This window comes from Pezoporus wallicus, unplaced genomic scaffold (assembly GCF_028554395.1).
Source record: "Pezoporus wallicus isolate ANWC-B61680 ecotype Strahan unplaced genomic scaffold, APGP_CSIRO_Pwel_v1 contig_13243, whole genome shotgun sequence".
NCBI lineage: Eukaryota > Metazoa > Chordata > Aves > Psittaciformes > Psittacidae > Pezoporus > Pezoporus wallicus.
Window position 1 is genome coordinate 591,942 of NW_026635036.1, and position 143,504 is coordinate 735,445.

Here is a 143,504-nt window from a genome sequence, read left to right on the forward strand (position 1 = left end):
CTTCATAAATAGCATCCTTTGCCTCACATAACCACAACAGTTCACTTATCTTTTTGTTGTTTTTTTTTCCACACCTCCTTCTACTCCTTTTAAAATACAGTTAAAACACAGCTGTGTTTAAGGCAGGACCCACTGTACTGCCTTAGACCTGAGACACTATCTTGCTCCTCTGCATCAGCAGCATGTTTTCAAGAGGAACAGCGTCTTCTCAAAGTCAGGGCAGCACTGCTTTTCTTTAAACGAGGTAGTTCCTCAGGTCCATTACCAGAGCAGTTACACATGCCCATTCACCAGTTACAAGTCCCAGAACCATACACAGACATGGTTTTTAACTAACAAAAAGTTCTGGTCACCTTATCATTCCTGCTGCAGTCACTGACACCTTCACACTGAAGGCCACATTGCCGCACACACTACAATTTCCTTCATTAATCTCCGTTTGTTTCACTTTGACCTTAAGTGATGTGAGTACAAGCTTCAACAATCCACAAGCTCTTCTTTCAGGCTCCAACAGCTCTATCTTCTTCAGCCTATGCACCACGTGAAGTGGAAGCAGCATCAGCAGCAGGACAGAAGATCCCCTGTCATCAGTAGCAACTATATCAGGGCAGTCTCCTGCACCGCCACAGCCTCTTTGGCAACACCTAAATTCTAAACAAGCTCTTTCAATATGGAAAGCACCTGAGTACTTTGAAAGATTAACCCTTACTAGCTGTGTCTCCTAGCCCAGCTGTACTGCCTTCTTGCACCCAAGGTGAGCTTGTTAGCATGCAGGGGCTCACTGAGTAAAACACATTAGTTGACCTATATAACAAATGCTCACCTTCATTAATCCTCTTAGATAAACAAAAACTGGATTTACAGAGCTTACAATATTCACCAGACCATGATTCTGGTGATCCAAGTCAAATTATTTGTTGTCAATGGACAATTCCATGGAATTTCACAGTGGTTTGACCTATCTTTTTCTCAGGCTCACCTTCCTTAATTCTGTCATTCCTATGGTAACTAACTCCAACCCAGACTCACCTTTCTTACAGCCTGTGATGAAAATGTATTCTTTTGGTAAGGCAGAAATCTCCCTCAGTGTCCTGGTTTAATTACATTAGTGAGCAAACGTGAGAGAGGATCTAGCATCCACTGCTGCTGAGAAGAGCTGTTACACCTGGCAAATACAAACCTCCTGGGCTGCAGAACAAACTGTACCTGCCGCTTTACCTGCAGATGGGTTTTGACATCTAGCTCTGCACACTGCCTGTTGGACTGGAATTATAGAGAACTACGGAGAAGCCAGCAACACTTAATACTGAATTAAGAGCTCTCTGCTGTTTTCTATTAGTGTATTAGTCAGATAAGGTACAGTACCTTAAAACCATTAAGAGGAGAGAAAAAAAAATTGAGTATACAGTTGTCTAACATAACATAACTGACAGCTTTGAACCAGGATGCTGAGGGAAAAGGCACAACCTAAACTTTACTGCCTATCCTGCCCCACTCCCCAGCCTATTTTTAGGCTGTTACCTTTTTTCATTCCATTAGGAATTATTCCCATAGCACGTAACTGTTGCCAAACAACACTGTTTTACTTTCAGAAGCTTTCAGGTGCTGATCAATCTTCTAATAGCCACCATGTTCTGTAGGCAACTGAACAGCATGTTCAAGATGTGGTACAGGCCTGATAACAGAATTTTCATCCTAGTGTATTAGTTAAGAAATTCAGCCTTATTTCTTTCAGCTTTCAGAATGAGCTCCTGGCCTCATGACAACCATGCATACTTTTGACTGAGATACTAGTCATAACATATAAAAAAAAAAATAGAACATTAATTATAATATTCATATAATAGTTTCTGGGAAGTACAATGTTACCAGAAATGCCAAAGGACTTTGGCTTGACCTCATGAATTTTAAGTCAATAACCAAAATTGAATATAAATGCTGAAGTTGTCATATGCTTGTTAAAGGCAGAAGTTAAGACTTGAAAACCAAACCTTCAACCCTGACTGGTCCATGAGTCAGGGTTTCTCAGCTGAGCCACATGGCTCTGGAGCCCCAGGCTTGCAACAAAACATTTAGGGATACGCTTGTGGTGTATCTGAGTACAACTCCCAAGGCAGACCTCCGAATACCAGCTGCTTGGCCATCCTCTAGTGTACACACAATATCATCTTTAAAATGGACTCCACTTACTAGCACTATTATTCTGGGAGGAAAGGAAAAATAGGATTATGCACTTCTCATAAATGTTAAAATAATCCCATAAATTTGAATAAAATGATTTTGTGTGTGTGTGAAATTGCCTGCAACACTCTGCCATGCATATTCTTCCTCTAAAGGATTATTTCAAAATTATGGACTCAGAAATGTTCAGCTGGATAGTTCTTGGGTGGTTGAGGTGCTCACTGAAGAATTTAAATGATGTAATAGCTATTGAACACCCCATTATATGGCTGCCTAATTAATGTGAATGATAGTTATGTCTCACTCACAGAGGATTATTTTACACGGAGGAAAATCTACTCAGTGCCACAGTAGCCATTTTGATAGTTTTTATAGGAATGGTTGCATTATGGCTTCATTGAGTAGAAGGTAAGTAGCCATCCTAAATAATGAAGATTGAAGGTTTAATAGTCCCAGTAAAGAATCCTGCAGGTTTTTTATCTCAAAAATTAGAGTTTGATTGCAAGCATATGATAATGAGATGGAAAAGAGAGTTGGCACGTGGAATCCTTCTGCAGCCCAAGCTCCTTGGGAACTTCCATTTCTTCTGTAATATATATTTCTTTCTTAAATATGGAAAAATAAGGATAGGAAAAAGAAAGAATAAATAAGCTTTTCTTTATTTTCCATGACAGTGTGTCCAAGCCTCAGCCTCTCCCTGTGGCAACATTTCAGTGGATAAGGATATACTGCATTGTGTCTGTTACATTTAGGAGGCTGACACTACTGGAACAACCTCATACAGTTGATCATGTACACACAAATACTCTCCCCATCTTAGACCCACCGATAATATGCAGACATAAGGCAGCCTTACAAACTTGTCACAGAGTTATAGCTTATTGCAGCAACTCTCTTTTGTGAGGCAATAGTCAAATGACTCAGCACTTCTGTTACAATACCCTGTTTGCAAAGTTATATATCAGAGATTATAACTGCTATAAAAATTCAAATGGGATTTAAAACTTGGCATGAACACCCTCACTTGGGATCTAGTATTTTTTAAGCTAATCTTTGTAGGAAAAGCCAGAAGTTTACTTGTTCCACTTGTTATTTTAGGTCTCTGTTGCTACATAATTCTCAGTCTAGATTCTTAAGCGCTCCCCATCACAGTACCCAAGTAATCTCTTCCCACAGCTGCATTTTCAGAATGGCAGTTCAGAGCTAGGACAATTGATTTGACATTTGTTTCTCCAAACAGCAGACTTACAAGGCGGGTTTTAAAAGAACTTCTGTTCCAAAGCAGACTCTTTTTTTTTTTTTTTTTTTTTTTTAAGCGATAAAGCACCACATGTGTTTTAGCAAGTAAAAAGTGGCAACAACATTAACCTGAATTATGGTAACAATGACTGCAAAAAAGGCTGGCTGGAAGCACATTTGATTTGCAAACAGAATCTCCAGATGTCTGCAAAAGATCCGATTTATCAAGCACAATCCAGGCAGGATTTGTTGTGGGTTTGTACTTCCTTAAAGAGGTCTGTAGAGTTTATTTAATGTTAGAGTTGGTGAAAGGTTCTACCTTGTGACTTCTTTCAGAAAGGTGAGTATATCCCTTTAGAATAATCCACAGGATACAGAGAAAGCCACAGACCCTAAAAATTAAAGCTTAAAATCACCAATGAAATGGAACAGGATGAAACTGAATGTTAAGTGTGTGTGGGGGGGGAGCTCATAGGAACATGGGACAGCCTCAAGAGGAAACTTCAGGTAGCACCAAGGGGAAGCCCAGTGCACTCCAGCTGCAGGGACAATTTAGAAAGGATAAATGCAAGCCATAGAGGATATAATCATATCAGCACAGCCTGTGGCCATTTAAAATGCTTCCCTCTGAGGGGGGCTTGAAAGTACCCCACTGAGGAATAAAGGCTAGTTCTATCTCTAGTTTCCACAGCCTTGCTGCTATTAGGGATGATTTCTGTTTTATGACTGCCTGCCATACAGGAGCTGGGCTGACATGAGCCCACTCTTTCCAAGCAGGTCTCCATACAACCCTCACCATGGATAACTGCTGCATGCAAATAACTCACCACTCATGTTAGTGGAAGAGTGGCAGAAGTACAGGCAAAAGCAGTGGGACCATTAAATTTATGTTCCCACACCCTCATTCTCACAGGTCTGCCATGCAGGAGTTTGGACTAAGAACTAATAATTCATACAAACAGTCCCTTATAACCTAAGCTCAATATCTAGGGTGACAAAAAAACCAAAACCCAAACGTACTTACATATGTCCACTGAAGTAAGCCTCTATACAAATGCCATAGCACGGGGAACAAACAAGAGGAATTAGAGATGTGGGCACATCTACGGGGGGTATGATATAATAGGTATCACAGAAACATGGTGGGATGGCTCCTATGACTGGAGTGTTGGAATGGAAGGTTTCAGGCTCTTTAGGAAGGACAGGCCTGGCAGGCGGGGAGGGGGAGTTGCCCTTTATGTTAGGGATAGGCTGGAGAGTATGGAACTCTGTCTGGGGACAGGTGAGCAGATAACAGAGAGTTTGTGGGTCAGGGTTAAAGGGAATATAGCTATGGGAGACATTACTGTGGGGTCTGTTACAGAGTGCCTGATCAAGGAGAACCTGCGGATGAAGCACTCCATAGACAGATAGAAAAAGCCTCACGCTCGCAGGCCCTTGTTCTCATGGGTGACTTCAACCACCCTGACATCTGTTGGAAGGACGGTACGGCCCGGCACAACCAATCCAGGAGGCTCCTCGATTGTGTAGAAGACAACTTCCTTCTGCAAGTAATAGAGGAGCTGACAAGGAGAGGTGCCATGCTTGACCTCATGCTCAACAACAGGGAGGGGTTTGTTAGAAATGTGATGCTCCAGGGCAGCTTTGGATGCAGCGATCATGAAATGCTGGAATTTGAGATCATCAGGACAGTGAGAAGAGTGTGCAGCAAGCTCACTGCCCTGGACTTCAAAAGAGCAGACTTTGGCCTCTTCAGGAACCTGCTTCGGAAGGTTCCATGCGATACAGCCCTAGAGGGCAGAGGGGCCCAAGACTGTTGGTTGATATTCAAGGATCACCTGCTACAAGCTCAGGAGTGTTGCATCCCAACCAGAAGGAAGTGCAGCAGGAGGGCCAGGAGACCTCCTTGGATGGATAAGGAGCTCCTGAGGAAGATTCAGTTGAAAAAAGAGGCTTATAATAAGTGGAAGCAAGGACAGGTGGCATGGGAAGAGTACAGGGATGTTGTGGAGAAGCTAGGGACCAGGTTAGGAAAGTTAAGGCTCAGTTAGAATTAAACTTAGCTAGAGGTATTAAGGTTAACAGGAAGGGATTCTACACGTACATAGCAAATAAAAAACAGACTAGGGAGAATGTAGGCCCCCTCAGGAAGCTCTCAGGAGACCTGGCTACACAGGATTTGGAGAAGGCTGAGGTTCTGAATGACTTCTTTGCCTCGGTCTTCACTGCCAAAGGCTCTGACCACACCACCCAAGTTTTGGAAGGCAGACGCAGGGACTGTGAGAATGAAGACCTTGGGCCCGCTGTAGGAGAGGATCTGGTTCGAGACCATCTTAAAAAGCTGAACGTGCAGAAGTCCATGGGTCCTGATGAAATCCATCCAGGGGTCCTGAAGGAGCTGGCAAATGAAGTTGCTAAGCCACTGGCCATCATATTTGAGAAATCATGGCAGTCAGGTGAAGTTCCCGATGACTGGAAAAAGGGAAATATAGCCCCCATTTTCAAGAAGGGGAAAATGGATGACAGGGAATTACAGACCAGTCAGTCTCACATGGAACTGTTGGAACAAGTCCAGAGAAGGGCCACGAGGATGATCAGGGGACTGGAGCACCTCCTGTATGAAGACAGGCTGAGAAAGTTGGGGCTGTTCAGCCTGGAGAAGAGAAGGCTGCATGGAGACCTCATAGCAGCCTTCCAGTATCTGAAGGGGGCCTATAGGGATGCTGGAGAGGGACTCTTCATTAGAGACTGTAGTGACAGGACAAGGGGTAATGGGTTCAAACTTAAACAGGGGAAGTTTAGGTTGGATATAAGAAGGAAATTCTTTCCTGTTAGGGTGGTGAGGCACTGGAATGGGGTGCCCAGGGAGGTTGTGAATGCTCCATCCCTGGCAGTGTTCAGGGCCAGGTTGGAGGAGGCCTTGGGTGATACGATTTAGCGTAAGGTGTCCCTGCCCACGGCAGGGGGGTTGGAACTAGATGATCTTAATGTCCTTTCCAACCCTAACGATTCTATGATTCTAAGTTAAATAAGTTACACACATGATCCATGTTTTAAATTTTGCATTTACAGTGCAATACCTCCTATTTGCAATGACTTGCAAGCAACAGCTTCAGGACAGCACAGCATCAAGATGATTACCTTTGTTTCTGGTTTGTTGTGCTGTTTAAGAGTTTTTTCTTAAGCAACAAAGTTGGGGCAATTATTTAGGATTACTTAGAAAACCCATAGCTTACCCAGAGAACAATAACATCTTCTAGTTTTGAACAATGACTTACTTCTATTTAAAACAAAATGAGTTACTAATGTGAACAGATTGAGTAATCAAGCTCACTTAAGTACGTGCAGTATGCACCGTAACAACATTCACTGTTTGTTGAAGTAATTAACCAGCTTTATTTTCTTTTAACTTCTGGCAGTCTTCCTCATAGAACTGTTCATTCCTGCTTCTACCCAGCTAGCATTTCCATGATGTATCATGAATTTTAGCTACTTTGCCAAATACATTGTTGGGGAGGGGAAAAACAAAGAAAAACATCCTACAGCTATAAGCAGGAGGCAATATTAGCACCTACACAGGCACCAAGCTTTGCTGGTACAGTCCATGCTCTGATCAAACACTGGTTTTGTAAAAGAAGACAAGGCACTTTTTGGGCTACACACTTAAGAAAATGTTTCAAATTACAGTTTTCTTCCCATGCAGCAGAACGGTTGCAGCCTCAGGAAAACTACATTAATAACTTGTGGCTTGGATCTGTGGCAATTATTATTATAATTTATTATTGTCGCTACTGTTTTTGTTGCAGCTAACGTAAGAGTGCTATGGAAATCGCCTCACCTCCTTCTATTCCCAGGTCAATGCATTTTGCTCTGGTACCAGAAGATGGAGCCACATGCTCACAGTTTTAAAGTGATCCCGCCCCCCCCCCCCCCCCCCCACCCCGATGTCAGTGAAAAGCCACCCATGGAGTAAACGGCGCCTAGAAACTGCTCCTTTACCTTACATGAACTTGCCTTTTTACTGTGTCTATCTGTACTACTAATCTGGTGCATGTCTTATCCTATGTCAGCTGCCTGTCTCAGATGTTTCCATAACAACTGCGTTTTCCTTACTGTAAACATATTTTCTAAATTGCCTACTGTGTTGAAATAAAAAAAAAGCCAGAACCAAACTAAGCCAGGCACTTCCAGTTACTAAAATATCACACTTTTCATTTCCTTCATGACTTTTAAAGTAAGTCATACATGTCCCAGAGCCATCAACTTCAGACTCTTTACTCTCATCTTGTTAAAGGCTAGATAAATGCAGATATATGATGTCTGCTGTGTCCTGATGACAAAAAATAAGTGCTCAGATGAGGGAATAGGCTAGATTTGTACTCTGTAAACCCTTCAGTGTTGCTGCAGGCACTCAGCAAACTGCAGGTTTGATGCAACTGAGGCATGCCTTCACCTACTCCAGCAGTCCACAGCTGCCCAGTGTGTCTGGATGCCACAAGGTAGGGCACGATTGTTTCTTCTTGCTCTGTTCAAGGCTAATAAACCCCCTGTTCTGCTGCAAAACCCACCTGCAAAAAACCTCTAAACACAAAGAGCCCCAGACAAAATCAAACCAAACACTACCAGAGCTGCTCCCCCCCAGGCCTTACTCTGGGGCAGCTCCGATGCGCTGCCCTGCAAATGCATCCAGGCTGCATCAGTGCCAGTGGCAGCTGCTTTACAGGCAGGGCCGGCAAGGAGCATTGCTGACCCTACCGCAGCTGCACGCTGAGGGCCAGTCAAGTCTGACAGCGAGCCTGCTAAACCCTGCCCCCTAGCCAGCAGTGCGTGCTTCTCCTACCGCATATAGCCATCTGCGTGATGCATTAAGATGAAAAGAGCCCTTGTAAAATATCATACATCTAAGGGGGAAGAGAAACTCTTCGTTAAAGGTACTAAAGCCTATTAGGTCTTTCCTTTGTTGGCTACTTGCTCTGTCAGCTGTACAAAAAGTCCGTCCCAGAGTATCAGATCAAAGCATTCCTAATAAAAGCAGCAGAGATCTTTCAGGTAAAAATGTTTATTGTTCAAGAACTCTGACAGGTCCTTTCATGTCCTTTCCTGACCTGCCAATGTACAGAACTGGTTTAAATACACAGACTTAATTATTCTTTTTGCCATGCTTTCAGCCTGACCTCAGGCAGGTGACTAGATTTCCTCTCATTCATTTCCTTAGTACAATGTTGTAACCACTTTGTACAATGTTGTAACCTCTTTGTACCAAACCACAACACTAAATGTCTCTCTAAAGGGACTTTTAAAATGAAGCCAGCAAAACAGTCTAGCAGAGTGGTTCACCAAACATACCATTTATTTTTTACAAAATCTAAATATGGAACAAAGCATGCTGCTTCTATGACCCTGAATGCTGCAATGTGCTACCAACAGCAGATATTCATACATGGCCTCAGCTCCCACCAGTCCTTGGGCAACCACCATTTGATAGGGAAAACCATAAGGCTGTGTGTAACAGAGTGGAGGCCACAGCGGGTGAGATTGACACAAGTGTCATCTTCTATGCAGAGCCTGTAGGCACCACTGGAAGGTTTTGGCATGTGAAACAACTAGAGTAATAGTTACTGCTAATTCTCAGCTTATATTTAAAAACATGTACTTGCAGGCTTATCTCCATCAATTACTTAAAGGCACCCTGAGTGACAAATCCGAAGAAAATGTCATGCCAACCATTTCCCCTTCCCCTCCCCATTTATTGCTGTGGCCAAAAGCCCAGTTACACCTTTGGCTACCAGCAATTTGAAGCATTCTCTCTAGCACTTCCTGTATGATTTTTGAACAATCACTTAAAACCTTGGATTTGCTTTCTTTGCTTGTAACATATCAACAGTGTTCAAAGTCCTCAGGGGAGCACTACATCTGGGGCTATGAAAGCACTCTGTAAAGGTCTAAGGGAGCTGTGGGTTGGGATGCTGACGCATGCCTCAATATTAAAAAGGACTTTCATACTCTCCCCATCCACAGTCTGGGTTCTCTGCAGGGCAGCCACAGCTGTAGCAGTGGTCCCAGTCAAACTGCAGGAGGTGGAGACCTCTGAGCCATGCAACCAGCGCAGGCAGAAGTCAGCTGTACACCAACCATGCTTAATTCAAACCAGACTACAAAATCCACAAAGGACACCTGTGCACCACTTGTAAGCTAGATGTATCCCAAATACATCACCTGCACTGCTCATGCTCTCTCTGCTCAGAGGAATTAAATTCCCAAGAAGAAATACAGGATACCTATTGTAGATCTGCACTGAAAGGACAGCATGCTGAGGAAACCTCCAGGAGGAAGCAGAAAAGGCCACACTGTTGATTGACTATTACATCTGCAAGATGGATGAAAATTTGAACTCCTTTGTAAGGAGACCAAACATATCACTTAATAAAAACAAGGCATCCTACGATGAACCTCTCTTTCCCATATTTATTCCTCTCTAAACACAGCAGTGCACAGATTATAGGAAATGGTTTTACATTTAACTTCAACCCCAAGTGGTAAAGAAACGGATTGTATCTCACAATGTAAATTTGCATGTACCATCATTTAATGGATGTTTTATACATGCTATGTACTACTGTGTTTTTATGGAAAGGCAAAAAAATTACTTGGGAATTTGTTTTTAATTAAGCAATAAGGCTCAATGGGGTACTGCTATCATGCAATAAAACCACTCCTAGGGTGTTGTGAGACATTTGGTCCAGATGAGTGCTCCAAATCACCCCCAGATTGTGATTAGATGATTACTCCCTGGAGTTAATATTAGATGGTTCTCTCTAGAGTTGTCTTATTGCTATTATAAAAAGTCTTCAATACGGGGAAACTAAGTAGCTTTTGTGCTTGAGGAAGTTTGCAGTTTCAACAGTTGAGTGGCTGTCTGAGCTGTGCGGGTCCCATAGATCACTTATTTAGCATGCGTGAAAGATCATCTGAGCACATTTCTTTGACCCAAACAGTTTTACAATTAAGCAGCTTTCTTTTTTTCTAGGAGATGGAAGGATATAAAGAGCAAACAGCTCCAAAATAAAGCAATTCCAAGACAAGGCACTAAGGAATTTGGTACTGAGATATGTATTACTGGCTTTATCTTTTTGTAGGGAATAATGAATCCTAATCATTATTATGCTAATTGTATTAATGAAGGCTAATGCATGCAGTAATGGTAAGAGATTCTCCCAAGTTGGGTGCATGAGGAGGTACACAGCCTGAGGCATTCGTGAGGGCTCCCAAGCTAATGAATTCAAACAGCCCAAATGATACAGAGCCAAACTGCAGTGCTTTCCGCTGTCTCCCCGCAACTGCTCTTCAGGATTGAGGTTGGAGAAGAAATAGTTCATTCTGAGGAAACACAAAAAAGGAAAAATACAAAACAACCAGAAGACAAAACCCAAGGCTTCCTGCCTATTTCAGTACACCTGCAAGAGAAACCTGACGAAAACTCTTGCAGGTCCCTTCCACTCCCCCCAGAAAAACAGGATGGTAGAGCATGCACGTGGACAATTTTTGCTCAGCTTTAGCTGAAGTACAGAGCAAAATCATAGAACAGTTAGGGTTGGAAAGGGCCTTAAGATCATCTAGTTGCAACCTCCCTGACATGGGCAGGAACACCTCGCACTAAATCATGTCACCCAAGGCTCTGTCCAACCCGGCCTTGAACACCGCTAGGGATGGAGCATTCACAGCTTCCTTCCTCAACTCCTCCTTCAGATGTCCCTCAACAGTCCCACACATACCTCCTATTACATAAAATCCAGTTTCTCAAGCAGACAACAGTTTTCACACTTCACAACTGAAGGTGTGATCCTTCACACATCCTGCGCCCTAGCCTATATCACATCTCACACCCTGCACAACCCAGGCAGCAATACACTCTCTAAAAGCCAATCAACCTTTTCCACCTGGTAAGAAATACCCATGGCTCCTCCTTCAGCTCAGCACCCCTCCATTTAAAGATCCAGCATGGCAATGGATGAGGATCCCAGCCAAGCTGAGATCTGCTGTCTTGTTTCCAGATCAGCAGAACACCTTGAAAAAAACACACCACCTTTCTATTTCTCTTGTACTTGAAGAACACAAAAGGAAACAAGGATTTCCTCGCCCCCCCCCCCCCCCTTTCCCAGAGCTCTCTGCACTATGCACTTGATGCATAAAATTTCCCCAGGCAATCACAGCAGATGCCTTCCTGCACAAAAGGCATTGATGTGGGGTGAGGCGCAGGACCCTTACAAAGAGATGATTTTTGCTTTCAAAGCAACACACACACACTCAGCTTGGGTTCCAAAAGAAAAGAGACCAAAGCATGTTCTTCACATAAATAGAAGCTATATCCATGGGCAAAGCGGGGCTTATGAATGAAACCCTTTCATGTGTCTTTGACTAATCAGTCAATCATAGGTGAACACATTTACATCTTTTCAAATTAACTAATGATTATCACACTCTTGTTCCTGGTGCTTTTCCCCCACTTTAATATTTGAAATGCCTAATCTACCTTAGTTTAGTGTTTGAAATAGCTAATTGCTCACCATGATTTATTTTGTGCAATAAAAACACATTCTGAATATGAGATCACTGTTTAAACGGAATAGCAATAATAGGAAAAGAGTTCAGATGAAGAACATACACAGAATTATGTTACTCTGGAAGGAAAGCTAAGCCCACAAGATGCAGTACTCTCTTCACATCATGCTGCAAAATGCTTTCAGCAGCTTTTCTTAGGCACACCTCTCTTTTCCACATTATTTTCATGTATTTTTCCTTTAATATTATAATCCTCTCTGCACATAATACCTGCACCTTCTCACAGTTCTGGCATTTCATCTTCTTACTCCACATCTTTCTCACTTTTCCCTTTCATATTTTGAGCAGAACCTGCTCCCATTACTGGGAAACACTGCTCAGAATTAACAGATTGGCAGCATGCCAATCCTACTGTTTGTCAGTACCTATTCACTTCTCCTGCTCCTCTGAAAAAAACAAACTTCTGAGCTTTCTCTGCAGAATGTCCCTGTACTGGGCAGTTCTTGGGTGCTACCTGGAGACTCACGGAGACAGACCCACTTGATCAATCCACTCAGAAAATGAAGACGAAACTCAAACTGTTAAGGGTGAAAGAAGGCGTGAGTTAATGACACAAACTGAAAAAACTGAGACTAAGTAACTTGGCACATGGTATGGTGCTCCAGAAGACAGGGGAAAGGCTGCCAGTGTAGGAAGTGGGGGATGTAGGGGGGTATTCTGCACCACAAGGCAGTAGCATCTTCCCAGGCCCAGCACCAGAGGTCCAGCATGCCCTCCTGACATCCACCACACTGCTGCACACTCTCTGCTTGACCCCACAGCATTAATCTGTGTAGCTGGTTTGCTCATAGTTTTAAGTTTCAAGTTTTAGCACTGCTCACAGTATACTGTCACACAGAACGGAACTCACTGATGACATCGTATGTAAAGAACATTTCAGTGATGAAATACCCTGAGTATTTTATAGTTAAGAAGGGGGATATAAATGGAACTACATATTACATGCTGATCCAAAACATAAATTAGAACTCATACCAAGCTTTGGATCAGATCTTCTAACCAGTTCTGTGATTACAGTTACAGACTACTACAAATAGAACAAGCTATGAAAACCAAAATAGGCTTAGCAGGGAAACCCCTAACATTCCTCTTTCACCACTGCTATTTTTCAAATTTAGAAACTTAAGGAGGAACAAGCAAAATACCTTATACCTTCACAGCACTGAGATGCACAGACAGCTGCTTTACACAAACACCAGTACACAGCCCATAGATAACACTGATTTCAAACCCTTCTCATAGTGCAGATAACCACATCTTTTTTACTGGGGACAATATCTCCCCTTCTTTCTTTTTTCATAGAAGCCAGCCTACAGCAAATATTTATTATGTAGGTATACACAGCATTTAAATTTAGCCTCTGTTATTTACCTGCTTGGTTATTATTGGCTGTTCAAGACTTCAGTTCCAATTGTACCTGAAGTCCATGCACAGCACTGCACATATGTGACCTGCAGATCAGGGCTAGTCTGGGCAGGGAACACAAAGCACAGCAGAGCAAAGGCTCTTATGAAACAAACCTGCAACTTTAGAGTCTGCAAGTATGAGTGGTTTTGTGCTCCTTGCACATGACCGCTTTAGTAATGAACACTGAGGATTCCGATCTGGGACATGACCCTGTGGTGGGGCACATGGGGACATGAATCAGGAGCTCTGGAGAATGTTCCTCAGCCTTCCAAGTGATTCACTCTGCACAAAAGCCTGTTGCTGCTGAAAACAATAGCAAATAACCCACTATTTCTATTTCAGTGATCAAGCTGCTTGTGACTGTATGTAATTCTCCAAGTTTCAGTTTTATTCTCTGTGAGAAGGGCAGAAACCCTCACACTGTTATTAGAATTCCTACTGCACTTTGGGATCCTCAGAATAAAGTGCTGCATGCATGCAAAACACAACAATGTTCTTCCTTACACAAAAGGCAGAAAAAAAGTGGGTCTCAAGTCTGCGTCCACGAATACTTTCATCATTCTGACAACCACTTTGCAGCCAGGCTCCCAGGAATAGCTCAAGAAATGGGTAACTGCCTGTACATGGGCTGAGAAAAATTCTGAGGACCCAACTACCCTCTGAAAGGGGTTTGTCTGGCAGCCATTCTAAGGCATGGGAATCAGTGGTATTTTGGAAACTGACAGTCTGAAGTTGCAGTCTGAACTGAAAGAGCCAAGCAGGGCTCCAATTTCTGCACATCAGATTTGGAAGCACCTCGTTCCTAAAGCATGCAAATGATGCTGGTAGGGCTTCAGAGACACAATTCAATCATGGCAATTCTTGTATTTCTAAAACAGGCTGATGAGCTGAAACCCCCAGGAGCCAGATCTGACAGACACTCATACCTCCTTGCACAGTGTGCTCTCACAGCGCACAGGACAGAGGTTATTCCTGCTTACAAGTAACCCGCATAATGAACACATGTTGACTTATTCGCTCATTAAGTAATAAGAGCATTCCAAGCTCAGTTCAATAAAATCTCTGTAGCTAAAAGCTGTCTTGTCCACTGATGAAATGCCCCATGTAGTCAATTAGTTAAAACAGTTGTCTATCCTAAGATCACAGTAGGCACCTGACATCACAAACTGAATCTCAATATTGAGTTTTATTCAAAATAATTTTATCAAATGCCTGTTTGGTTTGCTTTTTTTCTTTTTTTTTTAACATGCAGTGAGCTCAGAATTTAACAGATGTTTTTGTTACTAGTATAAACTAATCTTTTCCTGCAGGCTATTGTAGTAATTTTGCCACTAGAAGATCATAAAAAGCCATTTTCTCCCCTGCAGAGCTTACCTTTGGCTGACTCAGCTGAGCAGCTGCAGTTTCTTTTACTTGCTTTGAAATTATTGCATCCCAATTGGGCAAGATGTTTCTGCTACTGAGAAACAAGTGGGTTTGGAGAAAATGCCAGAGGCAACAGATCAGATAAAGTCTCTTTACCTTGCTCTAGTTGGATTAAAAGCTGGTAATTTGGGCTGCAGCTTTTTCAAGTGATCCCACAAATGTTTCACTTTTACAGTCAGAAAAAAAAGAGCTCCTGACTGTGCCTATTGAATAGCTTTTAAGACTACTGGTTAAACTCTAAGACTGTATCTCAATAAGGCATTCAAACAAGGATGTAATGGCTTCCAAAACAGGCAAATAAAATAGCAACAGAAAGTCAGGTCTCCAGTGTGACTGCTTAACACTGACTACATGCACAGCATATACCTCGAGACTTTCCTCACCTAATGCAACCACTGCCTGAACACACCTCTGCTTCTGACTGAAGACGGAGAAAGTAGAAACAACCTTCAAATCCCAGCCTGTTTGGCTAGCCCAACACTATGTTTGGCCAACATATACTGATTAGTGACCAGGTGAGCATACTGATGAACAAGAAGAAGAATAAATCAACTACACCTCAGTGGTAAAGACTATGATTAGCATCACATGAGAGCAAATGCAGGACAATTTTAGCACATAGACAAAAAACAATTTAAAACTAATAACCCTTGGCTAGTTATATCTGAGTTATTCTGGCAGCTAAGACAAACTCTGTTATATTTATTCCAGTGTTTTGTATATTTACAGTTAGCTTTATGTATGTTGAGGATTCATTCCTAAGCTGGGCAGATGTCCCCAGAGCCAGAAGACCGCTTAAGGGGCAGCCAGGATGGAGGCGGCTGGTGTCCAAGCTCAACACAAAACAGCTCCCAGTTGTGACAGCTGGTCTGCAAAGGCTGCGCCCTCATGTCCCACATAAAGCACTACCAATAACCTGGAACTCCCAGCTCCACCAGCAGCCTGCCCTCTGTGGTTTACTGAGCTCTGCTGACAGCCGTCTCTGTAACCCCTCACCATAAGCTGCCAGGGAGCTACACACTGCAGTTAGCTCAGTCCATGTCCTCGTTTACCTGCTTATCTGACACGAACATAAAGTATTAAGAAATAAGGTCTTGTAGAAGCTCTAATGACTGCCCAAGCACTTCAGCCCTGAAGCGCACTACGAGCTTCCCAGTCCACATTATTATTACCAAAGAAAACAAAAACCTGGGGAAAAAAACCCACACATTTTTAACACCTTGACACGTCCATCAGCTCCCATTAAAAATAGAAAACCCATTACAGACAGTGTGGAAGCACCTGAATTATACATCAGCATGGGCCATGGGAGCTGAGGGGTGTTTAACAGAGCCGGGGGCAGCCGCAGCGGGTGCTGAGGGACGCGGCCTCCGCTCACCTGCCCGGCTTCTCTCCTGACAGCGACGCACCGAAGGGGCGGTCGGCGGCCCGTGGCACACGCAGCCACCACAAGATATGCCCCTGGAGCGGCCCCGGGTGGGCACCAGCCCAGGCTTCGGCTAACAAGAGGCGGCCGGAAAGGTCTGACGGTAGCTACGGGGGCAGCAGTCACAGGCACCGGGCAACAGGCACCGGGCAACAGGCACCGGGCAACAGGCACCGGGCAACAGGCACCGGGCAACAGGCACCGGGCAACGGCTCCTGACACGAGAAGCGGCGGCTACGCGCACCAACCCTGAGCCCAACCGCCCCCACGCCACAGAGACCGCTCTTGGGCGCCCTCTAGCGGCACCCCAGCTGCCCTTCACCGCCCAGTCCCTATCCGCCATTTGCAGCCGCCGTGAGAGGGGGCGTGGCTCCCCGCGGCACGCCAAGCCCTGCCGGCGCCCATTGGCTGTCGGGCTCAGAGGTAGGCGGGACCTTGTGGTGGAGCGGCGGGAGCGTGGCTCGGCCCTTGCGGAGCGGGGTTGCTTGGGGCGGCGCGGCCCGAGGTTGTTCGCCGGAGGTCTCCAAGGCACTTCCACGGAGGTATGGGGACCACGGCGGGGCTTGGGGCTTGGCGCTTGGCGCTTGGGGCTTGGCGCGGCGGCAGGGAGGGTAGCTGGTGCAGAGGAGGAGAGCTGTTTAGGAACCTAGGCTTTACTGCGCCGGGCTGGTGCGCCGGGAGGTGCCGGCCGCAGGGCAGCGAGCTGGCTCCGCTGCTCCGCCCGCTGTGGGGGACAGCGGTGGGGGAGGCCGTGTTCGCCGCCGGAGGGCCTGGCCCGCCTGCGTGTCTCTGTCCCGAGTGCGGTTCTTTGCTCGCGGGGCAGCCGGTCTGCGGCACCCCGGTGTCTGGGCGTGGCCTGAGCGCCAGGTAGAGCGCGGATTTACAGGGTTTTTAGAAGGAACTCTGCCGAGTTTGACCGCGTAGCAAAGCCGAAGGGGTGATCCCGCTGCGGAGCTGTGAGAGGAATCCCCACCTTTGGCCACGCATCCCTTCTGAAAGGCTCGTGGGCTCTCAGGTGCTGGGAGAGACAGAATTCATCTCTTCCCTCGGTGGCACTCACCAGCCAGTCTGTGTATGTCATTTGTTAAGAGCCCGTGCCCAAGCCTGAGGATGTAACAGGTGGCCTTACTACATGCTGCTATGTGAGTCCCATCAGCTCCAGAGCTCCCAGTGGATGTCTATTCTTGTGGTCACTCACCGCGTTGATGCTGAGGAGCGGCAGGGGGGAGGAGGAAGTGCAGGGGAAGCAGCGCAGTGCTGCACTGCCTGAGAACGGGTGAATGGACAGAGAACTGGGCAGAAGGAGAGGGTGAGGCTCTTCCCTGAGTTTGAGGTTTTCCTTCCTTTTGTACAAGGCTGATGGACACCTCTGAACCTGCACAAGAGCCGCAACAGAGCTCGTACTGCTGGTTTGGGTAGCATCGGTCTGAGCTCCTCAAATGCCACTGCTCAGCTGTGCCCTCACTGTGGCCCTATGTGACACAAGTCCTGGGTGTGCTGAGCAACAGTGGCAATAAGCCCTGTTTGTCCATATCCCACTAGGACTGGTGGCATTTCTTAATCAAAGACCTAATGCGACAGTCAGTCACAAAACGTACATGCACTGAGCTGCCTCAGGGGCACAGCTGGAAGAGGGCTGCCAGAGCCTGCACCCAGCAGCCCTGCAATTACAGCATGCCAGGAAGGAGGGAGAGGCAAGCTGAAATCCCTTCTGTCAGCAAAAGAACAGGAACTATGGTTTTGTTGCTCTAAATGCCTGCTGTGGCTATAAGGTGGCTTCATCCTGCTTACTCTGCTTGGTGAGGAAGATCTTACACCGACCTTAACTCCAGGGGAGACTTCTCAGCTGGGCAAAGCAGAAGAAGGGAGTAAGGAAGAGCTGCAGAGAGCTGAGGTGCAGGGCATTTTCTGCTGACAGACCTTGGCAGTCAGATCTCAGTGCACGCCATTACGCCTGGACTATCCCTTGCATGTGGTATGCATTAGGTATGCAGTGGATACCAAGACTGTCAGTTCTGTGTGACAGCAAGAACAGAAGAATCGGGTAGAACAGCTCACTACATTGCTATGCCCAAGCCTCAGATACACACCGTCTTGAAAACATACCCCAGGCTCCCTGATCCAGGAGTTTCAGTTGAAATGCTTTGCCTGGCATGCATCAACATGGCTGCTTAGAATCACAAGTGAACAAGAGCTCATTGTTTTAAAACATGGCTTGCTTACTTCTGAAGTGGACTGCCAAATAATATTCTTTTTCCTATGAATATAAGTCATATTCACAGAGTTATATATTCACTGCATAATACTTGATCACATGCAGAACCAACAGATCTTGACGAGAAAAACAAACCCCAAACTTTGCCATGCCAAAAACTCCTGTGAAAAGTAGCACATTCGTAAAGTACATCTTCACACCCTCATGTTAGCTCTGTAATCTTCTGCTGCATGTGACACACGTGCGTATGTATCCCGTGGTAAAAAGCACTGTGACCGTGCTGACCCGACAGGGCAAACTTGAACAAACAGGAAAAGAAAAGAGATTAAAATTTGTATTCTTATTTTTACATCTTACCACTGCTGTTCCACTGCTAGCACTTCTCTTTGAAAATAAGCTCATGTTTCCTGGCTCTTTGCAGGCACAATCTTTATATCTGACAAAAAGTTTTCAGATATAGGAGGATACCTAGAAACAGAGTCATGTCAAGCACTGTACATGCTTGAAAGGTTGGACCATGCTTCTAAAATATATAAAGTAAAAGAAGCAGGCTGAGAGCTGGTGCTCCATAACCCAGAAATATGAGGAAGTGAGACTGGTGGGAACAGGATTAACTGCTTTGGTTTATCCCACTTGGTGTTGCTGCTGCCAAAAATTCTTGACAGTATTTTGTTGCATTCACTGTCTTTCCACACCAAACTTCCCAAGCCGTAATTTCAGTTTTTCTTTTCCTTTATTATTTGGTCTTTCCTTTATTATTGGTCTTTCACTCAGCAGCTCTTCATCCATGGATTTGTTTATCAGAAACCTCCCAAAACCACATTCCAAGATAGATGTGACTCTGGGTATTCACGGTCAGAGAGTTTAGTGTTCAGTTGTAGAGCAGTTTGCCCTGCCTATTTGTTCTTCAGTCTTACTTGTTCATTTAAGAGGGAGAGAAAAAAAAAACACCATGGTGCATTGTTGTAATTCAGAACAGATTTGGATGTATGTCCTGCAGCAGAGCAGCTCCCTTCCATGCTCAGGTCCACTTGGGCTGACACATCAAGGAGAACAGAGCCTTTCTCCTCTCCTGACAGCAGTGATAAATCCCTTTCCACAACTTCTGCATGTCCATACTGAGATCGAGGGTTGGTTGAGGCATTTCTTCTGCTGCTGCTGAGGGTATCAGATTCCCTCCATCTGAGCATTTCAGTTCATTGTAAATTGTCCTTCACACTGAAGCATACCCATATGAGTGGATATGCCTAATGCTGTCCAACTCCATCAAATCCATTCTGGTGCTTCAAGACCCTGAGGATGCACATCCTTCCTGAAGGAAGCTGGAGGCCTTGGGATCCTCCTGTTAGTTCAAGGGAGACCTCAAAGAAGCCAGCTTTTCAGGAGCACTGGCCACTCAATACTTCTGTAGTGTTTTTGATTTCTGCAGGGTAGGTTACTCCATTTAGGTCTCCCCAGGCTAAACCTGCATCTTAACTTTGTGCCTTTGTACCCTCTCCTGCTCTAGAGAAGGAAATTCTGGGAACTCAGAGGAATTAAGAGGTCTTTCTGCCAGCTAGCTCAGGTCAGCTGTAAATAGCATGCGGCACCCTTGAGCAACAGCTCTGTGGTTTCCCTTCTAGAATACCAAAGGGATGATTTGGGGTGAAGGGCAAGGGAAGAATGCAAATTATCATTGTTCTAAACATACAGGATCAGTCGTGTTGTCCTCCTCTCCTTCCCTTTCCCCTCCAACGTCCATGGCTCCAGGGGCTCTGGACAAGGAGAACAGGGAAAACCATGGGGAACAGCTCTGCATCAGTGATTCAATGAACTGCTAACAGGAGCCAGGGGGATACACATCCCTGTGACCTCGGAGCTGCCTCGTGATGGCTGAGCTACCTCTCTGGAGGAGGAAATGACTCAGGTTCCCGTGGCCAGCTGGCCTCAGGGCAGCACCCTTCAGCGCAGGAGGGACTAGGTGCAACAAAACCAGCAAGGAGCACTTTCCTCACTGCAAACTACTGATAGCAAACAACTGCTTTCACTGCAGAGGTACACTTATCTAAAAAAAGCCCCAGCAGACTATTGACACCTGAGACTGTGTGAGAAGGAGGATGCAGAGGTGTGGTATAGATGAACATGCTTCAGCAGAGATCAAGCTATTTTAAGAATAACATGTCTTTCAAGTGGAAGCACCAGCAGCCCCGATGTAACTGTGGTAAGGGAGGAAGGGCTTGGCTTGTGTGGATTTATTCCCAGAGTAGGTGCTTCTTCCATTTTTTGATTTTTTGTTTGTTTGTGGTTTTTTTTTTCCCCCTTTTTGTCATGCAGGGAGGACCAGAGGGAACAAGTGATCCTGCACTGGTTTGTTCCTGCCTCAGCTGTGGCCCCAAACAGCATTGTGGGGTTTGTGTGCTTTAACTAATCCTTGAGAAAGTGGGTGTGCAGTCAGAAATGGGAGGCTTGTTCCTAAGACCATAAATCTCCTCCCTGAGCCTGCATCCAGACGAGCATCAGTTAGCTCCCAGCACCAAGAGGGATAAAAGGAGGGGTCCTGGTACCCTTCAGCTTATGTAGTACAGTAAGTACTTATGCCTGCATAAGAGCAGGTTCAGACCAAACAACTTTCTTTATGGTTGCACAGTTATGCTAGTAAAAAGCGTGGCTGTGATGAAGGAGCTGGCTCTGCCTTTCAAGGGCTTCCACCACTGTTGCAAAGTGGTGTCATAAAGTTTGAAAATTTAACTTGTAAAGGTAACAAACTAGCGAGGAGTGGTAAGGAGATTATCGTAACCTCAGGTTGCTTTAGAAGTGTCTCATCTGTGCATGCATTTGCCTTAGCCTCACCGTGGTGCAAATGTTTGCAAGCTCACCACTTCCCTCTTTACTTTCCTCAGAGTGAGCTGGAGATGGTGGACCATCTTGCAAACACTGAGATCAACAGCCAGCGCATTGCTGCTGTAGAAAACTGCTTTGGGGCTTCTGGACAGCCTTTAGCTGTGCCAGGAAGGGTCCTTCTAGGAGAAGGGATTTTAACCAAAGAATGCCGCAAGAAACCAAAACCTCGGATATTTTTCCTCTTCAATGACATCCTTGTCTATGGCAGCATAGTCATCAACAAAAGGAAGTACAATTCCCAGCACATCATTCCCCTTGAAGATGTCACTTTGGAGACGCTGCCAGACACTCTACAGATGAAGAACCGCTGGATGATTAAAACCTCCAAGAAGTCCTTTGTGGTTTCTGCAGCCTCCCTGACGGAGAGGAAGGAGTGGATCAGCCATCTGGAGGAGTGCATCAGGCACCTGCTGACAAAGACGGGCCGGCAGCCCTCCACGGAGCACGCGGCTCCCTGGATTCCGGACAAGGCGACGGATATCTGCATGCGCTGCACGCAGACCAAATTCTCCGCTCTCACGCGAAGGCACCATTGCCGCAAGTGTGGCTTTGTTGTCTGTGCAGACTGCTCCAGGCAGAGGTTCCTGATGCCCCGGCTTTCCCCCAAGCCCCTGAGGGTTTGCAACCTGTGCTACAGGCAGCTGCTGGGAGAAAAGAAGAAGGAGGCGGAGGGAGACTGCAGGCAGCAGGAGCCGATCTGCTCTGCCATCCCAGGCTATGAACCCTCCAGTGGTGATGACAGCGACAAGTCTGATGATGACAAAGCTGACCAGTGGCCAGCAGACACCGAGTTCTATACCTCAGAAGTATCCTGGTCATCTTTCCATAGCTGAAGTCCTAGGGAGTCAGTGGCATTTAGGCATTGTGAAACCAGCTTTTGGCCTCCAGTGCACACCCTTCTTGATGTTTTCCCTGGAAGTTGTGCCTAGGATGGTGGATCTTAGCCCCTGCATGCGGTGTCTGTTTGGGGAGCAGAGATGGGATTACCCGTCTGAGAATGTGTCTCATATGACAGAGTGAAGAGAGCAACAGCTCAGTGGAGAGTACAGACTGGGTAGAGACCTGCAGATCAGGCTTGGCCAAGTGAGCTCAACCTTTGGTGCCTTCGTCTTCCTGTCTGTAAATACAGAGCAATACTGACTTCTCTTCTTAAAGGCTTTGAGATAGGCTCTTGGGAGAGAAAGGAGCAAGAAATCATAGAGTTAAACACTTGCCTGCTAGCAGTGTGTTGCTCTGTCATGGCAAGGGGTGTTCCAACTACTGTTTCCCATGAGCATTGCATGTACATCAGAGATGCTCAGTGCAAGCCTGCCAGCCTGAGGGGATAGCTGCTCATCACGGTAAGGTCTCATAGGCTTCCACTTCTACAAGTGGGTCTCTCAACTTGGAAACACTAAGGGAATAGTGCTCCAAATGCAGGGAGCTCATGCAAAACTCAGTGTGAGCCGCCTTAGTAAAGCACTGGAGCATCCAGCAATCTCACATGGAAGGAGGCCATTTTGATGGTACCAGGCCAGGAGGGAGAAAGGAAAGGTGAAGGGGACAGGTAAAATTATGCAGAGGAGTGAGATGAGGAGGGGAGAGACTTACTGCAGTTGTCTCAACTAAGTGCAGAGCCCTAGATCTCAAAAATGGGCTGTTAATCTACGATTACCAGCAACCTAATGAACTCAAGCCTATCAGGTAAAAGGGTAGCCCAGGGAAGACTTGTTAAGTCTTGAAAAATCCAGGAAAATGCCCCAAATTAAGATCCTGTGAAGTACTGCACTTCCACTTCCCTCCTGAGCAGGAGCCCAAGGCATTGCATGAGACTCACCTGTGGGCTCACCTAATGTCTATCAGTCTTACAAATCCAAAGTTAAGATCCTTTATGTAGTTCCAGGATTGGAGCCCAAGACTTTACAGTTCACTTGAATTCAACTTTAAAGCTCAAATTAAGTTAGAAATAAGCCATGTTTATTCAAGTATTTTATCATACTATAGCATGGGGGTAAAACAAATCAGAAAACAGCAATTGTTTTGCAGCAGATTTTCTACAAACTCATTATTACTTTGATTATATTTTTGTATTGTGTATTTTATGCTCTGGAAAAGGAACATGGCTGGGAGTACATTGCCAGTGTTATAAACTGTTTCCTTACCATGACCTGTTGCAAACAGTGCGTTGCCTGCCAGATGGCCAGACTTAGGGTTTTTTAAACTTTGATTCAAAGTAATCACTTTTACTGTGTTTTGTAAACTGCCACTCTTTCAGTGAACTTGTATTGGTTGACTGTGTGCGAATAAAGATACGGCCAACAGGAAGAAACCAGAAAAAATATGACAAAAAATGTGTTGTTATTTAATAAGAGCCTTAAAGAGGAGCAGCTGGGATTCAGGCCTGGCTGGCCACCCCTTAGCTGTGGGGTGAATCTAATAGGTTTCTATTTACTGCTCCTGAGGTAAGCGTGAGTGAAAAAAAGAAAGCCAAATCTGATGCTTCCTTTCTATTTATACCATGTTATTATCTAACCTACTTTTCCCAAGTCTTTTGCAATCCCCTGCAGTAGTCTGTATTAACTGAAATGATATTTTTCTGGTGGGGCCGCAGCTTGGAGTGGGTCAACAAACCTTGTGGCCTAAGCAGATGTTTTTAGATTTTAAAGCAGTAAGTACAGTGAGTTCTGTTTTTACCATCCCTCTCCAAGCTTAGTTCATAGCTCTGTGCAGCAGTGATTGTTTTTATAATGCCTCCCACCCTCCAGAAGGGTGTACATGCTATGCAAACAGAAATACAGTCCAGTTTTGAGCTACTTAGTTTTCTTACAGATCAGCTTTTCTTTATCTTATGTGTCCAAAGATCTTACTATTATCAGCCCCAAAAGAGCTATAAACTGGTTTTATCTACTAATGATGGCCAGGCACGCCTCTAGCAAATGCTTTCTTGTTAAGCAAGAGCTTTTCTTAATCACAGCAGGGAAGAAAACCCCCCAAAAACCAACCAAACTCTACCAAAACCAATCAGTTCTGGGTTTTTACTGTGCACGCTGTAGTTGATGGCCTTATGGGAAACGCACACACACATACACCTTCCAGCAAGTGGCACATCCTCATTCCATGCAGGCAGCGATGAGGTATTGTACTGCAGCTGAGCAGGGAGACCCGGGGAGGCTGCCGTGGATCAGAGAAGACATCTTACTTGGAAACCCCAAGTAATATAGTGCCTTTTAAACTGTTAATGCATATGGTAAAAGGAGCCTGTCCAGGAAAGCATGGGGAAATTTAAACAAAGGCTCCCCCCACCAGCTTTCCTGTAGTTTATTAGCCAAGCTGGAGAGCTCAGCCCTGGGATCAGAGCCTGGGGCTCCTGGCTTCTGGCCTGCTGAACACATGGTTTTTGCATCACCGGCTCTGCTGTTAAAGCCCAGCCTGGAGTTTCCCAGCTTGATTCTATCTCCAGTGCATTAATGGGGCATTTCCTGATGGTTTGGTTTTTTTCTTTTTTTGAGCTAAATAAACACCTTACCAGGGATTCATTACAGTTTGCAAACCCATGTGTCTAGGAAGAGCGATAGCTTGAATGCTCACTTCGGAAAAACATCTGCAGGCTGGGGGTTTTGTAGGGTCACATCCTCCTCCTGAAAGGCTCCCAAACATTGTGTGTGGGGATCGGCTGCCAGAAGGGGTTCCTTGCTCAGCCCCTGCTTGAAGGTGTCACAGCCCAAAGGGCACTGCACTGTGCAGCATCCCACCATGCATACCAGCCTTGGCACTGAAAAATACTCCTGCTCCCTTGAGCCAAAATGGGAGCCCAAGCACTCCTAGAAAAATAGTTCCTTTTGAGCTGGGCACAGAGGAGCCACAGGACAGTCCCTGTAGCTGTCAGAACAAGAAAGGCACTAGTGCACTGAACATGGAAAGCAAAACTGGAATGTTGGCATCAGACCTGCTGCAGCTGCTGGGGACTCTCCAGCAAAGAAAGAGGGAAACAGAGCTAGGGGCCATGCAACGAGGCAGTCCTCTTCGGCTTGCCAAAATCAGTAGGAAGGTGAGGCAGACAATGGCACTGTTGTAGCAGCCAGTCACAAGAGCCAATGGAAAGGTAATGGGAGATTTGTTCTGTGAATGAACCATACAGAAAGGATCAAAGAGGTTCAATGGGACGTGTGCTCCACCATCCCAAGGTGCAGCCAAGACACACCACCTCTTTCAGAGCACGGTGCTGACTCAGCACTTCACAAGCTTTTGGAGGCAGCCGGGTGAACTGAGCCAGCTTCTCAGTCAGAGTCTTGCTCCCAGTTACTCAAACACTCAGATTTTACCCAAGCAGAAGTTCTGGCTCTGCCAAAGCCCGTGGCCTCTCCCGACTCACTACTGCTGCAAGGCAGTTTCCCATTTTCCTCAGCCTGGAATTTTTGGTTAGCAGGAGGAACTGAGGAGCACAGATGTTGCCATCTACTGCTGAGCTTTAAAGCGCTGTGTCTCCAACAAAATATACAGGCTTCTGTTTCTGACTCTGCTTCAGGCCATGGATCTTTAAGAAAGGTGTTTGCAGGAGTAAAATGTGACATAGCTGTCACTGTCAAGATGGGCACAATTTAGGAAAACAGGTCTGAGGAACCCTTGCCCAAGATTCGAGTGCTGGAGATGCTCTGCAGACCTGCTGGGAAGGAGCGAGGTGCTCCAGGGAAGCATAGGGGCAATACACAGCCAGGCCTGCTTTATGCTGCATATCCCAGGTAGGAGAATCCCCCCTGGTACCGTGCACACAGATGGTAAGGAGCCTCTCCTGCACATGCAGTTCATAAAACCTCCAAACAGACAGAGCAGCCAGTACTGCAGTCCCAAGACAGCAGATGGGGCAGGCAAGGAGGTGGTGTCAAGTGCTGGCAAACACTGGCATTTGACTTAATTTCCAATATGGCCTGGAATTGCAAATAAACCATAAGCATGTTTTCAGTAAACCTCTTATGGAGCGGTTCATGGCCATAGCAAGTTACACAGCTGCTCAGCTACATGTCATAAGAAGGGCGGAGAAAAAGACAGAGGGAAGCCAGATAAGAAGGTTTGCTTTAGCAGAGCACTCCTGAGCAGAACCCTCTCTTAGGTGGTTAAACCACCCTAGGGCAGAGCTGCAGGCAGCAATCCTGCTGCCAGGATACTGCTGCCCCAGGCTATAAGAGAATGTTTCACCCTGTGTGAGCTTTGTCTAGCCTCTCCTTTTTTGTCTTAAATAGTGTCTGTTTTGGTGAGAAACTTAGCTAAAAATAACAAACCAGATTTGAGAAGGAAAATCATTAACATAAGAAGCTGTGGCTGCCCCATCCCTGGCAGTGCTCAAGGCCAGGTTGGACGGGGCTTGGAGCAACCTGGTCTAGTGGAAGGTGTCCCTGCCCGTGGCAGAGGGTTGGAACTGGATGAACTTTGAGGTGCCTTCCAGCACAAATCAGTCTGTGATTCTATGATTCTGTGAACTCAGGACCAGACAGGTCTCTTTTCCTCTAACAGAGGAGTAATTAAAAAGTCACATGTTTTTATCAGAGGAGCTACACACAAGGTAAAACCAAACCCTTGGTGGTTTCATATACAAAGGATCTTCAAGAGACACCAAGTCCTCTCTGTGGATTTGCTCCCTCTCCTGTTGAAGCCCACAGGGGGAACCATGTCCCCTGACACACATCACATCCCCACATAGTCATCAATCTGTGATGACCACCTTACAGTGTACAGCCCTGCTGTGACAAGGCAGCCTGGGCAAGTATGTGTGCTGGGGTCCCCTTTGGCAGCCCTCCTGAGCTGCATGTACCCCATTATGTGAACACCAGCTCTCCACAGTGCCAGAGCTGCAGACCCAGCCCTGTGCCTGGGAGCACATGCAGGAGAGCAGCACTTGTGGGAACAACCCGTCCAGTTGTCTTCAGATAGCTTCAATGGCTCTGATAATGCGGTGCGAGCCAGCTAACCAACCCACAAACCAGAGTCACCATCACCCAGGTCACAGACAACTAGTTTCTGTCAGTCTCTGGCTTGATGGGTGTTTGCAGCAAGTTTCAGGCAAACCAACCTCTAGCTCTTTTCAAAAAATGGTCTGGAGCACACTTGTGACCAGCCTGTAAGGTCTGAGGTGAGGTATCTCCCCTGCATGAACCCAGGCAGCCCTGCAAAGCTTCACTGTGTGTGGCTTTTGTAGTCCAAAGGTCTTTCATACACTGCCTTAAGACTGCATGCCCTTCGCAGCCCAGCCCTGCTACCCAGTGCACCCTGAGAAAGCACCCGGGCCCAGCCTCTGTGGCTGGGGACAGAGGAACATGGGAACTGCCCCAGCATCTTCTTATCAGGGAGCCTGGCACCCCTCACAGGGGCGTCTCCTCTGTGAGGAGAGGCTGTTTCTCACTGCCTTGGCAGGACCCAGCTGCTCTCCTGACACTCCTCACACAGCTGACTTTACTGAATCACCCCATGGAGCAGAGGGAGGAGGGATGCTGTGCATTAACCCTGCAAGAGCCTCTGCAGCAGAGCCTTCTGCTGCGGTTCATGCAAGGGAGATGCCTTACCCCCCAAACCTCGACAGAGACAGGCTAGTGTCAGGCACAGTGTGGCTGGGGGACGGGGGACGAACTTGTCTCACAGGGTTTCAGGCTGCAGTCACATCTATTTATTCTACTAGGGCCACTTTCAAGGCAGATCCAACACCCACAGCCAGCAGGCTGAGCAAAGCTCTGTGTCTGTGCTTTGTCCCAACAAGCACTTGGGACACTACACTCTTCAGCCATCTGCTTACAAGGAAATCGCCTTCACAATGAGATGCTCTACAGAATCAGTGATGAACTGCTATGGTGTTCATCTGGGGAGGACAAGAGGCGACTGTCACACTTGGCTATTTCAAGACTTCAGCAGTACCACTGCTGTCACTATAATACAGCAGCTAGAGCTATGTTACTTTCATAGAAACAGGGTCTGCAATGCAGCTGGTGTAGCCCTCGAGCAAGGGCAGTCCCTCTTAGCATGCCCCAGAGCCCAAAGCGCTGCGAACACCTTGGCAGTCACCAAGCAGGGACCACTCACAACAGCTGATGCTCTGTCTCCTCAGGGACATGCCATAGTGAAACTGCAGCACATGGCTGTGTCACAGAAGGGACTCTAAAGGATACATTTATTGGTTTAGACCTTACAAGTTAGAAACAGACTGATGAAAACAGGGTTACTCCTTCACATAGGTTCCCTGTTTCAGCACCCTCACCACTCAGGAGAGCCATTTGGGCTATGATACACGGGGTGGAGCCCCCAGCATTGCAGCTCCTCCTCCCTTTGGGGGATGGAGAAAGTTCCTATGTTGGAAGCAGGCTGAGGAGCTGATGCTCGCCCTAGCACCAGCAATGCAGCTCCCCAGATACAAACTGTCATAGGCAGCTCCAGAACCAGACGTGTGGGGAGCACAGGGAGCTGATCACCTCCACTACAGTTCTGCCTCACACTCAGCACCAGCTGAACTTTCTCTTCCGTGCCTACCCTCCACCAGAATGGGTCTCTCATGTCCTGCAGACTGAGTTTTCCTGGAGCCAGCCACACCAGTAGGGTGCAATGCTGAGACATCCCTCTAGCCTGAGCCAACCTTGCACCACAGGCATCTCTGCAGTTGCAGGCTCGCTGCCTGCAGGATTGGGAAGAACAGCAGGAGAGGGGAAGAGAAGAAGGTCTCTTCTTTTATTATGTTTTTTTTTAATTAGTTCTGTGAGAACACTTAAGACATTCCAAAAGAAAACAGGAGGAACTTTTCAATCAGACCACGTCATCTTTCTGTGTAAAACAACTTTCCATTCTGCAGAACAAAGCAGTAGCATGACTACATCTTAATACAACTTCCACTGTATGTGGGTCTGAATAAAGGAGACTTCCTTCTTTAAAAATACTGCCTAGTGATTTGGATTCTGGTAGCATGGAGGCATTTTCTGATTGGCACAAGTAATAAAGACATTGGTTTAATTTTTAAGTTGATATTGCAGTTCTGAGAACATGAAATAACTGATTGCAGCTGATGGACTGCAAGAGGTTTGGGTTTCTTACCTTGCTTAATCAATTGTTTGTACATTGGAAAGCACCCAGAGAGGAAGGGTCCACTCCTGAGCAGGATGAAAGGCACAAAGGCAAACAGGCAGCTCTTCCTGTGTCACAGGAAAACCCTTCTGCACAACACAAAGCGTGCCGTGCTGTTCTCAGAATGCAATTGCTTTGGCAGCACATATGTCCTATTTTACTTATAGTAGCACCTATGTTAGCACAACACTGCAGAAACTGTGTGCTGCACGTGTTTGGGGTAACATGAAAGCAGTCTTACAAACCAGAGCCAGAGGTCACCTATCCCAAAATCACAAGGGACGGCATGCAAGAGGCAGCCACAGGGCACCCACTTCCACTGCTTTAGTCTGTGTCAGCCCATGGTGAGAAACTTCTCAAGGCCAGGCTTGATTCTGGACCAGTGTGTTTGATAGTGTTTACTGCCATCAATCTAAGTAATCACTTTCTGAGTGCACTTTTGGTTTGGTACTGAGAGCATCCTGTGTCAACGAGCTCCTCAATTCCCTGTTACACCTTGTGAACAAGCGCTTTCCTGAACCTCTGCCTGTTTCATTGGTGCACCCTGCCTTCGGTACCATGGTACTGCTCCTCTATTAATCTCTGTGCCATTCACAGCCACTAGCAGAGCTCTTCCCATAAGTGCTTTTTCCAGGTTGAAGTTTTAAACCAGCCCATCTCTCTTTACACAGATGCCTTCCCATACATTGTTATCCTTCTCTGTATTCTTCATAGCTCTATAACGCCTTTTCAGTTCCAAAAGGACTAACCAGAGGGGATGGAGCAGGCTGTACAGGCTATTCAATACATAGCTATTCAATTCAGTGACGTAACAATATTTACTGCTGCCTTCCTGGTTTTCTTCCCCACCCAGGCTAACCTTCTCATTGCCTTCTGAGCTGCTGCTGAGCACTGAACTTGTATTGCCAGAAATCTCTCCACAGTGACCTCTAGCTCTTCCTAGATGGGAAATAGGTCACACAGAGACCAGCACCGTGACCATCTGATCAGGGTTATCTTTCTTCCGGTGGCATTTACCTATCTGACACCTACCCTTCTGCTGACCACTGGATCACATTGATGCTGGGAGCTGATGGCAGGCACTGCAGTGCTGCAGGCCAGGGCTTCACTGCCTGGAAAGGCTTTTGAAACCTTGCAATTAAAGTAGAGCACCCACTCTGTTCCTTGACACATCAGCACCACACAGTATGATCCTGTTCTCCTTTGCCACCAGTGCACATCAGTATAATACCGTAATCACAACACAGCACCAGCGGCACAAACTGGGGCTCTTCATTTAAGCACCGCAGTGCCTGTGTTTAACTCAGCTGTACTGGGACTGCATCCTCCAGGTAGGGTTAAGGGATGGTGAAGGCCACATGCATGATGGAAACTGAAAACTGTGAAGTACAAGAGCCACTTTGTTGCACACTCATATTTGAGGTTCCCAAAGATGTGCCAAGGCTAACCGAAAGACATTGGGCAGCTTTGAAGCTGGCTCAGTTGTTGGGGTGTGAGCAGCCAGCAGCTGGTTAATTGATTTCCTGATTGCTGTCTGAAGACATCACCCAATTTTGGCTTATTGCATAACGAGACAGTACAGTTAAATTATGCACAGTAGAAACACATACCTTTGTTGCAAGGCTGCATGAAGCCTTAATTAGTATCAGCAGAGCACTTGGAAGACATAAAGCACTACAAGAGTACTCCTTATTATCCTTGTTGCTCCTTATTATTAGTGGCACAACATGAAGGCTGATCTTCACCCTGTACTCACAGGGTTGTGCTGCCACTGTTGTCAGCAACTCCAGTCCTACAGGACTGGGCTGGGGATATGAAAGCCCAAAAGTAGGATTAGACTCAGCACAGGCTCCTGCAGAGTTAAACTTCAGAGACGGAAGAAAGCCTCAACTATGCAGATGCCTGCCAGGCAAAGGGAGGCTGTTCACTGTGGTTATGAAACAAATATTTTTATACACAGATTCCTGGAGAGAATGGCTGGGAAAAAAAACAAGCAAGCCCCTTTTTTTATGGAAACCAACCAAATCAGAACCAAAAGCCTGCCTCGCCAGCACACTATTTAGCCTTTTATTACTGACTTTGCTCCTGCATAAGCAACTAATAAACTACAGTCAAAAGTCTGCTGCGTGAACTTCAGCTCACAGACAGGCACAGAGCAGGCTGCTGATACTCCAGCAAGTCTTGCACTATACCACAGTATTTGCTGAACTGCTTTGTCTTGTCCCCCGCTTTCTTGAGGCACTTGCTCTTGCACTCCTTCTCCCTCAAGCCCAAATATTACATTCAGCTATTATGTCTTTTGTATCCTTCACTGCACTAAAAGGGAGAAAGTCCTTAATTTAGGATTTTTGAAAATCTGGTTATGTAGGGCTTAAAATTAACCTGGAAGGACAAGAAGGAAAAGTCAGATGGCCCCTTCATTTTGGGCTTAAAACCCTAAGAGAACTTTGAGTAAATGCAGATGGTAGTCAGAAGTCAGAGCTGCCTTGGCCTCCTTTCTGCTTGCAGAAGACTTCCATTAGTACCAAGCAGAATTGCCTGCCGGGAAGAGGAAAGAAATCCACAGGAACTATCAACCGGCAGTTTGCTGGGTTAACCCAAAAACTCACATTCATACAAACATCAGAAGAAGGAGTTTATCTACCGCTCTGGACCCAGGACAGGCTTCAACCATTGGCTTACCCACTTCAGAAGGACACATGGATCCCCCCCAGCTGGGAGGGAATACTGTTACCTAGAAAGGAATAGCCAAGGCTAAACACACACTGTCCTCAGCTCCAGGATCTCTTTCACTGGGAACCCTCCTCACTCCATAAGCATTCATGGGCTGATTCTGCCTCAGCTGTGAGATTCTCATTATTTTGTTGTAACATCTCAACACAAGTTGTCACTCAGGATGCTGCAGTGGGGCAAAGGGAAAACAACACCTTTGAAGCTTTTCTTTTGTCAGATCAGTTTTGACCCCATATTACAAAGACTATTCATCACATCTTATTGACTGATACAGAAATAACAAACCCTTCCTGCTGTCTTCAGATTGCATGTACTAGGGAATATTTGAGAGTACTCTACTCCAAAGCAACATGTCAGAGCACAGGAAAGATTTAATTTCACCCTAAATCACTCCTTCCCACTCAGCCTGAGTCTGAGCAGGAAATAAGGAATGCTAACTATTTGCATCCCTGTCAGACACTCCTATGTGAGGTCTAATTAGTTAAGGTCAAACACCAGTGTTGATCTTTCATTCCCCTGCAGCAAAGCAAACAACTACATTCACAATTTAGCAGTTTCTTCAACCCAGTGCTGCTAACCTCTACTAACATTTACGACATCAGTCCTCCTTTGACGCTCATGTCCTGACTGCAGGGTCAGAGAGTGGTTAGCTGCTGTGTAACAGTGATAGCACACTTCTGTAACACACCATTTTCTACTGACAGATTACAAAGTGTTTAACGAAAAGTGCGTCCAGGATGGAGATGGGATGTTACTGAAGTCATCTGGCAAACAAGCAGAAGGTGATACCTCTTCTGAGGCCCACCATGCTGACAGCTGAGGGGTTGTCTTTGCTGAAAGATTAGCAGGGACACCAGATGAAACCAGACTGGTTTAGGGAATGGCAAAGGTACAGATGTCTTTACCAAATGTTGAAAGCTGTAATGTTCACATTTTTCTAAATCCTTCCTGCTGAACACTCATCCAAAGAAATGAATGCCTTCATTTTTGCAGACTTCAGAATAATTTTATATATTTATCTCTTTGACTCTTCTGAAATTCATAGATCACACTTAATGAGTCGTATTAGCACACACTTACTGCAATTACGTGATGAATGTTTGATTTCTGGCTTACAGCCTGAAAAACACATAGATTTCTGTGATCACTAGAAAGGTAAAGATGAAACCTCATGTTTTAATTAGGGGCTAATAGCTTTAGTTCACTGCAATGCAAAGGCCTTTGGGTTTTTAAAAGCTTTCCAACCCAGCTGAAAGTCTGCTATTCAATTAGTCTGGAGTTATACATCAGCTGGTCAAGCAGTGACAGCCTTTCTAAGAAGCTATTGCTTTCTCTATAAGAGCTTTTACTCTAGGGAAAAACGTATTGCTTTTACATCCTCTGGCTGCACAGGTGCTGCGAAACTACTGGCGAACTCAGCAGGTCCTATCACTGCAGCCAGGCAGGGTTAAACCCTTGAGTCTACCTGTATTTTACTAGTGAGCACTACTGGAGCTGCTGCAAGGAAAACATGGGAAGAAATTAGTTTCCACATGAATCTGCATAGATTGTAACAGAAATATTAAGATTGGGGGAAATGATGTATGACTGGAATTATGTGTATGTGAAAGCACCAGAAAAAGTAAAAGAGGCCTACATAGCTCCTGGACAGAAGACCCTGTACCAATGGCGGGACAGCGGCGCAGGTTGTATCAATCATATATACCAATCCTCCTTCTGATAGCCATGGCAAGGGGGTTGGAACTAGGTGATCGTTAAGGTCCTTTCCAACCCAGACCATCCTATGATTCTATGATATCCTAAGGGATATAAAAGATTTGTCCAAAAAGTCAATTCATCATTGACAGCCAAGAATTGTTGGCTTGCCAATTCGACTGTGGTCCATCAGTCTTTGTAAACTGGCTGCTGATCAGCTCACAAAACCCACTTGTTCTTCAGTAATCATCACCTTTCCCATTCTCTCCCCTATCTGATGCAGGGGCAGCAAGCAAGTGACTACTGGGGCTGGGCTGACAGCTGGGGTTAAACTAGGGCAGCAGGAATGTGTACAAACTCCAGTCTACTCTGTAGCTGAGCTGTTATTTGAGAAATGATCTACTTGCCACTAGATGGCACATCTCAATTGCTGATCTATGGTTGAATTCAGGGTTGCTTTTTTTTAATTAAGAGAAAAAAGATACTCCCTCTCTTTGCTAACATCACACTGTATAATTGTGCTTGCTTTCTATCTTCAAATCAGACAGCTTAAAAAAAAAACAAACAAAAAAACAAAAACACAGAGGGAAAAAAAGGAATTTTAAACTAAAAATAAAACATCTGCCAGTGCAAACATAGCTTGATTCTGCCACATCTACAACCAAACTAGGTTAATAACCAGCATCACAGATGGTTTCTCTATATAAATATGTACATCTCCCAATAGTGGCTCTTTCAGCAGCCTCCTGATGCTGCTGATGCCACACTACCTGGTTTCCTTGGTGATCACTGTGCCTTGCACACTCAGCTGGAGAGGTCTCAGAAGATGGCACTGCTGCCTGTGGCCTTTTCCAACACCAAGCAGGAATGCAGCAGTGGACAGCTGCATCTCTACCAAAGAGCATCAACAGACAGGTATTATTACATCCTCATGCAGCCTGTCTTCTCCTCACATGACCAGATCTGCTGAAGGGTTCTTTCAACTTGCCCAAACACCCACAGAAAGCTACATACCAAATACCACAGTGACCTCCATATGGTAGCTCTGTAGTCAGAGCCACAAAGGTGGAATTTGATCTTTCTGCAGCATTCAACAGTACGAACTGTCATAAATTACATACAAACCACAAAACCATTGTGTGGTGCCATGCTCATTCTCCCTCAGTAGTTATGTATCAGAAGCGGTTATTTCCCAATTCTTCTTATCCAGGCTCTCTTGAGCTGGATTCTGTTTTTCTTCTCTTACCAGCAGTGAAATGTGTTTCAGACCAAACCACAAACCTATTGCTACCACTTTGAAAATACATAACTGTCACCTTCCAGGAAGTTTCATGAGCATCAAACCTCTTAAATAATGATACAGAGAACAAACTTTATTCAATTCATTTTTTCCTGGTTCTACTCAGTCATCTGAAAACCTGAAAATCTGAAAAGTTAAAATACTGATTACTAAGAGCATGCTATCCTGTGGGCATGGAGTATAAAGCTCCTTGGAAGCTCAGCAGCAGTGGGGTTTAACATAAGCTAGACTGATCCTTGCAGAACTCCAGACTACTTAGACCTTGTTTCTGTTGGTATCTGTATGACACATACCCCATTTATGCAATAGTGAAGGCTAAACATAGTAGTTCTAACTGATTTATCATTTCTAGAATTTGAAAGAATACCCTAAGAAATAGAGTAACATAGCAGAATACAGGACCAATTCACATTATCTAAGCTCCATTCATGTCTGTTACACTGATATGAATGATAAAATCAACTTACTACGTACATTTGGGCTCAAATTTATGAATACCTCTAAAACGGGAGTCATGATACTGATGTTTGAAACCACTCTAAAACTTCTGACAATCTGTTTAAATACTATATACTATTATAAATTAACTGAAACCAACATCTTTTCTATGGCCTGCTTTACATTAAGATGTCAACTTTTCATGTCTGGGTTTGAAGAGCAAATGAAGAATTACAATAGCAGGCGACATGCTACTCTATCACGCAAATCATCTGCTGCTATTATTTTGGAAGGAGAAAACTTAATTTGTGAAATAACCAGAAGATTGCAAATGAAAGTAACTGCTTCATAAAAATAGTCGTTAAAACTATACAAAGTGTGTAAAGTTTTAAAGAGCCAGTGCAGTGTGTATAATCTGTCAGTAAAACTGAAAAACCACAGATTTCAGGCCTGTCATCATGAAACTATGACAGGGTAAGGAGTACCCACTTACCATTCATTTCCATCAGCTTTTCACATCACTAAAAATGTGCTTTCAAGTGACAAGAACAATAACCATTGCCCTGCACTCCAAGAAGAAAAGTACACTGAATTTATTCATGCCAAATGGTATCTGCAGGAGTCAATTAATCAAATGCATGCAATAGCCATTTCCAAGTTTAAAGCTTCACCATTTAAAACTCAGCTTCTAGAAACTCTGCCCCACACACAGAGACGTGTCTTTATTTTAGGGGAAAATGAAATTATCAGAGCAGTTTCACTTGGCTTCACATACAAAAAGAAGGTACACCTACACATTTTTCTACTTAAAAACTTGTCTTACAAGTGCCTTGAAACGAACAGTGAACAACAGGCTAGGACATTCAAGAACACTGCATTTGGAACTCACATTGTTAACTGCAGGCAGCACCTCACCCCACCACCACTGCTGCCAACGGATACCTGTTCAGTACCAGCCTGGCTTCATGCTCAAATTTCAGTACTCAGTTCAGAAAGAGTTCCTTTAAAGGAAAAAACAGGCCATTATGATGCTTAAGAATAATTTAATGAAAACAGAGGACCAGCAGTTCAGAGGCAGTCAAGAAACCAGTGCTGAAATGGCAGCCCTAATCCTGGTATAGTATAAAAACTGCAGATTCAACTCCCCTCTTTTAAACTCAGAGTATTCTTGCCATGCCTTCCCATTCTAGGACACCAGGAATTACTAATTGTGAACAGTTTGTTTACCTGTTACCTTAAATCTTGTTTAGGCATCGGATTCACTTCTTACAGAAAGGAATAAATAACTCGAGAATTACAGCTTAAAAGCAACAAAGACTAAAGTGAGTACTTTGGAGATTTTTGAGTTCACAGTAATGTACTTTCTTGTACTTGCACTTTCTTGTAACTCTTTTGCAGGACAAAATCAGGTAATAAAAACAAAACAAGGTAAAACTCTTCAAAGTGCCCTAGCTACTTTGGCAACACCTTTATGGCATTCTCAGAAGAGAGTTAAAGCACTTAAACATTATTATATCCCCTAAATAAAACACAGTCACTTGGAAATTTTGACTAGTGATACATTAACGTAAGAGAAGCCTAATTCCCTGCAGTGATTCTGAACGCAGTCAAGTGCAGAGTAATTCAACATTACATAGCAAGTCAGTGGCAGGATAATGCATTAATCTCATCCTTACACACACACACCCCTTCCCAACAACCCACAAACAAACAAAACAAAACCCCAAACATCAACCCCCAAAACAATACTTAATTGGCCTATGTTCACAATAGTACAGATAACCAGTAATTGTTATGTTGAAGTATGCAACTGTCAAAGTAAAATTCATTACACTAAAAAGCCTGCTCTGGAAAGGTTTATTCTCCATACTGTATCTCTGCTCTTAGCTCTTTGGAGAGGTAATTTATCAGCACTGCTGTCAACTTCTGCTGGAGACTAGCATTTCCCATTACAAGAGCAGTCAGCTGAGCAACGTCAGTCCAGTCTAAGCTCCTGAGAATAACAACAGCTTCATCGTAGAGTTTCTGCTGCTCAGCAGGAGGCAATTCCAGTAAAATCTGAGGGACTGGCCTGAACTGTCCACTCGTCATCCAGGCACCAAGTAAGCCACCAAATGCACCTCCTAGGACAGAGGGAGAGAGGTGTTACTCCTTGCCGGTTAAAACCTGAACTTCTATCCACAGCCTTCACCAGCAATGTTCCCACCTGTATTAGAAATCAATGCGGAGTTGCATATGTCTACTGAAACTCCATTCATACCCAATGCTCAAAGCACCAAGAAGGATTTTTAAAGCTCTTTACATCCACAGCAAACACAAAGCAACTGCTTGCACAATCAGAGCTAATAGCTTCAAGCTAGAGAAATCAGAAACAGAACAACACTCCTTAGGGCTCTAGTCTCTTTATGGTAAGCCGTACCACCAAACAAAACCATGCCCAAGGAAAATACTGGATATTTACTTTATCAGTGCCATTAGCTTATAGTCTCTTGCCAGAGATTCCCAGACTGAGCCAAGCTTTCAGCTTCTCTACGGCCACACATTGCAGCCTTCTGCTCCCATGAAGTCCACCCCTCAGAGACCAAACCATCAGCTTTGTGTGCTTAGACACATTCACACTTTCATCTGCCAAACCAACAGCCCACCCCAGCTGGCCAAGAAATGCTCTGCTAAGTAGACTGGTTCAGAGGATTTCAGAGGTGCCACTGTCTCAACCTTAGACCTCTGGATGGCTTCCATTTTGCTTCCACAGGAGTCCAAGTCAGCAAGGTCACTACCACGCTAGAAAGAAACACACATGCCTTTCTGATGCACACCTTGTTTCTGAAAAGCTGACAAACAAAATGGCATCTTGTTAAAGGCCATCTATATGAAATCTAAACACTGCATGCCCCTTTCCTTCAACCCATACCTACACACTAGCTTCCTCATTTCTTCACTCAGGAAGTTAACCACAATTCTTGTTCCTACAGCAAAACACACTTACCTACAGCGATTCCAGGTGGACCTCCCATCAGACCCCCAATAAAAGCTGTTGCACCTGCCAGCAGCGCTCCTCGACCAGAGTGCTTGACAGCAGCTTTCATCCCCTTCTCCTGGGAGAGGTGGCAGAACAGCTGCATCACATCATCAACATTGATGGGCATCTTGGCGAGGTAAGATCCTGGAAAAGATACTTTAAATTACCTCCAGATTGCTGCAGCAAGGACTAAACCTTGTTACGAAATTAACACTAAGAAAAAGCAGAGTTTGGAGTCTGAGGCTGAAAGTACAGAGGCACAGTAAAAAAAAATAAAACATGAATTTATTTTCTCTTTCATTTTTGTGAAAACCAAGCCTACTTGCAAATAGCTAATGACTGACAGAAATGGAAGTAAAACCACATGGTATACAGGAAAATCTGATTTTATGAGAAATTAGGAGACCAAACAAGGGGAAGCACCAGCAATGAGAGATAGGATTCAGTTCGTCCCATCAGCAAGACAGAAAATTATTGGTCTTTGTCCTGTGCCTCCTTAGGATGACCTCGGACCGACCCAACTACCTGAGTGCTGACAAGCATTTGCTGCTTCTCTATGGGGCAATTCCAGCCAGCATTTCATGCAGAGCTCCTCAGTATGAAGCCTCTGCAACACGGACGGAACAACAGAAGGTGGAGAGCTGACAACAAAACACAATACAACACAACAGCTCTTGATGACAGTAACATCATGTGCTTTCCCCCAGTCAAGCTGACTGACTTCCACAGTTTCCTAAACCAATCTAATTGTAATACACATGAAAGGATGTTTTTCGAGCAGAGACACCTGAAGGTGAAGCATCAGGTCCCTGCAGTGTGCAGAAGCCGGCTGTCCACGGAAAGCTACCTGCGTTGCTCCATCCACCTACTGACAGCACTGGCAAACAAAGGGGGTCCCAGAGTAATCCATAGTGTGAACCTCAGTTCAGATCCTTACTGTTTAACATTCCCATCTCATTACCCTACTTCACCCTTCAAAGAAGGATGACTTTGAACAGGCAAAAGCCCTTTCACTCCCCTCGCCTCACTGCCCTACCAATAGAACAAGGAACACTCTCCCAAATGTCCACATAGAAGATACTCTAAGCAGCACACAGCCTGGCCTACTGCTGAGCTGTCCTCGCTGCTCTTCACAACCTCCTCCTGAGTTAACAGAGCAGATCTTTCAGTAAACATCTCCACAGTGTGCATGTACGTAGAACAAAAAGCACCTACAGGATGAATTCCAAACTCACCAAGAAATGAAGACAGAGGTCTAAGCTGTCATACCAAGAGCTAGCTTTACCTTGGCAGACACCACACTGTGTAAGCAAGAATGTGGGTGAGAAGGTCCACATACAAGTACTAGAAAGCACACGTGCGACCTGTGTAGATCTTCAAAATCCAAGACACCACCAAATGCTTATGGAGGAACTGATGCCCAGGATAAAACCCATGACAATGTCTTCTGTCTCAGCTGTACAGCAACAGCTCTACCTGTAGTGCAATTTTTTAGAACATCAGCAGTACAGCAAAACCAAACAAAAAGTCCTTGGCAGCTGAAACATACTGAAACTTCACAAAAAAAAATGGCATGCACAAAGATGTGATGATTAAACAGGCCTTAAGTTCATTAACTATTTGAATAGCTGGAATCAAGATATTCCAACTCATAAAGGAAGGCTGCATCACTGGTCTTGATTCTGTTGCTTGAGTAGCATTCGTGCTCTTAAATGATCACTTTCTCAAAATCCTACCTTTAGAGTCCAACCCAGGATTTTAAAATCTGCAAAGAAGGTGGTCTGATTTGAATCATGACTGGCATCTGCAGCCAGGAGAACTTGGTTTAAATAAACCAGTTGTAGCCATGCTCTGCATCTACACTCGTCAGTAATTTTGCTAGGGCTGAGCACAAAATGTAACATAAACTGTCAAAGAGCCGGCATATTAAATGCCGGCATTTCAGTTATTTTTTTATTTATTTGCCTACGATACCGATTTCATGTTTACTACTGCTGAAAGGATGGCAAGGCCACATTGTAACTCACGGAAAAGTGAAACCATAGAAGCACAGAACGGTTTGGGTTGGGAGAGACTTTCCACTAGAGCCGGCTGTTCGAAGCCCCGTCCAACCCGGCCTTGAACACTGCCAGATAGGGGGCAGCCACGGATGAGAAGACAAAGGCGAGTGCAGCCGCACAGAAGGTTTTCCGTGCCTTTCCCTCCGTACCCCGAGGTCGCTCTAAAGCCCGGTGCGGTCCCAAAGACTGGAGCGGCGGGGGACGAGGAGGGGAAGAGCAGAGCTAGGACCAGGGGCCGGGTCCGCCCCAGGGCCCCGCGGCTCTCCCGCCACCTTCCCGGGGCAGCCCCGGCACCCGCCGGGCTGTGGGCCGCGGCCCATCGGCCCCGCTCCCCACCGCGCCTGCCTGCCCCAGCGGCCTCTTCTGGAACGTTCCCGGCCACCGCAAACGCAAACCCGGCGACAGCGGGCCGGGATGAGGGGGAGCTCCCCGGGCAGCGCAGGGGCTCCCGAGGCCCCAGCGCCGCGGCTCCCGGTCCCCTCGGGCTGAGCCGGCGTCGACCCCCACCGCGACCGTCCCTCCCGCTCCTCCCGCCTCCCCACCGCCTACCTCAGCCGGCAGCCGCGCCCGGCCGGAAACTGCTGCGGTGCCGCCGGTGCGGGAAGAGGAGCGAAGTCCCGCCGGGCCAGGCCCGGGAGCCCTCCGGCGCTGGCGGGTGCTCCGCGAGGGAGCGTGGGGCCCGCGGCCGCGAGCCCTCACCTCCGCGCCGGGGACTCGCGCAGCTGGGCGGTGGCAGGCCCCGAGCAGCGGGCCCGGTTCCCTCCGCTGCAGCCGGTCTCCGCAGAGCGCTCGGCACTGAATGCGGGTTTGCTGTCGCCCCTCCCGCCTGCCCCCGCGGCGGCACCGGCAGCCAACCCGGCCCCGGCCCTGGTGTCGAGGCGGGCGCAGGCCGAAGGCCAGGCGCGGTGCAGCCGGTGCCCAGGAGCTCGTTTCGGGAGATTGCAGCGCGCCTCCGGGGTGCCCCGGCCGCTCCCGTGCGCGGACACGGCCCCTGGGGGGGTGGGAGGGAGGAGACGTTGCGAGATGTCACGGTGCTTGCAGGTACGCGGTGCTGCGAGAGCGGCTGCCGGTCGCGGCCGAGCTGCTGCGGAAGGAGCAGGAGAGGGACCGCCTGCACTTGGTGCCTTGAGGGCATCCCGGGCCCTGAGCCGGGAGCATCGTCTGAGCACAGCCTATGCATCTTTTCATTCGGGTGCACTGCAGCCATCATCGGCACGGTGAAGCGTGCCGGTCTGGCGCAGCAGCACATGTAACTGGACGTGCTCTGCACCGAAGCAGCGTTAAGCACCTGTGTCACATACGTGTCTTGAAATGCCACACTGATCCCGGTGCACACCAGTACAGCCCTTGGAAAGTCACTGCCTGATGCTAGAAATGCTGACGTTTGCCAAGAACGGGTTATTACGGTGGGGTTTGGTTTTGTTAGCTAAGCCTTTGTTATGATTTCACTTCTGACTTAAGGTAAACCGTCTCCCCTCAGGTCCTTGTTGAGAAAATGTAAATGCAGAAGGAGGAGAAGGAGGAGGAATAACACAATTTCTGTGGCTGCACTGGGGACTTCTGAACCTCGCTATGCTTTCTATGATCACATAAACCAACTCTGTGTGTAACAACTCAGAATGCTCCAGGTCTGCTGGTGCTCTTGAGTTTTATGTTTTGGATGTAAAAAGCAAATGCAATTCCTAAACTGAGCAGAGAACCACAATGTACATTTTAAAAAGTAACCCCCCACATTCCAGCTGCAAGCAGCTTTCCAAGGAGCAAAATTAAAAGCAATGAATCTGCCAGCATCAAAGGAGGGAATTTTTATCACTCTGTCCCAAACTGAATTATTACTTCAATACTATGATTAAAAATAAACACAGGTTATTAGGGCTACATCAGCATTTAGGTGTTCGATCTATATTTGGTCTTTCTGCTGAAGTGAGCCCAGAGGAGGCTACAAAGATGCTCCAAGGGCTGGAGCACCTCTGCTATGGAGACAGCCTGAGAGAGCTGGGCTTGTTCATCCTGGAGAATAGAAGCCTCTGGGGAGACCTTAGAGCAGATTCCTGTGCCTAAAGGGGCTGAGAAGAAAGCTGGAGAGGGTCTTCTGACAAGGGCCTCTGGTGACAGTACGAGGAGGAATGGCTTTAAACTGGCAGAGGGGAGATTGAGATGAGCTCTTAGGAAGAAGCTCTTCCCTGTGAGGGTGGTGAGGCCCTGGCACAGGTTGCCCAGAGACGCTGTGGCTGCCCCATCCCTGGTAGTGTTCAAGACCAGGTTGGACGGGGCTTGGAGCAACCTGCTCTAGTGGAAGGTATCCCTGTTGTTGGCAGGGGTTGGAACTGGACGAGCTTAAGGTCCCTTCCAACCCAAACTATTCTTGGATTCTATTTTTTTCTGTGGTTGAAGTTAGTAAAATGCAAGTGAGCAGTGCAGAGTGTATTCTTTAAGGATTTACATGCTGCTGTAAATCACACTACTCCCTTTGAGATATTCTGACTCTGCTGAAGTCTTTGCACCGAATCTGGTTATTGCAATCAGCTGGATGAAGATTTGATTGTGTATGCAGTTACCAGCCAGCAATTCTTGTAAATATAATAATAAAAGAATAATTAAAAAAAAAACCTGTTTCACATCCCAAATCCGCAAGTCATCTGTCAGAAGCAAGCCTCAGAAATCAACAACAGCAACAGTGCACTGGCATCCTGGTTTCAAAAACCACCTAGCAGATTTCTATCAAGTCCTTCCCTAACCTGCAGCGGGACCTAAAATAACCACATCCCAGTTCAGCATTTCCTCAGCATGCCGGGCTTGCCACATGTTTCCACAGCTTTTGACACACTAAGAGAGGGGCCAAGAACTATTTCTGCTGGGGATGGGCTGTTCCTGCCACCACCATGATTCATTCTGCTTTTTTCCAGAGTCTTGAGAAAATGCCCATCAGAAGTAGGCTTGGTCTGGAGGAACTGTCCAGAAGTACCTGATGCAATTCTCTGAAATTCCTATTACCTTCACAGGAAACCATGACAGATTTCTTTTTATCGTGAGGCACTTCATCTTGTTGAACACTAAAACAGTAAATTTGCTTCTGTGCCAGATTCCCAGAGAAAACACGAGGATTACGCAACTATATGTGACAGGCTTGGCTTCATCCTTTCACCTAGTTGTACTTCTCTCTTAACAGCCCCCCCCCCCCCCCCCCCCCTTTAATTTTCTTGTTTTCATAATGGCAGGGGAAAACTTTCAAAAGAAAGAAATATGTGTTCCCCAGAACAGTGGGAGTGGTCCACAGAGAGAAAAGGGATGGAAGATGTAACAAAACAGGCTTCTCATCATATCCAAGTTTATGAGGTTAAGAGATTTCTATCTCTTTCCTTAGAAGTCTTGGAAACCCTACACTGCCGTGAAGAAAACAGCTTTGCTTATCCCTGTCTAATGTCTAGGGCTTTAGACTACCTCCATCTCTCCCCTAATGCTACACTACCCTGGTATGTTCTCCCAGGGTCACAGCAGTAATTGCTTCTATTCTGTAAGTCTACCACTTCTGCTCCATATTTTATTTCTAATTTGAACCTTCCCTTCTTGACAACACTACAGTTTTGTGTCTTCTGAGTTAGTTGCTCATTTTTTACTCTGGATTCCTGAGAAAACAGTGAGCTTCCCAAGATCAAACATGGCACAATATGTATCAATAGAAAACTAATATAAAATATTGTAGCATTTATATTAAACTGAGCCACTTAGGGGAATTTTGCAGCTGCAGAATGGCTGTTTAAAAGGAATGAAGAAAGGCAACATTTCTAAAACCAGGGACATAACTCCAATTTTCACCTATTAACTCGTCACCTCTGTGCAGGTGTAAATAGTATAGGAAAAATGACCAAATCACTACAGGAAGGCACAATAGCAGGTTACAGAGATCCACCACAAGCAAAGTGTATGCTTGATGGCAAATCTTTTCCCCATTTCCTACATTAGGTATTCATCAGGCTCTGACTTCTAATTGAATGCAAATAAAGAATATAACAGGGTTTTGCATATGAAGTGAAAATATAGAACATCTGTCTCTCACAGTCTTTCAGTGTGCCTTATGTGACATTAAGCAGAGAAGAGGTTTGCCTCATCAGCTTGTAGGAAACGGTGAATTTGCAGAACGGTGTGACTAAACTAAATCACTCCACTGTTGTAGAAGGTGCTTCTTTGATCTACTCACACACTCCTAGGTGATAAAATGCCGAGTTGGGTAAAATGAGTTTCAATGCCAAAAGATGGACTACGGGTGCGGAAGGTCACAAAACACTCTGAATTGCCTTATATCATCTCAGTGTTGAAAGATGATACAGAATATAGGCTGGCACTTTGGAATAAAGCAGACACTGCTAGCTAGCATTATTCAAACAAGCTGTTAAAGCTGTAACCTCAACTGCAAACTGTGTACGTGTCTTCTGCTCTTTTAGACTTTCATTACAGTAGTTCTTTATGCTGTCTTTTTTCATTTTCTCAGCAGCCTAATTCAGTATTGTGCTTAATGTTACAGAGTAGCCATTTTGTGACCTGTTCAGAAAAAAGCCACAGTAAATCTGAAAAGTCAGTGTCCTGAAACTAGCCTACGTGTTTGTATGTCATAGTATGTATGAACACCAAAGTGGAAATAAAATCCTGGTTAAAAAATAGCTACACATCACACCTGCAAGGTTTACAGAGCAGCTAAAAATCAGAGACATCTCCTACAGTCACTTCCCCCACTCAGCGCTCTTTTGAAGAGCGCATCTAGGAAAAGTCGACGGTCCTGGGCTGACTTAACTTCTGACCTTACATCAACTTCACAGGTGCTGAATGAGAGCCTAGCTATTACAAAGCTGTTAGACTAAGTTTCCTGTTCTTCTGGGAACACAGTTCTGTCTACTGTCCCTCTTGGAGTGGAGTTCTGACACTGTGGCAGGCAAGAGGAGAGCTCCCACTCAGCCAGGTAGTAAGGAAGAAGGGAAGAGATCACCTCATACAGTTTGCATGGACTGATTTTCTTCTCTCATGTGATAGCTTGGAGGCAAGAAGATGGAGAGGTGAATTTGAATCACTCTACAATGACAGACCAGACTCAAAGCTTTCAGAAGTCACTGCAAATACTCAAATGTGTTACAGTAGGATTTTCAGACTTACACAGGTTAGCATGTTGTATTTTAATACTGCCTCCTGGGCCACCTCTCTGATTCACATGCATTCACAAGGGTGTCACCATTTGGGAATAAACATGGCCTATGTGGCTACAACAGCATACTCTAAGGAGCTATTGCTAAGCTAAATGTAGAGCAGGGCAGTGTTTAAACCGTATTTATATTTGTCCTATAATGTGATCTAGACTTTGGAAACAAAAAGCCCAGAAACTGCAAACTACAAAGAAGCCCTTTGCTAGCTTTCTACAGACCTCAGTTTGGGAGCCATTGCCTTAAAAATGTCATAAATGACTGTTTTAGGAGTAATACATAATAATAATACAGTAATACTGGCATAAGTTATAAAGAACAGCTAATGCGAGAGGGCTTTACCTACAACAGCAGGCATCTAGACAATCACAAGAGGCGAGTGCCACTGATTCAGCAGTTATCTGAATACTACAAAGGGAAAGACCTGGGCAGCCCCTTCTCTATGATAAGTTCCAGGGGCTCTTTCGTTCTCAAAAGCCTGTTGAAGACTCACAGCAGGTTGTGCCAATCTATACCACAGAAGAACAAAAGGCTAAGATTTTGCTAGAATTAAACAACTGTCCTTAATTTCTGTCAAACGGTAAATGTGTTCCTTTGCTAGTATTTGAAATGTGTAAAATGTTGTTATGGTACACATCCACAGCCAGCATTATTACTCTTTTTTTTCAGCCTATATTCCCATCCTGCCTCATAGAAAAATCCAGGAGGGACGAAAGATAATACTGAGTCCAAACCTTGAGAACAGACCCCCATTACAAACTCTACTGAAGAGATTTTCTTCAGAAAGATCACAGGTCTCATGCTTTAGTCATGGCCTATTCCTTTGCCATCAGGTTGAGAGAAAGTGATCTGTGAGAGCAAAGTGATTTATTTCAAGTAAGCTGCTCACGACAGCTACAGAAACCTCCAGGATTACAGTGCACAAACAATGGGAGAAAAGCTGCTTCGAATAATACATCCAGACAATGGAGTTGCCATTATGGTAGCGATGCAAAATATGGACAGGGATTGAAATGAAACGGGTGATATCCGTATGCTTTGGAGGGCTCACGTGTGCTGAATTTGGCAGCATGAATGTTCATATTGCTTGTTGCTCCACCCCTTGAACAATGAGGCTAAACCCCATATGTGCAGGACTTGGTAGAGCACAAGCAGTTTTGCTAATCACACTGCATGCAAAAGCAAAAGGACAAAGGAAACTAGTAATGCTTAGACTAGCATTGGGGAAATAATTAAGCATGAATTAAATATTGTATGTGGATTTGAAATGAATGTTCTTGGAGACAATTGTTCTGTTTCAGTTGTGCTGCTTCCCTCCCAAGTTTCACAAAGTAATTTGCATGTCATTTAAATAAATACCATAAATTATTACAGATATTTTTTTGTTTACATAAACCAAAATGCTCATTTCCATTACTGTTTGGATTGCCTGGTGAGAGAAACACAGAGGTCTGAGAGGAAAATTCTCTCCCCAAAATATTACAATATTACAGACTGAGACAGAAAGCAGGTCCCCAAAAGGAAATCAAATGAATGAAACACAAAAATCCAGAAAAAGAAAGTGCAAGATAGCCTAAGAAGATATGAAGTTGCACACCCCTCTGCAGGATCATACAGGGCCTGTTGGCCGCTGCAAACTAAACACAGGTACTGTCACCTGAAAAGCCTAGTGCCCTAACCACCTGCAGAAGGAGGAATTTAGTATCTAGCATAAACTTTTGATGTTCTGGCTGTAAGACACTAAATACCATTTTGGCTTCTGATCTGTGAAGAATAGTTGCAGGATTCCTCCACAAGGCTTGTATTGACATCTGGTTGCTCTTTCCAGTAAAAAAGGGAACCCAAAAAATATCCCCCTCTCTGCTCACACAACCTGGGCTGCTTTTCCCTGTGGTCTGTTATTAAATGTGTCCAACATTACAGATTGCAAACCAGATGAACTCATTAAACGGATGTCCTGTAGTTGCAATTTCTATGTGTCCTGGGTTCAGCAGTAGCAGTCATGTTTCTCCTCCTTGGTAGCTGGTGCAGTGCAATGTTTTGATTTTCGGCCTGGGAACAGAGCTGATAACACAGATGTTTTGGTTTGGCCAAGGGCTTTGTGAGCCTCATGCTCTGCCAGGGAGTAGGGGAAGCCGGGAGGAAGCAGAGACAGGACACCTGACCCAAACTGACCAAAGAGGTATTCCATACCACAGCACGTCATGCCCAGGATGTAACTGGGAGTTACCCGGAAGGGCTGGGAGACTGCAGGGTTGGAGGAGGTATCGGTCGGAGCTTGGTCGGGCGGGAGGAGCGAGTTATCGGTTGGCTGGTGGTGAGGTGCTGTATTCTCTTCCCTTGTTATTTCCTTTATCATTGTTGGTGGTAGCAGCAGTGATCTCTGTTATACCTTAGTTACTAAACTGTTCTTATCTCAACCCGTGGGAGTTGCATTCGTTTTGATTCTCCTCTCCGTCCCTCCGGGAGTAGGGGGAGGGAAAGAAGGGGGGGGGGAGTGAACGACTTGCCTGACTGGGTTTAAACCACGACTCTATGGCTTTTTTTTTGTTTTATAAACTGAGGGATTCAACCTGCTACCCATCTCAGATACGAAGGCATTTACTTTCCTGAACTTTGCTTAGTGGAGTCCTAAGTTTTTCTTCATCCCAAAGGAAGTAAAATTGTCTGGGTCTAACTTCATGATTTCCAGATATCACTAGGGTGTGCTGTAGATCATGAAATTGCAGTAAAGCACAGTTAGCAGGGAAAAATCTAGCTGCTATACTAAGTATTTTAAATTAATTACAAACCTAGTAGCAACCCAACACTGACTCAGATTCCTTTTAGAACAACATAGATACTCAAGAGTAATGGAACACCTTAACAATTTAAAACATTTTTGTTACACAGGCTTGGTAAACAGAGTGTGGTACACAACAGAAAACTAACTGGCATTACACAGATAATCGCATGCCTAGATGGCATATAGATGGTAACTAAAATTCAGGCATGTAGACTGCTGGGAATCGATAAAAACAGGACTAGAACCAATCCCGAACAAAGCAGGAAACAATCAATAAGGAATTCTTTGTGGAAAACCTTCTTTGGAAAAAAAAATAAAATAGTTACAAGACTATGTAAATCCTTGCTGCTTACAAGGTTGAGGCCTGGGCATGCAGTCAGTGAATGAATAATAATTATTTATACCACTTAATGCATATAAACAATGGCGCTGAAATTCCCAGCGAGGATAACTTGAGAACCAAACCAAATTCATCACAGGAGACTGCACCTGCCAAGTATTAGCTCTTAGCACTTAGTGACAGGGAAAGTGGCAGCTCCGAGCTCTGGGCTTCCAGCCGCTGAAGGAGGTGGGAACCCTTGCAACACCCTATATACACCCAACTGCTGCTCAGCACTTGGGAGGAAGCATCTTCCCACTCTTGCACCTATAACCTTCAGCCTGGGTTAAAACCTATAGGTCCATACCCTGTCCTCCAGTGCCCATCAGCTCCCAGTATAGTCATGGAGTGATGGTAGGATAGTGAACCCAATACACTAAGGATGCTGAATCAAAAGAGATTTAAACACAAGCTTAACTTTAAGCATACATTTACACTAATAACCACAGACTCAAATGCAAATTTAAAAAGAAGCACCTATTTAAACACAAACAAAAGCTTAAATGGTTTACTGCCTGAGGCCCCAGCTGTCAAGGCATATCCTGTATGCCACAGTGGTAACAGCAAACAGAATTATCAAGTGATGCTTCAGCAGGCTGTAGGAACATTTTGGTAATCTTACACCATGAACCACATATTCATTATAACAACAATTTGTATTACTATTTGTATCATCTAGGGAACCCCAATCAGGGCTCTATTGTGTTTCAGACTGTACAGGCACAGAAAAATAGGATGGCTTTTATAATGAGTACATCTCAAGCCCCACTACCATAATTAACATTGATTAGAATCAATGCAAACAGCATGGGAAGACAAAGATTGAGCCAGTTTGGGAGCTGAGGTACTCTCTCACCCTTTAAGGTGGATCCTCTAGCTCCCAGTTGCAGAACAGTGGGGAGGCTGTTGTGGTGGGGAAGGCTGCAGTCTTCAGTGCTACCAGTTAGCAGCTTCTATGAACTTCCCATCCTGTTCTGGGGCACGGGATTCCAAAAGGCATCTGTGTCACTTACTAATCTAGTCCCTATCACAAACAACTACATCACACAACCCTGCCCTTAAAATTTTGAAGAACCATTAGAAATCAGTTAAGAGTGGTTTTCTTCCTACTCAGGGAATAAGTCTATGTAAATGTTACCTAGGTTGGCTAAACAGCTGGACTATACTGTATATCCTTCTGCTTCAAACTAAATTCAAACTAAATACAAAAGAAAAACTGCTATTTACTATCACAAGTCAGTATTAGCCTGAAATGGAATGGCTAGGATTGACCTAAACCAAGAATCAGAGTCAGACTTTCAGAGTATTTAAGTCTACTGAAGTCAAAACACCAGCACCAGACCTGCTCCCTCATGCCTGAAATGAGTATTTCCCCTCCTTCCCCAAACCCCTCCTCCCAGCATTTGTTACTCTCCTTCAATACCATTGTGAAGCTGTATGATCAATCAACATAAATTCTGGTCAAAAAGGACTGTTGGCAATCTCTGATCTACTTAGTGTATTAGAAAAACACTCCCAAAAAGCCAGATCCACTTTAATGAAACATCAAAAGAGTGACCTTAATGGACATGGGACGTGGAACTGCATGTAATAAACTTCCTCCAATATACACCCTTGCTAGATCTGTGATTACCATATGTATCATCTCGTTCCAGGCCCATGGCATTTTCCCAGGTTTGCATTGGATACCAACACAGTTTTTTCCTTTCCAAGTGTAGAAAAGTGTGTTGACAGCTTAGTAATGCCAGTCAAAAGATAACATTTTGGAATGGATAGCGTGAAATCCTAGGGTTGAATATTTTGATTGTGTTAATGAAATTACCTTCATTAACCAAATGAGATTTGAGACCCAAAACTTCCCTATGAACTGTTCTCTCCCCAAAGTGTTTTTGCTGATTTTGATTGCATGACCTTATGAAATGCAGCGACCCTGAATTGCACTTTTATACTGAGTACCATGGGAAATATATCCACAGAAAATACATTCACACTAGACACTTTGTTCAGTTCTCCATGCCATCACTTGTGTAGTAACCTAACCTGCTATCTGGTCTATCTTCAGACTTGCTGCATGCCTCAAGAATTCTCACATGCATGAAACTGAACATGCATATAAATATTAACAGGATTATATTGTAGCCACAATTTCAGATGCATAGGGGATATGCTTGCATGTTCAGCTGTAGTTAGGTTCCAGTGTTTTGCTACTCTTTGCCGTTCTGGTAAAAGATTCTTCCTACAGTTTCACTCACAGGAAGATGAAAGATAATTCTATAAAGCCTAAAAATAAACTTGGATCTGCTAAAAAATTCATCATTTCACTCCCAAGCTTCCACCAGCTGGGCTTGTCTGCTTTAGCTTTGCCACCCCTGAGAGCTACAAGCATGACTTATAAAGATGAGCAAGTTTACATGAGAATGATGAAGAGATCCATTTTTTTAATCTTTACTTTGCCAAAATACTGTCAGGGGCATCTATTACTGGAAGACATTTGGTTTTGGCAATTTCTCACTTTTAATACTATACTTACGTTATTTGCAGATTTGGAGAGGTAATGTCCGAATACATATGCTTCTCTACATTTATTTCTTTCAGGTTTGCTCTTTACTTTCATTAAACTATTTAATTCCCAAGGATCTACTGGGGATACAGTGAAGACCCCCTGAACACCAGTTAAGAATAAACCTGTAATGAGAATAAATTACACATGCCTATCAATTGCTACAAGTCCTGCAAGGAGGGAGACCTTTCTCCATAAACATCTGCTGCAGAATTAAATCTGAGACATTAATAAAAGCCTTCCCCACCCAAATCAAACAATGGAAGTGTAACAGTTATCTGAACAGTTGAAAGAATAAACCTTTTAAATAAATAAATTTGCACTTCACCAATTTATGTCACTGTGTTACTTAAGGCAAAACCTTTTAAAGGAATAGATTTACTGTGCATACAGATCTCCACTGGGTATGTGTAATTATGCAAAGGAAAGGCATTACTTTTAAACTGGATGAATGGCTGATACTTTTTGATTTACAGCTAGAAACAGAAAAATGGTAATGGCATGAAATAAGCATTTGCAAAACCGTTTTGGCAGATGGAAAATGTTTGATTTACCTAGGGCATCCATCAGGTTCTATATTTTAGATCAAAGTCGATAAATGGAAAAGCAAATGGATATTTGGGGATTAAAAAAAAGAAATTACTGCTTTTCTGTCAGCCCTACAAGTAAGTTAAATGTCGGGGGGGGGGGGGGGGGGAGGGAAGCCTAAGGCTTTTTGGACAGAAGGAAGTCACGACTGATCACTGCTCTGGCAACTACAGCTTTTTATATTTACCTGGAAAGGTGAGGACTGCATGGAAGTAGTTGTAAGTTTCTTATTCTGGGCCTGATTTTGAGACATGATTTGAAGGAAGCTGGCAAAGCCCAACACTTCCACCTGACACTGGATAAGGCACACCATGGATCATATTTTCCTCTCAGCTCTCACTCTCTTTCCCTCTCCTCTTCTGTCTTGAATTCACATTGAAGAAAATACATTCCTCCTTCCTGGCAATTCTAACCCCACTGCCTTTTCAGATGCTTTTGAAACCTGTTTAATAGGAAAGCCCACTGAAGTAAGGCTTATTGGACTGTTATCTGTGACAAATGACACTGAAGAACCAAAAATCAGCTTCTTTCTAGGGCACTATTCTAGGGCATGATTTCTGAGCAGTCCACAATCTTGTTCTGAACTTCTCCTATGCTGAAATGCATCACCGGGAGCTGCATAGTGTATGCCTTGTGTCCAACCCTTAAAGCATCACTAGACCTGTGGTACATGTGTTGCACAGATGGTCTAAACATGCACAGTTAATCAGAAATGGTGGTTATGCTTGTGAAAATCCCACAAGAGCACATGCATAACAGCACCACCAGATTCACTGTGAGTGTGCAAGTGTTGTGCAGTGGGCATTTCCAGCAAGTGTCAGATTTGCTATATAGGCATCATAGGAATTATTTCAGTTCACGTGATGAGGAAAAAACTGGGATTACAAAACATCCAGAAATCCTGACAAACATACACAATCCTTGAACATGACCTCTCAACAAAATGGCTGGGGAAGGACACGACTAGAGAAATTCAGCATATGTCCTTCTGCCTGCTCCATCAGGAAACAACACAGAGAACGGTATTGCCTTCCCAGCTCTCTCCACATAATTATGAATATGAGCAGCAAATCCATCAGCTACTTCTGCATCTATTTATCCTATGGAAGGGTTACCCAGCTCTTAATAGGCCAAAGACCAATCAAAACTCATATATTTTGCCCAAATAGGTAAAAAAGCCAGCAGGATTTGTAATTGCACAATAACAGAGCTGGCTGCTCTCTAGAATACTCATTTCATACATTTATCATTACAAAATTAGCAGACATCTACTGCTGACTTACATGGCCTGTCTTTAAACTCGGTAGCTTTTCCTTGACCACTGAAATACTGGAATTGGTTACCCACAAAGATTGTGGAAACTGCATCCTTGCACATATTCAGAACCTGTCTGGACAAGATCCTGAGAAAACTCTTCTATCTGACCATGTTTTGAGTTGGAGGGTTGGACTAGGTGAAGCTCCTTCCAACCTCCCCTATTCTCTAATTCTGTGGTGAAGATCTTTTCCTCCAGTTTTGTAGATGCACTTGTCTTCCAAGAAGTAATTCATTGATCATGACCCTACCATAAGCTGTAGTTATTGTTGTACACAGAGTTCAAAGATGCTGCATTTGTGGAATGGTCCAAATCCTCTCCAGTTATCAACAGAAAATGAACAAAAAATATCAAGTGTTACCAGCAAAAGAGATCAAGAAGGAGGATGCTAACCCTCTGCTGCTTTCCAATACCTGTGACTGGTAAACAGCACTTACACATAAGGCTTTTCATACACAGTTCTACAGGTGAGGTGAAAGCCAATGCATCTTCAGACAAGGCTCAGCAAGCAGCACTGGACCTTTTGTGCCTGTATGTCCTCCCCTCTCCCCAGGATTATCTTTAGTTATGCCTCTCTGAAACAGCAAAATTGCTACAGACTTGCATGTACATAAACTCTTAAAATCAAGACTCAAGTCTAAGAACACCAAATGCAGGCCTTTAACAGTCAGTATACACATGCGAGCTGAAGATTTGTGCACATCCAGGGATATCTGAAAGTTAAACACTTTGTAGAAAAAATCATTGCAGGCTGCCATGCAAGGAATAAAATAAGTGTTAAAATATTGAGCTGGAAGTAAGGCCAGACTGTATTTCTCCTCCTGTAATAAATCAGCACTATATGTATATATTAAATCCAATCCCTTGAAGTGTCCAGTTTCAGTGATAAAAACTTAGTGAGCAGGGCAGAAGTTACTGGGCAGAGATCAATATGCCTGTTTGTTGTCCTTGATTGGCAATAACGCGACATTTTCTCCTTGACTATAAGAGGCGCTTTTGTGATTTGGGAGCATAAAGAAATTCTGTACTTGACAGATTTATATAGTAGGAATACACTAATGTCCTTTGACCCGCTTAAGAATAAATACGACCTACCAAATTGTCATTTTTATGGGTATTTACAACTGAGGCACTTTGTAAACCAAAGAACTAATATTTCCCAAAGGAAATCTTTACTCTCAAATCTTGATAAATTATTGAAAAATACAAGCCACTACCAGCCCTACAAATTTTCTCTGCTATTTCTCCTATTTTTAGTTACATAGAAGTTGTCGAAGCAGATTGGACCACTGATCTATTTCATCAGGTATGTTGCTGCAGTCAGGGCTAGTGCTTAAAAAAAATCCTATATTTTTGGCCATTTGCTCAGGATAGTGTACAAAAAAAGTTCTTTCCTGAAACTTGAAGGTTTTCAGTAATAATTGAAATATTAGTCATATAACTCTTTAAACTCTCAAATTAGAAAAGCATTACAAAATGTAATTTCCACAGCTGAAATGTCAGCAGCTGCATTTGCTCTTGTGAATGCTTCAGTTGATACTTCAAAGATACAGTGCCAGGAGTGGAATAAGCCACCCAGTTCACCCAAACTCCAGAGCTTGCCACCTCATTTTGATACAGATACTTTGTATATTTCATAACTCCTTATTGACCAACTACATCCCTAGTTTCTTAATTCCCCAGGCCAGGTGACCCAGGAAGCCTACACTTGATTGCTATATCTCAGCTCCAGTTCATCCTACCTGCCCACACACTTGCCATATAAATTTTTCTATCACCTTTATGGTGTTTCTGCCCCCAAAGGCTTTCAGTAGAGACAAACCAACTATCCACAGAGGAGAGATGGAAGCTAATAAGACTATGACCTTCACCCTTCAGAACCTTCCTCTGGAAGATGACAGCACACAGCTATACTTCTACTGCTTGGTCTTAAGGAAACAGAAGGCTTTGACATGAAACTGATTATTAATATTGTCATCCTTAACAGAAGACTTGGAAGCTATTTCTTTTTATCCTTATTCTCCACCTGAAAGTTGACAAAAAAGTCAACAATACTCAGGACTGTATCAAAGACTGTATCAAGGCAGTGTTTTTCCAGCAGAAGCTTATTGTTTCTCCTCTTGGTTATATCCCTGTACAACAGTACAGATCTTCTCAAAGACTTCAAACACATCAGATTTTGACTAAAGCATCATGACGTGGCAGTCATCTCTACTTTTGCTCAATTTCTAAGGGCAGCTGCTTTTCTATTTTTCTTTGCGCATCTGTGGACAACAAAATCTTTATCACAATAATGTCTTCATTAAATCAGTTTTTGCCTTCAGCTTATTCTTAGTCTTCTGCATACTATAATCTATGTATATGCACAAGAAAGGCTTGAGAGGCAGGCTGAAAAAGCAGGAAGCTGGAATAAACAATGAAACAGGAACTGCAAGAAACTCGAGCATCTTTCCTTGCCCTTACTGTGCTGCCTTCCTTTTCATCCCTGCTTACTGCCAAATTTGGGATTCCTCCTATATTTGCATGAAACATGATCTCCAAGTTGTCTATTCTGTGACCTCATTCTGATAGCAGTATGACATGGCACAGCTAAAAGACTGACTGTAGCACAAAGTTGAACAGTTCTGATTTTAACTACTATCTCGAACACTTAATTTTTGTATCAGATTTGGCAAATTTAGATATTTACAATTTCTTGTACACTTGATGTTATTCCCTAAGTAATAAAAAGGTCCTAAATACCTACTCTCCTACCCTCTACACTGAATATTCCATCTCCCTTTGCACAGGTAGTAGGACAGAAGTACACATTGCATTTTAATATAAAAAACATCCAGTAACCCAGTGATCCACGCAAACAAATGGCATCTCTGTCCCATTCATTTCAAGAACAGTGATGTGCCTTGGATAAAGAAATTATGAAACATTAACTTCTCTTGTCTGACAACTTACTATAGTTCTGAAACAAGGAAAATTTGATAGTAACAGGGAAGAGGGAAGTTAAACATACAGTGTAGTAGCTTCACCCCAAATCAATAAAATCCCATTTTGACATCTTGAAAGACACCTACCTGTTAATAAGATCAACAGATTTTTAATCAAGTTAATTACCCTCACACATCTCTTCCTACCGTCAAGTGTTTAACAAGAAGCATCTTAGGCTCTCCTTACCTTTACTACTTCTAAAGCTTCAAACTGTAAGCAAAGGAACACACTATGTTGTGAAGTGCAACTTATGCCTCATGTGAAAGGTTTTCCTATTTGTGTTGCAGAAAGTCTTTTCTCCCCAAAGTTATCTGTGTATTTAAAGATTGGGGTGACAAACATCTATGACTCTCAACATTTGATCAGAAACCATTTGGCCTTAATTTAGCTCAGTTGTGCCAGGGAGGTTTAGATTGGATATTAAGAAAAATTTCTTCACCTAAAGGGCTGTGAAGCACTGGAACAGGCTGTCCAGGGAAGTGATGGAGTCATCATCCCTGGAGATAATTAAAAGATGTGTAGATGCGGCGTTCGGGGACATGGTTTAGTGGTGAACTTGGCAGTGCTGTGTAAACTGTTGGACTTGATGATCTTAAAGGTCTTTCCAACCTAAATGACCAATGATTCTGTGTCCTCTATTTGCTGCAGACCTACAGAGGCTGACAGGAAGGAGTGAGGCTTCTCTGACTGTGAGCAAAGCACAGGGGAGAAAGTGACTCCTCTATGAATGCTGGAATATCTCAGTGCCCCAAAGGCATCAGTCTGAGATAGTGCATGGGCAAGTAGCAACTTTGTCAGATGAAGAATAATCCAAGGAAAGTGTCTAATTGGTCTGTCCAGACCTGAGTGAGAGTGTGACAAAGTCTTTTTGACAGAGGAAGTCAGGAATATAAATGCAGTCAGGAAACCATGCAAAATTTTCAACTTAATATTGACCAAGTATGGACTTTTCAACAGAAGAGTCCTAACCAGTCACCATATGAGAATAATGTGATTGAAGTTATTAGTCCTATCATAGGTCTTTTAAAGACATCCTAAGGGAAATAGGCTTTTCATTGCTAAAGCAAGTGTTCAAGGGTTCAAATAATCTTTGTCACTAATATTCAAACAATGGTAAAGAATAGGGTAAAAGATGGAGCAAAGTTTGATTATGCCTCAACATGAACAATTTCTTGCAAGCCTTGGCACAAGCACTGGTTCTTATAAAGGCAAGGAGCTAATGGGTAGGTTTCCCTGACACCCCTATGGCAGGAATCCAGCTACGTCTCTCTCTGAGGGATTTTAAGTACTGACAGTATTTCTACAGTGCTGGCTGTAGAGTGGAGGGGAGGGTCAGTTCTATGACACAGCATGCCATTTTAGCCCTTAATAAAATATCTCAGCCCAATTTTCCATCCTTTCTGAAATATATAATTTAGGTTGCATAGATAAGGACTGCAATTGTGCAAGAAAACAAAGCCATGGAGGGTTCTGTTCCTATAATCCACTTTCAAGTTCATTGGCACAGCAAATTCTGACTAGATGAATCTCTGAAAATTATCAATAAATCTTACAAGCTCACATATTTGCAGCACTGAAATAGGTAAAAAAACATTTGTCTTATTAGGTCCAGATGAAAATACTTAAGTTTTATGAATGGAATTAATAAGGTTTATTAGGAAATAATAAGGGTTTATTAGGATTTATATATTGATTTGGACCACAAAGTCAATTACTACCAGTGAGGTTTACTTATCTATAATTTCACTTGAGACCCCCATTTTACTAGGTATCTTTCCTGTGCTGATTCAGGTGATACTGAATCTTCATGAAGTGTCATTTTCTTACACAGATGGACACTTATATTTCCTCTGCTGGTTCATAAGTTCCCAGCAAGAACCACACATGAGGTTTGGATGGGCATGTGAAGGAATTGAGCTGTGGGCAATTACTGTTGTATTTTCACAAGCTATTTTTAATTCTTTTCTGTTCAGCACAGAATAGACACAAGTACAGTAACTACGCAAGAGCAAAACCTGAGAGAAAGAAGAGATCCAATAAGAAAAGAGAGGCCACTATCTGACATTTTAAAAGGGCAAATCGAAAGCAATCAACACCCAACAAAATGCTCAATGTAGGATGAGGTGATAGCTTAGGATATACTTAGGATACTGTAATGAGGCTAACAAGTGCTGTGTGTTTTAATGTAAATTAACACAAGATAATCTCTTCACATATTTAAGTGATGCACTTCAAATTAATTAATACATATTTAATAGAAGTCTTCTTGAACAGCTGTTATTTACTTCTGGAGTTTCTACACATTAGCACTGCCTGCTTTGTTCTCCTCTGAAGTTGTTCATGTTCCGAAGTACTTTAACAACTTGGTGTGTATAAAAATTGAACAGCCTTCCCAAAAGAGACAGCCTTTCTGATAACTTAATATTTTTACATTAAGTATTCAAACAGTTTCTGAACAAAAGGTCAAATTTAACTTACAGCATCTGTGTGAAACAGGCAAGCAGATGCTTAATGCTGCTAGACAAATACTTTCAGCACAAAGAATGATAAAGAGTTGGCCATCAGTCACATTTCCAGGCTTTAGAATCTGCTTTCCTCTACTTCTGTTCACTAAATTCTGCACTTACCATTCACATGTAACAATACAGACCAAAAATATGTCCTCTTCCTTTCGTAAGTGTTACACAGAGGTATGTTAAATGAAATCCTGACAGTGGAAGTGCTGTCTACACTGTTCATTGTGTGTGATGAGCGTTACACCAACTCATGAGGGTTTTTGTCTTACAAAGACTACTACATCTAACATTACTCCATTTAGACTTGCATACAGCATTGAAGGAGTTCTCATCACCCATTTTATGCAGATGAAAACCCATTTGAGTTCCATTCACTTCTGAGTTTTTTGGATGTGAATGAGTAAAAAACGATTCAAGAAAGATGCTGGCAACACATTGTATTTTCACACTCACAGTGATGAATGTGACTTTGGCAACTGTAATCAGTTTCTTTAAAGATAATTATTGTCACACAACAATCCTTAGCAGTGTACTGGTCGTAGTTTTCAGCTGACTATTTGAAGATGGCTACTGTTCTTTGGGTTCTTTTAAACTTCCATATAGCTAAAAGATCAAATTCAGGGGGAACCTCTCACAACACACATAGTAAGACTGTAATATTTTCCCTCTACATTTTACAGGAAAAAATAAAAATCTGTGTTTAGCTGTCAGCTTTGGTAGAAAGGTTTCCATCATAATTACACTTTGTGTATTGGAGGGAACCTGGCAGGTTTTAACATCACTAATACTAGTCTGGAGAGGTACAAAGCTGTAGGAGCTTGCTGAAAAATAACAATAAACCTTTATTAAAATTTCCATTTTTTGTGAAAACATTTTGACTAAATTCCAACTCTACTTAAAATGTAATTAAATGTTTACATTAACTACCTAATAAGTATTGTAAGTAAATCAATTTCCCAATTATCCTAAAATTTTATATGGGATACAATGACTACATTTTTGTAATAAATACACAATTCTAATGAAAAAAAAAAAAGATCTTGAACTTTAAAAGAGCCCTTCATTTGAAGAGATGAAAGAGCTGTACATTCATTCATTTATTATGTCTTACAACCCCCATGTGACGTAGGTTCTATTATCATCATTTTACAGATGGGGAAACTGAAAGAGTAATTAACTTGTCCAATTTACCACTCTTACCTGTAAACTAAGGGCATTCTATTGTACTCACAAGCAAAAAAAAACTCAGCTCACCTGTGATGAGTATTTACTACAAATTCTTAAAATCCATAGCATTTTACTTATAGGAGATAATACATTATACAAGACTTCAGAGAGTTGGTTTTGTGTTAACGCTGGCTTTGAGTGCCACAGAAATGTGCTGCCTAGAAGCATATATCAGAGCAAGTTTATTGTAAGCGCCACCCTGTTTCCCAGCTAGTTATGGAGATGATGAGTGTTTTCATTTCAAGTTATTAGCCCTTCAACCACACATTTGTGCTTTAATTCTGTATGATGTATCATAATACATTTATACACACACATGAAAAAATACTGTTTACTGACAATTTCACTCTCTCAGTTTATGTATATGTTCCATAAATTTCTTTACTCGGCCAGGATCAACAGCATTTGCCCAATAACCTTCTTTCTTGAAATACGAACCAATTATTAGAGCATTTGCATCCAAGTAAGTCATCACGTTCTCCAGAGTCACTCCAGACCCAACCAGCACAGGAATCTTCACAGTATCTTTAACCTCTGAAAAGAAGAAAACCAAAATTAGGGTTAAGTCCGTCTTTGAAACTCTACCAAGACTTTAATTTACACAGTTTTTCAACAATAAAGTTGAGGATCAAGAAAATAGTGATCACAGTATTTTGTACTACTTCTATAGAATGAAACAACTTCTCTAGAAAAAGAACTCCTTTAGTTCTCACTATTTTGTAAGATACAAAATTTGGGTCTTGATACCATACCTGTATCCCTCTTTATTCTCAAGGAACAAGATTTAACCACGATTAAGTAGAATTGGCTGGCAGAGAATGTACTGCATTTTACTATAGTCCCCTCACCAATTCATCTTTACTCCACATCCCTGGTAGGCAGAAATGCTAGATGCAGGAAGTTTTTGCACAGCACTTTTACTTACTGTGATTGTTACCATCATGCTTAGAAGCTCCGTTGTGCTTGAGGTACTACACCTACACAGATAGGAGCTATTGTTTACTACCGGGTTGCAATAGCACCCAGTATAGATTCCAGGCAAACCATACCTATTTGCCTTGACAAAGTATGCACTGGAATGACTGTGTGGGCTACTATGCTCCGTGTGGAGTCTCAACACTGTTCTCCATTTCCCTCACCTAAAGACATGTCATCACCTCCAGAGTCTTCCCATTAAGTAATCAAAATACAGCTACAAGAACAGGATGCCATTCTTGTTTTGATTTGTCATATCAACTCAGATTCTTTCTTGCAAGTCTGGTGAGAACATTACAGTGGCAGAACTACTCAGCAGAGCTGTGCTTATTACAATTCTTCTGTCATCAGTTTAAATCACAACATGGTAATTGGACTGGTGTGTATTTCTGCCAGGTATCCTTGCTGAATTTATGCTATGTTGACAAATAGTAGAAGATCTTCAGTGAAAAAACAAGAGCAGCCTTATTCACAGGGAAAAGGAATGTGTCCTCTACTTCATGACATATTTCAGGGACTCAAAAGTAGTAAAGCAAGCAGCAGTCATATAGACTACACTGATAGCTCCAGAAAGCAAAAGATAATAGTGATAAAGGCTACTTTTCTCTCCGGGAATGGCAATGAAACAAAAAAGCCCTTGTTGTTTTCTGTATACAACATGTGTTACTTTATCATCTGACCCTTCACCTGGCTCCAAAAGGAGAAATAAACAAAATATCAAACAGGGCTCAAAATATTACAGAACCCCTTCGTCCCTCACACACAGGGTGGATTCCAGTGCATGGTTCACTGTAAAATGCATACATTCCAACAGATCTGGCTGTAAGGAAATGGATCTATGGCTCAGCTACCACACTTCCCATTTTTTAGAACAAAACCAAAACGGGATGGCTGTTTTAAGCATGGAAAAGTTCCCCATAGATAGAAGTTATTTAGGAGTATTTTCTGCAGAACTTGGGTCAGTACTAGCCCTGGAAAAAGAAATAAAAATTAAAAAAATATCCCAGTCCAAGAATTACTAAGCATCCTTCTCATCCTCTCATTTCAATCTGACTGTCCTCAGAGTTACTTCTAGGACTGGATGCTTCATCCCTTACAGAAATGTTGTGAGGCGTTATTTCTGACCTTTAAACACATATGAATTACTTTAATGGGTGATAAACTGATGTGAGATGGTCAGAGCTTGTGGTAACTGGAGAAAACACATATGCAACATATAAGAGTCTGCTTCAAAACACTTTGTTTAAATGAAGTTTCATCAGCAGCCTTACTTATTAATTATGCTTCAGGGAAGACTAATTATTTATCACCTTCCTACTTAACTGAAGAAAGGGGATCAATTAAAATGCTCTTGAATCTCTTTTTAGGTCACATGACCTACCATTTTTCCATGTAGGAACAATAACTCCTCCTTACAAATATTTCAATACAAAAATAAAACCATTCTACACAGTCGTTATTGAAAATTTTAAATAAATCAGATGGATCATGCCTATATAATTAGAACTTCAGTTATTTTTACACATGTTTTTTTATTCTTATAGTCATCCTGCTTACAGGAACAAAATAATTACAGTTTCATTATTTACAGTATGATTACTGAAATCCTGTTCTAGAAAAATCACAATACCTATATAGTATCTATGTGCTCTTAGAAGCACCACATTTGCTTTACATAGATGCCAATGCATAATTAAGGTTCTACAACTGACCAAAGGTGTGTGCAACAGTACTTGTATACTGTATTCCTAAGGGAACTGCATTCCAAGTCAATATTTGTTTTTAGGACAAGTGTATAAGGCACATTAGCGGTAGTCATTTGATAATTATTTCATATTGCCAGGAAAAATTAAGAGCCAAATAATTAAACAGAGCATAATCACCTGGGTGTAAGACAGTCGCGTAGCCCTAGCAGAGAGGAAAACTCAGCAAAACCTGAGACTGTTATGAAACCACAAAAACCCCAAAGCTTTCCAAAGGAGAAAGGTATCCAACTCCTGCTGTCACCCATACATGACACATGGAGTCCACACACACCTCCTGAGCTGCAGGTTTATTTAGAGTGATGATGTGAGGAATGGCAATGGGAGTGCTCAGTCTGGATTAAGACTGGGGTACCGAATTAAGTATGCTACAGATGGTACTTCTACGTCATTTCCAAGCACATCAAGGCCTAAAGTTGATTAGTACAAGGTGATTTGTCTGTTGGCTGGGTTAATACAAATGCTAACTTGTAAAAGAAAATAAAGCAACAGCAGTTTGATATGCTGTTGTATGGCAACGTTCAGTCACTGTCAAGATGTCTCTAAACACAGAGATTTAAATCTTTCAGCTTTCTTGCCTTTCTTTTCCTGTGTGTGTATATATAGATATATATTATTTTTTTTTACACAAAGAGAGAGGGAGACAATTTTTTGACGTTACAGTAACAAGATCCTAAAGTTTACAGAACTTCCACGTTTCTCTATTTCAGTAAACTGTAACTAGAGGGCACTGTGCTCTTTCTTGTGGCAGTACATCCGCAGACATGTCTTTAATAAAATCAAATAAAGTAGTGCTTGGTTGCAAAGCACAATGAAAGAATTTAACTATGGTACGCACAAGTTACATGAAATAAAGGCCAAATGCTCCTAGCTTGAAAACAATGGTGAAGAGCAGCGTAAAAATAAGCACCACTGTGCCAATAACTTGCTTGACTACTCCTCTTTTAACAGCTTTTTCATATGCAGTAATCACTGTACCGTACACAACACTATGTTTATGGTAATGCTTCACTGAAACACATTTTTTTTTAATTCAAATGACTGTTATTAAATGTGGGGCTTACAAAAAGCACTGATCAGACTCACATCTCTTGTTTATTTCAAGAGTACCACAAAGGCAGCAGCCTCTATTTATACCTAAATGTATCATCAGAAGGTGAGAGGGTAAATCAGCCTTGATAACCCTTTTATGAACAATAACTAAGGAGGTGACAGTCACAGCCAGTTGTTGAATTCCTTGCTGTACCCTGTTTGCCACTGGTTACTCAGTTGAGGCCATTTGCTTTGTTTAAAGAGACAACTAAGCAGTTGTTATGCAAAGATTTAGTCACTTAAAATACAGACTAGATGCAAAGTAGGTATTTCTGCAGCTGGATCCAAAGAGAAAACCTGATAGATTACCACACTCCAACCAAAGAATGTTTCAGAAGGTAGAAACTGGAACAAACTTCTATAACTTCCTGAATGAAAATATGGTTTATTAATTAATTGTAACTAAAAATGCTCAGCTAATTCCTGCTCCTTAATAACCTGAAGTCTGATTTTTAGACCTTGTACTACATCAACCACTGGTGCCCTGGTATGCCCTGGGCCCTACCAGCCTCTGCGAGGGGCAATACTGATGGTTGCTTACAAAAAGACAGTGACACAAACTACAAACAAAATCCTACTTAACACAGTTTGGTGGTTTGACAGGGAAACACTCATTTCCCCCACCCCATCACGTATCAGTCAATTCAACACAAAGACACAAAGGCAAAACCACTCTTACGTTACCGCACAACAAAGCTGAAAAGAAGACATGACAAAAATCTCATCCATCTCTTGGTTCTGCTTTCAAGAGATGCTTTGCAGTGTGATGAAAGGTGCCCAATCGTGTGTATCATCATAACACAGCACTTCCAGAGCTGCATAAATTCGTGAAAAGCAGAATTTCACTCACATCAACACCAGCTTTGTAGACTGCAGATCTGATTCCTTTTAAGAATCTGCTGACATAGTTATGCCTAATTTGTCATTTCCTTATACCCCGGAATACTGATTTTTAAGTTCTTCTCTTAATTGTTTTAAGCCAACATCGTTCTCATGAGAGGGTCTGCTAACATCCAGAGTGCTTTGACCTAAGTTAAAATAAACCCATGATCTTCAGACTCTTGTTTTCATAGCACAAATCCAAACACAAAATTAATGCGTGTATTTCATTACAACTGCCAACTCTGATTCATTTTGTTCTTTGGATCCACAAAGAGAGCAGGACAGACTGACATGTTTATTCACATAGAAGAAAAGCAGAAGCCAGGGTGCTATTTGTTTGGCGTCCTGTGATAAAAAAAACTTTGGGCCTGGAGGTCAGGTTTTGCTCTTTGATGCAGGAAATGAATGGCGGTTGCACATGCATTTGTGAAAGTGGAGTTTAACCTAGGATTTTGTCCTAAGAATTATACAATATTTTTTTTAAATTATTTAATCTGTATTGAGAGTGATGAGAGCATTAATTGCAGACAGGGATGAAGCTTATGATTAAGGAAATTTTGCAGTCTCTAAAATAGGCCTAGCTTTCGGGTCACCTGTTTCATGTATCATTTCTAGTTTTCTATGCCAAAAGACTCACCTAATTCAAGAGCTCAGTGTTCACACCAACCCATCATTTTAACATTGGTGACTGAAGCATAGCCATTTATAACCCATTATCTGGCAAAAAGTTTAACGTGTGAAATAAGAATCCATTTTGACAAGTTCAACATTCATTTTACATGCTGTTAAGCACATATGATATAGACAAAAATCCTGAAAACACTGAATAATTTCATGTTATTTCAAAAGCTGTTTGAGGCCCAGTATCTATGGCAAGTAAAGTATGTTTTTCACGCTGATCAGTGAACAAAAGTTGAATACAATACACTCTGCACTAGAACTTCAAAACATGACAAGTTAAAGCATGTCAGCAAAAATAAACCCTAAAAAAAAAAAAAAAATTACACGTTCTATTTTATGTAGAGAGACCCTCGAATTCAAGAGATTAAATTAAAATTAGTGATGAAAATTAAATGCCACCATGACAGAACTTCAATTCCAGCATGGGAGCAATCCAATTTCATAACAGCTCAAACTTATGCCAATAGAAAAATGTGAAGAAACTTGTAACACTTTGGAAAGGGTAACAACTTTGGTCGAATGACCCTCCCTTGACAAAAAGTCCACACCATTTAAAAAATATTTTGATGTAATATCTGTGTATCTACCAGTGAACCTGTACTCTTTCTGAAATCTTCCAAGCAGTACTTCCCTTGGTATTACTGATCAGAATGTTGCCTTATCGAAATTCCCCTTTTCTTTCAGGACTTGAATTTCAGTTGTGAAAGATAAAAATGCCTTATTCTTCAATGGAAAGATTTATAGTTAGGTAGTTTTCTAATAGGGCTATAAAGTAGCTTTTTTTTATATGAAGACTTGTCAGAAATGAAAAGTTGTAGGATTTTTTGACATGGTTTTGTGGACATTTTTAATATTTTCTTTGTAGTTAAACCTCAGCATCATTCAGTGTTACAAAGGCTTGAAATAATTCTCATTTTCATCACAACAAATTGTTGTTTAGAACCACAAGACAGACAATCTGAGTAGCACCTCAATTACATAAGTTCTCCTGTATCAAATCAAACCCAACAGTGAGAGGTTTTTTTCTTGCCTCTTCATTTTTTTATTATTTTTTTTTTATCCCTTAAGGAACAGCAGATAAATAGATTCCTTTCTACATTAATCCAGATTTGCTGCCCATTGTCTTACCTTTGTCTGACAGCTCTCACCTTTCAGCTCCTGGGGATCTGCAGGCAGTCCAGTTGCTGTGCCAGTCAGTATAACCCCATCAGCCAGGAAGAGCTCAGCCGCCGAAGCGGTCTGGGCCACGCTGACATCCGCCGTCAGAGCGTGAGCACTGTCAACAGTATGAACATACCCTGTGGTTACTGTTGGCACACACGTTTGTTATTCACCTTGTTGAACGTTCAGTCTAACATTTTCTTCATCTTTCCTGCTGTCAGAACAACCAAAGGCAAGCTTTGTGAGAGAGGGCAAGCATACTGTTTTAAACTAAGAAGTAACGTCACAACATGAACAAGAAGGAAAAAACCCAACCTTTTCCATCAGGGAATTATAATTGATCTGTCTATCATTCTGGGTCTCCTGTCTCTAAAGACTGATTGCTGAGTGTGAACTACCAAGTGTCAATTGAGACAGCTACTTACATGTCGAGCACCTGTATTTCAGAAGTGTTGAGCACACATGGCTCTGACTTCAAGTGGGAGTTATGGATGTGCAGTCATTCATAAATCAGATTATGTTGCTAGAACACAATTAACAACCTCCATTTTACAAAGTCCAACTAACAGCAAGTATAGTTATTACCTATGATTTAATCACAGGAATCGTCTTACACAGTAGTTGCAAACATCAATTACCTGCAACCTAGCTTTTCAAAAGCAGTCTTTGTTATATGGGTGATGCATTTTGTATGAAACCTATGGCAAAAGCAGCGTTTAATTTAAACAGTTCTAAACTTTGTAAGAAGTCCAGCAATTGCTGGTTCAACAGCTGACTTTGTTGTTTCAGTATTTACATTTAAGTAGAAACCAATGGCTACGGCTGGCATGTTGCACTTATGAGCGGTGCTGGAGACAGCCTCTTTCCTGGATCTGCCTGGATGGACAACACTCCTGGGGGGGGGTGGGGGGTGGTTCATGCTCTGGCCGTATTCAGAGGCAGCATATATGTGCAGTGTGATGGATAGGAAAGGAAGTACACTAACTCCCTTTCTGCAGCTGGAGAAAGGCAGGCTTAACTAATAAATACATACAATGAGATTGAAATGAGGTTTAAGAGTAATAGGCACCCTAAAACTAGCACATGGAGGGTAGCCGAAACACAGCAAGTAGACAAATAAATAGTTTCTGCACATTTAAAGAAGAGGAGGCTAGCAGCTCTCAGTGGCAGGCACATTTTTCTACATTAGAAAGCTCAACCAACATGTACTGTAACATTCCCTTTTCAGCTTATGAATCCGCCTGAAACAAAAAAATCTTTTCCTTTACTCAAAAGCAAACCCTTTGAACAACAGAAGTACAATCCAAATACCAATTCATCAATTGTCAAGACAGTCACATGATGCTATCAGGGTTTTTTTTAGAAAAAAATCTAATGCACTGTATTTTCATTCATATATACATATATCTTTATATATATAAATCATGAGAAAGAAACTATTCTGAAGGGACTGTAAAAGCTTAATTTGGCCACTCTGCATTGTTTCCATTCTACTTTGAAATTTATTACCTGTTTATTAGGTTTTTAAGATCTTCCAGACTTGGTTATTCCCACAATTACACACATACTACACACAAACATTTTAATTAGGTTGTTTAGCATGTATAATACATAACACTTGAGCAGTTCTTCTGGGAAAAAAAAACAACACAAAGAGTGACATCTAAATAGCTGAAAGTACCAGGTGACAGTTATGATAAAGTATCAGCAGAAAAGAAACTGGATTCATCTGTCATAAATTCTTTCTGTTTGATAATCATAGAATATAATCCATACATAGCGCTGATTTAAGTAGAAGAAACCAGTATTATTGGCAGGAAGGAGAAAAAAGAGAATGGCTCTTTTAAAATACCATAATATTATGATTTGGGTTCTTTTATATGGCAACTGCTTGCATAACTAAAAACAACCTTGTATGCCTAGCCTGCAGAAAGAAAATTTGTTTAAACATAACAGCCAAGTATACAAAATCTCACCTAATACCAGATGCAGAACTTTTTTCAGTCTGCATTTATAAATCTTGAAGGTTAAACAATGGCAAACTTCACAGATGCAGCAACATGGAGCTAACAGGTGCACATTCATTTTTAAATATAATAGCACATAATGACCTTAATAGCACTGCAAGACCTTGCTTGATCAATAAAGTTATCCCTATATCATTAACCTTCCTGACACTAAATAAGCATTAAAAAAAGCAAAAATTTAGAAAAATAAAGTCATTATTACATTCATATTTGCATAAAATATTGCTTGTTTTTACCTATGTTTCTTTTTAATATCAGCAAAAATCTGAATGTTCTCTGCTCCAACTTGTTTTCTGTATCGTAGCAGGTTACCTGCACAGGCATTTATAATCCCTTCATCAGCAACATGAGAAAACACAAACCCTTCAGCACGGATAAAATCAAGACCTGAAAAAAACACAAAATTAGCAATATCTTAGCTAAAACTGAAGCCTGAAAAACAGGAATTCTAAACCCAAACAAAACCCAACCTGACTGCCCCCCTTATCTAATCCTAACACAAGTTGTTCCATAAGCTCTAGGACAAACCAACCTTGCTTTTTCACATATTTAAATTTTACAGTTTTTATTTTCGCCTATATTATCTCCAACTTCTTTCCATCTTACTGCCTTCAACTCTCACCTCCTGCACAGAGACACCAGTTTTCCCCCTACCCCCAGCATTTCCCTTCTCTTTCCCTGCCCTTATCGGTTTGTCCCTGAGAAGAGCCAGCTGCACACCCTGTTGTAGAATAATAGAATAGTTAGGGTTGGACAGGACCTGTTTCTTGCTCTGTGGGCATGTGATAACAAAAAAGCAGGTAGGTCAAAACACAGCTCTTCAATCTCAATGATGCGTCTTCTCTCCGAAAGAGTCATTAACTTGGGTCTCTCTCCTCTTTCCTGATCTCTTTCACTGTATTATTTCCTTCCCAACATCTATTTCATTAAATACACCTGAAGTTGCCCATCAGGTCAAAAAGCACCAGGGATATGGGCAGAGAGGAATAGTATTTTCTTCTTTCTTTAGGAAAGTAGGCAAGAAACACAGCCTATATTATTATATTATATACAACCTCCATCTGAATGTATCTTGTTTTATCTACACAGCACCACATCAATAAATTACTTCTAGAACTCTGTCAAAGGTACAAAAAGAGAAGGTTTGGCAAGACTGAAACATTTTCCGCCCTACTCCAACCATCAACTCTACCATGTCTATGTTTTATACCATATTAAATTAATTTTTTGCACTAGGAAGGTTTTGTGGAATAGATACTGAAGATTACGAATAGCAGTGACTTCACAGGCCATTCATCTACGCTCAGGGACACAGCCTTGAAATATCTCTGTGTTGAAATCCTGAAGCCTTGGGCCAGTGTAGCAAGCCCACAGCTGTGAGGCACCAAGATTGAATTCTGACTCCCTTATTGTATTCCCCTCTTTTCTCCAGTCTTTCATAACCTCGAAGTTTATTTCACCTGTCACTTAACACATGTGTAAAAGCTCTGCATTCATCTAGCCTTTTGCTGTTCTTCCAGTATGCTTTAGAGGTCTCTTCCAAGCCCTTCTGAAGCTCTGCTGCTGCTCCAGCTTTGGAGTCAGCTGCACGTTTAATTAGAGCTGACATCATCCCAAGGAAATGAATGCATGTGAAAGCAGCCATCAAGAATGCAATCCCACCCACCAGAGAACTGCTTCGGCAACAGAGGCCTCACTTTAGCACATTTCGAATACAAACATAAACGATCTTTAAAATGTATTTACCAAATGACAAGGTGCCTGTTTATTTTATAATTTCAGTTTCATTCCAAAAGCCCTGAAGTTGCAGAAACAGAAGCTTATGCCTTATAGAGAAGAGCCTGTATTACTTAGCAACACAGAGAAGAAACATCAAGCTAACAAGAAACATCACAGATGGATGCCAAATCAAATGCAAGCTGTCCTGTGCCTTGAGACTACTGAGTGAAAGGCATGGATAACTCTCAGGATCCAAAGACAAGAGTGTACCACAAGTATAGTTACATGTGCTAGTAGATGCTGGGTAATAAACACACTGCAAATAGCTAGACTGAGATTTCTGCATCTAGGAAAGCAAGCTATAGGCACAATTTCTATAGATACTGCATTGTATAGCACAGTTCAGAGTTACACAAAATGACTTCTCTAATCATAAGACTGTTGATGACTCTAGAGATATGTTACATTTTCACAGCAATCAATGTCTAACTCAGAACAGGGGCTATTCACAGAGTAATTTCATTTATTGAAGTCACTGCTTACATGTTGTTTGGTGATGTTTGGTTTGTTTTCCCTTAACTTAGTAATTTAAGACTTTCTGCTAAACATTAGGATTGTTTACATAGTTTAACAAGGCTGTACTCTTTATCTGGGTTTTTGGAGGCTATGAAAATACAAACTTCAACCAAATGTAATAGGTACAGGCACCAAATCATTACCCTGTGAAGCCATAATCAAATCCCATTAATGAAGTCATTCTTATGCTCATAAAATTGTGAGAATGATATTATTGCTTACTTTCACATTTGGCAAGTTGAAAAGTAATAGCCATTGAATAGTTAACAGACAGTCCTATTTCTGACTTATGTGGGAACAAAGCAATTTTGTCATCTCACTGGAAAATAAAAACAGGAAATTTCCAATGAAACCTAATAAAGAGAACTTCAAGACTGTATTAAGAGCATGTAAATCAAATAATTAGCTGCGGCAGGGCCTGCTCAAAGAACTAAAGTTCGTCTCTCTTTCACAAGTTAGTGTTAGTCCACTTAATTTAGTCATATTTAAACACCTTTACCTGAACAGCTGTGGTCTCACTGTAGAGAAAAGCTTTATTTCTTCTTTTATATTTTCCTTCCTATGATAATTTATGATTAAAAGGGGAAAAAAAAAAAGACTGAAACACTTCTTTTGCTGGGTAAGAAAATACTGCAAGATGGAGCTGATGGAAGAAACATCCACCTTAAATGCTGCAAATGTGCATGTAACTGCATTTTGACAACCCAAGACAGTGAATTGGATGCAGCCACTGAGAAGCACTTTCTCAGGTATGTTTCTTCTCTTCAGCTGTAAAGTCAAAAGGAGCTGAGAGCAAGGATGTACTGTTTCACAAAGATGGGATCCAGCCCCTGCTCCTGTTGCTGTTGAAATTTGGACTTTACATGAAAGCAAGATGCTGCAGGTTAACTTAACTGGTGGTATCTTGTTTTATAGGTGCAGTAAATCTTGGCTCCCAGCTCTTCTTACCTTCTTAAAGCAAAAAGAATTGGAAAGACTAATTTTATGCTGAAAATGAAAACTCAGAGGAGTATCAACTTTGGCTGCTATTGATGCTAAAGGCACACAGTCTCCATGCTGTGAAGACCTTTTGCTACTCAGGACATAGTCTTGTAGCAGCTCCTTCCACACTCAGCATGGCACCATGGCACCCACAGATGCTCCCAGGAATGCACATGCCTGCTGAAGTTCTCAGTTTTGCTGCCTCCGTGCCACCACAGCATTACTAATCATAAAACAGTTAAGACTGGAAAGGACCTTAAGATCATCAAGTTCCAACCCCCCTGCCATGGGCAGGGACACCTCACCTAGACCATGTCACCAAAGGCTCTGTCCAGTCTGGCCTTGAACACTGCCAGGGATGGAGCATTTACCACTTCTTTTGGCAACCTGTACCAGTGCCTCACCACCCTCACAGCAAAGAACTTCTCCCTTATATCTAGCCTGGACTTCCCCTGTTTAAGTTTAAACCCGTTTCCCCTTGTTCTATTGCTACAGTCCCTGACTGAGAGTCCCTCTCTGGCATCCTCGTAGGCCCCCTTCAGGTACTGGAAGGCTGCTATGAGGTCTCCACGCAGCCTTCTCTTCTCCAGACTGAACGGCCCCAACTTTCTCAGCCTGTCTTCATGCAGGAGGTGCTCCAGCCCGCTTATCTGACATGGACAAATATTTTTGAGTTGTGACAATGCTGGAGAGAATTAACCAGCAGTGGTAGTTTAAAAAGAAAAACAAAAAAGCAGTATACAATTCTGTCCAATCGTATTCCACCTTAAACAGTATCATGAGCTGCAGCACATGAATTCCCATGCAGGATGTATCTGCTGGTGGGTGAGGGAAAGCAACAGTCTCAGACAACAAAACTGTATTTATAAAAGACATGGAGATATCTGGGTACCTGGGATATTTTCTGATATGAAGTCTCATTTAATCAGCTATCAACTGTGTCATTATCATTGATGAAGACTAATTCAGAACTGGTATTTCAGTAACATGATTCTTAAAGGAGAAAAGGGCAGTCAGGTGGAGATCCAGTTGGACTAGATGATTAAGTCCCTTTGTACTGAACTATTCTAGATTCATAAGATCAGAGAAGATAAAACTTACAAACTTAGACCTGATTCATGCCAAATGTAACACAGGCTCACCCAGGTGCAAGGAAGCTGCACCCTACAGCAGACCCTAAAATCCTTTCTCCCAAGACCCAGACTGAAGCTCTGAATCTCCACAGTCAAGTAGGGAGGAGTAACTGGAATATGAGTATTCCTGTGCATCACTACAGAAATACAGCCCTGGGGACTGTTTTATGCCTGGAAGATCAGCAGATGGCCAGGCCAATATTCTGCAATGGCAATTTTTCTTGAAATCCTTCTTCTCACCATCAACTTTGACTTTATTAGGTTAATGATGGGCCAGTTATCTATTTCTTCTTAATCACTGCTACATGTTGGTAATGGAGAGCATGCAGAATGTGCAAAATAATAAAGGGAGTATCACCAGCATATACTCCCTGTACTAGAAAGGATTGGCATCTCTTTTGCAAAGGCCTACACAGATAGTTTAGAGCCAAGAAAACATTTCACTAATGCAAAAGAAAACACAGATATCAGCTTGAAGGCCTGTGGGCAATTCCTTTAGACACAACAGTCCCCTCGAATATGAAGCAAACAACAGAAGCCCAGGTAAATAACACAATGGTTAATTGCAAGAAAGAAGACACACTGATAAATAAGAAAGAAAAACCAAACACTGCGCCTAAATATGACCCAGACTCAGTGAATATATTGTGGCCATTCCTGAGCACTGAGAGATGATAAGTAATATCTGCTAAACAAAAATAAATAAGGGAGCATTTCTACAGACGCTCATGGAACCTGCTTATATGCATCATTCTGTTTCAAGCAGATGTAGTTAATTAAATCAGAAACTACAGACAGGAAATTATACACTTCTAAAAACCACATGGAACACCTGTTAATAATGAACCATTTGAAAAGTAACTGTACAAACAAAGTCTGATTTGCTTCTCCACAAAGAGCATTTTAGGAAAGAAAGAAGATAATACAGGCTTTGGAGGATGTCATTAAAATAAAGTATTAAGTAGTGTTGTCTTTTTTCTGAGAATAAGAATTTGAGATTAAGGGGATTCCAGTAAAAAATACCGATACAAAACTGTACTATTCTGTGTTGTCTCCATGTTTTGTGGTCTATGGCTCCATAGTGACATTAGTGTATTTTAAATTAAAATGTCTACATTAGAAGAGTGAAAAGTTGAGTGGCAGAGGACTTTAATATTAAGGAAGGTGTGGCATGGATCTCCCCCACTATCAGTATATATAATGACACTAATTTTTGGGTGGCCTAATTTTGACATATTTATCCTTATGAACAGACAGCTTTCGACATAACCTCTTGAAGACAGAAGCAAAACAACAGACACAACAACACCTTGCAGCGAGGTCCAGGGCCGGAGGAACCATGGCCCACCAGATTGATGCCCTTGGGCAACTGCATCCTCAACCCCCTGTGCTGAAGTTGGTGTGCTGAACCAAAAGCGTGCAGCACTGGAGTCTGCAACAACCTTCTGGAGTGGAAAGGCTGTCGGCAACAATTGTTTTGGCTGGACAGTTGTTATTTGATTACATGAGAAATCACTTGCTCCTTAGAAGAGTGGAGACACAGCAGTCTTCTTTTCCTCAAGATCTCCCTCTATTTACCTGTCATTGCCCCACACCTCTGAAGAACTCAGCAGAAACATGTTTTTGCTGGCACTCTCTCCTTTAGGTGCCTAGTTGAATAAATAAATGCCTCCTAAAGAACCAAAATAAATAAATAAAATCTCTCAGCCTTCTCAGATGCCTTATTTGCTGATGTATTACTGTTATTTTCACATTTATCCAGTACTTTGTCAATATGCTAGGAAAATTCAGTAATTTCATCTATTACTATTTGGCTATCCTCAACAGGTTTATTAGCATAACCACATGTTGCTGATGTTGAGGTTCTTCTAGTAACGCTGTATACTGCTGACTTCTTTCCCCCTTTACAAAATAATATCATTACCTTCACACAGGTTTTTCTAGCTAAACCACCTTCAAGTATTTTTTCTAGTAAAAGTATGCAGAGCTTACTTTACTTTAGGGCAGAGCTACAGGTTGGGCAGAGAAGAGATTCAGAGCAGCCCTGCGGAAAAGGACTTGGGGGTGTTGGTCAATGAGAAACTGAACATGAGCCAGCTTCAGTGTGGGCTCACAGCCCAGAAAGCCAACTGTATCCTGGGCTGCATTAAAAGAAGCATGACCAGCAGGTCGAAGGAGGTGATCCTGCCCCTCTACTCTGCTCTTGTGAGACCTCACTTGGAGGATTGTGTGCAGTTCTGGTGTCCTCAACATAAAAAGGACATGGAACTGTTGGAACAAGTCCAGAGGAGGGCCACGAGGATGATCAGGGGACTGGAGCACCTCCTGTATGAAGACAGGCTGAGAAAGTTGGGGCTGTTGAGCCTGGAGAAGGCTGTGTGGAGACCTCATAGCAACCTTTCAGTATCTGAAGGAAGCCTACAAGGATGCTGAGGAGGGACTCTTCATTAGGGACTGTAGTGATAGGACAAGGGGTAATGGGTTAAAACTTAAACAGGGGAAGTTTAAATTGGACATAAGGAGGAAGTTCTTTACTGTGAGGGTGGTGAGGCACTGGAATGGGTTGCCCAGGAAAGCTGTGAATGCTCCATCCCTGGTGGTGTTCAAGGCCGGGTTGGACAGAGCTTTGGGTGATATGGTTTGCTCATGGCAGAGGGGTTGGAACCAGGTGATCTTAAGGTCCTTTCTAACCCTAACTGTTCTATGAGTCTATGATTAATAGCCACCTATTATAACTGTGTTGATATTAAAGTCACTACTAAGCTGCTATAGAACAACTAGTCAAAGATTTGCTACCTACAAAGCAGCACTCAGTTTACTACCATTTTGCTTAAAGTGATTTTCTTTTCTTTTTTGCTTTCCTGCTCAGTGAATTCGAGACAATTATTTTTAGAGAAGTGTAATGCATTCTACACAGGCCTTTCCTAGTGGTGTTCTGCAGTTACAGAGCAAATAGCGCAGAACAGCAGCAGAGCTGAGCAAACCCCAAGCTTTCCAGGCATTCTCTCCTTCATTAATAATTGCTGAGAAGTAAGAAAAATACATTGTTCCCACACTATTTACCTTATTTAGTGATCAGTTTTGCTCCTAAAAGGAAACAAAGCTCACTAATGGTTAGACTATTGCTTTTAAAAATGTGTAAATATTTTTGCAAATGCCTCTGTACCTCAAATATTCTACATGCATACAATTCCTAAAAATTAAAACTGGATTTGTTAGCATTTTTGCTTTAGGTTTTTATGTAGGTTTTACTGCAGCAATGAATACTTGGTTTTGTCCGTTTCTCAACTGGCAGGATACCTTGAAAGTAGCAACTTACATAGTACAAAGCCTTCCATATTAAAACAGACTCCATATCTTTAAATCATGGAATGTTACAAATAACTAAAACTGCTTCAGCAAGCAGCAGGAGCACAAAGATTAGCAAGTCTAGGATTCATGCAATAAACATAGATTAATTTATATTTAATTTCCCCAAACGTAATTTAATTTTAAGTAGTTTGGCTAGCTATACACTCAATTTTTTGTTATTACATAAAAGCTTAATTCCATCCATTCATTTCAAAAAAGGCAATGAAAACTTAGTTTTAATGGATAACAGTAGTAGCAATATATAATCAGATGCTGATACAGGATACTTATCCACAGTGGGTTAAATTGATCCTTAAATATAACTTCACTGAAGTAAACAGAGTTACAGCAAAGGTGGCTTTTAGACATGAGTGGGTTTAAACTAATCATTATATTTAGACAGGTTTCACCTAGTAAGCTGTTGCAGTGGCCTTGGGATTTTTAGCTGCCTCCAACTGAAGCAGTGCCCAAGTACCATCGATTATAATCAAGCAGGCATTTTTCTCAAAACCTAATTTCTGCTTTTTCAGGGTACAGTGCACTTTTCATGTCTCATTTTTCATGGTATCTATGTTAGTACAATACACAATTTGCACAGAGTGAATGCCATAGCAAACAACAGTAATAACTGACGAGTCATTTCTATTACCTGCAGCAAGAGCAACTGCTATCGCCTGTTGATTTGCAGCACACAGGATCTGGGCACCCAGTGCTAGATGGGGGCAGGCTCGTCTCACTGCAGCACTAATGACTGTCATCGCTGCAGTTACTTCAGGCCCAGGACACACCGTGTAAGGAAGATCATGCATGTTTTCTATTATCAAGCCATCCTGGAGAGATTATTATAAAGAAATATCATTAAACTGGAAAAAAGGAACTTAAAAAACATGGCTAGTTTACCATTATGCTATTCTGTATTAAAAGACACAGGCACTTAAAGGTTTTCCTTCAAACGAAGGATTATCTACAGTAAATTGTGTTGATGCGTATTACCGTTCTTAAAAGTGCTTTCATCAACAGCATGGTATTTGCAGGGAAATCATGAAGAGAAACAAATGTGATTTTAATTATACATTCATCAATTTTGTTTCTTTTGATCCATCCTAAAATGTGAACTATAGGCAAATGAGTTAAACCTTATACCTCATTAAAAATAATGTAAAGTCAAACTTCAATTATCCGAGTGGAATATAGGATATTGAGTATGTTTGGATAACGGAGGATGTAGAGATAATCAAGACAATTTCAAATTAAATTAATGTCAGAAAATGTGTTATTTTTGATAAATAAAGGATTTTTTTGTTTGACTATTACTGTATCTATTTGTAGTATTCCTAATACTATGGTTTTAACTGAGACATTTTTCTCATTCCAGATTCAGAATTACTTGAAGATATTGCTACTTATTATCTCCTACACCATTCACTCCACACAAACATACTCTTAGCATACAATGGAGTGATTAAAAAATGTTCTGCAGATATAATTTATGTGATTTATTGAATATCTTGTACTTTTCCTATCATTGTAGAGTATATACCAGAAAGTTTTCAACAACTGTAAGTCATATATAATTTTGTCAAGGACTAATAACAAAAGTATAGCTGTAAAATATATTTCAAGTCTGATGTTCTGCATTTGCAGAGAGGATGTTAAAAGAAGCTAAACATTTCTCACCAGCTTCAATCTGAATATAAAAAAAGTCTAATAGATTAATTGTACATATAGAAAATAAATTTCATGCTCTCTGGAGTTCTATCACATATCTTAATCCTTTAAAATGAGAGCTTTACATTTCAAAGACATTGTAACTGAGCCAGAATAGAAGGAACAATGTTTCAGAAAAAAAAACAAAACAAACCAACTAGAGATTAGAGAAAGAAGTCTGGTTAACAATAACATAGAGAATCAGGAAGGGGGAGTGGGGGAAGATTTCTATTTTAAAAAAACTTTTATATGTAATGCTTCTTTAATCTTTGTTGCAGTGTAGAAGCTCTTTTGGCAGTAAAAGATAAGAGAGTATATAAAATGCAGTCAGCATTTAATGGCTGAATTACTGAGTGAGCTACAGACATGATAAATAAACACCTAACATGCAGGATGAGAACAACAGAGTGGAAGTCATTGGTGGGAGAACACGGTCAGACTGAGCAGACGACCCACATGCATTCATTGCAAGCATTCAGCCACCTTTAACAAATGGCTTACAGCTGAGTATTTAAACACTCAAATGCATGCTACCTTAAAAACAAAAGGACACAAACGATAATGAAAAAAGCAATCTGATATGAGCACCCAACGTTAGACCTATGCACTATTTGCTACTGTTCATCAACGTATTGAATTACAGAATTCCAGTCCCAGAAAACCTCAACTAGGCAAAAGAAAACCAGATTTGACAACTAATCAAAACATCTGTCCTGATTTTGTTTCTGTGTCCAATTCAATGTATAGTCTAACATCCACACTTCTCTACCTGTGATGGAAGGTAGCCAATACAACAAAGGTGACAACCAGTCCTCAGAAAACTCACAGTATTTTCAGAAATGGAAAAAAAAAAAAAAAGGAAAAAAAAATCACAACCTTTTAGTCTGTTCCTCTGGAATGGGGTCACAACTGTTCCAACAAACCTGAACTGACCAAATGGTGTTGAAACCCAGGTGCAGTTACCAAATCCTTTGTGGGACCAACAGAAAGAGAAACCCCTTGGCCTTTTGTCCTCTGTATACAAATTTATTAGGTCAGTCTAAGCAAGAATGCAAAGTTGGTCAGTAGCACTATTTGGCAAAAAGATTAATCTAAACCTATACCATTTTAGCAAAACAAAACAAAAAAATGCAATGATCCCTCAAACCCAGGTATTTTTCTTGAGACCACAGAATCTAGAAGCCCTTGGTGCTTGCCTTAAGTATGCTTTGCTAGGCAGACTTCACCAAAACATGGGTATCTATGAAACTCCAAGCTTATCAAAAGGGCAAGGAGATAGGGTCTGCAAACCAGCTGCTTTCAGGCAGTCAAGAATCAACCTCAATAGGACACACATGAAGAAAAACACCTGGGAATGGGACGTCAGATGCTCAGCTCCTGAAGAGCCATGCTAGTAGCAGGAAAAGCAGAATAAGCTCACAGAATTCCACAGAAATTCCACAGTGAAACTGAACTTTCCATGGCTTCCTACTACTTCAACAGCTCAGGATTTGCATAAAGCAAATTATTCCATTAGATTAATGAATTGATTCATTTTAAAATTAATTAAAAACCTAAGCCATGCTACTGTGCATGTGAATTCTTGTTCTAAATGCAGGCATATGGGAGGATTCCAACATTCCTCTCTTCTGCCTTGAACTTGCTATATTCACTTTTCAGCAGTTGTCGCTTCCTATGGCCTCAAGGCCCACAGTTACAGTGAATATTTTTGGTATGACTTTAATAAAGTCTTCTTCTTTTGGTACCATCCAATAGACTCTGTTCTTTTGCATATTATATTTTATTTAATTAAAAAAAGAACAACATACGTTCTGCAATAGTGAGAGCTGAATTACAGATGCATTAACTCAGAACTTTCTTTCATATTTTATATAAAAAATAACACCACAGATTTCTGTGTTTACTGAATTGATATGTATATAAAACAGATATCATTACTATCAGGCAGCTAATTAAAATGGTGGAAAGAAAACCCTTATGCTGAATTCAAGTTCTTGGCACTTAATCTTACAGTTTAGAAGTTCATAGGAACAGCTACTGTGTAACACACTTCAAAGAAGAATTTACTCGGATAATAAAAGATAAACTCTAGCAAATACCTTTTGTGTTCCTTTTCTACTGAATATTATGATTATTTAAGTGTTGCTTATATATAATGGCCTCATTATAAACAATTCTCAAACGACATATTTTCTTTTTACTTTGAATGACTTCTGAAGTGCTATGTATGCGTGCAAAGTGCCTCTTGTATCAGAGCTACCTACTAGAAAATAGGTCATTTAAACAGCTCTCTGATTTTATAGAAAAATAATTTCCATAGCTTTATTCCACTTACAGAAATAACCTCTTAAAGCACTTCAGCCTCATACACACATATCATAGTAGAAAAATCTCAAATGTAGTCACAACACTATAAACCACAAATATAACAATCTTACAAGCTTTAACTCAGTATCTACCTAATGTAACTTTTATCTAGGACAAATTTAATCTTAGTGTTTCCTTTAACAGAAAGGTCTTACCTATAAACACATGCCTACTAATACAAAACTTTACAAACTTAAAACAATTCCTCTTTCTTCCAGGGAGAAAAGGGAACTATACCTTGCACTATACCCACCATTATACAGGCTCAGATGTACACTGAGATAACCACAGCCTTTCCCACCACCATAGTCATGGGCTCCTTATGAAGGAAATCAGGTGCCTTTGCAAAGTATTTATGACCTGTGTCGCAGCACAGCTTTGTAGCTATTACTTTTAAAATTCTATCTCTAGAACAAGAGGTTACTGCTTTAATAGACATAATTAAATATATTACTAAGCAATTCTCCTGCATATGATCCAATGGCTGAAGCACCTCTCCTATGAAGACAGAGCTCCTATGAGCAAGTTGGGCTTGTTCAGCCTAAAGAGAAGGCTCTGGAGACACCTTATAACAGTTTTCCAGTACCTAGAGGGGCCCACAAGAAAACTAGAGAGGGACTTTTTACAAGGGCAGGTAGTGGCAGGACAAGAGGGAATGGTTTTAAATTGACAGAAGGGAGATTTAGATTAGACATTAGGAAGAAATTCTTCCCTGTGAAGGTGGTGAGACACTGGCACAGGTTGCCCAGAGAAACTATGGCTTCCCCATCCCTGGCAGTGTTCAAGACCAGGCTGGACAGGGCTTGGAGCAGCCTGGTCTCGTGGAAGGTGTCCCTGCCTGCGGCAGAGGGCTGGAACTGGGTGAGTTCCAATGTAAACCAGTCTGTGATTCCATTATATACCATAGGAAGTATTTGTCTGTTTTATTCTACTGTAATACAGCGAAGATTTGAAATGTTAATCTCTGTAATCCAAGTTATAACTACCTACATGTTTCTATGAAGAAACAGTACTTTATTCAGTTATTAAACAGAATATTATGTTATTATTATCTCAACTGTTATTAAAGTCTAATTTGAATCCAAACTATCATTGTAGTTAAGAGTAACAGGGTTGAAATTTTTTTTTTTTTAATCAATGTAAAACATGTAGTAGCAAATCCCATTCCAGTTACAAAGACAAATGAAGCATCAGGAGGATGAGCACTGGTAAAAAAAAGTGAACCAAAATTTTGTGTGGTAAGAAGCACCATAATATTTGCAATTCAACATAACTTTATGTTTTGGGGATTTTTTTTAAATAGAAATAGTTTTACTTGTGTATCTCTAACTGTTTTTAACGTCAGCTACTCAAGTAGCTACAGCTAGATTACAGCAACTAGTAGTAAAGTGATCTATTTCAATGAAATTAGAGGGAACTTGTGCTCTATTTTCTGGCTACAGAGAAGCATCAGAGACTGAACAGAATGAATAAAAGTTTACTTGAATACACATTTTGCATTTGTCTTAAGCAAAAGCAGATACAAATTGGAGGGATCATAGCTTGCTGCTTATAAAATCTTGCCTAGGGAATTTCATTGTTTAGCAACACACGAGTACAAAGCATATACATTTTGAGCACAGATGGCTTCCTAACTGAGCACTCACTTGTTTTCATTACTGTGCTGTAATATCACAAATCTTTCATATTTATTATGTTAAGCTGCTAATGTGCCAGACAAGTCACCTTTTTCTGAAAATACTAGGATTTATCCAAGTGCAATGCATATTGAGTGAGCAAGACCATATACTTTATTTGTAAATGTTAGCACAAATTCAAGCAACTTGAGAAAATATGTAAACATCTAGTTGTGGCAAGATGGTTACTTATCTTCTAAAAGATTTGGAAATGCTGTCATTAGAAACATCTGTGGAAAAAACCTGTAAATTTCTAGCTCTTCTTTCGCAAGAAAAAACAGACAGCTTAGCAGATCACTTGAGATACTGAGGGGCAAACCCAAATATATTTCCATTACATATGCTGGATAGTTACTTTGGAAGAGTGGTGATCTCTGTTCAGAAGCCAGGAATTCCTGAAAGTATCTATCACAAAAACTTACTTTTCTTTTAAAGTACCATGAAAAAATACACAAATAAATTGCAGAATATGTTAGGCAGCTATACTGATATTTATGGATGCTCTCCTGATTATTTCTGACCTTTATGGCACTAATAAGGATTTGTTTGTCATACTGCTGCTATGACTGTTAGAACAAAGATTGGTGTGGAATGTACACTGATGTTCTTGTGACTTCTACAGCAAATCAACTAAACATAACTTCAAGCCTTGTATTTGTCCAAATGTGCAGAGAAATGACTGCATTTACCTTATCTGTCCTACCCAAGAATTATGCTTAAAAATACATTCAAGTTCAGAGGCTGTAATACGGGAGGAAAAAATGTAAACCAGTTAGACCTGGAATAGCAAAATTTATTTCAACTCTTGAAAAGGCAATAAAGTATAAACCCCAAATTAAAATTCTGTGTTAGAATGGATTTTAAAGCTTGTCTTAAAATTGTTCCAACTTCGTGTATGTCAGCAGTGAAAGTAACTGCTTCTGTACCTTCCCTCACCTTTAGGTATACTTGGTGTTTTCTATCTGCTGATAAAAGTTTTGATGTGCAATTAGTATGTAAAGAAATGGGTAAACAAGCACTGAAACTTGAGGGAATGGCTTTACAAATTACAGATCACTTGTATAACCACTTCCTCTAACACAGGAAGACAAAGACTAGTACTTGCCACTCTTCTGATGTAAATTAAATCATGTTATACCTCATATCATCATGATACTGTAACTGTAAAGTCAAAATATAAAGTCACGGTACAGAATACAGAGCTATTGCACACCTGCTCTGTCAACAGGCACAAAAAGGAAGAAAACTTACTCATCCTGTACAATTTGCAGTACGAGATTATTCTAACTGGGCGGCCATCTTGTACTTGCCCATCTGATTCACAAGCCCAACTATGTAAACATCATTTTTTCACACTGATGTTTATCCTTTAAACAATTCCCAGGATTCTTTCTAATTTGCTAGCTCTCTCTGCCCATAATCTACTTCATGTGACTTGTCTTGCATTGTGACCTTGGTCTTCTATAATTTAGACTAAGTTCTTACATTCAATTTTGTTCAGTCCCTAAAGTCTCATGGTAACTTACACCATTAAAAATGTTTCAACCAGCTTGTTGTGCAGACAGCAACAGCCCAGAGTAGTGGCTACTTGTTCATTTAAGATATTTTTCAAACATTGGACATTAGGACGTCACCTTACCATGCCAGAAAATGTACATAATACTGTACACCCAAAGACTGGTGCAATGAAATGTTTAAAACATGTCTGACCTTCAAAAAGTACATGTTAAAATCTATTGACCAATGAAGATTACTATTCCACTTTAGGTACAGTGGCAATTCAGTCAGTAGTACTTGCCTTGACTGGCCTCTCACTGAGACTGGCCTTTTGGGCCTTCTCTTCTAGATGTGCAAAGCTGGCATACTTCCAGTCAAGCGGCTTGAATAGAAGGGTTAAAGGGCAGAAAAGCTTCTAAGCTTACCTCTTAGTTTTTATTCCCTGAATAATCTGTGGTGTTTTGGTACAAACCCAAGCGTGGGGCAACCCTGCAGCCTGCAAGTGACTGAGATATGCAATGCCTTGGCTGTGTGAGAGTGTGCCTCCATGACTACATGAAACCAGAGTACTGCACAGAGCTAAAAATACAGTGGCTTGTCAGACTGGATAATGAAGGATTCTACAGCCAGATGCCTAGAAGGTCAGCAACTGTCCATGTTGCAGTCAATGTTACTTTTTTTCTTTCTCCCTTAAATTGACTTGATTCTTAGAAACTGATGGTAATCCAACTGAAGCAATTCAAATTACACAGTTTGAGTCTAAGCTTTTTCAATCGTTTTGGGTGCATGTGATGCTTATTTTAGGTTTTGTAATCAATCCCTACTTACGATATTGAAATGAAAGATGTGGATTTAAGCATCTTCCTAAACTGTGTTAAGACTCTTTGAATTACAGACTCAATTTAAAAAATATTGCCTATGCAGAAGCAGCTTTGTGTAAATGCTGCTATAGGAAGTAGGAACCCAAAACTTACAACTCCAGCATTCTTGTAAACTTCTGCCTCTTGACAAGCTTGATCAATGATCTGGGTCAATGGAAGAGAACTTCTTGGTGTCCCTGCAAGAGTAATGCTGCTTACTCAAGGATTGCACAAACCAAAACCACATACAGTAACAGCTTTCAGGTTAACTATAGAGATTGGCACACTGAAATAGGGAGAAATAGAATAAACTTGCTACAAGGTTGATTATGACATGCCTTAGTGGCATCTCTCTCATTAGGAGAACTTCTCAGGTCTGCTGTAACTGTTCGGCTCCTAAATGTAACTGACAAACTCGATAAATACCTGCTGTATTCTCTTATTGTACCTGATCTGCTCTTGGCTTGTTATTCCTATACTTATTATACATTAGTGATGCTCCATGCAATACAGCCTATGGCAAGACAGATATCTAGGTCTGCAGAACACCTGTGCTACACACAAGTCAATTTAAAATTACACAAAGATATCTTAAACTCTAATCTGCAAGGTTGATTATATCTGAACTTTGGTGTAAGTGCTTCATAGCAGAAACGAACACACATGGATTTTGCAGAGTTCAGCGAGTTTCACTTAAGAATAGCTCCAAAGCCTTTTCTGATGTTTGGGCTCCTAAAGCTCAGAGTCTGAAATGTGGACTGTGAAGAGCTCTCTGGCAGCTTGGTTACATGGTCTGTTTTCATGGAAGGCTGGCCATGCTGCCTAGAGCCTGCTTCTGGGAAAATGTGGAGCTTGGTGAGCTCTGGGCACCAGCCTGTCAAGGGGATCTGTGAGAGCTCTACCTGACATGTGGTAGAGTTGTCCCCTGTCCCAACGCCCCTTTGTGTGATTTTATAACCGTTGCCTCCTCAAACACGGCTCACCAAAACCACCCCGTGTTCCCTGTGCTCCTCACCCAGTAGTACCTCCTGCCTCTGCTACTGCTAGAAAGGGGGAACGTGCAAACCTATGGTACTTTATGAGGGGCCCGGGGTGGCGGGCCCTCTTCCGGGCCACAGCCGGGCTGACAGGTGCCGCTGCCGGGGGCGCCGCCGCTCACCTGGCAGCGCTCCCACGTGCACCACCCCGACGACCGCTGTCTTCAGCCGCCCAAAGAGCCTGGGTAGCAGCATCCCTGCGGGGAGGAGAGAAGGGATCAGGGCCGGCAGGGGAGGGGTGGGGGGGGGAACGACAGGTCCCGGAGGCGGCCCGCCTCTCGCCGTGGACAGGCCGGGCCCGTTCCCGCTCGCGGACGGGACCGCCCGGCCTGCTGCCACAGCTCCGTCCCTTCCGCTCCCTGCGCCTTGGGTCACCTCACCCCGCCACCGGCATCCACCTGCAGCAGCCCTAAGCGCTCCTGCCGCTTCCGCGTCGGTGCCGCCGGCCCCTCCCCCGGCCCCGCCCCGCCCCGCCCCGCCAGTCCTGTCGCGGGGTTCCGCGGCGCCCTGCGCAGCTCCCCGGGTCTCGCCGCCGAGCCCGCCGCGCCCCCCGCAGACCCCGCCCCGGCGGCGCTTCAGAGCAGAGCGCGGGGCCACGTGTGCGGGCGGGCGGGGAGGCGGCCCCGCGCCGCTCGTTTAAATGTCCCGCTCGGCGCGGATTGCGCTGTGCGTAGGGACGGGAGCGGCCGCGCCGTGAGGCAGGAGGCGCCCAGCGGAGCCCGCCCGCGCCGCGCTCCCGCCCTGCCCCCGCGCCCCGCCAGCGCTGCCCTGGGCACCCACCTACCCAGTTACCCTCCGCTCTGGTCCGGAGCGGAGGCGAGCTACCGAGTGCGGTGCCGCTGGGCAGCGGGTGGTGGGTGCCCCTGTCGCCTCCTGGGGTGACCGGCTGCGGGGTTGGGGGAGCCGGCGGGGCCGGCCCGGGGCTGCGGCCGCCCTTTTCCGCGCCGTGCGCCCGCGTCTCCGCTGCTCTTTGTGGGGGCTGAGGCTTGGGCCTGCTCGGCTGATCCCCGCACAGCGTTCCGCTCGCCCCGACCCGGTCCAGGCAGGCACCATGCGCCGGGAGAGGTAAGTCTGCTTGCTGGCCCTGCCGTGCGCGGGGCCCTCTAGGCCGAGGTCTCCGCAGCCACCCCTGAGGAGGCTCCTCGCTGCCGCAGCTCCTTTAGCTTCTCCTCTCTTGGCAGTGACTGCTCGGAGGAGAAGGCGCCCGCCAATGGGGACGGGTCCGCTGAGAGCGCCATGCGAGCCCGCAAGAGGAAAGCTGATGTGGCTACGGTGAGTGTGGGCCCGCCTGGCCCAGCCGCCCACCCTGATGCCCGCAGGCCGGCGCCTGCTCTGCCGCTGGGCTTGGCCTCCGAGCCCTCGCCTCCTTTTGTTGGGTGTCTGGAGGCCATGTGGTGGTCGGGTGTGGGGTGGTTGGGGGGTCTGCTGCGGGACTGTGGTCCTGAGGGACCAGGCACACGGATGCTTGTCCTGTGGTTTGTGCTTCAGAAACTACATGTTACTTTTGATAGTTCTTGCAGGATCCTGATGAAGAAGTTGCAAACATGGAGCTGACTAGAAAAAAGCAGTGTGAAAGCCAGGTAACTCATTTGTCTTTAGATCGGACAGCTGTAATCTTGTTTAACCTTATTATTACTTTGCAGTACCCTATTCTTGAAAACGTGGTAAAAACAGGTATATATAGGTACCCATGCTGTACAGCACTGGGCGAGGGGGACTATCAACGCTGGCTAATGAAACATGCAAAACACTTCAGTCTGTACCAGTTGCTCTTGAGTCTTTACAAGAGATGGGGCCCCTGTTGGTCTAAAGCATTGTTAATACTTCACTATAACCAATTATCCTGGGATTGCAAGGGTGCACCTTGCAAAAGCCTTCATTTGCCTTAAGTTCTATGTGGAGGGATTCTGCACTGACCTCTTTAGAGAGCTGCAGGAGTACAGTAAGTGCTTACATGCTGTACTTTGCAGGCCAAAACACAAGACCCTTAAGCATGCAAGCAAAATCATCTTTTGAGGTGGTTCTTTTCACAGTCATGTCTTTACTTGTATCATATGGGAGAGAAGGATCCCCAGGACACTTTCTACTCTGTTCCATTCACATTGACAAGGGTCATTATTAGACTGACAAAAAGTAAGGGCTTCCTGATCAGAACTTTATAAAGTTTTTAGTAGATGCTAATGGGGAAATAAAATAGGTTTCCTTTCCCTGTGAAATAAAGGGATAATTTCTATCAAGTCACTTAACTGTGGAAATCAGGCCTGCAGTGGAGGTTGGTGGTGACAGTTGCCAGCTTTCTCCATAAGTCATCCAGAAAGATCTGAGTTAGTAAAAACTAACTTTAGTAGTATCCTCTTTCCCCCCCTCCTTTCCTCCCCCTGGTGCCCTTTCCATATTCTTCAAAACTGAGGTGCTCTTGGTACCTATATCGGATGCTGTTTTGGTATACAGTATTGAAAGCATGATGCTTTTGTATATCAAGGTGCCCACTCTAAATAAAGCAGAACAGCCTGTTTTCTGAAACAGGTTTAACCCTGGCTCTTCCTTCCCTTCTCCTCCTCTCTGCCCACCTCCCCCATTTTTTTTTCCTGTGTGTACACACACACACACTTACTTAGTCAGTGGCACTAAAACTTCAGCCTGTTAATGCACATGCAGGGTGATACTTGAGCTGTAAAAGTCATGATCAGGGAGCACAGACCATGCTCATTTGGTACGCGAGGCTATGCATAATGTGGCACATGTAACCAGAAGTGGCAGCTGGAAGTTCTAAGACTAAAGTGCTGCCATAACAGATGGGCATCATTGTTTGGAATGGCCTCTGCTTGTTGCAACTGCGTATACTAGTTATCAGTCAACATATTAAGCAGGGCTCAAATGGTGAGCATTTAATGAGGGGATCTCTCCTTCCCTTCTGTCTTTCTCTTGTGTGGTATATTAAACTAATTTCTCACTTCTGACAAGGAAGAGCTGCCTGTCCTTCACCACTGCTTTCTCCTTCACCAAAAGATTCATTCCGCTTGATCTAAGCTAAGTTTGATCTACCGCTTCTTATGCATGTTTATTGCATAATAATAAGGTATTGTTAAAAACCTCACAGAAGCCCAATTCCACCTTCTTTCATAAAGACAGTGAAAGAAACTTGAAGTGTTTTCTATACATTGGCCTTCAACTTTGAAAGTAGATAAAGGCTTTCATTTCTGTGTTCCCGGCTTGGTAGGCATTCAGAATTGGCTCGGGAATGATAGGTAAATTAAAATGTAGATAATTTAGGCATCCAAAATATTTATTTGTGAATTTTTAATTTCATGATACTGGTGTGATTTGCCCCTTTGATTTTGTAAACAATAAATAAAATGTGTACCTGTGTATCAATCCCTACACACAGGGTTTGTTTTGTTATTTTTATTGTGACAAAGTAGCCAGATTGTTACAGATCTGGTTTAAAAAAAAAAAAAGCTAACATTTGGCTGCACAGCAGCAGCTCCTGAGTCTGTGGTGTGACACAAGCTATTCTGATATAAATTGCCATGGGCCACTAATGAGAATATGTTTATGGTTCCAGCAGCAGTATAGCAGGCTTGTATGATAGTCAGTGAGACAGCTATTTTGTTGAGGCACAAACAATTCTAAAATGCAAGTAGCTATAAATCCACTGCAGCCTATACCACGTGACTTCTACATTAAATAAATTGTTTACTGACACTAGTTTATACACAAGGCAAAATATCATAGTCGCATCCCACTTTATGGCATCTTCATAGTCAATTCATTAGTTTGTTTCTGTTGAACATAAGGCCGGAGTTCTTAATTAGGATACTGTTACCCTTTATGTGATGAAAGGGTGGCTATATCATCAGGTTTGTGACAGCAGAATATTGCGTAAATTCTATGATTTTAGAGGACTGGCACCGTAATTCTGCTAGCAATTCTCCTACTAATTCTGGATGCTTTCTGTGGATGGATACACTTCCAAGGGTCCGTGTAAAACAAAATTAATCTAACTAGATTAGAGTCATCCATGCAATTGTGATACAAATTATATGGCCACCTCCATCTAGAGTGGAGAATTGACTATAGAGGTTGTTTTTTGTTTTTTTTTTTATATGAAACGAACTAATCTTTTCAGGTGAAAAGAAGATGAAGTAAACCCTCTGGAAATAGGTTTGATTTCTCATGAGACACTTTTCCAGAACCTGGTCTTACTGTTGCCAGGATGTTCCACCTAACAGGTTTGGAAATATCCTCCAAAATGTTTCTTTAACCAGCCTAAGTTACCTTTGAAAAATCCGATTTAAACAAACAAAACAACCTCCCTCAAAAGCGGTTTACAGTTCTTCAGGCAAACAGATGTGAAAAGAATGTAAACTATATCCAGACTGAGGTCTTGACTTGGCCCTAATCTGGGGTAGGACAACATTCAGACTCTTTAGAAAATCAGAAGTAGCAGAAGCACCAATGCTATTTGGAAAGACTTGGAACAACTTCATCTGAGTTGCTCTTCTCTCTCCTACTTATTAATTCTGGAATCTTTCTGATGGCAAAGAAAAACCCCTATACTTCAAACTAATGTATCCTATGAAAGAAAAATGGCTAGAATTATAGGTCTTATTATTTTTGACAGACAAACTAAGGCTGCAGTCTAGTAACTGGTATAGATGTCACTCTGTTACAAGGTGCTGTTTTTTAGGGTGGGGCAAACAGACCTGTCCCCTTCCTGTTCCTTTCCCTTCAATTTCCATGCTGGAAATCCTTGCTGTTTCAATGGAGTTGAAGGCACCCTTTTCCTCTGCTTTCCTGCTGCCCTCTTTGCCCTCACTCAGGAAGCTTGTACTGGGGGGGTCCAGCTCACGTTGAGATGCAGGGAGTGTCTCAGCAGCTTGTATTCTTAAGTGTGGCTGCTTCACTGAAGCCTTTGCCTGGCCTGTAACCTATAACCCCAGTGTTTACTGCCTCCTCCATTTTTTGTCTGGCCTATATGCTTGAAGGATGTCCAGAAGATCTGTTTAAATGGACATTTGATATATCAGTGAGTGATAACATGCTGCAGAAAACTGAGGAATAGGAATATCTGAGCTTTTAAGAAAGCACCCCTGGCTTTTCTTTGTTTGGAGCTGTATGGGCTTGGCTGCTCTGGTAACTTTCCAGTCTATTTCTCAGGATGGAGAACTTTAACTCTGGACAACCATTCCTATTTCTGTGTCTGGAATACTGTAGGTATCACCAACCTTTCTTGCTGGGCTCCATATAGATTTGTAGAGGCAGGTTTCCCCACTGATTTTTGGCTTGCATCCTACTTCAGCCCCTTGCCTAAGAAGTAAGCCCAGGACTGTAGGATTTCCTCCACAAGGCAGCACAGATTCTCTGTAACATCTGTTGCTTTTTGGCAGCTCTCTGTCAGGTTGGCACTGTGCAAGCCCAAAGGAAGCTCTTTGTGGTTTCCTCACGCCCTCCCCACCTTAAACTGTTTCTTTTTGCAGTGGTGCCTCCTGCTTCTTTACAGTTACAATGTGATGTAATGCAGTTTCTTGATATTGTTTCTTAATTTTGGTCTAACATGTTGCTAAATCTGCTTTTAAAGACTCAAGAGTCTGATTTACAGCTATGGTGCTCCCTCACCAATGGTAATTCAGACTCCTGTCTCCTTTCCCAATAGCTGCCCTCTTTTGAGGCCCCTGCATGTTTCCTTCTTGTCCCTTGCTAAGCCAAATGCTTTTTTCAGTTACTTGCATCTCTTTCCCAGTTGTTGTGGTGAGCAACATTATCTAATCAAAAACTTCATTTTCACTTCTTAAAATACCTAAGAGGCTCCTAACCCTTTATTTGTATTTTCATACTGAAGATTTGGGGTGGGGGGAGATGGGGTGGTGTGGGTGGGTGAAATCTTTTAAATTGATCCTGCTGCTGTGTAGCATATGAGACACCTACTTTGGTTTAACTCGGGACAAAGCAGCTTCCTTCCTCTTCAGAAGATGCTGGTGTAATAGGCACATATATGTGTGTGTGTATATATATATGATCTACTGCTTTTCTATTGGTTTGATGATTAGCTGTTAAGACAGCACTTCTCCAAAGGCTGTTGGTAGCTGGGCTTGCCATGCAGTTTGGAGAATAAAATGTGACTGAATTCTAGTTTTGAGAGAGGACAAAAATTAACTTATAACAATGCTGATGTGACACTTATTTAAACTTTCAGTTTGTAGGGAATCTGTAACTTTTAAGGTAAAGATATTATTCCCTCTTTTTGCCTTACCCCACCCAAATTAAATTGTGGCATGGCTGGGTGTGTACCTATGCTAGATTTGCATGTAGAACTCCAAGAAGAAAAGCTATCCATGTCTGTTTCAGTAACTCAAAAGTACAAAGTCTTAGTTGCGAGTGAACTGTGAAATGTTTTTTTTGTTTCATCAAGTCAGTGGTTTCTGTTTCTAAAGCTGGTGTTAGCAGGTAGCCATTTTGCTGGAAAGTGATGTCATTTGTAGCAGGGACGGCAAAAATTAGGTGTGGAAGCTTCCTTGCAAGAGGCAAAACTTCATGTAAAGCATCTTACTTGTTAGCACCTGATGATTGTTCTGATTATTTTTCCTAAAGCCCATCAGAAATCTTGTTAGGGAGCTCTGTCCTTTTAGTGGAACAGATCAGCTTGCAGCAACATGGCTGGCTTCACTGTTAGGCAGAAAAGCCAGAATTTTAATTTGCTTAGGTATGATGACATGGGGCTGGTTTTGTTTTCTACTGACAAATAGAATAGTAATATTTTTCCTGGGTAGCTGCATGAAGTGTACACCAAGGTCTTTGTTAAACAGATTTAGGCAGGAGAACGGTGAACATCAATTTTACTTCTGGTCCAAATAAAAGTAAAAGGATACTGTGGGTGAAGTGTCGGATGTCTGATGTTGGCAGACCTGGCCATGTATATTAATGTACATGAAAAGGTCAAATTAATGCTTTAATGAGAACTGATTAATATGTACTTGCTTTATTCTGAAAATATTTGTGTCATATGTGCTTTGTTTTTCCATCACTGCTGGATGAATGAGTAAGAAATTATTTAAATGATTATTCTGTTATGTTCATTGTCAGGGTTGCTTTACATGGAACCATGGCTTCCAGTGTTTCATCTACATATTCCTTGCCAGAAATCCTGACCTTTTATTTGGGTTTTAAGGTTCCATCTGCTTATTCTTTATCTGTAGGCAAGCTTATTTCTGGTAAAAACAAAGTGCTACATTACAATAGGAGACTCTGACTTGGATATTGTTCCTTGAAACAGTTGTGGTCCCTCAAGAGGAGGACAGGGTAAGTGTTCTTCAGCAAACTCAGTACTGGTGAGGCCACACCTGGAGTGTTGTGTCCAGTTCTGGGCTCCTCAGTACAGGAGAGACTTGAACACACTGGAAAGAGTTCAGCAAAGGTCCACTAAGCTGATTAAGGGACCAGAGTGTGTTTGTTATAAGGAAAGGTTGAGGGAGCTAGAACTGCTTAGCCATGAGAAAAGAAGGCTTGGGGAGATTTTTGTCAATTGCATATAAATACCAGAAGGGAGGATGTAAGGAAGATGGAGCTAGGATCTTTTCCTTGGTGCCCAATGATGGGACAAGAGCTATCTGGATGTAGTCCTAGGCCACTGGCTCCAGGTGGCCCTGCTTGAGCAGGGATGTTGGACAATATGTCACACAGGTCCCTTCCTATCTCAACAACTCTGATTCTGTGTGGTTTAAAGAGGTAATCATAGTTCTTGTCATAGGTTTTTTGGCTAATGTCTTCTATTTGCAGCTAAAATGATTATTTTAAAAGGCACACTTTAAAATCTTGTGTTTCATTTAACAGCCATCCTGGAATACTGATCCCAAAAATGCCCATATGCTGATTCCTACTCCAGATAAAGATGATGATCCAGTTGGTGTTGATTACTCTCAGTTTCCACACCTAAGTCTTGTTCGAACTAGAGTTTCACCATTACCAGTTCTTGGGTAAGTGCTGTTTTGCTGCTGCTAGTTTGCCTTCCTTTTTTATGATTTGAGACTAAACATTGATCTATCTTAGCTGGGCAAACAGAGATGATGTATGGAAAAACATGATGAAAAAAGAGGAGACGTATGTGAGGGATAAATTTTATATGCAAAGGCACCCTCTCCTGCAACCTAAAATGAGAGCAATCCTTCTAGACTGGCTAATGGAGGTAAGCTTTTCTGTGCTTGTATTTCAAGTGTGCTTTTGTTGAAGTGTACTAACAACTGTCGTGAGTGCACTTAATGATATTTGCATAACCCATTTAATATTAGACACTCATCTTTATCTTGAAGTTTGTCAATGAATGGCGCCAAACTTTTAAAAATATATGTAGTGGATTGTGTTCATGGTGTACAAACTGACAGTGTTTGCTGTTGCTCATTGATAGATTGATAGTGATTAGCAATAAACTTGTCCCCAAAGTGATGTGAGCTTTTTAAGGTCACACAGTAGATAAAAGCTGCAGGAGTGATTACGATAGTCTTTGCAAGAAGGAAGATGTGTGGTGGTTTGGAGATCAGAAGCATCTTGCAACCTCTCTGTTATTTGTCACATAGAATATAATACAACTCTACTGTCTGTGAGTCTTCTTTGCTGTTCAGATGAATTGACAGCATAGTCTCTGTTCTTAATTCTGAAGGATTTCTGAGAATTTTCTCTTTGGAGGTGTTGGAATGATGCAGTTTTGCAAAAATGATTAACTGATGTTCTGACATTGCTAGGACATGTGCTTGCATTTTCTAAAAGGATATTCACTCTGATCTTTTTTTTTTTTTTTTGGGGGGGGGGGGAGAGTTACTGAAGTGGCAGTCATCTTGTGTCAAAGGAAACTTTAACTCATGCTCCTAGTTAACATATTCCTTCACAATAGCAGTGAAGCAGAAAGCCAATATGAATTTTACATTTAGCTTTTGATTTTGTTCTTTAATACATCTGTAGCATCTGGTTTTGACTCTGCAACACTGTTCTTGACCTTTGTAATCTCTGATGTCTCTCCAGGTTTGTGAAGTCTACAAGCTTCATAGAGAAACTTTTTATTTAGCACAAGATTTCTTTGATCGGTTTATGGCAACACAACATGATGTTGTAAAAACACTATTGCAGCTTATTGGTATCTCTTCTTTATTCATAGCAGCAAAGCTTGAGGTAAGTATCTCCAGCTTTACTTAAACATAAAAATGTGAATGGGCAGACAGCACACTTAGTGTACGCTAGATGGGTTTTGGCAGGCTTTATGGAGTTTGTTATGACATTTCAGTTGGAAGAAAAAGCCACATTTTTTCAGTTTCTCCTGTTTTTTTAAGAAGTGTCTACAACCAGCTATCATCACAGTATACCTGTAATTTTAAAAGGATAATCTTTTCAGTGTTAATTCTGAATTTTTTAATTACGGTTGCTAAGTGAGTTTTTGGCTGGCTGCTGTATACAGAGACCACTTGTTGCAATTCTGTTGTCAGTGTAGTACCTATTGGATAAGAGTCTGAGCTATTCTTTATTTAGAATCATAGAATCGTTAGGGTTGGAAAGGACCTTAAGATCATCTAGTTCCAACTACCCTGCCATGGGCAGGGACACCTCATGCTAAATCATATCACCCAAGGCCTCGTCCAACCTGGTCTTGAACACTGCCAGGGATGGAGCATTCACAACCTCCCTGGGCAACCCATTCCAGTGCCTCACCACCCTAACAGGAAAGAATTTCCTTCTTATATCCAACCTAAACTTCCCCTGTTTAAGTTTGAGCCCGTTACCCCTTGTCCTATCACTACAGTCTCTAATGAAGAGTCCCTCCCCAGCATCCTTGTAGGCTTCCTTCAGATACTGGACGGCTGCTATGAGGTCTCCACGCAGCCTTCTCTTCTCCAGGCTCAACAGCCCCAACTTTCTCAGCCTGTCTTCATACAGGAGGTGCTCCAGTCCCCTGATCATCCTCGTGGCCCTCCTCTGGACTTGTTCCAACAGTTCCATGTCCTTTTTATGTTGAGGACACCAGAACTGCCCTCAATACTCCAAGTGAGGTTTCACAGGAGCAGAGTAGAGAGGGGCAGGATCACCTCCTTCGACCTGCTGGTCACGCTCCTTTTGATGCAGCCCAGGATACGGTTGGCTTTCTGGGCTGCAAGCTCACACTGAAGCCGGCTCATGTTCATTTTCTCATCTACCAACACCCCCAAGTCCTTCTCCGCAGGGCTGCTCTGAATCTCTTCTCTGCCCAACCTGTAGCTGTGCCTGGGATTGCTCTCACCCAGGTGTAGGACCTTGCACTTGGCATGGTTAAACTTCATGAGGTTGGCATCAGCCCACCTCACAAGCATGTCGAGGTCCCTCTGGATGGCATTCCTTCCCTCCAGGGTATCAACCGAACCACACAGCTTGGTGTCATCAGCAAACTTGCTGAGGGTGCCCTCAATCCCACTGTCCATGTCACCAACAAAGATGTTGAACAAGACCGGTCCCAACACCGATCCCGGAGGGTCACCGCCCGTTAATGGTCTCCAGCCAGACATTGATCCGTTGACCACAACTCCTTGCTTGTGGCCCTCCAGCCAGTTCTTTATCCACCGAGTGGTCCATCCATCAAATTGATGTCTCTCCAATTTAGAGACAAGGATGTCATGTGGGACAGTGTCGAATGCTTTACACAAGTCCAGGTAGATGACATCAACTGCTCTACCCCTGTCCATCAGTTCTGTAGCCCCATCATAGAAGGCTACCAAATTGGTCAGGCAGGATTTCCCCTTAGTGAAGCCATGCTGGCTGTCACCAAGCACCTTGTTGATTTTCATGTGCCTTAGCATGCCTTCCAGGAGAATCTGCTCCAAGATTTTGCCAGGCACAGAGGTGAGACTGACTGGTCTGTAATTCCCTGTGTCATCCATTTTCCCCTTCTTGACAATGGGGTTTATATTTCCCTTTTTCTAGTCGTTGGGAACTTCACCTGACTGCCATGATTTCTCAAATATCATGGCCAGTGGCTTAGCAACTTCATTTGCCAGCTCCTTCAGGACCCATGGATGGATTTCATCAGGACCCATGGACTTCTGCACGTTCAGCTTTTTAAGATGGTCTCGAACCAGATCCTCTCCTACAGCGGGCCCAAGGTCTTCATTCTCACAGTCCCTGCGTCTGCCTTCCAAGACTTGGGTGGTGTGGTCAGAGCCTTTGCCAGTGAAGACCGAAGCAAAGAAGTCATTCAGAACCTCAGCCTTCTCCAAATCCTGTGTAGCCAGTTCTCCTGAGAGCTTCCTGAGGGGACCTAGATTCTCCCTAGTCTGGTTTTTATTTGCTATGTACCTGTAGAATCTCTTCCTGTTATCCTTAATACCCCTAGCCAAGTTTAATTCTAACTGGGCCTTGGCTTTCCTAACCTGGTCCCTAGCTTCCCAGTCAACATCCCTGTATTCTTCCCAGGCCGCCTGTCCTTGCTTCCACTTATTATAAGCCTCTTTTTTCAACTGAATTTTCCTCAGGAGCTCCTTATCCACCCAAGGAGGTCTCCTGGCCCTCCTGCTGCACTTCCTTCTGGTTGGGATGCAACACTCCTGAGCTTGTAGCAGGTGATCCTTGAATATCAACCAACAGTCTTGGGCCCCTCTGCCCTCTAGGGCTGTATCGCATGGAACCTTCCGAAGCAGGTTCCTGAAGAGGCCAAAGTCTGCTCTTTTGAAGTCCAGGGCAGTGAGCTTGCTGCACACTCTTCTCACTGTCCTGAGGATCTCAAATTCGAGCATCTCGTGATCACTGCATCCAAGGCTGCCCTGGAGCATCACATTTCCAATGAAACTGGAAATTTACTGGAACAAATTCAACTGTTAAAATGCATAGTGCTTTTTAAGTTCTTACTGTTTGTCTTTTAAGAGAGCTGTTATTCTTCTGTTATTCTCCAGCAGGGGTTAAGTGGCCTTAGGATATATAAAAAAATCTTGATGTCAGTTATGATGCCATCTCAGTGATGCTGTAGTCAAACATAAAGCATGTTGTACTGGTGCATCAGAAGTGAAAGGTGAAGTCTATGAGCAGGAAGGTTGAAGAATAAATCTGGACATTAAAGGCAGAGGAGAACACCATGAGTTAGGATGGAGAACTTGGTTCTTTTTTAATTTTTTCCTCTGTTTTCAAATGCTGAGGTGGTGGTCCATTATTTTTCTTTTTCCCCTTCCCCCCCTCCCTTTTTTTTTTAAGCACATAGAGATTAGTTACTATGTATTACACAAATTAAATACTTGGTTTCTTATCTTTCAGGAAATTTATCCACCAAAGTTGCACCAGTTTGCCTATGTCACAGATGGGGCTTGTACAGAAGATGAAATCCTCAGTATGGAATTGCTCATTATGAAGGTATTACGTCAAAGTGGAATTAGTTCTACTTGAGTTTTTAAAAATGTATAGCATAATCAGACTAAAAGCAGAGAGCCTCAGTTTGTCTTATGTGCTGCTAAGGTGCACAGTTTCTCTTACTAATTAGAAAATATTCTCTAGGTAACAAGTAATTTAAAGCATCCACCAATATGTGCGTGTTAACAAAACTAATTGTTCCCCACCCTATCAGCAGGAAGAGGTATAGGAGAGGACTAGATTTGTGTGTTTCAAAGACGCCTTGACAACTGGAATTACAGCTTCTGATCTGGAGTAAATATATTTGTGTGGTTTAAGTTAGGACCTCTTTATTAATACTGAAGTCTTCTAAATGCTTACTCTTTCAGGCTCTCAACTGGAACTTAAGTCCACTAACAGTTGTATCATGGCTGAACATTTACCTGCAAATTGCATATTTAAACAAGCTTTATGAGGTATTACTGCCACAATATCCACAGCAAATATTTGTACAAATAGCAGAGGTAAGGCTGATTTTTTTTTTTGTTGTGTTTTTTTTTTTTTTTCCTTCAGATGCTATTTCACCTGGAAATAAAGTGCTCTTGTCATAGACTTATTAAGCATCTGTTGTCTTGTAGCTCTTGGATCTCTGTCTGCTGGATATTGGCTGCTTGGAATATACATATGGAGTACTTGCAGCTTCTGCTTTATATCACTTCTCCTCATCTGAGCTGATGCAGAAAGTTACAGGTATTGGAATTTATAAGCTAAGTCTAGTGTGTTTACAAACATGAAGTCTTCATTCAGGCAGATAACCATACGCCTTTGTCTTCCAGGTTATGAATGGTGTGAGGTAGAGGAATGTGTAAAATGGATGGTTCCGTTTGCAATGGCGATAAGGGAAGTTGGAAGCTCCAGACTCAAACACTTTAGAGGTGTAGCTCCTGAAGACATGCACAATATACAGACCCACATAAATGGCTTGGATTTGCTGGTATGTATGTGCATAATGAAGACAAAAATCTATCTGTGAAATCTTCAAGTATTGTTTCTTCTTTGGTTAAAACATACAGTAAACTTAAATGAAGCATTACTAGATAGATACTGACTGTATTCAGGTAATAAAAGGCACAAGGTTGTACTCCAGTTACAAAATTCTTAGGACAGTCTTGTCTTGGGACTGACTTGTTCTGTGTTTTCATAAAAAGGTGATTGTGACTTAAGTGTCTCATCTCAAACAGCAAATAATTACCCTAGAGATCAGAAGTTTATTTCTACCCTTCAGAATACTTCAAATACTGTGCTATACCTTTCTCTCTAGAAAATGCAGGTCATGTAAACTTTTCTGATGAAAAAGAACACTGATCACTTGAGAGTGATCTTGTAAGACTGTTTCATGACAGTGATGGCTGACAAGAAGTTGAGCAAGAGTAGTTTTTAGCATGAGAAACTTGCAGAGGATCAAAATCTTGTCCAGCAAATTGTAGTTAATATTATCTCTTTTTTTTTATTATTTTTATTTAGATTATTTAGAAGTTAAAGTTCTTCCTGTTCAGTTGGTTCTGAATTTTGCTTTCTTTAAGATACAGGTACCATAATGCTGATCATAAGGTTTGAAAAGTTAATGCTGATCTCTTGAAGTTTGTATTCACTAACTAATGTGTACCAGATGATTTATTTGTTGCTGCTAGCGGGGTTAGATACAGAGATGAATTACATTGCTCTGTTGCATAGATATACCAAAGTAAAAATCTTCTCTTATCTCCTTTTCTTATGCTTTCAGGACAAAGCTCAAGCAAATAAAGCCATGTTGTCTGAGCAGAATAGAACTTCACCTTTCCCCACTGGTGTCCTTACACCACCACAAAGTAGTAAGAAGCAGTCTTCTGGACCAAAGCCAATATGACTTTAGAAACAGTCAACAGTGTTGCTGAAGTGCCTATTCTGCTGGTTCTAACTCCTGCTCCATTATGAACATGCTGTCAGTGAAGTTTATAAGCCTTTTTAGAATCTGAAAAAGAAACCGTACTTTTTTTCATGACAGAAGAAATTTTCTATTTTAAATATTTTTATTGAACATCAAAATCTTCTAAAGAAGTGGATCAAGTATACCAGCCGCTTAAAAGAACACCGAAGAGTGCTCCAAATGCTGCTACAGAGGGTGATGCTTGATGTGACCAACTGTTCAGGAAAAGGGTTTGAAGTTTAGATTGGTTACTGTGCCTGTTAGTCCGTTGGATAATCTGCAGTCAGACTGTCCCCTGTTGACAAACAGGCAAAAAGTGCTGTGGAAGACAATGTCTCAAAGCCTCTTTCAAATGGTTGGCTTGCAACTTGATGCCTTTTAAAAACTCTTTATTGTAAATGCTGCTATGTCTCTATCCATTTAGAATAAAAATGCTGTCTAAGACAGCTAGTTTTATGTATATTCCTATTTTTTCTTTTAATTATGGTCAGCTAAGGTTTTTCAGATTGTGACCACTAGTAGGGTGGGAGTTGGGGATCAATAATGTAGTAACTGTCTCTTTATTTATTTACCACTACTGCTTATCAATTACAACTTCCTTTTTGGATACTAAGATAAAATGGTCATGTTAGGCTACTTGGATTTTCCTTAGCCAGATGCAGGTGGCTAGGGAGGGGATAAAAGACATGCCAAGTATATGGGGAATGCTTCCATAGCACACTTCCTAATCAGTGTACTGGGAAATTCTTGAATCGGATTGTCTCTATTGTTATGCCTCATAGCAAGAAGTGATCAGTTGCAAAAGCTTACCTTTCCTTAAAACATAATCATTTAAACATTGGGATTTTGGCATTGTCGTTGACAATTATAGCCTTCTGTGCAAAGCTAGTTGTGGAATGGTGTGTGCCTTTTGACAGGAGGAGTTGTCCTTCTTGACTTTTGCAAAATCTGAGAAATTACAGTAAGATGTTTTCTGAAAGTCACAGTTCTGGAGAGAAGAACAGAGAAATAGAAAATTGGTTTTCTCAGGATGTTCACTTTGAAGGACTGTTCAACAACACTGAAAACTTCTGTGAGAATACCAGGATTCATCGTGTTGTCCTGAAGATAACTTAAATGCTTCAACACGTTCAGGAAGCTCCTGTTCTTTCATTTTTATAAACATAGTTCCCAGCAAGGCTGCTTTTTATTATTGTTAAGTTATTCTCCCTTTTCCTCTTCCCTGTCCCACTATTCTGTCAAATGTTAAAGCTTTAAGGTAATAAAAATGCCTATGGTAACTAATAGTAGGCAAATCATTTGTCTTTTTTTTTTTTTTCCTTTCCTTGCAGTAACTGGTTGTATGTCCTGTGCTAACAAAATAAGTGTAAGTGTTAGCTGGACAAGTTTGGTGCTGCCAGTTCAAGGATGTTTTAGTTTCTTGGAGAGCTACATGTCCTAAACAAAGGAATGTTATATTTGCCTGTTATCGAAAAAGTTTGTAACAATGAAGGAATTTGTCAAGAGACATTTTAGCACTTAGTTCCAAATTTAAGCACACAAAAGCAGGGGCCAGGGAGGTGGTGATACACAATATCCCTCCTGAAATGTAGTTTCTAGGCTTAATTCCTGTATCACCAGGTAATTTTGCTGATTTTTATAACTTCCCCCTCAAAGGCCAACCTGCTTCATTTCAATGGGAAGCTGTCGTCTGGCCCCCAAAGCATGGACATCACCACTTTTCCAGCTTCCTAGGGGTGTGATACTTCCCAGCAGCAGTGACTTGTATGAAAAACCATTTTCTTACTTTCTGGACTTTATCTTGTGCTTTAAGAATCTTTGTTTCTGGTTGTCTTGCAGCATGTGTGGATGCTTACATTTGTCTGGGTGTGCTGTCATTCTAGGATAGCTTGAAAAAATTATGTACTGGTTGCCACAGGCTGAAAACTATTTCGGGGAGGAATGGGGTAGCTAATTTTGAGAGAGAGTTGCCCCTTTGTGTGGGGGGTCAGAACAAAACCAACCACAACCAAGCAAAACACGTACAAAAGGTAGTTCCCTCCATGTATTTCTTGCCTGAGGATCCTATTCTCTTAAATTCTTTCTGGTCACAGACCAATCTGGAGGTAGACTCATGGCAGGTGGGAAGAAGCAAGTGGGCAGTTCTGCCTGGCTGAAGAAGAGACAAAGGTTTAGTGGCTTTTCAGGTAGGCTGAAGTTTGTGCCACTAGGATTAGCTACTACTGAAAGATATGTTCCTGCAAGCAGCTGGGCGCATTGCATGAGGCTGTGTCTCCTGCACAGGAGTAGGGGGAACTCTGTGGAATGGGAGAAACCCAGGAAAGGAATTTAGCTGTGTGCTGCTCAGCTGGAAACTGCTTCTCCCCCTAATAGCTACAGACCAGCATAAAGCATGCTGCAAAATAAATTGAATTCTGCATTAACCCAGGTGGCATATGATTATCTTCCTTCCCCTGAAAGGTTTGTCACCGCTATGTATCAAAACCTCACCTTGGTCTGAAAGCTGGGGGCATTGGAGAAACTGAATGAGAGAAATGAATCCCATTTTAATTTTGGCCAAAATCTTGCAGAATGAAGAATGCACTGAGGAAATGTTAGCTGATACTGCATGGTTTTATTAGTATTCTGGGCTTCAGTCAGGAGATTAATAATGGCCACAGACAGCGTCTCTTCATATTAAAGTGTCTTCACATGAGTAGTTTGGGTGAGTGCAAACGGACTGCAAGGCACAAGCAGGCTGTCTTGTCTGGCCCCAACTGACAATGAGTCAACACTTTAATATAAAGAAGAGACAGTTGGTAACAGTCATTAACATAACAAAGTGCCCTGTGGATCACTCCGAATTCATCTGACTGTTTTTAAAGCAAATGTTTTCCTCTGAGAAGTGGCCACAGAACAGTATCAGTGTTTCGCTGCCTGGCCTACCCTGTTCTGCTGGGGGTAGGTGTTCCTATGGGATGGCTGGTCCTGAAGCCTCCTGGTTGAGAATGGTGTTTCCTTGAGGTGATAATGTGCTAGCTTTTTTTTGTATTTTATCCTGATCTTGTATTAAAACTGGGCTTGGGTTGATGGGCTTAAACTGAAACAGGGGAAGTTCAGGTCAGATGTAAGGAAGAAGTCCTTCACTGAGATGTGGTGAGGCCCTGGCACAGGTTGCCCAGAGAAGCTGTGGCTGCCCCATCCCTGGTAGTGTTCAAGACCAGGCTGGATGGGGCGTGAAGCAACCTGCTCTAGTGGAAGGTGTCCCTGCCCATAGCAGGGGCTGGAACTGGATGAGTTTTAAGGTACCCTCCAACACAAACCAGTCTGTGATTCTATGACTCATAGGGTTATTTCTGGTCCACCCCATCCCTGCCGGCTTCCTCCACTGGACAACTGTGAGGAAATCTGACTTCTGCCAGAACAGGTAAGAAGAAAAAGGAGTCAGACAGGCTGCTGGTTCTCTGTGTGAGGGAGAGGCACAGGCTCTGCTACTGTGCTCAGTGCTTGGCTGGACCCCTAGAAGGAGGGGGCTCTGTGATGTTCATCTGACATAGAAGGGGGATGCAGTAGTAGAGGCTGAGAGTAGCTCTAAGGAAAGAAGAAATGCTATGAGGAGTAGAAGTACAGAATCACAGACTGGTCTGGGTTGGAAAGGACCTTAAAGCTCATCTAGTTCTAACCCCCTGCCATGGGCAGGCACACCTTCCACTAGAGCAGGTTGCTCCAAGGCCCATACTACTGCCAGTGATGCAGCAGCCACATCTGTATGGAAATGGCAGGTCTGTTAGTTGGGTGCCCAGGGAGAAATTTGCTTGACTTCTTTACCATTGTACCATTGTGCTGGAGCAATGTGAGAAATGTACTAGTTGAATGTACTGAGAAGCCATTGTGTGTCTGCGAAGAACAACCTGGTTTTGTCACTGCTGTAACTTGCCTGTGTTCTTGAACTATGGAAAGACTGCATGTTTCTCCCATGGTTTCCAATCTGGCAGCTGCAGTGAGTTTGGATCCTCCTGCTGCCAAGTGGACCTTGCTCCCCAGCAGCCTGCCTGAACAGGAACCCTGCTTCCTGAAACTGATGTAACGGGAATGTTCAGTGATAGGGAAGGTAAACTGTATGAGTCTGGGTCACGTTGTTGACTGGCAGCTGAGTGGCACCAAGGGTGGAGATACCAGAGCAACCACTGGGGTGTAGTTTTTGGAGGCATCACTTCACTGCTTATAATAATTGCATACCTGACTTCAGTGTTTACAGAGGGGTTATCACCTCGAGGGCAGCTACAGGCACGTGGGGCACTGGGTTTGGGATGGCTGAGTGTGTTCTGGGACCTGTTGCTCATGAGCATGAGAGAGACCCCTGACTGTCCCCCAGCTGTTGGGGTCAGGGGAGCAGGAGGGACCTCTTCTACCCCTTCCCGCTGCAGCCGCACACCCCAGCACACAGTTATCTTCCAGGGTGCAGAGGGGGAGCATGAATGCATCCCTTTGTGCAGGGCTGTTCTGGGGCTGGGTGCTCCTTCAGGGATGTGGAGAGCGGGCTGGGAGGCTCCCGGATGGGACCTGGCTGGGAGAGGAGCCGTAGAAGGTGGCGGGAGCCGCTCAGTGGCCCCACGCTCATTGACTTAATTGGGGCTGCGCTGCAGGGCTGAAGGAACGCGAGATGGACGGGATTCTCACGGAGACGGCCGGGACCCCGCCAAATCATTAACGTCAATTAAGTACCGAATGTGTAGATTACTGACATGTTATTGTTAGGGCCCTAAAGGAAATATAATTAATAAAGCTCCCCCACCCACACCGAGAGGCAGCTCTTTGTGTTCCCTGTGCTTTCCCCTGCCGGCAACGTCTATCTCCTCCCGCAGCCCCACGCTCCTTTTCAGCAGCCTTGGACAGCATTAACATTTGAATTAACATAAAATCACTTTCTGAAATCTGTTAACATTTATAATGCTGCTGTACTTTGCCTGATCATCGCGGTTTTTCTGTCAGATTGAGCTTGGTGAGGGTTGTTTTTTTTTCAAGTGATACCAAACATAGACCTATTATGCTGCAAAAAATTGCATATTTGTTTAATGATTTCCCATTGGTATCTTTGTTGCTATGAACCAAAGCATTAAATAGAAGCTAGGATGTTAATGCTCTGTTGTTCTACATAATAAATTTGAATATCCCCTGATGAATGTTTTTAGCAGGGATTTTCTGAATAAAATGCATACGTGCCAGGGTATTAGCAATTACTTAAAATCGGTTTCTGACATTTAATGTTGATGTCTAAAATATTTCCTTTAATTTTTGGTTGTCTCTGCAAACAGAAATGATGGCACTCGTCCTAGGGAGGGCTGGGTGGACAAATAACACTTTTACGCGAAATGAAAAGCAATGAAGAAAATGTGCTAAATGTCAACAGTAAAGCATACCTTCTCTTCACATATTATGAGGAGAATATACCCCAAAATAGACATACACACACACAAAAAACCTTTAAGTGACTTAATATGTTTGAATATTAATGGTTTGAACGTTAATCCATTGCAATTGTTCAAATTTTTGAAAATTGGTTATTTAAATACATTATTACCTCAATAAATTCTCTATGGCCACTATGGTAGCCATAGTATGAGAAGTAATCATCATAAATCTGAATTTACAAAATATGTCCAAAATTGCCCAGTTTTGCTGAGGGAAACAAAAGATGAAGTACATGTTATTTAATTCGATATATTTTGTCCTTGCGGTAGTTGCTTGTCTGAAAAAGAAGCAGTTCGAGGACAGGAGGCTCTGGCAGTAGCTGAAGAGCTGTGGCACTTGGGGATTACATGGTAGTAATAGTGATTTTAACTAAAGGAGGGAAGATAGCTCCATTGCTAAGTTTTTCCATTCCCAAGACATCTACCCCTCACTACCACCTTCAGCTCATGCCCCCTCAAGGCACCTCCCATCCAAGCCTGAAGATCCTTGTGTAGGTATCTGAGGGTGTTTCCTGCTTTTGCATTTCTTTGGCTATGTTGTCACTCAGCTAATAGCGCTCAACAAAAGCAGACCTCAGTGAGGCCAAATTCAAGAAGTCTGATCAAACACTGACCCCTGTAAATCAATGAGAACTTTTGCTGTTATCCTCTTCTCTTCCACTCAAACTCTAACAGCCAGTGTAACCTATGCATACTGTGTTAGGTAAACGACAGAGAAGGTGATCAGGCATTGGAATATGCTGCCCAAGACAGTGGTGGAATCACCATCCCTGGAAGTGTTCAAAAACCATGTAGATGAGGCCCTCAGTGACATGGGTAGTGGTGGCCTTGGCAGTGCTGGAGTAATGGTTGGACTGGATGATCTTAAAGGTGTTTTCCAACCTAGTTGATTCTATAATTCTGTGTATCCAGGCTGCTCAGCCCACATATGCAAGGATGAGGAAAGAAACCAAATGACTCTTGAGTCCTTCCATTTCCAAGAGTAGGGAAATGGCAGCAAGATGCAAAGAAGACAGCCCGGGTAGCAGACACCCCCTTTCCTAGGGTGCAGAGTCCTGACCTGCTTACACAGGGACCAGTCCTGGGGTGCCCTTGCCCAACCCAGAGTCAGGCATCTCTGTGGATTTAGGAATATAGCAGTGGGATTAAATTCACTGGTAAACCCGCTAAAAGCTGAGCATCCTAACTATGAAATAGAGCCTTTCCTTTCATATCTGCAGCTGAGTTTGACATGTGTAGCTGCAGCTGGCCCTACCTCTACAGTTTTATTTGATAAATCTGATTGATGAGAGTTTTTTAATTCCTCTCAATCTTTTTAAATTTAAAAAAAAAAAAAGCCACGTTGAAAAGAGCTGTAATTGCAGTGAGCACTATAGAAACTTACAGCCAGCAGGCATGCTTCAAAGGAAACAAACAGGGCCAGCCTGAACCCTTTAGTTGCTGGCTAGTGACAGCTTCACATATGCCTGTGTTTTCATTTTGATCTCTACCAAAGTAGCTTAATTGGAAGATTCTAGAGGTTTTGGTACCCATGGCCCCTTCAATTTGGTGCGTGGGGCTGCTGACAGAGCAAGTGCCAGGGGTGGTGTGTGGTGTCTTCCCCAGGGCAGGCAGGCGCAGCCCTGCCTCCCCTCCTGCTGCAGAGCTTCGGTTGGGGCTTAGCCAGTAGTGGGGAAAGGTTTCCTCCTCCTCAAGAAGCAAGAGACCCTGTTGGTGTGTTTGAACCCCGATGCTGCAGAGCAGTCCAGCTGTCTGGGAGCCCATCTCTCCAGTCATGCACTCTGTATGAGTAACTTCTCTATGCCCTTGTGTCCATGCACACAGTGATGCAGCCACACGGACACGCACAGCCAGCTGCCTGCACACCCTCCTGCGTCACCCCCAGCCTGTCCCTCCATCCAGCCTCAAAGAATGAGTCACAGAGAGCACCAGCCTTCCTCTGCCTCCCACCACCTTCCCTGGCATGCTCCTCTATGTGGCTGGGGAATTAAGCAACTCACTTTCATGTGTCAGTGCCCCTTGCAGCTTTCAAAACTGGCAATTAATGTTATGGATTCTGATCAGCAAAGGGACTAAATTCCAGTTGGGACAGAAAAGGCAGGTACTAAGCTTACAGAGACAATCTTTTTACCACAGCTGCAGATTAAAGACACTGATTTATAATCTTTGTACCTTTACAAACACCAGTCTTCAGGATGTGGGTCTAGATCAACACCTGAGTGTTTAAAGTCAGGTTTTGAGCTGCAGCGCTCCAATGGTTGCCTTTAATTGCTACCTCCTCAGAAACAGGTTGATTTTTTGGTTGCTTTTATTAATTCTACAGGATGATTAATTATTGTGTAAGGATAATTTTGTGTTTATTGGTTTGGGACATGAGAATTTATTGCTTTATTTCCTGATCCTGCAAACACAGGCAATAGAAAAGCGTTATTGTGGATTCTCAGGTGGCTTTTCTCAGCCTGCTCACTGAATTTGGACCTTAGCTTGGGGTGTCTCCATAAGGTATTATCAGTCCATATATCCGTGCTCTGAAGAAGGCATTGAGCATGTTTCTGTGCTGATTTCATCTGAGTGAAGGTTGCATCCAAACAGTCATTGATTGTTAGAATAACTTGTCCTGGAACATATAAAAAACATGATTCATCCTTCATGAATCATGATCTGAGTTGATTCAAGAGGCATGAATGTCAGCATTCCTCTGCAGCAGGAGTGATCTGTGTCTGCTTGATGCATAACAGTAGTTTAAAAAGCTAATAGTATATTAGGACTAGAAACGAGGAGAATATGAAAGAATATTATAATTGTGCATTACAGAAATTTCTATAATTAAAAATGGAATTCTCTGGCATTGGAGCAGAAATAGCAATTTTCTACCCAGTGAAGCTCCAAATTATTTTAGAGGGAATTAGATGTATTCTCCTGGACTGTGATCACTCCAAAAGATTTTTTTTTCTTTGATGCTAAGCTATCTGAATATCAGAAAGAGCGAACTGTGTTGTCCTCTCACCTGCTGCCAGCTTGAGAGTGGAAATATCAGAGACAAAAGTGCCTCTGGCTTTTGGATTTGTTTCACAGTTACGTTACCTCTTCATGTGATGGTAACATGGGAAATACCTTCTCTAACCACAGTGTATTCTCATGCACACGTTTATTCACCATGTTTGAGCCAGGATGGCTATTGGCTTTATATGCAGTTGCATCCTGAGAAACTACTGCTATGGGTTGGTAGTTGAAAGGTGCAGGAGGTTCCTAGCAAAGGACAGACAGCTCTGTGCAGAGACCTGTGGAGTGGTTGAGCATTCCTAAGATGAGACACTGGGTGGCTTGGTGATTCCCAGATGCGCCGATTCACAGTCCCTCAAATGCAGCTGCAAAACTGAAGAACCCTCTTCCTATTTCTTCTTTTCCCTTATTTGTTCAAAATCAGCTTGTGCTGTAATGAACCGCTGCAGCATAACTCCCAGCAGGTTTCTGGCTTTCGTGATCTTCCCGCACGCCAGAAGGCTGCCTAGATGAGCTCTGGAGATAACGCCGCTGAAATATTCGGGATGTGTGCATGCGCCAGGACCGGCACTAGGTTGCCCTCTAGTTTATTTCCACTGCAGTTCATTCAAGGCTGCTGACATCTAGCCTGATTTGGCTGGTTTGTCCGAGCAGCGCTTTCCAGGCTGAGCACCTTGTGTGGTCTTGTCTAAAGCATCAGCTAGGGTAAACTATGTTTGTGTGATTCATTCTACTGAATGGGGAGGAAATTCAAGTGACCACTTGCTCTCATGATAAAACACCCCAAGAGTCTGACTCTAGCTCAGTCCCACCAGTACAGTGTGCTCATGTTGGTCTCCTGGGCATCCTTCAGAAAGGAGGTGGATGGAGCAGCTCCAGCTGAGCTTGGCTATGGAGTGTCCAGCGTGAATCATACAGAAGAGACTGGCGTTAGCCTCCATTAGCTCCGATATAAATATTACTGCCTTGCCCTCACTTTTGACAGCTAGTGTTCCTCTGCTCAGAGGCACAGGGCCAAGCACTGACAAGCTGTTCCAGTACAAGGGCTGCCTGACCCAGCTTCTGACCAAGTGCTGCACAGCAGAGGGTTGAATTTGTGCTTAATGTCCTGGGAAGACACCCAGGGGGACCTCTGAAATTCCCAGTTCTGCTACAAACTTCTCCTGTGATCTGGGATAAACCACTTAATCTCTCTTTCTGCAACAGCAACCCTTTTGGGCAGAGAAGCGGGAGCAGCAATAACTGCCTCCCTTCATCTTATCTGCTTTAGGGCTATATTTTTAATAATGTGTGGCACCAGATACCTTCCATTTAAAAAGCTGCTTTCTCCAGACAGGTTTGGTTTTACTTGGCACTTGAGAATTAGGCCCACACCTGACAAGGGGTATCAGGGACCTAAGCTGGAGTATCAGGGCTTCACTGTGATAAACCACATTGCTGCAAGAACCCATCAGTGCCTCTGGTCTCTCCGACTCTCCCCTTGCTGGCTGTGCCCTGCTCTTCCCCAGGAAACTCTCCATCTGTCCATTGAAGTCTGTGTTAAAGCAAGAGAAGGTCAAATGCTGGCCTACTCAGCAGCATGGGGAAGTCAGGCAAGGGAACAGATTTTACTCGCAGAGCTGAGATAACTGTGTAAAGCAAACACACAGCTCAATATTTTTGCTAACTTACAAAGTCTGGCATCTTGAGAGAACATGTCTGGACTCAGCAAGGCCATTTTCACCAGCAAAGCATTGTCACTGATCTGCGTGTTTGACATTGCTGCTGAAGAGCCTCTTTTTTGTTTTGAATGAGATGTGTATTTCTGTATGGCCTGAGAGCCGCCTGGTTTTGTTTTTATGCTGTCCGTGTGGTTTGAATGGGGTGGGATCTCCGTGTGCAGGCACTTCACTCTCCCACCTGCACGTGAACAAAAGCTCTGGTCACTGCTACGGGATCATCAAGCAGAGAGAGAGCTGTGATTGTATGGAGGCCACTGCCATCAAATCACCTGCCAGTCCAGGGAAAATAGGGCCTAAATAAGATGATGAGTGAATGATGTGGTCAGAATTAAAAGGATAAACAGCATCTTTCTCTTAATGAGCTCTGTTTAGTATGTGAGAAACCCGCACATGCTTTATCTGTATTCTGACCAGCAAGGAGTCCTACCCAGACTTCATACAACAATTCATCACGGCTGATTTGTGCAAGGCACATTTGAGATGTAAGATGTGTGACTCAACCTCTTTTATTCCCTCATTAATTTTCTATTCTGCCTGAAACGGGTTCTTGCAGCACTCATCACCAGTGTATGAGTGCTGGTGGTAACAGGGTGTCAGGATTTCTGCCCTGATTTTTGTCACTTGTCCCCCTGATTTGTATGAAGGGGAAGATATATAACCACCCAGGCTAGTGAGGCTGGGGGTGTCCTGTGCACCAGCACCTACTGCTCTTGTGCACATGCAAATCCCATAATAAGAGCATGACACCGACATTTCTAAGAAATCTGGTGACTGAACAATTGGAGTTTGAAGGTTTAAGTTCATGTTAACCCATTCAAAGGTCTCACCTGAAAGTGCTTGAAGATCTGGTTTATTTGGTCTGCTTGCCTGCACATCTGCTGGACTGTGTACACAGTTCAGCAGAGCTTTTCTGCTCTAGTTCTTCTCTCCCCTTCAGTGCTTCCATAGGTATTTCTTGCTGTGTCTTTGTATTGCCTGCTTTATACAGCTTGCTGCTGTGATATGTAGTAACAAGTCAGACTCCCAAGGGCCTCAGAAGATGAATGACTTTATCTGTGAGATTCCAGCAATAATCCATTTGTGTCCGAGATGTGCTTTTCAGTATTAGCACATAGCAGAATGATGGCATTATCTGACAGCTGCAGAGGAGGCTGTGGGCAGCAACTGTGTTCTTAGCTGCACTTTGGGCTCTCCCAGCAACTCCTGACAAGTCACATTCTCCGCAGGTCAGTGTATCCAAAGGCAGACATCGCTCAGTTTGCTCAGTGTGTGGGGTGCTCTGTGACCTCTTCAGCTGCAGAAGCACCCCTGCCTTTTGGGGAACTGCAACCAGTAAGCACTTACACACCAAGCAGCGAACCCAAGCATGTTTCCAGGGGATGCAGCAGTGGTGGTGCTAGTGGTGTGAGTAAGATGGGCTTGGTGCCACCAAGCATGCTGTGTGTCGGTATTAGAGAAGTCCCCCATCCTCACACACTCTCCTGCAACTACTCACCTCTGATGGAATTGGGCTCTTCCAGCCGTTTCAGGTGATGGCTGTAGCAGCTTGCTCCAGCATGCGGTGGTATTCTCAAATTATTGTCCACTGGCTTCTGATTTTATGTCAGATTATCTTAGTCCCAGCAAAAAAGGCAGTCTGTGCCAACCAAGGAGTTTAGAGCACACAGTATGTACAGTTCAAAAGCTGTATCTACCAGTAGTGATCTATTAACATGGAGGTCACTTGGCGGCTTGGAAATGAGTCAGATAAAAGAAGGGCAGAAGGCAGAAGGCAGAAGGCAGATTTGAATGGAAAGGAAATTCTTGATTCATATTTGGTGTTTAAAGTCATAACTCTGTAACACTGAGGGCACAGGGTACTGTTAAGTAGTCCTGCTGTCACAGTGACTCAACCAGCATGTAAATCATGGTAGAGAGGGGGCTGTAGCTTTTTCCTAATGCAGAAGCATCATATTGCAGCACAGAAGGGATTGAAAGAGGCAAGAAGTCCTCCTTGCCCTCCATCACCACCCTGAAAATCCCTGGCCAGCTTGATCTCTCTGGCATGGCACAGCACCACAGTGCTGGTGGCTGCTCTCAGTGTCACCAGAAGCTTAAAGTTCTGGTCCTTGGCTTGCACCCAACAGACATGGGTCAGTGAAAGGTGGTACAGGACAGAGACATGCGGCCTCTGCAGTCTCCTGAGCATCATTTGGGCAGAGGTATCACTCAAGATAATGTTAATGTTTTGAGGGAAGAATAAAAGATGACTTGTAACTAATTAATTAACTTGCACAGATGACCCAAACGTGTCATATCAAACAGTGACCATCCTTTGCCAGCGTGTATGTGCACACTGAGATAAATAAAGAGGTGTTAGAAAACATTGCTAAGAGTTACATGTGCACACCCTGGGTAATGTGGGCCTGAATGCGAGCATGTACTGCAGTCTGGTTTCCACTGTGAGCTGTTATGGTTCAGGCAGAGAGGACAGGGCATATCACTGTGCTGGGCAGCATCACAGTGCACTGCCTAAATGCTCCTTACCCTGACAGCTGCCCTAAGTGTGCTCAAAATGGTTTTATCTTCACCTGAGTCTTCCTCTGTGAAAGCAGCCAGCAAGTGGCTGAACAGACAGGTTAACATGGGTAAGAAAAAGAGGGTGTTTTGGTGTAACACCCCATTTGAAGGAGAGTTGATGCAACGACATGCCTGGAGGGACAGCGTGTGGTTCTCCTTGAGCCCGGTGATGGCTGCAGGGAGAACAGCACCCATGGCTGCCCCAGGCCTAGAGCCTCCTCTGCAGGCTAGGTAAGAGGGAGCTTCCTCAGAAGATACATCAAAGCTGTCTCCAGCATGAGAACTGATGTCTGAGGTGGCTTCTCTGGAATAAAACAGACAAACTGTGGAGCTTGCCACAAATTTCAGATGGCACCTTTCCTATGAAGGCTCATGGGAGGCTTCCAGCAGCTTCCAGTGCCTAAAGGGGCTGACAAGAAATCTGGAGAGGGGCTTTTGACTAGAGCATGTCATGATAGGACAAGGGGGAATGGCTTTAAACTGATAGAGGGTGGATTTAGATTAGATTTTAGGAAGAAATTATTTCCTGTGAGGGTAGTGAGACCCTGGCACAGGTTGCCCAGAGAAGCTGTGGCTGCCTCATCCCTGGCAGTGTTCAACGCCAGGCTGGATGGGGCTTGGATCAACCTGGTCTAGTGGAAGGTGTCCTAGTTCACGGCATGGGGTTGAAACTGGATGAGCTTTAAGGTCCCTTCCAACCCAAACCATTCTATGATACAGTCCTTGTTTTTCTCAAGTTTATGTATCCCAGAATTTCACTGTAGCTGTGAGGCAGGTTGGTGGATGGGTGAAAATAAACCTGTCACTTTTTAGTGTGTGTAGTTTATTTCTCCTTATTTCTCCCATGCAGACATTCACACGCACACCAAGGCTTAACAGAACACTTCACCTCCTTCCATATTAGGTATGTGAAAGAATACACATGCACTGTGCTCCTGAAATACCGTATGTGCTGACCTAAAACATCCTGTCGCACTGATGTTTTAAAGAATGACAGCATCACACAGAGAGTTTATTTTCTAGTATCTGGAGGCTAATTAATCCCCTTAAAATAGAGAGATAGTAGTGAAATAGGTGCTCTTGGTACCAAGCAACTGCACTGCTTGCTGAAGATGATGAAACACAAGTACAAAAGAGAATAGGTAGGGGTAGGTTAAACCTGGTGTTCCTGCCTCTGACAGTTTACTTTGATGAATGCACTCATTCACTCAGCTTCACCATTTGGATCCTGCATAATCAGAGATAACAGGCGGATGGTTTGCATGAATAACCAAGTTTGTCATGTTTAATTTTCTTTTAAAAAAAGAAACAGCAGTTGCTTTACCCTCATCCTTCAGGCCCAATACATATTTATAAATTGTCAGGAAATGAAAAGCCTTTTAACAGCATGCAACAAGCATGCAAAGCTACCAGGAGGAGTAACTAGGAGCACAGGAAGCAGAGCAGCCTGTCTGCAGCTTGGGTGGGCTTGCCTCGCTTTAACTAGGAGGGTGCTGCAGGCAGGGGGTGCTGAGCAGGTTGTCTGATTTATTAGGATGTGTGGCACCGGTACTGGTTTTGTGTTCTGCAGGCAGTGTCTTCTGACAACCTGACATCGTGCAGCAAGAAGCGTTAAAACTGAAAAATAAACCTGCGTTTGGCAGTTAGCTGGTAGTTCAGTGACTGGCTGTGCTGCTTAATATTTGATAGGTGCTTGCTTTATAGCACCTACCCCATCAATGACAGCCTCTTAAAACATACAGAAGGTGCAGCTGGAGTCTGCATGGATCAAAATGGTGGAGGCGTATCTTCTGCAGAGCACTCCATGTGAAGGTGAAAGGCCTGACTAGCTCCTCAGATGGCTTTGATCCAGGACCAGCCCTTCCCAACCTGTGCCAGGAGTAGGTGTGTGCATCCTGTCTGCTATCAAACACTGCTAATGTTACAATTAAAAAAGAACCAGTCTCTTTATTGAGCAAATGATTTCTGCAGAGAATACTGTGATATATGAAAATGTCTTTGTGGAAAGCTCTCAAGGGAGAAATTCAGAAGAAGAAAGATTGGATCACTAAAACGGAGAGAGAAGCCAGGAGTCGTTAATGTGAGGCTGAAGGAAGAAGACCAAATCTAGTTAGAGGGTCTTCTAACCAGCATGGCTTTATTCATAATCATCCTATCAAGATGATCTTTGCAATAGGCAACCTCTGACTTCAATACCAATATATATGTCACCAGACAAAAATCCCTCAAGAGCTAACTCAATGATATTTCAAGTAAAAACTACTAGGCAGAAGCGCAATCTGATTATCAGCGTGTGTGCAGCCTGGGAGGCATGGAAGATCTATGAACACCAAAGCCTGAGAGAGGGGTGGGAGCACACTGAGCCCATGCAGCTGTCCTGCTGGCTGGCCACTGCTGCCCCTCCAGAAGCCCCACTGACAGCATGTGGCATTTCACACTAGACACCCAAAGAAAAAGGACCTTGAGCTGATTAGGGATCCCCTTGCTGGGTTCTAATTTGACTTCAGCATCACTTAAAACAGTCTCAGGGTTGCTGTAAATTGTAGTCAGCTGCTCACCCCCTGTAAAGCCGTTGCTGGCTGCCACGGTTGGTGCCAGGATCACCTGCCCTTCCCCAGGGAGCCTGGGTACTTTGGGTACTGCCTGTGTGGGCTGCGAGACCACTGCTGAGCAATGTGGTGCTGAACTGATCTGTGAGCATGTATGTGGGTGTGGAATTTGGGTTTAGTGGGAAAAATGATAAATCTGACCAAAAATATCACCGAGATCAAAAAAAGTACAAAGTGTTTGCCACTAGTAGTTGTCTAGGGAGTACAGAATAATGAATTAGCAAATTCAAAACCACAAGGACCTGTAAAATGTTGTTTCCCTGCTAAAAATATCTCTCAGAAAAATCTTTAGAGCACCAGACTTCTTTTTTTTTTTTTCTCTTCATCCAAGTGCTGATGCATGTGCATAGTTTCAACATGTGAGCTGTTCTGCGTATGCTGTAGGATAAGCACGGGTTTAAAGCGCTGGCATGTGGTAATGTTTGGCTGGGTCAGCCTGTGGCAAATGCTTGTGGGAATCTGGTAGCGGGTGGATGTGCAAAGCCTGATTCTCATTTAGGCCGAGGCTGCTGTACACGGCTCCCCGGGTGAGTGGGACTCTTACAGCAAGCGTAAGTGTGCGCAAACACTAAATTGTGTAATTAATTTCAAATCCCCTGAAGTTAACTCAAAATAGCCCCGTGCAGACATCACGGGGCTGGCAAACCGCAGGCATCTGTGGGCGATGCCCCTGTCCTTCCCTGTGGAGGTGTGGGCAGGCATCCCATGGCAGTAGTGGGGCTCTCCCCAGTCAGTGCTTTTCCTCTCCTTGCCCTCTTCATCCCCAGAGGAGCCACATCCCACCCCTCCGCTCCAAGCATCTCATCTGCTGTCTGGACTGGAGAGCTTAGTCTCAAGCAGAGACATTAACATTTCTGTTAATAGGGATCTCTCTGTTGCTACATAGTCTGAATTGGCCTCTATTACTTATTAATGAAGATCCAAAAGTGCATGTACTTAAGACCTTGCTTAGCTAAGGGGAGTCTTCTAGGGGCAATCTGAGTCCTATTTAATGACTAATGGCTATTGAGACATAATGTCCACTAAGCAGATATCACATCCTATTTAGTATTTAATGTTTAAATATTTAATTAATTAAACACTGCCAAATATTTAATTAATCGTCATAAGAGCCATCCTGACACTTCCACTATGCATAATGCAAAGGGAATCAGGGCTTTCCTTCCTAGCCCCGCAAGTCTAGCAGACTGTGCCTTACCCAGAGATAGCCGGGGTCTGTGTAGCCAAAATACCTGCAGTCAGACACAACAGAGAAGACGAGTTTTTTAAAACCCTTTTTATTTTGTGTGTGTTTTTCTGCAAAATGATCTGAGCTAAACGTTTGATTAGTAAATCAGACTCTGAAGTGACACATAGGCAGAGCAGTGGTACCGGTACACCACACAGCAACAAGAACGCTATGCTTGTATATTGACTTTTAATTATTTAAAAGTAAATGACTGCTAGTTAGCATGGCATACCTGCCAACAGTTTACACTAGTTTTGCTTAAATATTTACTCTGCTATTCAATAAAGAATGAGTCTACTGAAGCAAAAAATGAGAACCTTCCCTATCACGAGGTCCCACTTCTACCTGTGGCATGCCAGCTTCACATAGATTTATTCACAAAGAGATGGTAGATCTTGATGGTTTTCCTGGGCTAAGCCAAAATATGGCTTTAAATTATCCAGTTAGACTTCCAATCACAAACTGGGTCATAATTATCAGCTTCTGACATTCAGCTTCATATTTACTTATGGAAACTTGGCACTTAGAAACACAAAGATCTTTAAATCCCCGTTTCAAAATCCAGACACCCAGCAGGTACCGAAACATTTAGGGCTGCATTGCTTATTTGAATATTTTATGACCAAGCTCCATCCTCTGATGCATGCTGAAGCTGCTGGGTCATGTTTCATCGCTCCCAGTCTGTGCAGGGATGTCTTATTTTAATGTTCCCACATGGGATCTCTTGCTAACAAGGAATGTGGCTACCAGTTGGAGAAACCATTAAAGTAACATCGTTTTTATGCTTGGATTCAAGCCATTTATTAATTAAATGAGGATACATATGTGGGGCTTACTTTAGAGGATCTTGCGTGATCTTGTTGGCTGCTCCAGCCAAATGACTTTTCACTGTGAAGAGGTGATGTTCCAGTTGCTCGAATTGGTTTTACTTATATAAAAATTAAAAAAAGAAGGACTCAGAGGGTAAAAAGCCTCTATTGTCAGAACCTTTATCTTTCAGGTTCAGTGATGCTTCTCTTTGTCCCTTTGCATTTTCTGAAAAATCAGTTGTCTCAACTGCCAGGAGTTTGCCTACATCTATGGGCTGCTGGGATGTTTTGAATTTTCATGTGCTCCTGCCCACCCAAGCAATAATCTCAATTATTATTAATTCCTTTCACTTCTTTGCTCCTTACAGTCTTTTCAACAAAGGTGTATTGCCACCCAAAGTGGGAGTAAAATGTCATCGTGCCCATGCTTTGCCCAAAAATAAATGCTAAAACTGAGCAGGACGGGGGACTCATCCACCTCATTTAATGTAACAGACACTTGATGGTCTTGTTTGATGTCATGTCTTTTAATTAGCATGCACTTTATTCTCGGATGTATACATAAAGCCCCCCATAACTCATTTAGGGCGGACAGCAATCTATGTATTGGAGATGAAAAGATGACATGAACTGGCAGCTGTGAGCAGAGCGGTGAAGGAGGGGGACAGTGGGATGCTTGAGTCCTGAGGTTTGGTCCTCCCCACCAGAGCTGCAAGGGTAGAAGGCACCGGCTATGGTGAGAGCCGGGCCCTATTGACGGGAGTTGCTCTGGCAGAGCCCGGGGCTGGAGCGCTCTGCCGGCGCTGCCCTCACAGGGGACTCGTTCCCAGCCGCCGCCCCGGCCTTTCTGCGCTCATTTATTATTCAGCACGTCTTGGCTGCTTAATTGAGGAGGCGCACAGCAGTCTCTGCTAGCGCCCGAGCTCTCTGCGGGGGAAATCAGCGCGGGCAGCAATTCAGTTTATATAGAAAACCACCTTCAGCCATCTGCCATCACCCCGCAGGTCCCCAGGTACGGTCACCATCTGCTGTATTCTGATGGTTCCCTGCCTGGCTTTGCGCTGGTGATTGTGCCTTGTAGGTAAACCAGCCCTACTTGTGCCACCCCACCGCAGGGGCCTCCTGCTCGCCTGGGACGTGGCACCACGCAGCCCCCACACACCCGTGTGCGGCTCTTGGAGCATCCCCGTGGCCTCCTCTGGAATTGCTCATCTTTCCTGAGGGATCGCTTCCAAGGAAGGTATTTAACCTACAATCTTCTCCTGTGGCTACGTTTAAAACAACGTGAAATTCCGTTATCGAACCAGCAGCAGGCCAGCGAGCTCTGCTGAACGTAGCAGAAAAACCGGAGCGCTACCCGGTGGATGGCTGAGGTGGGCTGGCAGCGGGGCAGCACGGCTCCGGTGCGTAAGGGAACGCGGCAACACTCCCCTGCCGTCCCTGTTCCACCACGAGAGGTCTCCGGAGCACGGCTGTCCCGCTGCAGGCCGCGCACCCCCGGCAAACCCTCAGCCCTCCCGCCCAGCGCGGGGCCCTCCGGTCCTGCCACAGCCCCCGCCCGCCGCTGGCCAGCGCTGCATTACAAAGGGTCTGCTGCCACCTCGTGGGCTGGGCCGCGCCGAGCCCTGGGCGAGCCCCTCCGAGCCCTCACCGAGCCCCTCCGAGCCCTCACCGAGCCCCGCCGAACTCGCACCGAACTCCGCCGAGCCGCCACCGAACGCTGCCGAATGTCGCCGAGCCCCACCGAACCCCCGCCTAGCTCTGCCGCGGGGCCACGTCCCCAGCCTCTTCCCGCCGCTCCCGCGCCGCATCCTCCCGCCATCGGCATCTCCTCGCCTCATCCGCAGCCCCGTGCCTGTACCCCACCACCCCACTGTACCCTTGCGGGGAGTTCCTCGGTGAGCAGCCTCACTCCGGGGAGCTTCACTTGCAGCTGGCTTCGCCATGCTCCTCCGCACGGACACCATGGTCTCCGACGGGATTTTCTTCTCCATACAAATAGGGTTTGGGTTTCAGTCCCCCCGGAGCGGGAACGACTCAGAGGGGCACAACCAGTGTGTCCTGTGAAACAGCTGGTGCAGCTGTGGATTGGGATTCTCTGCATGACAGAGTCCGAACTGAACTAGCTCACTGCCATGAAAATACAAAGCTTAAAAAGACTTCACTCGTTTGGGGTTCATATTCTCCCCTCCCGATATTGGAAATGATGCTGGAAACACAGCGGTTTTGGCCATGTAGGTTATGGGCAGTGATTTTGTCCTTACATAAGGACTTGAAACAATGTGTAGGTGGAAAACGCTGTTTTTTTCTCCACAGTTTCAAAATGTATAGATTGCATTTCATGGTCTCCCATAAGATTTTACCAGGCATGTTGTTTTCACCGCACATCCTGACTTAATGCAATGTGGCCTACAAAACTTAGTCATAACACAGTACATTAGCTAGGAAGAGACAAACATTTCCATAAACTACATGTTCCACCAGTGTGCTGGTGCAATCTACGGGCAGATGGTTTTGTCCAAATTCAGAGGAATCATGTGTTTTCCATGTGGCTCCATGTTCACAAATAATGTATTTCCACACAACTCTGACCCAGACATGGGTCAAACTTTGTCTTGAAGTGAAGGTGTATTAGTCACAAACGTGCCTCTCTTTCTCCCTGCCCCATTTCTGGGTGAGCACACTATGAACCATTGGAGAGAAATGTCCTTAATCCTAAAAATAGGCTCTGGTGTAATAGAATATCTGCTGAGATTCAGTCTGATTTGTTGGTTAACAGCTCCTTGACTGATGGGTGACCAGGAAGGACATGTGCTGGGTGGCCCCATGAGCTCCATGGACAAGGTGAACATTTGGTGGGACCTTGGCCAATGTCCTGACCCTGTGAAGCCTGGCTGGGCACAACCCAGTTTTTGCACAGGACACTGCATTCCATGCACTGTGCTCATCTCCTGGCAGGTATCTCCTGGCGCTGACCCACTGTCCCGCTTTGTCCCCCCATTTTACACAGGCAAAACCCCCTGAAGCGGTGAGCTGCTCTGGTCCTCTCTTGGCACTGTGCACCCCGTATCCTAAGGGACCTGGGCTGGTGCCCCAGCAGGGCTAGCGGGATGTCCAGGCCATGCTGCAGGGCACATGGGGTGAGCAGCACTGTGCCCCTGTGCCCGACCCCCCCCCCCCCCCGTGCTGTGTTCTGCAGGTTAGCCCTGCTCTTCACCGCAGAAATGATTGTCAGTTGATCTTTCACTACTTCAGCGATGCTGATCAGCTTTTGAACTGCTGTAAATGAGGCCAATCAGCATTACTTTCATGTCATTACTTCAAGAGCTTACTCGTAAATTTCCTCTTATCCTGCTTCCCCTTTGGTCTGGAATTAGCCACAGCACTTGCTATGAGCTGCTGTACCCAGTTCTCCTCCACTGGAGCCGTTTGATCACTCTTAGGTTTAGTAATCAACTGGCAAACACACCTTATCATGTTTGACTTAAACCAATACACCTTCTTGCCCATTCTCTGTGTTGCCTGCGCGGTGCTGCTGGGGAAGCAGGGGATGTGCTGCAGCACTTCACTGACCTCAGTATAACACGGGAGAGAATGAATTGGCAACGAGTCCATAAAATAATTAACAACATCTTTCATTTAGCTGTGTGAATTTTATTACTTGGATGTTAAAAAATGAGGAGGATGGATTTCATTGCAAATGAAAGGGTGGATCCCCCCGTTACTACCAAGCAGCCTACAGCTCAGCGTGCAGCGGGGATGGGTTTGACAGCAACACTCTTCTGGGTGAAAACATAGCATGTTCCCGAAAAAGTACAACTGGAACATCAAGTACTTCCTTTTCCGCATGGTTTCATTGGTGTTGGGGTTCACTGAAACGAGGTGAGGAATGGCTTCATCCATGCTCCTGCCCGAAGTGCCCTTGACTTGGATGGTTGGTCCAGGGAGCTGCACCAGCTCTTCCAAATAGCAGTTAATTAAAACCAGAGCGGGTGCAAACCAGTTGTAACAAATGCAAGGCCCTTCAAATGTGCTCCCCTGTCAGGAGAAAAGGGTAATTTTCAGAGGTAATTTGCCTTGACTTTCCTGATATGTAACGTAACCCAACCTGCTTTCAACAGAAACTGAGCAGAAACCAACTTTCTTCTTAATGATTAATTTTCATAAAATGCAACTTAAAAAATTATTTGCTTTTTTGATGTTAGAATCTCTGTTAAAGGACTGATGAATAACGTGAGCACTGAAACTGCTGAGACATATAAGAGGCAGCTTATTCGTGCGGGTGCCTGTGCAGTTGGTGCTGGTGCTCCCTGGCTGCTGTGGACACCGCTGATTGTTGGAGCCCTTGGGAGGCATCAGATCCCTCCAGCTCTATCCACTGCCCGTTTTGGGATAGGCCATTTCCTAGTTGAGTGTCAATGGCTCCAGCCTCCATAAATTACAGATTTTTCTGTGGATGCTTAAATTCATGGCACCTGGAGGAAACCCAAGCTGCCCATAAAAAAATCCTGTGCTCTTATGAGCCCTTTTGGGGGCCGAGCCCTTGCCCTATGCCTCTTTATTTTGCAATCCCTGCCTTGGAGGAGACCCAAGGCAAACAGTTACTGCTTGGTGCTTGCTGTTCTAATAGCTGGAGGGGTAAGGTGTGATCTCATCTTCCCTCTGTGTGGCACTGCAGGGTTCCTCTGGGTCAGGAGAGCAGCAACAGGGAGCCTGGTGCTTGCTGCATGTGAGGGCTGGCTCTGGTGGCATGTTACCATGGGTGGGATGTTTCCCACCCTCCTGCTGTTGTAGGGTGACAGTCTTTTACCCCCAAAACCTTCTTTTTCAGAGTGATGTGATGTGTGGTGCTGGAGTGCAGGCTGAGGGCTCTGTCCAGTCTAGGCATGCTCCAGCTGTGCTGCTAACCATGCGCTTGAGGGAAGCAGTGTTCTGGTGGCTCCTCTTTATCATGTGTAAAATGGGGATAATAATAACAACCTATGTCACAGGGGTGTTGCAAGACTTAATTAATTAGTATTTGCAAAAAGCTTTCAGATAATTGGATTAGAGTTGCTATATTAACACAAACTGTTATTGTTATTATTTATTTATTATGTACTTGTGGAGTTGGTCTGTGCAGGATATTTTTGCTGACTCTAGCTTGCAGATGGAAATAGAGGAAATTGCACTAGAGTTGAAGAGAGCAGAAGAAGTAAATTCCTATTCTGGCTCTTGCTTGTGACCTCCCTGAGGCTAACACACCTCCAGAGCCTGAGGAACACGTACAGGGAAGTTATGAGTGGTGCCTCCTTGCTGAAGCTGGGAGAATATCTACGTTTCTGGAAAATGCCCAGAAAATGGGTGGGGAAAGGTCCCACAATTCCGGAGCCTGGTGTATAACATGGCTCACGTGCCCTTCAGACACAGGAAAATGTGGAAAGAGATCGGATCCCAAGAATTGTGTGCCTTTTCCTGGGTGAGACTTGCAGCCCAGCAGCAGTAAGGCATGGGAAGCATGGCACAGCTGTGTGTGTAGCTTATTGAGGTTGGGCACACTGGGTTCACTTTTCAGTTGGGAATGTATTTGTAAGGCTCACCTACTGTGGAAAGGCATAATGGGAACAGTCGGGTGGAGCAGCCCGGTGGGGATCTGGTGCTTTGGCAATGGCTCCTGCCATGCTGGGTCATGGCATGACATGCACTTGTTCCCACAAAACGAAGTTGTTAATGAATATGTAAAATAAGCTTCCCAAAGCTGTGAACGCTTTTCTGTCAGACTCAAGCTTCTCTAGGTGATTCGCCCCTGAGGTGAATACTTGGGTCAGAGTTAAATGCAGCTGCTTTGGGATTCTGTGGATATGAGAACAGACTAATTTGGGTGCATAAGTCATTTTTAGTGCACTAATTTCCTGTTTTACATGCAGAAATGGTCCATAAATGGCACAAAAGTCTTGACGAAACTAAGCTTAAAGCATCTTGTTCAGATAGAGTGAATGCTGGAGTCTTCCTTAGGAGCATATTATATGAAAACTCTTGGTGCTTCAGTTCTTACAGGAGACCAGCAAATCTTCATCAGTTTATAGCTCTGCATGGGTTATTAGTTGTCTCAGGTTTGCATAGCTCTGTTTTTCTTCATTAATATTAGGCTTTTATCCTTTCAATCGTTTTGAAGAGCTCTGAGTCCACAGCTGAAGATCTGAAGTCTTTCTTCATTAATAAGAACCACAACAAATGCAGTGTGCAAATGAGATGTTTAGGGAAACGGAGCAGAAGCTGCTGTGTCTGGAGCCAGGTGCTCTTCTGCAGTGTCCCTGCGTGCTGCTGCTGCAGCATCTCACCCTCAGCACTGAGGCTGGGCACTGCAGAAAGGCAAGGTGCTGTCCTGCAGTGTACCCCTGGGCCCCCAAAATTCCAGGCTCTGGGTGGAAATGCACCCATTCAGGTTCAAATCTACTGAATTGCCTTGAACTTGAGATCTCAGTCTCAATTTCCACACCAATACCTAAGGGTTCCCATTAACTGTGGGAATTTCTTGCCTTGAAGAAAGAACAGGAGGGTGAGACTGTCCTGTGGGAAAGGCACTGAAGTCTAGAAAACTTGGGAACATGCTGAAGGGCAGCCAAGCCTGTAAGGAAAACTTCAGGGTAAAGTTTACTCCAAGTTGCTGATGAGCCGTCAGCGCAGGTGAGCCCTTGGCAAAGCCGCCGTGTTAGGATTCCACATGCTGAGAGAAGCAGTCTCTTTGGGGGAGAGGTGCTGGCTCACCCTTTGCAGCCTCTTCCTCTCCTCTCCTGTGTTTTTGGCCATGCATCGCTCTGGCATGCCCTAGCCTATCGCTGAAGCTTTTCGTACCGGGCGATGTTGATCATGACATGAAGCAGTTAGTGCATAGACAGGATCCTTCCTGAAAGTAGCACCAGCAAGATGCAGGTGTAGAGTTCAGGGGCTGGCTGTGGGCAGAGTGGCAATGGGTCCGCAGCAGGCTTGGCATGCCCAATTTATGGTCATTTACATGGGAAATTGCTCTGATCTAATTTACATACGCAGTCATAGTGATCGTGGGCCAATTAAACTTGTAGTTCACAAAATCCGTATGTGAAACCTTTACAGTTCTTACAAACACACTAATCTGGTGTATATGTCACTTCATCAAATTCATGAAACCATAAATTGTTCCTGTCTGGCACCAACAGCTGCATGTGGGAGTCGCTGGGCCTGGGCTGAGGGAGCCCTCGGCCCCATGCAGCGACTGGAGAAGATATTTTTAATGAGTTCTTCCCTATTCAAGGATTGAATCAGAGCTGTTAGGATGTCAGTGTAAGATTCATTGCATTATCTATGGGAGATTTATCTTTACTCTTCCATTTTAAAAAAAATGTTGTCCTGGAGGAGTTGTTAAGATGTCAATAAATGTTGTCTATATTTGTTAGTGCAAATGCAGTTATAAAATGTCAGAGATTTGTCTCAAGTTTTTTTTTCTACCTTATCACTGAGGAACAGAAGTGACTTCAAAATGGTGTGATGGGCTTGCGGCAGGGTGGGGAGCAAGTGTCTGGCCACCATGGCCCTGGAAATCCTGTTCCACTACTGAGGACTTGAGCAATGGGGTGATTTGTGTCTCCAGCCCCAGGATGGGGATGGTGAGTGAGTGGGGAGGTGTCTTCCCATGGCAACTCTCAAGTCTTCGACAGGCTGAGAGAGCTGGGTTTGCTCAGGCTGGAGAAGAGAAGGCTCCAGGGGGACCTTAGAGCAGCTTCCAGTGCCTAAAGGGACTGACAAGGAACCTGGAGAGGGGTTTTTTACAAGAACATGTAGTGACAGGACAAGGGGGAAACCGACAGAGGGGAGATTCAGATTAGGTATCAGAAAGAAGTTCTTCCCTGTGAGGGTGCTGAGGCCCTGGCACAGGTTGCCCAAAGAAGCTGTGGTTGTCCCATCCCTGGCAGTGTTCAAGGCCAGGTTGGACAGGGCTTGGAGCAACCTGCTCTAGTGGAGGTGTCCCTGCCTGTGGCAGGGGTTGGAACTGGATGAGTTTTAAGATCCCCTCTAACCCAAACTGTTCTGTGATAAGTGGAGCTGGGTGCTGCATTGGTAGAATCCCATTGGCTGCTCTCCAGAGTTGCCTTTTCCCCAGCTAGAAGCTTGGTAAGCACCCAGAAAGCACTGACCCCTGTGAAAGCAGAGCTGAAAAACAGTCTGTCTGCTTAGCTTTAACTGTCCTCTTCCATGGTCCATACTTTATTCAGTCTTCCCAGAGGACACCTACCCTGTCTCCACATACCCCTTCATGCAGTTCAACTCAGGCGTGTCCCATTAATTTAGTGGTGCATCTCCAAATAGCTGGTGTTGTAGCAAGGCTTTATCATAGCCAGATGCTGTTGATGACTTGAGGTTTGGCTTTTCTTCAGTGAGAAGAGCTGTAGCTATTGAAGCTCTGGGGCTGGCTATTGCGGAGCCAGATGGTTTCGTTCCAAATGTTTAAAATCTATAAATCTTTAATCTATAAATTCTGTTGTCACTATGAAAATGATAGGTTAAATTTTGCAATCCTTACAGATAGTTACCCTCTGAGTAGATATCATCAAAGATTAAAAAGTCATTATTTCTTGGCTTTTTATATATTTTTCCTTCTTTGTCATTTTTGTGTAAGTTCCTACAGAAGGAAAAAAAAAATTATCCTAAGCTCTGAGTTGAAGAACATCAGAGATCAGCTTCTCTGAACTGGATTTGAAATAATTTTTTCCCAACACATTGCTTCTCTTTGGTCAAGCCGCTGTTAAAGGCCTTAGTGTATTTGTGAGACTTTTGTTATTTATATTCCAGCCAGCTTCAGGTTTTATTCTCTCAATGACATTTTAAACATTTAGCAGAAAAGCGGTTACTCACTTCATTTTTACTCTTGTATTTCTGGTTTTAGGCCTGTAAGGAGCAGTATTTTCCTTCCCCCTTAAATCTTGGTAGGGGCTCTAGCGTTGTAGCTTGCTGTGTAGTGGGCTGACTGCTGAGGTTTAAGAGCCCCGTGCTATGTCTGCCTATCACCTACATCACTTCTGCAGAGCGAAAAGTCTTAAAAACCTTGGAGAAGTCATGTTTCTGCTCAGACTCACTGTGGTGGAGGCTGCCCACTGGGGACGGCGCTATGGTCTGCCTGCCCTGCCCAAGCACTGAGCTGCAGCGTGCCTATGTTGGGATGTGTGATGTGGATATAGGCAGCTTGTGGCTTTCCCTGTCAACCCCACGCTGTCCTGCCTGCTTGGTTTTACCTAGTCCATGCCAGTAAGTGCATGGTGCCTAGCACTAGCAGGACAGCCCTTCTGCAGGGGATGCTCCTGCTATGTAGCAGGTTATACCATAACTGAGGGAATATACCTGTGGCTGAAGAACACAACTGAGAGCCAGGAAACCTCATGCTTTTTAAAGTTTTCCTGCTGCCTTACAATAAATTCTATATCTGGTCAGTTATGGATCTGGGAGATGAGAAACATGCCTTCTTGAAAAGAAATGCTTGCTTTGAGGTTTCTAGGGGAGCCTGGAGTAGGTGGACTTGCAGATCTGACCTAGAGGCTTAGTAAAGGCAAAAAAGATTAGCATGCATTCGTCTAAATCCCCCAATGTCAAACCACATTTCTGTGCATACCTGAACTATCTGCTGCTCAGTGTGCACTGCAGGTAGTACAAGGCTGATCAGAACCTTGGGTACCTAATGCTGGGCTCCAAAACGTGGGAGTGAAACAATACAGGCTACTTGCAAAGTCTGAGACTGAGAACCTACCAACCCCTCAGGCAACTGTTTGCAAGAGCTCTCCAAGCTCTCCAAGCATTTTGCTCCAGCGTAACTTTAAAAATGTTAGGAACAAAAGCTTTCAATATATTTGCCTGAGTTTATGCAAATTTATTAAAATTAATGCAAATTGCAATCTATTGATTTTTTTAAATGATATTGGCAGGCGTGAGTGAGGCAGAAAGACACTGCACTGATTTTTTTTTTTTTTTGTCTTGCATCTTTTCAAGCACTTTACTCCTGTGCACAGTGAAAAGAAGTGTCTGAAACTCAGTTTTATGCTCACTTCATAGAGGCTGAACACACAGTGGAGATAAACTGAGCCCAAATCCATTAACTATCTTGAAAATGAAGAGGATTACTGTCACCAGATCCATGTATTGGTGAACAGATAACACATGTAGGGGGAGCAATTTGTTCTCAACGTGTGAGAACCAGAACAGTAGTAACTTGTGTATGCTGGCAGAGGCAAGCTTGGGAAAAAAATCCTGTGATTTCCAGGCAGGGATGCATGGAAAGCCAGCCTTAGGGCATCAGTCGTGGTGTGTGGAGGTGGGGAGACCTGTGTTGGGAACACTAGGAGAGTGTTGTAAGGCTGGGAGTGGTGGTGAGGCAGCCTGATGTAGAGGAGAGGCAAGGAGTAAGGGAAATGAGTTTCTTACTGGGAAACCTGTGCCCAGGCTGCCCAAACCCAGGGCTGGGCATCTGAACCAGGGTAAAAGCAGCAGGGAAGCCCTGGGATGCAGAGGAGCTCACACCAAAGCTCTGCTGCTCCTCAGCTTGTGCAGAGATATGGCCCCAGTTCCCCCCAGCTGTGGCTTGTACCAAATGACTTAGTAGTTTATTTTTTAGTTCCTTTTTGGTTTATAATAACTGATCTGAACCTTGGGTTCTGCATCTCCTCCCCATATTGTTTTTGAAGTCTTTGTTCTAGAGTAACAGTGTCTATCAATACCACATTGTTTTTATTTACACGGGTTTGTTAAAGGATACACAAAAAAGTGACTCTTGATGTATTTAGGATTGGCAGGTTGGGGGGTGCTGGCGGGGAAACAATTGCTGCTATAACTTAGCTGGACACTGAAAGGCATCAGTCCTGCCTGTGCTTTGCTGGGGAGTCAGCACACAGCATAAAGCTTTTGATAATTTAACTTCAATTTCTTTCTGTTTGTTTGAAAAATGGTCCTGTTTTCTTTCTAAGGTGGAAGGAGTTTTTCTTGCAATTGGTGTGGAGGGCTGGAAGGCTTGGGGCGGCACAGAGCAACCCAGCCGCTTGTGAGAGTCCTTCCAAAAGGGGTAATGAGAAGCTGGGCAAGTCTAGGTCACTGGCAGGGGCTGTGCAGCAAAACCCAAGCAGACAGAGCGTCTTTGGAGCTGCTGCTGTGCCTGAGGCTGAGTTTGGGTGAACCTACCCGTTGTTATGTGGTGTCTCACCTTGACACCAGTTCCAGTCCAGTTTTTGCCAGGCATGGCTGATGGCCAATGCCAGCTGATAGGGCTTGGTGACCTATGCAAGCATTGCAATTTCAGTACATTCTTCAATGGATAAATATCCACATTAAAACTTGAATTTGTTGTGATTTTAAAAATGTTCTTATTTTTGGAAGTCCTCAAAGCAGGGCTTCAAGAGGAATGACCTCTTTCATCTGGGTAATTGCCTTTTAACATAGGGATACTACTGGAAAGGAAGCCTTGTCCTATCTCCAGCCTACCCAGTCTCCTGTCCAGGAGTTTTCATCATCACCAAACTTCTGTGGCGAGCTGAACTCAAACACTGAAGGTGGCAAAAAGGCAGGTGAGGCATATTTGATATCCTCAGTGTTATAGATAACTGGACTGGACATGCTGAAAATAACATGAACGATTCATGACCTCTATCAGAAATGTTAATGGAACATTTCTTTTAGAAGGGAATTACATGATCATGTTTGTAAGGCTTTTCATAGAGAAGTATTTCATTTTAATTGCCTACAGCAAAAATCCTAGGTTAGAAAATGCCTCCTCATGTCTGGTTCTATGCAGAGACCAATGAAGTAGAGCAAATCTGTTGCTAACCTGCAGCTTATATGGTATTTCATTTATTGGAGAGTATAGTTAAATCCTAAACCTGCTGTTATATACCCATTTATGGAGAAAACACCCAATACTCTTCTACTGGTTTAATATACTATTTGCTTAATGGGCCATTGACATAATCATTTGATATAGATCCCAGTCATACCATGTTACCAAGCCATGATATATTAATACAGCCACATATTAATGGTGGAGGGCAAGCATTTTATATTATTATCCATGACCAATTAGTTTCTGTCTTAGGGACACAGTTATCTAGGTGTTAGTCTTTCTGGGCCTGATTTCCAGAAGTCTGAGTACTACTTACTTCCACTGAAGTGAACTGTTACTTGATGGATCCATTACTCAGGATTACTCATAGCCCTCTATCTAATATAATCTGTGAGCATGTCACTGTAATTGTGTATTTCCTCTTGCACTTGAAGGTTTTTGTTTAATTACTGTTAACTGTTTTCTTTCATTTTTATCTAATGGATAATCAAATAAGGCCTTCTTTCACATTTTAGCTTTCTACTTAATTAGAACATGGCCTATAAAGTCAGAAGGAGCTGCTTATGTCAGGAAAGCATGCAACAATACAGGCTTGCAGAAGAGTGGCTGGGAAGCTGCCTGAAAGAAGGTTGTAGCAACATGGGGGTTGGTCTCTTCCCCCAAATAACAAGCAACAGAACAAGAAATAGCCTCACATTGCACCAGGGAGGTTTAGGCCAGATATTAGGGAAAATTTCTTCCCCCAAAGGGTTGTCAAGCACTGGAACAGGCTTGTGTTAGAGTCACCATCCCTGGAGGTATTTAAAAGATGTGTAGATGTGGCACCTGGGGACATGGTTTAGTGGTTGACCTGGCAGTGCTGGGTTAATGGCTGGATTCAATCTTAAAGGTCCTTTTCAACCTAGATGACTCTATGATTAATATAGACACATTTAGTTGCTCACAAACAGGGTTATTGTGCTATACTTACAACATCTAGTGTAGGACCATATAGCAGCAAATATAATCTTCTCTGTCTTTCACCCCCCTCCTGCTTGGATTATTAATAAAAATATGAAAATATGAGGGACCAGCATGCAGATTCTGCTCTTTGTGGGGTGCCTGCAGAATTAAGTGATCATTATAAATAGGAGGCGAAATTGGCATTTTATCTGTCTCATACGCTGTAATTAAGTAGCTGATTTCTTCCTGATGTGGCAGCAACAGTGGCTATAGAGAAAATGAGAAAGGGTAATAGTTTTCTTGATCAGTTCTGGGAGGCTGCTTTATGCAGAAAAATAAAGATAAAAAGTACAGAAAGTATAGGTGACAAGGGAACAGAAGAGTCAATTATAAGGACTAAAATAAGAGGTTTGATTTGCAGACAGATTGAAAAGGATTGAAGATTGAAACGTTTGGGTGGAAGAAAAAAAAGGGTGGAATGGTCTCAGTACCCCAAGCTCTGGAGGTAGAGCGTAGGAGCCACTGGGAGGACAGTGCCAGAGGGGAGGATGAAGGAACTTGGATGAATGAGGAACTCAGCCAGCATTTTTGGAGTAGGTATTTTTTAACATTCTGGACTGATTTTAATATTAAAATCCAAATATAAAGGGACAGACTTCTTGACGAAAAGCAGAGAAATTTCCTTGGTTATTGCTGAACAGCTACCAGAGTAATCACCATCCTGCCTGTCTCCTCTGCTCTGATGGTGATGCTTACTGGAGCACACAGGCTGCGCTTTGTAGTGGTCCCATGCTCAGCCTGAGCCATGAAAGGCACCCCGTGACTGTTTTCTACCATGTGAGAACTGTTCTATGGTCCCTACTAAAGTCTTCTTGGTTTTCCTAGGGGAAATAATAGGGACTTGTAAGAGCATTTTTAAACGAGGCTCTGCTGAGTGTCTTAAATTGTGTACTTGGCTAATGTCATGCGTAGATGTACGTGTTCCACACTTGCTAATTCAGTGCTATTCATGCTGTGCACTGGATAATGTAAAATCCTATAGAAAGTGTAATGTGGGAGAATATAATTAAAACTATATGATGTGGCTGCATCAAGTAAATGAGGTCTCGAAGAAAACCTCAACTTTGCCAGTTTCTAACTTTTCATGTTTGATTTTTGTATCACTATCATTTATTTAATGTTGATATTTGTAAATAGCTTTCTAAGCTTTTTAGAGGGAGGAAATCCCCCCTCCCTTACTTCCCAAGTTGTTCTGCATAGATATTGTCAGAGGAAAATGTATCAAGCAGGATCTTACAGCCTGAGAGAGGTGAGGCTGCTGCACACACGTGTGCACAGCTGGCAACACAGAGCAGACATGTATAGAGAGCTTTCACAAATGTGGGTACCACCAACAGCTTCATCCTGCTTCCCCTTCTGGCTCAGCAGGATGGATGTCTGCTAGTGAGGGTATATATACATATATAAAATACACACATATACACACACAGAAGGTGCAACCCTACAGCAGCTGTGCTCAGACACCCAATCTGACTAATCATGTTCCTTTCTCTGGAGCTGTTGGTTTGGGGTTTTGTCTACCACCCTGCACCTGGCTCCTCTGGGCTTGTGATAGGCTGATGGCTGCAAGCAGATGGCATTGCAAAGAGGGAGAACAGAGGAGATGCTGAGGACTGCAGGTAATGCCTGCTCTCAGAGGTTCTTACTAACCATTCCAGGGAGTGAAAGGATCAGCTCTGCTCTCATAAACTCTTCAGTGGGTCCTATGTGGCTCCTTCACTTGCAGAGTCCTCCTGGACCTGTTGTGGGACAGTCCAAGGTCTTCTCCAGCAAGCCCCTGCAGAGGCTGGGGAAGGAGTAAGGATGTGCATGGATTATCCCAGTCTAATATAGACAACTGGCAGCCATATGTGTAAACAAGCAAAGTTTTACTACTTCTCTAAAAGAGATGGTTTTAAAAGCTTTATTTTCTTGCCAGTTGGCTAAGAAGCGAGCAAGGAACAATAGATTCAAGCTGAAATAATTTGCATTTATGATGAAGACAAGGAATATCTACCTTGCATTTTCCTAAAAAAGAAAAATTAAACCCCATTTTTAATTAACTGATAAACTATTAATCAAATTTTTGCAATGTTAGGTGACACATTATTCATTTAGATAGAATGACTGTGAACTTAAACTAATCAAATCTGATTTGCCCACATATGCTTGATTGAAATACATTTTAACTAGCATATACAAAGAGAAAATCTTGGATTTCTTACCTAATCTTCAGAGTATACTGCTGAGTTAATAAGGGCAGTTTTTTTTAAATGAGACCACCATTTCTTAATCTGCATATCAAAATCAAGAGCAACTTAATTGCAAAACACATATTCCTGAAATCTAATCATTATACTGCTTTAGGGTATTTTATTGAAGCATGTTAAATTATGGACAGAATATTAATGATGAAGCTAATCAAACCCAATTAGTCACTTCTAACAATAGTCACATAAATATACAAGTCAGGTACTAAAGTACTGTAGATATGGTTTTAAGTGTTTTAATATAAATTTTATGTGCTATATATGAATTATATACTTACTATTTTTAATCTAAATATCTAGCACAGGTAATTTCAAAGACAGTGCGATACACCAGCTGACAACGGGACTTTCCCTTAGCTATAGAACTGGCACTCCTAATGTTTGAATACACAAATGATGCTCCGATGTGAGGTTGATGGGCACATGGTTAGTAGAACAGAGGGTGGGTTTGCCTAGGCTACTAGATATGGGACCATGGACCTGTATCTGTGGCTTTCTTTCCTGCTTTCATTGTCATTACTAGTTGTCTATGTAAGCAGTCTGGTCTCACACTGCACTGACAAGATTTGCATTTGCTGCTACAATAATCATAGTATATAATAATTACAGATGTATTGTGTCTGTCTTAAAAATCAGTGTCTTCCTTTATGCTCAGATACAGCATCTTGTAGAGATTTAAGAATAATGCTTATCTTTATGCCGATTCCATTTAAGTGTACTTTGATATTGATATTTTGAATGGCTTTCAGTTTGTTTCAGCCTCCTACTTGGTAATTATGAGAGAGCAGTTGTCATCTTACTGAGGTCTATCTACTCTATCAGAAAAACCCACACATTGCAGGGGTCACAGACGACCTTCTACTGAGGTGTCTTTTGAAAGAGGATGTGTTTTGAAAATCCTTTTGAATTGCAACTCTTTCAGTTTCCATAATTATTCAAGTCACATAAAAGAATGACTTAGCATATTTATAACCCCTTTTTGCACTTTCAGATTTAAGGACATGTATTTTATAATTTTAAAAAGGGGTATGCATAAATAATAGGTATGGGTTTAGAGCCAGACAGAGAATCCCTGTCAGGGTTTGCAATGCTGCTGGTGCCAGTGGTTGTGTGGTGTCAGGCAGCCAAGCAGTGTTTCCCTTCTACAGGCCATGATTACGGGTGGCTCAGTCACATCACTTCTGCATGGCCCTGCATGGGGCTGAGCCATGTGTGGGCGCACTGACTGTGAGCACAGTGGAACCAGGAACCCTCCTCTGCTAGATTTTGGGGAAATGGGTCTTGGCTGATGAGTACAGAGAGCTGCTGTCACAGGCGCACCGTGGGAAAGGGGGAGAATGGCTTTTGTATGGAGCTGTTTGGTATAGCTCCAGGGCTGAAGCCCAGAATGGGCACCAACAAGAGCAGGAGCTGAATTTGGATAACCATCACAAGGCTCTGTGGTAGGGAGCAGGTTGCTGCGTGAGGACCGTGGCTCTCAGAGGTTGCTGCATGTGCCACTGAGGGTGCAACTTGCTCCTCCACAGTGGTTCCCTTGCTAATAACAAGATCATATGCAGGTGCTTGTGCTAGTTACCAATCAAACCACAATGGCTTTTGTGTTCAGAAAATAGCTCCATATCAGAGATCCAGGCAGTCCCTCCAGAAGACTCTGAGCAGGGGAGAAGCCCCTGTCCACCAATGCCCATATTGGCACCAATCAACAGCAAGCCCCTGCAAACAGTCTGTAATGACACTAGGATCTGCAAAGGCTTTTCTCAAATCACGGTTAGATTAGTTGAAATCCACTTCTATGAAAAGAAAACACTTCAGTGAAACAAAAGCTGCTGTTAGGAATAGCACTAGAGCTTTAGATTTAGACAAGGTTTAAATTTCCACCTACTATGCAATTCCAGATTGTTTGTTGTAAATAGTGTTCATGTCCACAAAAACTGGCTGAGAGTCCGAAGGCTATCTGAACTGACACATGCTTACAGGCTTTTTAATGTGAGTATATAATGTGAGCTTTTCCCTGAAGGAATCGAAAGCTTTTGGCAAGTTTGAAAAGGGAGATGACTCATCCTGTATTGTAAGTAGTCAAATTAAGACCTCCTCTGCTCCTTCATAAACTCTCCTGGAAACCTGCCTATGCTCTAAAGGCCGCAGGCTGTTTTATTCTATCTTTCATTATAAAAAGAAGATTGAGAAGTGACTCAATTATAATGTGTAAGTATTCTCTTCATGGGAAGAAAATGCAGGGTATTAGGAAGCTTTCTCACCTAGCAGGGAAACATTCAGAAGGACTGATGTCTGAAAACTAAAGCTGCTATTGGAAATAAAGCAGCCATTTCAAAGTACCAGCTGAAAACCCCTGTTGGGATTCATGATGTGTTCTACCTGTCTTGGTGTATTCAGGCCATTGCCAGATGTGTCTCAATGATATTCCTTAGTTATTTAGAAGCTGTTAATCAAAGTATAAGCATTAAACTTAATGCAAGTCTATTTTGGTTGTCTGGTAGCTTTTGCTGCGTGAATTGGGATAGCTGATCTAATAGTCCTTTCTTGCCTTGACATCTCTAGACCTATGTATTGTACTTCCTTGCCCATCGCAGTTGGGCTTCAACAAATACTTGGTGCAAGAAGTTACTGGTTCCTTGATTTTTCTAGCATTTCAGTTTCATAACAAAGCACTGTCCCAACAAAATAACACATGCAGCTAAAGAATTTGGTATTTCATTTGCAAATAATATCTGGTTGCTCTTATTGCTACATTAAGAGTTAATATTCTCCAAAGTCTGAGTATTGCAAATGCGCTGCAGACGTGTGTACTGAGAGGTGGCTGCCTCCAGCCTTGTCATTGCAAAAGGGACTGTCCCGTCTGCCTGTGCAGTCCCTTGGACAAGAGCAGGTCAGTCTCATGCAGAGCTGAGCGTCTGTAGGTACTGAAGATCTGCTTTGGTGGGAGGGAGCAAATGAGATCATAGTGTACACTAATTTGGGGGAAGATCCACTTCAAGCATAGATTTGCTATAGCATTTTATAAGAATAAAATGGGACACTGCTGACTAGTTAAAGCTTATTAGCTGGGTGGTTATTACATCATGTGTGTACTGAAAATAAAATCATCTTCTGCTGTAGCTAAACTACTTCAGCATGGCTTGAGTACAGCTCTGCTCCCGCTGTGTGACTCTCTGGACCCAGCAAGGAGCATATAGCGGTATTTGAACTCATCCGTATTTCAAAAGAACATTAAAATTTAACAAGTACATTTAACTAAAAAAAAAATCTATATCTAAATAGCACCGAGGTAGTGATAAAAAGGAGGTAATTCAGGCCAAGATATCGCATTAACTTCCCTGTGAATGGACCTTTCAGACAGCACGGAGCCAGGTTGAAGTCACTACACTAATGCCAGTTTTCTTTACTCAGAGCACATGGAGCCTTCGTTAGAGGGGTGTCAGAGCCTCCTCTTTGAACTTAACATACTGTTCTTTTTTTTTTTGTTTTGATAAGTTTAAAAATAATTAAAAAAAAAAACAACCCAAACCCAAAATCCCACTAAAGGTTTTTTTTTTTTTCTTTGCTAGCACTACAAAGGATTTTACTATCATCTTTCTGGAAAGCTTTTATACCTCCCCAATAGGTCCATTGAAACTGGGCAAGAGCATGACCAAACCACATACTACTCAAACTTTACCAGTGACTTTACTAAGATTAGTTGGTCTCTGTAATAAATGAATTTTACATATTTTAGGTGGGGTACAAGTTCTGGAATATTAGAAAAATATTAATTCCATGTAGCTTTGCATGATTCCTTAAAAGCGTTGTCATGGTTTAACCCCAGCCAGCAACTAAGAACAAGAACGACAAAGTCTGCTACCTTCTTGCCCCACCCCCTGCTGAAATACCTCTGAACTGCTAAAGGAACAAAGCCCAGGCACCTTGAATTCTTTGAGTCATGGCTGAAATTAAAGTGCTTACACAATATTTAGACTACTCTGCAAATACTGAGTCACCACAGTGAGTTGTCAGTTCTCTTATAAAAATCACTGAAAATCATTGTGTGATTTATTTCCCTGGCAGTTTACCTAAAAATAAAAATTGGACCCAGATTTCCTCAAAGCCTCCACTTCTCAGCTGATTCAAAACTGAAAGTTAATAGTGAAAGCTGCTGCCTGAGAGTTTTAAATCCCTTTTCTTATGCGAGCCAGAGGTATGCAGCATTAATGGTTCCTGGGGTGTGCAGGAGCTCTGAACCCAGCCATCTGCATGGACCATTCCTACCTAGGAGTTCTATACTGCTGTGTTTCCACATGCTTTTCGTCTCAGAAAAGCGCTGAAGAATTGCAGCTGAGGCATCGTGGAGCAGCATCTCTTCTGTAGGAGTCTCCTACTTGGCTTCTGAGTGATAGCAAGGTTAATTAATAGGCTTGGCTATAAAGAAGGGCTGGAGAAGGGTTTGTTGCTTCTTGGCATGCTGCTCTTTATAGCTGTACGATGAATAATACATTCTCCATCCAAGAGCAAGGAATCTACAGATGCTTACACCCAAGTTTCCAAGCTATACATGTCAGGACAGACCTGATGGGACTATAAAGACTTGTGCACACTCTCTTTTGGGGACATATGGGTTAAAGCAGAAACTCGGAATAAAAGCCTGACTCTATTGAAATGAGTGGCAAAAGTCCCATTCACTCTGGCTTGTCAAAATGATCTGTAGAGCCCCTGAAGATTTGTGTTCTGTTAATAATTATTACTTCTACATAAAAGTAAACTTCTATATTTAAAACTTATAACTTGGCAACCACAAAGTGCATATGTCTATAATGAATAACCGTGTGAGCCTATCACTCCAGCTCTCCTCCATTCTCACTCCTTCCTCTGTTTTACCTGCTATTCATCTGTATAATTTTGTAAGGTCTTCTGGGCAAAGACCATTTTTTTTTGCTGGTAGAGCAAAGCACCTCGGTGGCTCTGTGTTAAAGAAGGCAAATATTTTAAATCTTGGGAAACAAATGTTCATGCATTTGACAATTTCAGAACATGGATGCAATGATCAGGCATGCGTGTCTAGAGATGTGCTTTCTACATACACATATTGTTTTCTTTTAAAGACATCTGCATCTACTGACTTCAGTCCAGAATTTGGCCTAGAAATTTACCATTATTATGCCTCAATTCAGCAAAGCGTGACTGTAGGGAGACTTAAAATTAAGAATACATGTAAGTATTTTGTTGGATGGAGGCCTTTAAGGTTTTGTGCATTTGAGCTCTTGTAATTTTAAAACAAAACATATTATTGAAAGCCTTCAGTTCCTTGTTCTGTCACTTTCTCACTTATTTTTATTATATATAAATACATGTCTCCTTAATTTTAACACTTTTGGGAAACAAAATCAAAATACATCAAAATCAAACATAAAAATAGGATCTGCTCCTCACTGAACTACACCAGTACCCTCTGTTCGCCACCATCACTTTTATATGGAAACAGCAGCTCCCCTATCATAGCCCTCATGTCAAAAACGTGTTTTTTAGCCAAGAGCAAATGTGTCTGCTCCAGAGCTGGTGGTTCTTCATGCCATGCCTACTTTGCTTTCTGAGAATGGTAAATGCTGCTGCACCTGCCCTCCATTGAGCTACCGACACTGATTAAAACCCTTGTTGAGCAGGTGCTTAGAAGTGCTGGCTGTCTAGTTGTGCCGCCATGGGCGATGATGTTTTTGCTGTTGGTTGGGCTTGTCTTTGGGCTAGCTATAATCTTCCATGAAGATTTTAAACCATGGAGATGCCTGCTCAAGGATGTTGCTAGCTGTTGCTGTAGCAGTGGTTCACAATACCAGGTTCGCATGGTACTGCGAAACAGGAACAAGGTAAGATGGCCAGGCAGTACTTTCCTCTCAGTGTAATACAATAAATCCATGTAAACAAAGATTAAGGTTCATCTTGTAAACTGATATCCACCAGCTACTGAGAAAAATGACTGCTAGTGCTGAATCTAGGACAGTGACCAGTTTAGGTTGATTAAAATAGTTTGAATATCTTCAAAACTTAGTCAACTAGATCAGTTACATTTGATATGTCAAAGGATATGGAAAAACCTATTTCTTCCACATAGGAGCCTAATCAATCCTAAATTCTTGTTTTGTATAAAATTGGATCTATTTGTACGTGTGTCCTGAAATCACAGATGGCATCTTTTAAAGCATTCTCCTCTCTGGGTTCTCCTCACTCAAGTTTGCTCTAATAATTGTAGTTTACAACATTCCACACAATATGCACTTAAAAAATCTTTTTTCATTTTTTCCTTCCTCTAAGTAATGATGACAAACATCTAGTGGAAATCTTCAGGGGTCAGAAAATACAAAGCTAACTGACTTTGCTTTGTTTCCTTTGCTAAAGATGCTGTGTGAATTCAGCAGCAGTAAAAAGAGCAGGATTAACACCACTGAGCCTGGAGACCTCCATTTTAAGTGCCACCTGCAGTGGTGGTTTATGAGATGAGGTTTGCTCTCCTAGAAGTTATAATGAGACCACCCAGCCCTGATTACATATGCCATGGATTAGGATTCAGATGGTAACAATTTCTCACTATTAGCGAGGCCAGATTTGATCTGGTGATGCAAAAAAGAGTTCAAATTGTACTATGAGTCTGCTCAGCCTAGAGCCTCCAGAGAAACTCTCTTAGAGAAGTCATCTGAATTCTTCTCCCTTGAGGAGAGTCCATGATAATGTAAATGCTTCCACTGAAGCCATGAGGACCATCTCAGTAATGCGGACTACATGCTTAAGAAAGGGCATGCAGGAGTGAATTGCAATATGATTCAGTTTTGTAGAAGCAGAGTGGTTTCTGGCTTCCTTCAGTTTATCGTAGTCCTATCCCAGTTGTTTTCTTAAATAATGTAATGCTCAACATAATTTGGAATTGTATAGAGAAGAATTAAACAATACTGGTACGATATCAGGAAACCAGAGATGATTTTAGCAATAAAATGCAGTCCTTTAGGATAGAATAAATGTCAAGAAAGAAAACAAAACGTGAAATGAAAGGTAAGTTGGATGATAGGGAAACAGGTTTAAGCTTGTCAGGGAAATGCCCTGTTTTCATATGAGTACATTTGTTAAAGTGTATAAATAAGTAGATGTAAATATATGTAAATGGTTCCCTGAAGTGAATAAGAAGTTACAATTCAAAGGATAGACAAAGTTATTAATTGAAAATAATGATAACCCCAGCCTTTGTAGTTACAAGCTTTACTTCAGCCCCAGAAACAGAGATAAAAAGTTTGGGAAGCAATTTCAGGCTGCCACTCTGGCTTGCTGCAGCATCAGGAAAGGAATTCACATATGCAGGAGAAATGTCACTTTATCACTTCTAAACATGACAATGTGAAATATCCAATTAGCAGGCACACCTCCTTTTGGGCCTTCAAACTGGAAACCAAAAGAACTGCTTTCTGAGAGTTTAACAGTGTCAAATGGGCTCTCTCTGGCAACAGCAAAAAAAATACTTGCATATAATCTCCTCTTTATCAATAATTAGCAGAAAACCACACCAAATTACAGAGTACCTAACAAGGCTGCTTCTGGCTGAGAATTCTTCATGGGTCTGACCTAGGTGGCTTATGCCTGGACCTGATACATGACCTGTATTAAACACAGTGTCCTGGGCCAAAGTCCAACAGCCCAAGAACCAACAGTCCAAATTAGCTTGTGAGAGTGAAATGCAAACATTGATACAAATTTTATGTGCTACCAGCTTTGGCTTTTTTGTGCAGACTGTGTGTGCATGTTCCTGGTTCCTACAGTGAAGAGACTGTGTGTCCAAACACTAGAAAAGTAGCTGCACATTTGCAGTGGGGAAGACCTCTAAACCTTCTCCCTTAGTCTGTATAAGGACTTCTCTTTCCCTTATAAATCTCTGCTATGTAAGACTCTCATCATCACCTTAGCAAATGAGTACAGGAGTAAATGGTTTGGGAGAAAGACATCCTTAAGGTCACAGTCTTCTCTTTAGCAGATGTGTGAATTTGTTACTGTCTGTTTAACAAGCTAAAAAGAACAAATTTCATAGTACCCTCCATAAAAACCTCAGCACTTGATTCTCCTACCACTAATGCAGGTATAAATCACCACAGAAGTCAACAGACTTATACCAGTTTTAATTCTGGGACATATGAAAGGAGATTGAGGCCCTTAAGGTATTCAGCTATTGAGCATATCTTTACTGATACCCTGCCATGATCAGAAAGCTCTCCTCCTTTACAGAGAAAAGATGAGGGGAAAAAGCAAAGTGACACTAATCTTTTCTGAGCCCGGCTTTCCTCTTGGGTGTGACTACATGTAGCAAAAGCTGGGGTTTCCAGGTGATACTAATCAAAGATGGCAGAAGCAACTACAAAGCATTACAAATAAAGCATCCAAGTTTTATGTATTAAGCAAACCAGGACAGTGGCTATGGTATAAAAGCTAGGATACAGTCAGCTGTGTTGCTGCCAGGGGTCTGGAGCTTTCTTGCATGATAGTAGCATAAAAATAACTTATTAGCAAACACATAGTAAAACTAAAGCATCATTCACACTAATAGTTGGCTATATCTTGTTTTCCAAAAAACTCATGTATTTTACACAGATGCTTTTAAGATCAGGAAATAGAATTTCTACAGATGGTGCCACCAGAAAGCTCCCTGAAGTCTCTTACGTGGGAAGGAGAAACATGCTAATGTCAGTATCACCTGCCAACTTTTCAGACCAACAGCCATTTAAAAACCTCTCTTCTTATGGACAGTGAAAGGTATCTGCTAGTTTGACTTCATTGTCATACTCCAAACACAAAAAATACTGGCTGTTTCAGACTGATTGGACTGAAGCAGATGCAGGCTTTCACCATGGTTCTGTAAGCACTGCACAGATTCACGCCTCTTCATTCCACTCAGCCCAGAGGAACTGGGTCTCCTTCCAGATTTACTGATGGAGAGAGCGTCATGGCATAGTTTTTTTGCAAGAGGATGTTCCAAAAGGACATATCTGCAATCTTAAGACTATTCATTAGAAAAGTTAATAGTGGTCTTGTTCAGAATAAAACTTTTCGATAGGAAAAAATTCAATTACTGCTGGTGGAGCAGAGACAGTTTTTCTTAAATATTTGCTGGAGCACTTATCCTCCTGGCAGGTCACAGCAACAGAGAAAGGCTTTTAATCTCCAGCAACTCTCTAAATTCTTTTTAAAAGTTCAAAATGAGCATGCATGGTGTTAGAGTCAGAATTATGTAAAATTCTAAGATGGACTGGTTCTTGTGGCATTTTGATTATTATTATTAGATTATTATTATCAGTTACAGTTAACATGAGGATACTGTTTTGGGTTTTTTGTTCTAAATGCAGCAATATCTTTCTTAAACTGTCCATTATGATTAGTGCTATGTCTTGATTCAAGTCGTGTAGTCACCCACTGCAGAAGGCAGGCTGTCTACAACCACAGTGATCATAGAATCATAGAAACATAGAACAGCTGGGGTTGGAAAGGACCTGAATATCATCTAGTTCCAACCCCCCTGCCATGGGTAGGGGCACCTCACACTAAAAAACCCCCAAAAGTCTGAAGATGCAGATGCCCGGCTCTTAAAAACCATATTAAATGTCTTCTGCAAAGCATACAAAAAGGATAAATATTCTGATCACAGTCATAAGGTTATTTTTGGAAGTTGGTTCTCCCTTGCTCCAGAAACTCACTTACATGGTTGAAAAAAATTCAAGGCACATCATGATATGTTGAAACATTAAACTGTCCTCCATTTCCTTCTAGTTTTGAAAAAAACCTTGAATTTACAGTACTCTGGTGTATGAAAAAGTCTTCAGAAGCTTACATTGTGTATTTCTGAGTCCACTCTTTTGCATATCTGTTGCATTTTTCCTTGTCTGACTTGCAGATCTGTGCAATATCTGGTACTAAAGGATCATCTGGATTAGGATCACAAAGTAAGGAGGATATGAACAATAGAACTTTAGATACAGTCAGAGTTGGTGACCATTGTGATCTCAGGATATCAAGACAAATATTCCCATTACTGTTTATGTTTGGGTGTGGTAGATTTTTGTTGTAAAAGCAATCTTTGGTGTTTTGAAAGGACAGTCTGTTAGAAAATGTACTGTGAGAAAAAATACTCCCCTTGATATGCACTGTAATTATAGTCTCATAATTGTTGCTTGCCAGTGAAACAAGTCATCACCAACAGGTCTGGCAGGACAGTGGGATGGTGGGTCTCACTGAAGATCACTTAGTTCTTTCTATATCCTCTTCAGCACCATGGGAGCGTGGGGCACAGCAGTAGCACTAGGGAGTGTGGTCAGGTAACGGCACCTGCACATGTGGCAGGGGTGAGTGTATAGAGTATAGTGATGTACTACCATATTGTAACAGTTGAGGTAAAAGAAACTCAACCCAACACTGAAAACAGTTAATTCAGAGTCAGATTCAAGAAAAGTTGCAAGTTCCAGCATGAAGAAGTTCCAGCAAGACCATTTCATGCCAGAAGACTGTTTTTGAAATTTTCCTGAAGCAGATCAGGGAGTCTGCTGTCCACTAGGGAAGTTCATTCACTGCTCACATTATGAGACTGTCTCCATGTGCTGGTAACAGAGCTGGTCTTCACAGGTCATACCTTGTTTTCCGAAGACGCACTCCTCTTGCAGGAGGCCTGTCTCAGGGTACCTTATTTTCCGACTTGATAATGATGATCTCCTGTCAGTTTTCCTCAGTACTCGTTCTCCAGGCAGTCCAAACGCAACTCTTGTTCTTGGTGTAGCTCTGCACGTATGTGCACACATGTCAGCTCCAAGGATGACCTGGTTCTTAATCCTCTTCTCCTCATCCATGATTTTATGTTGCAATCCATATTTTCAGACTAAAGTTTCTGGTCTTGCATGTTTTTACCTCTGTTTTTCTCAGCAGAATGACCACCTGAGGTATTTTCCCACATTGGTCTCCTCTTTTTGTCATCTCCTTGTTTTCCTCTTCCCTTGAGCCTGCCCTCT

General features: G+C 43.0%; 4 protein-coding genes, 1 long non-coding RNA gene and 1 pseudogene across 22 annotated transcripts; 2 read left to right on the forward strand and 4 right to left on the reverse strand.

Annotated features, from left to right (window-relative positions):
• Window positions 1-2,604: 2,604 nt before the first annotated feature.
• On the reverse strand, window positions 2,605-16,398 carry LOC130594259 (uncharacterized). 10 transcript variants are annotated; one of them, XR_008971040.1, is made up of 6 exons: window positions 16,164-16,267; window positions 14,821-14,905; window positions 13,457-13,656; window positions 12,413-12,557; window positions 7,420-7,556; window positions 2,605-2,786 (listed from the first exon to the last, which is right to left on the reverse strand). It is a non-coding gene; the product is annotated as an uncharacterized LOC130594259 (long non-coding RNA). The 10 variants fall into 10 exon arrangements; XR_008971037.1 differs by having other exon boundaries at window positions 13,457-13,749; XR_008971032.1 differs by having other exon boundaries at window positions 13,457-13,749; window positions 14,821-14,902; window positions 16,153-16,236.
• A 1,701-nt stretch (window positions 16,399-18,099) lies between these two features.
• PLEKHF1 (pleckstrin homology and FYVE domain containing 1) lies at window positions 18,100-23,364 on the forward strand. Of its 3 annotated transcripts, none has more exons than XM_057400132.1 (4): window positions 18,100-18,272; window positions 19,942-20,076; window positions 20,826-20,930; window positions 21,392-23,364. In XM_057400132.1, exon 4 carries the CDS (start codon window positions 21,404-21,406, stop codon window positions 22,223-22,225), a length of 822 nt encoding a protein of 273 aa, XP_057256115.1. In that variant the 5' UTR covers window positions 18,100-18,272; window positions 19,942-20,076; window positions 20,826-20,930; window positions 21,392-21,403; the 3' UTR covers window positions 22,226-23,364. The 3 variants fall into 3 exon arrangements, with proteins under 3 accessions (XP_057256115.1, XP_057256123.1, XP_057256132.1); XM_057400140.1 differs by having other exon boundaries at window positions 20,826-20,900; XM_057400149.1 differs by lacking the exon at window positions 20,826-20,930.
• A 13,809-nt stretch (window positions 23,365-37,173) lies between these two features.
• On the reverse strand, window positions 37,174-41,395 carry CUNH19orf12 (chromosome unknown C19orf12 homolog). Of its 2 annotated transcripts, none has more exons than XM_057400162.1 (3): window positions 41,260-41,395; window positions 38,618-38,794; window positions 37,174-37,754 (listed from the first exon to the last, which is right to left on the reverse strand). In XM_057400162.1, exons 2-3 carry the CDS (start codon window positions 38,775-38,777, stop codon window positions 37,489-37,491), a joined length of 426 nt encoding a protein of 141 aa, XP_057256145.1. In that variant the 5' UTR covers window positions 38,778-38,794; window positions 41,260-41,395; the 3' UTR covers window positions 37,174-37,488. The 2 variants fall into 2 exon arrangements, with proteins under 2 accessions (XP_057256145.1, XP_057256154.1); XM_057400171.1 differs by having other exon boundaries at window positions 38,618-38,726; window positions 41,260-41,382.
• Window positions 41,396-59,476: 18,081 nt separating this feature from the next.
• Window positions 59,477-86,187, reverse strand: LOC130594353 (uncharacterized protein F13E9.13, mitochondrial-like). Of its 3 annotated transcripts, none has more exons than XM_057400183.1 (7): window positions 86,138-86,187; window positions 85,862-85,936; window positions 84,817-84,899; window positions 77,245-77,425; window positions 69,072-69,222; window positions 66,796-66,923; window positions 59,477-60,788 (listed from the first exon to the last, which is right to left on the reverse strand). In XM_057400183.1, exons 2-7 carry the CDS (start codon window positions 85,932-85,934, stop codon window positions 60,598-60,600), a joined length of 807 nt encoding a protein of 268 aa, XP_057256166.1. In that variant the 5' UTR covers window positions 85,935-85,936; window positions 86,138-86,187; the 3' UTR covers window positions 59,477-60,597. The 3 variants fall into 3 exon arrangements, with proteins under 3 accessions (XP_057256166.1, XP_057256185.1, XP_057256176.1); XM_057400202.1 differs by lacking the exon at window positions 86,138-86,187 and having other exon boundaries at window positions 59,478-59,848; window positions 60,693-60,788; window positions 85,862-85,959; XM_057400193.1 differs by lacking the exon at window positions 86,138-86,187 and having other exon boundaries at window positions 60,621-60,788; window positions 66,776-66,923; window positions 85,862-85,959.
• Window positions 86,188-86,529: 342 nt separating this feature from the next.
• Window positions 86,530-101,321, forward strand: CCNE1 (cyclin E1). 4 transcript variants are annotated; one of them, XM_057400210.1, is made up of 11 exons: window positions 86,530-86,804; window positions 86,921-87,011; window positions 87,251-87,319; window positions 93,570-93,712; window positions 93,786-93,921; window positions 94,752-94,898; window positions 97,995-98,090; window positions 98,456-98,590; window positions 98,705-98,816; window positions 98,903-99,060; window positions 99,850-101,321. In XM_057400210.1, exons 1-11 carry the CDS (start codon window positions 86,791-86,793, stop codon window positions 99,970-99,972), a joined length of 1,224 nt encoding a protein of 407 aa, XP_057256193.1. In that variant the 5' UTR covers window positions 86,530-86,790; the 3' UTR covers window positions 99,973-101,321. The 4 variants fall into 4 exon arrangements, with proteins under 4 accessions (XP_057256193.1, XP_057256200.1, XP_057256210.1 ...); XM_057400217.1 differs by having other exon boundaries at window positions 86,531-86,804; window positions 87,260-87,319; XM_057400227.1 differs by lacking the exon at window positions 87,251-87,319 and having other exon boundaries at window positions 86,531-86,804.
• Window positions 101,322-142,072: 40,751 nt separating this feature from the next.
• LOC130594282 (ubiquitin-conjugating enzyme E2 D1-like) lies at window positions 142,073-142,778 on the reverse strand (annotated as a pseudogene).
• Window positions 142,779-143,504: the final 726 nt, after the last annotated feature.

Bases quoted from the DNA above. Each gene is read 5' to 3' on its own strand.
- PLEKHF1 (XM_057400132.1), top strand. From the start codon at position 21,404: ATGGTGGACCATCTTGCAAACACTGAGATCAACAGCCAGCGCATTGCT.
- CUNH19orf12 (XM_057400162.1), bottom strand. From the start codon at position 38,777: ATGCCCATCAATGTTGATGATGTGATGCAGCTGTTCTGCCACCTCTCC. The intron at 37,755-38,617 runs GTAAGTGTGTTT...CCTCTGTCCTAG, and splicing joins TCCACCTGGAATCGCTGTAG to GAGGTGCATTTGGTGGCTTA.
- LOC130594353 (XM_057400202.1), bottom strand. From the start codon at position 85,934: ATGCTGCTACCCAGGCTCTTTGGGCGGCTGAAGACAGCGGTCGTCGGG. The intron at 69,223-77,244 runs GTAATAGAAATG...TGTTTTTTTCAG, and splicing joins AGCAGTTGCTCTTGCTGCAG to GTCTTGATTTTATCCGTGCT. The intron at 66,924-69,071 runs GTAAAAACAAGC...TACTGTTGACAG, and splicing joins GATATTAAAAAGAAACATAG to TGCTCACGCTCTGACGGCGG.
- CCNE1 (XM_057400210.1), top strand. The intron at 93,713-93,785 runs GTAAGTGCTGTT...GATCTATCTTAG, and splicing joins TCACCATTACCAGTTCTTGG to CTGGGCAAACAGAGATGATG. The intron at 94,899-97,994 runs GTAAGTATCTCC...CTTATCTTTCAG, and splicing joins TCATAGCAGCAAAGCTTGAG to GAAATTTATCCACCAAAGTT.